Genomic DNA, 123506 nt, shown 5'->3' with positions numbered 1-123506 from the left:
GTTTCTATGTGTGTTTGTCCTTTGTCCCAGACAACGTTGTCTACATGATGTTAGTTGTAGGATTTTTGCTTCATTGTCATTTTTTATGGTATTTGGAATACTCTTTTTCATATTATTAATAAATTATTTAAATATAATTATCTGTGGTATTATTTCCCTGGGCTCTTCACATGTGGCACTTGGCACTTACCTTCCTCGGTACAGTGCAATTTTTTTCACATGTTTCACTTAAATAAGCAGTCACTAGGATTGTCTACACATATCTATCCTACTCTGTTCTGTTGCTTAAGCTGGAAAGCTAGCATGACTAGGGTGCTCTTATTTAAAGTGGAAGTTCAGTCATAATCTTACTATGGCTAAACCTAATCCCACCACCATTCTAATGCCCCGTATACATGACTGGAATTTCTGACGGGAAACGTTCGATGTGAGCTTGTTGTCGAAAAGTCTGACTGTGTGTATGCTCCATGGAACATTTTCTATCGGAATTTCCGCACACAAATGTTTGAGAGCAGCTTCTCAAATTTTCCGACAACAAAGGAAAGTCTGATCGTGTGTAAACAAGTCTGACGCACAAAAGTTCACACATGCTCAGAATCAAGCAGAAGGCTATAGAACTGGCTATTGAACTTACGGTTTTCTCTGCTCGTTGTACCTGTTGTATGTCATCGCGTTCTTGACGTTTGTAATTTCTGACAAAATTTGTGTGACTGCGTGTATGCAAGACAAGTTTGAGCCAACATCCTTTGGAAAAAAATTCCACAGTTTTGTTATTGGAAATTCTGATCGCGTGTGCGCAGCATAAGACTATTCTGTCTAACCTGTCAAAGAAAAGATGCTAATACTTACCCATTCTCAAGCCACTCCAGTCCGGTCACATGATTGTTCCAGAGGTGGCTTCAGTGTAGAGGAGAGATCGCCAACAATGGCTGCAAATGACTGTGTGGTGACTTCACCCATAGGCTTACTATGGGACATTCGTTGTCCACTGCCCCTCCTCTACAGGGATGGACTGGCCATCGGGACTCCCAGGAGTTTCCTGGTGGGCCGATGGCTCAGTGGGCTGGTTTCAGTGGCTGCCTATTGCATCGGAGGTCCATGGCGATCTACCTGTCAATCGTCAACAGCCGCGAGATTTATGCCATGTATACACAATCGCATATTCCGACAACAAAATCCCATGTTTTTTTTCTGACGGATGTTGGCTCAAACTTGTCTTGCAAACACACGGTCACACAAAGTTGGTCGGAAATTCCGAAAGTCAAGAACGTGGTGATGTACAACACATACGATGAGCCAAGAAAAATTAAGTTCAATAGCCAGAGCTGCTCTTCTGCTTGATTCTGAGCATGCATGGCACTTTGTGCATCGGAATTGTCTACACACGATCAGAATTTGCGCAAATGAATTTTGTTGTCTGAAAATTTGAGAATCAGACCTCAAATTTTGTGCAACAGAAATTCCGATGGAAACTGTCCAATGGAGCCTACACACGGTCAGAATTTGCACCAAAAAGCTCCCATCGAACATTTTCCGTCGGAAAACCCGATCGTGTGTACGCGGCATTAGCTAGCATGCTCCTTGGAGGCCCCTCCTCTCTTATTGTCCATCACCATTTGCTTCTGAAATCATCTGGGATGGACGAGAAGAGAGGAGGGGCCGCTGGGGGTGCAGCGCTGTGTGACATGAGAGAGAACTTATTACAGACGCTTTCTGCGCTACTCTGCATGCTGGCTAGTAAACAAGGTGCCCCATAATATGCCATGTGCCCCATCATGTGCCCTGATGTGCCAATATGTGCCCTGATGTGCCATGTGCCCTGATGTGCCCCGAGTTAGACATGTGCACACTGAAATATTTTGTTTCGGAATTTTATTTTCATCCAAAAATAAATGTATTTAGTTACACCCGAAATTCTTTTTTTTTTATTTTGTTTCGTTAAAAAAAATGCATTTGTCTGAAAATCCAAAATAATTAAGGTTGAATCTGTCATTGAAGGCTTATAGTGTCTGTCGAATGTTCTAAGAAGATTCGATGGAGCAGCTAAAGTGTACGACGCCGCAATCGTACATTTCCGGTCGAATGTTCCACCTACAAGCTGTAGTAGAATTCTAATGTTGTATGACACTAGTAATAATTATTTTTATTAATTATTATTACTAGTCAACCAACATTAGAATTCTTCTATAGCCTATGGGCAGAGCATTTGGTCATAAATGTCCACTCGCGGCGACTGCTTCGTCGAATCTTCATGTTGAATCTTTTCTCTCTATGTAGAATAATCTTGAACTAATAGAGCTAAGGTTAGGCACATTCGACCACAGGGTCGATGGACACAGATCGCTATTGTCAGCGTCATGTCGAATCTCCTATCTACATCAAACTGTTGCAGCGAAAATGAAAATAAATCATTTGTTTATGTTGGATCTTTCTGTTTTCAGATACTGCACGTTCATTATCGTTTGTTAAAACGATAACCAAAATACCCGAAATTCAGATGTAAATACATTCGGAACGAAAATGAATGCACATGTCTAAAACCTACCACCTAATACATAGCTGACCACCTAAACTGAGAAGCAGCTAAGAGGCCCATCCTAACTCTAGAGGAGCTGCAGAGATCCACATCTCAGGTGGGAGAATCTGTCCACAGGACAACTATTAGTCGTGCGCTCCTCAAATCTGGCCTTTGTGGAGGAGTGGCAAGAAGAAAGCCATTGTTGAAAGAAAGAAAGCCATAAGAAGTCATGTTTACAGTTTGCGAGAAGCCATGTGGGGGACACAGCAAACATGTGGAAGAAGGTGCCCTGGTCAGATGAGACCAAAATGTAACTTTTTGTGCTAAAAGCAAAACGCTATGTATGGGAAAAAAATTAACACCACACATCACCCTGAACACACCACCCCCACCGTGAAACTTGGTGGTGGCAGCATCATGTGGGAATACTTTTCTTCAGTAGGGACAGGGAAGCTGGTCAGAGTTGATGGGAAAATGGATGGAGCCAAATACAGGGAAATCTTAGAAGAAAACCTGTTATGCCCTGTACACTCTGAAGGTCTTTCCGATGGAATTCCGCTCAAGCTGTCTTGCATACACACGGTCACACCAAATTCCAACTGCCAAGAATGCGGTGACGTACAACATGTACGACGGCACTATAAAAAGGAAGTTCAATAGCCACTGCGCCACACTTTGGGCCCCTTCTGCTAATCTCGTGTTTGTCTTGTGTTAGTAGAAGTTTGGTGAGAGATGATTTGTGCTTTTCAGACTCGTGCTTTTCAGATCGTTTTACTGCTGTTCAGTTTGTGCTTGTGGGGTTTCTGTTCTTCAGTAGAGCGATTTCAAAAGCTGCGCCACAACCGCTATTCCCTAACCAAACCACTATAAATTAATAGATAAATAAGCGAATACTTGATGTGCACATAAATAAATAAATAAATAAATGTGTAATACATAAATAAAGGAATTACATTAATCCCACATAAATTGATTAAGCAGAAAATCATAAATAATAAATCAGCTTGAAGAAAGCCAGAGCTAAAGAATAAGGTCCTCTATATGTGTTCCTATAGGGACACCGCGGTGAATCCACACGAAACAGCAAACCAGTGCCCATCACCGAGAAGTGGATGCGCTTGCCAGATGGAAATCAAAATACAGCCTTAATAGTAAATCATCTGTGTCTTTCTTCATACATCAGACGCTAATGGATCAGCTATCCCCAGTATATGGCGGCATCACACAAATAACTTCCATGGTCAGCAATCCAAAATACCGCTAACAATGGCTCAAAAAAGAATGCCAGCCAGCTTGTTTGAAAATTTTCTGTGCTGTTTTTAAATGGAGTTCAATGTAAGTGTAATTGTCTATAGTTTAATAAATTGCCTAAGCAGTTTTACACTATGAGGGCATCCTCTTCTTTTTTGAGCCATTGTTAGCAGTATTTTGGATTGCTGACCGTGGAAGTTATTTATGCGATGCCGCCATATACTGGGGATAGCTGATCCATTAGCGTCTGATGTATGGAGAAAGACACAGATGATTTATTATTAAGGCTGTATTTTGATTTCCATCTGGTAAGCGCATCCACTTCTCGGTGACGGGCACTGGTTTGCTGTTTCGTGTGGATTCACCGCAGTGTCCCTATAGGAACACATATAGAGGACTTTATTCTTTAGCTCTGGCTTTCCTCAAGCTGATTTATTATTTATGATTTTCTGCTTAATCAATTTATGTGGGATTAATGTAATTCATTTATTTATGTATTACACATTTATTTATTTATTTATTTATTTATTTATTTATGTGCACATCAAGTATTCACTCATTAATCTATTAATTTATAGTGGTCTGGTTAGGGAATAGGGGTTGTGGTGCAGCTTTCGAAATCTCTCTATAGTCTATTTTAGTGTGTGTATCCCACTTAGAGCTGCAGCCTTTATTTTAGGTTTACTTATTTATTTTTATTTTGTTTCCACCTGAGCGCAGTTCATTTTCTATTTTCCTAATTTCTGTTCTTCAGTGCATGTAGTCAGTTCGTATCTGTTTTTAAGTGCGTTCTTGTCCGCCATTTCTGATTTTCAGCTCATTCTTCACAGGCCTTGCTGTTCTTCAGTGTGTTCTGTTAGTTCGATCTGAGAAGCCAACCATTTTGAAGCCATGTTTTGGGTACGTACTCATAGAGTTTGTGCTGTGTGGGGGCTTGGTGTTGGGGTTCTTACTTGGACCCAAGCCCAGTCCATGAGCAGGGTGAGGAGGAGTTCATGGACCAAGAATTGGTTACTCCAGCGTGACCAATTCTCTCATATGCCTTTGCTGCGTGAGATCCAGGAGAATAACCCTGATGATTTCAGGAATTATCTCCGGATGATGGACCCTGTTTTTCACTGTCTGTTGGCTTTGCTGTCACCTTATATTACGAAGCAGGACACCTGCATGCAGAAAGCCATCACTCCGGAGCAAAGGCTAGTCGCCACGTTGCGGTACTTGGCAACGGGGAGACATCTACTAGACCTCAAGTTCTTGACAGGCATCTCCCCCCAAGCTCTGGGGAATCATTATTCCAGAGACCTGTTCTGCCATTATTCAGGCCCTTCAGAAGGGGTTGAGGAGCCAGCTGACTGAGAACAGCCACGTATGTGAGCTTCCCCATCCTCCTCCTGCCACAAGTCCACCACCAGAGCCACAGCCTCCAAGGAAGGCTGCAGGGAAGGGTGCAGGGAAGGGTGGAGGGAAGGCTGCAGTGAAGAGAAGAAAGTGATGACCTGGCTTCAGTCTGGCCTGACAGAAGACACAGGCTGGTGTAGTACCACAGCCCGGGGACATAGATATCATATGCTGCTGGTCTTGATCTCTGGGAGTCCTGGACCAGATTGGGCTCCAAATTATATGGACTCCTCAAGCTAACAATTTTATTTTCCACAGACTTGATGTGTGCCCTAGGGGCCAAAAGACTTCGCAAATTCCAAAAGTTTCTCCAGCATTGCCTTCCTCTTTATTTTGTTACCCAGAATAAATGGATATTTTATTTTCTGAAAATATTTGCCTATGTGTTTTTCTACAAAAAGTACAGTTTGTTTGTGAGTAGGCAGGTACATTTCAAAAAGACAAGGTCAAATTAACAAGGGACACCAACCTCCTTGAAGTTAAAAAATACAAGATAATAATATTATTTTGGTAAATTGACACACAATTATATATGGAGATCACTAGAAAATAAAAAATAAAGATCTTGATGAAATAAAATAAAAAGATGACTATAAAATATAATTCTAAACATTATTATGGAGATCTGGCTTTAAAAAAATAAAAGATTATTCATGAGATCATGAGAAACAATAAAGAAATAAGTTTGTCAGAACTCTGTGTGAATATCAGTAGCAAAACAATTGAATTATTCTAGCATTATAAAGCACAAAAGAATGTGCTGCATTAAAAGATCACAGAATTTGCAGCATGAGGAATGTGCTATCTCCATTATGAACACTAGTTTTATCAAACCGAGCGCTTCCGTCTCATACTTGCTTCAGAGCATGTGTGGTTTTTGGTGTGTCGGAACAGCATACAGACAGTTCTCTATCTAAGTTCGTCTGAATTTTTGATGGAATTAGTTCAATGGGGCATACGCACGGTCGGAACATACTATGAAAAGCTCCCATTAAACAATTTCTCTCGGAAATTCCGCTCATGTGTACACGGCATTAAGTCTGCAAAAGACTTGAGACTGGGATGGAGGTTCACCTTCCAGCAGGACAATGACCCTAAACATATTGCCAGAGCTACAATAGAATGGTTTAGATCAAAGCATATTCATGTGTAAGAATGGCCCAGTCAAAGTTCAGACCTAAATCCAACTGAGAATCTGTGTCAAGACTTGAAAATTGCTGTTCACAGATGCCCTCCATCCAAAGGGGGTATGCATACTTTTTCAAGGCACTGTATTTTGCAAAGAAGAATGGACAACAATTTCACTCCCTAGATGTACAAAGCTGGTAGAGACATAACCAAAGACTTGCAGCTGTAATTGCAGAAAAAAAGGTGGTTTTACAAAGTATTGACTCAGGGGGGCTGAATACAAATACACACTACACTTTTCACATATTTATCTGTAAAAAAATTAGAAAACCATTTATAATGTTCCTTCCACTTCAAAATGATGTGCCACTTTGTGTTGGTCTATCACATAAAATCCCAATAAAATACATTTATGTTTTTGGTTGCAACATGGAAAAATGCTGAAAATTTCAAAGGTTATGAATACTTTTTCAAGGCACTGTATATTTATCTGTCAAGAGACTAGCCGGAGGAGATTTGCCTGAAGGCCTGGCACAGTGGCCAATTTCCAATATGGCTATGCCTGCACGAATATGTGCACAAGTGCTGTGTTCACCATGGCCCTCGTTCACCATGGCAAATACGTGTGTGTGCGGGTGCACGCAATACACATCAGATCCTGGTGCCCTCTGGCCTTTAAAAGGAAGACTGTGGCACATGGACATTGCTGACTGGTCTTCAGCTTCCAATTCCTGTGTGTGCTTATCCTTCTGATCGCCTGTTATTGACTTGGCTTTCCCTTGGATTCCTCTTGTCTGTCTCCCAGCTCTGACCTTGTATTGCCCGTGGATCTGCTCTTGTCTCCTGTCCTGTGTATGACTTTGGCTTGCCTGGCCATGTCTCTGCTCTGTCTGGTGACCGCTGGCTTACCAACCTTGGCATCCATCCCTTACTATGCCTCCTGCTTCACCCGGCCTTCTGTCGCCCTGGTGCCTACCTCTAGTACCCAGCCCGCTGTACCTACCTACCAAACTTACCTGCTGTTCCAGTCTGCAATACCTACTTTCTCTATCCAGCCTGCTGCACTGTCCACTGTAACCTGTTTCAAAAAAATACTTTCTAGATCCTTACATGTGCCCGCTGCAAACCTTTACTGTGTTTTAAATTCTGGCCCAGATACCATGCATCGCACCACCACCATTCTACCTAAGATGTGCCCTCACTTTAACTGGTGGAACTCACTATTTTTATAAATAAGAGGTTATAAATGCTTAGATGCAGTAGGACTGCTCACCAGATCCCTCCTCCTAGGCAGGTTGGTATCCTTGTGCACACATTGGTTAACATCCATCATAAATATTACTCCCCTATCCAGCAATCCATAAAATCAAAAAATGTGCTCCATAGCGTTAAACCATTACATTTTTTTATTTAGAGCGGTAACAATACACCAACAATATTCAATGCTGTAAAAGATGGCACCTCATTTGGAGCGATGACGTAACTACGCTCTGCCCACCTAATGCGTTGTGTCCCTCCCAAACTTTCTTAAAGGAGTAGAGAGCCGGGGACACATCACATTTAAATGATTGAGGTGTGGAGAGTTACCATAACAACCTGTAAAATATACTGCTCCTTGCAGCGGCTATAGCACATTTGCTGATCCATATAAGAACAATATAAAAACTTGCATTGCAATTAAAACAAATGATGGCACAGAAAACTTGGAATAAAAAAGTGGAAAAAGACTGAGAAAAAATAACTACCATATAAAATGTTAAATGAATGTATGCAAATACTAATCTAGCTTCAATACTTCATATTAACTCCATGTTGACATTAATGCTCCAAGCTAAGTTTATTTAAAACTGAAATGTATGACAGACCTATATAAATCATAGCTGTAACCCTAAACAACTACAATTTTGGGGAGTAGAAAAGGTAAATAAGCACTGGAGGGGCAATTTTCTAAGACAGCTGAGCAAATGTGAATCATGATGTTAACAATTTTTAAAAAAAAAATACTCTCATCAGAGTAGTTCAGTGTCACTATGGTGACACTGTACTACAATATGGGGGGCTGATCAGAGATCTTTCTTTTTTTTTTTTACACTGGTACGGGTACCTGTATGGGTATGTCATGGTGCCTGGAGGAGCCACCCACCAGCAGTAAATTGACTTTTGGATGTTGGCAAGTGTAAAGTAGGCTGCATTCAATCTGGGATGTATACAGTATTTACCTAGAGCACTAAATTAGCAAAACCTGAAAAGGCATTAAACAATATTTGAGCAGCTTAAGATCCTTTATTCCGAGTTTTTGTGCCAGAATGCACCTGTACTGAGAGTGTGGTTGTGACAGCTTACCCACTTGCCACTGTTATTTGAAATCTTCTACTACTTACTTCCTATGCCATGCTCTACATCAATTTAGACCACAGAGGATGTGAGTAGTGCAAGGCTTCTTTTCCCGGTTTAGGCATCTACACAGAAGCAGCAGCAGCACTTATATCTGTGACTGTCCATAGTAGCCTGTTATTATACCCAAGAAAGCTATACTACAACATGTTTCAAAAGTACTGTTTAGACTTCCTATGGTGACTCCCTCAGACTAGAAAATTGTATTTATTTATACCATTTATAGGTAAGTTAAGATAGAAAATGCATAAGACTTAAAATGTTACTAAACCCAGTAACATGAAAATAGTTCACCCGCCAACTTCTTTTTACATTAAAATATTGCCACCATAGGTGTGAACAGGGGGCGTTCCTTAATCGCCCCATAATCATCATTACGGTGTTCCCTAATCACCCTGTGCGCATTAGCATTATTATTATCTGTGTGTCGGAGGGGAGATGGAAAATATCTCCCTCTGACTAGTTCTGCCATTAATTAAATGCTACTGTACTTCTCTTTGTTTGAGCTTTAGGATGCACACCCTAATGCAATAGGCTGCGCACACCTATGACTGCCACTATATACCTTTTTGTATGATCTGTATACCACGGTTTCATCATAAACTGCACAGTTTCTTCAGTGCTGAGTGTTCAGGAGGTGGAGATTTTCACTGCAGCATGTATACACGCCCACATGTGTGATGTCAATAGCATGTGACCTGGATATCTCTGAGAACAAGTAAGGCCGCGTACACACGGGCGGACTGTTCGCCCAACCTTGTCCGCTGAACAGTGTTTGGGCGGACAGTCCGCCCGTGTGTGGGCTTTCAGCGGACAGTTTCAGCGGACAGTTGGACGGACAAAGTCTTTCGGAAATTCCGAAAAACTGTCCGCTGAAACTGTGTTTGAGCGAACAGTCCGCCCGTGTGTAGGCTACTTTCGAAATGAGCAAACTGTTCCCGCTCGGAAAGTCCGCCCATTTCGAGCGCGTGTACAGGTAGGCGGGGCCCGCGAAGGAGACGACGCGGGCTCCGCCGCCTGGAATGGGCTTAAAGGGGAACCCCAACGCCGAAAAAAATCGGCGTGGGGGTTCCCCCAAAGTCCACACCAGACCCTTGTCCGAGCACGCTACCCGGCCGGCCAGGAAAGGGGGGCGAGCGAGCGCGCCCCCCCTCCTGAGCCGTACCAGGCCGCGTGCCCTCAACATGGGGGGTGCCTTGGGGAAGGGGGGGCCGCGCGGCCCCCCCACCCCAAAGCACCTTGTCCCCATGTTGATGAGGACAAGGGCCTCTTCCCGACAACCCTGGCCGTTGGTTGTCGGGGTCTGCGGGCGGGGGGCTTATCGGAATCCGGGAGCCCCCTTTAAGAAGGGGGCCCCCGGATACCGGCCCCCCACCCTATGTGAATGAGTATGGGGTACAATGTACCCCTACCCATTCACCTGTGAAATAAAGTACAAAAAAAAACACAACACAGGGAAAAAATATTTTATTGCACAGCTCCGGGGGTCTTCCGTCTTCGGGGGTCTTCTCGCCGGACTCCTCCGCTATCTGTGTGTAGCTCTTTTACTAGCGGAGGAGTCCGGCTTTCTTCCTCCCCGCCGCCGGCCTCTTCTCCCGACTTCGGGGGTCTTGTCCCCCTCTTCGGTTCTTCTGCCGGGCCACCGCGCCTTCTTGTAGCTCTTTTGCAGGCGGTGGCCCGGTCTTCTGTCGCCGCTGCCTTCCGTTCTTCTGTCGCCGCCTTCGGTTCTTCTGTCGCCGCTGTCGTCGCCGCCTCCGCCTTCCGTTCTTGTTCTTCTTCTTGTTCTTCTTGTTCTTCTCCAGGAGATGTTGACACGTCGCTCTCTCCGGCCGGAATGCCAGAGCCGCGCTGTGCGGTCACTTATATAGTGACAATGGGGCGGTGTCACATGGTATATGTCACATGGGTTGGTCACATGGGTTGATGTCACATGGGGACTATGACATCGTAAGGGGGCGGGGTCACCATGTGACCAACCCATGTGACATATACCATGTGACACCGCCCCATTGTCACTATATAAGTGGCAGCGGAGCGTGTCCCTGGCATTCCGGCCGGAGAGCTCGTCGAGTCAACATCTCCAGGAGAAGAAGAAGAAGAACAAGAAGAAGAACAAGAACGGAAGGCGGCGGCGGCGGCGATGACAGAAGACCGGGCCACCGCCTGTAAAAGAGCTACAAGAAGGCGCGGTGGCCCGGCAGAAGAACCGAAGAGGGGGACAAGACCCCCGAAGTCGGGAGAAGAGGCCGGCGGCGGGGAGGAAGAAAGCCGGACTCCTCCGCTAGCAAAAGAGCTACACACAGATAGCGGAGGAGTCCGGCGAGAAGACCCCCGGAGCTGTGCAATAAAATATTTTTTCCCTGTGTTGTGTTTTTTTTTGTACTTTATTTCACAGGTGAATGGGTAGGGGTACATTGTACCCCATACTCATTCACATAGGGTGGGGGGCCGGTATCCGGGGGCCCCCTTCTTAAAGGGGGCTCCCGGATTCCGATAAGCCCCCCGCCCGCAGACCCCGACAACCAACGGCCAGGGTTGTCGGGAAGAGGCCCTTGTCCTCATCAACATGGGGACAAGGTGCTTTGGGGTGGGGGGGCCGCGCGGCCCCCCCTTCCCCAAGGCACCCCCCATGTTGAGGGCACGCGGCCTGGTACGGCTCAGGAGGGGGGGCGCGCTCGCTCGCCCCCCTTTCCTGGCCGGCCGGGTAGCGTGCTCGGACAAGGGTCTGGTGTGGACTTTGGGGGAACCCCCACGCCGATTTTTTTCGGCGTTGGGGTTCCCCTTTAAGCCCATTCCAGGCGGCGGAGCCCGCGACGTCTCCTTCGCGGGCCCCGCCTACCTGTACACGCGCTCGAAATGGGCGGATTTGCCTCCGCCTTACGTGGGCGAGTCCGTTCATTTCAAAAGTTGAGCGGACTGTTTGGCAAACAGTTCGCTGAAACAGTCCGCTCGTGTGTGGGCAAGTCCGCTCATGCAAATTTTGAGCGGACTGTTTGCCGAAACTGTTTGACGAACAAGGTTGGGCAAACAGTCCGCGCGTGTGTACGCGGCCTAACTGTTCTCTCCAGCATAAAAGAGACAACTCAGCATGTGCAGGTTGGCTATTGCTAGTGTGTTAGCTCGCTTTCCCCACATAGACGGTGCAGGGAGGGGAGGATCTTTGCCTACAGGATACATGTACTGTTGTGGGTTTAGTAACACTTTAAATTGTACTTAATTTCTGCTGTTGCTGTGATAACTATCCTGCCATATGCAGTAAAACAATGCAGAATATGTGGATTTTTTACTTTTGCCAGGTTTGTAAAGGTTCCAGCTTTATAATGTGCAATAGGACATAACAAAAATGTTAACAATACATGTGTGCACATCAGTAAAAAATTAAATAACAGTTCGTCTAATGTGCATAATACACTTAATGGCTGTATTACAGCACTTTAGAAGGTACTGTATATTTCTTATGTTTTGTAGTTTTTACTGCATTTCTTTTTAGTATAAAAAATCTCATAAGAATTACCTATACTGGGTGGCCCAGGGAAGCGGGTACAAGAACTTGTACCTATAATCTGACAAATGAAGCCCTGAATACATATGGTTATCCTAAAAATTCTTCACCGGTATACATAAAAATGCTTGTCAGTTACTAGGATCACGAGATATTTGTGCACATTCTTCGAATATTCCATCTAATCAAATGATCTGGATCAGCCCACTTAAAGAGGAAGTAAACCCTAATGGGTTTACTTCCTCTTTCATTCCCTGCAAAGGTAAAGCATAATGGACTACTATGCATTGCATAGTAGTCCATTATGTCTCACTTACCTGACACAGGAGCCAGCGATGTCACCGCTGTCCCCTGTAGTTCCGAGCGTCCATCTTCTTGGTGGGTCTCGCTGCTCCGGCACTGTGATTCGCCGGAGCAGCGATGATGTCACTCCTGTGCATGCGCACGGGAGCCGACACTCGCGGCATAATGCCGCGATCTGCTGCTTACCCAGTGCGCCTGCGCACTGCTGTCTATGGCGCATGCGCCGTAGACAGCGGTGGCTGTCTTCAGGTAAATATCTCCTAAACCGTGTAGGTTTAGGAGATATTTCTTGGACCTACAGGTAAGCCTTAATCTAGGCTTACCTGTAGGTCAAAGTGGTTTGTAAGGGTTTACAACCACTTTAAAAGGAATAATTACTTTTTGGTAGATACTGAAGAGTTAAATCACATGACAATACCTTATATCTCTCAGAAACTCTATTGCCCAGATCTCTGCAATGAGTTCCTGGGTCTGCACACCTGCTGTACTCATTATGGGGGACTCCCACTCTGTCTATTAGATTTAAGCATGATGGAAAATTTCACTGGTCATGCTGGACCACAAAAGGTGGATGCTCAAAACCTCACAATGGGCAAGAACAGAGTAGGAATTATGTTAGTGAGATGTCACTAGTAAAATAATCAAGGCGTGTAAAGTGACAGGTACTATATCTAGAGGAATACCATTTAAAGAAGTGTGCCGACGTCTATATCAACAATCCATATTCTTTATTGCTTTGCACATTCATTCTAAAACCGAGGGATAGCACAGATGTTGTGTTGTTTTGGCATATTGGTAAATCCAACGCCTGGCATTAGATCTGAATTGCTGACCCCAGGAGGCAAACAAAAAGTGAACTTTTGCAGCAAGCTGGAAAAGAAAATGAAAAGCTCCATTCTAGCCAAATTTTCTCCAGCACAGGCTCTACGCCCTGAAATAGAGATAGAGAGAGAGAGATCACATAATTGATACATTAAGTAAATCAATGAAGAGATGTGATAATACTTGCAGGATTCTTTTGCTCATTCTGTCTACTGCGTTCTTCTAATTTTGTTTTCTATTTCTATTTCTAGAGTCTAATAAACTATTTTAAACCAGAAAGTCTTTAGCTGTTTAGGAGAAAGCCAAGCCAACACAGGCCGTTTCTTTAGTACAGTACTTTGTTAGTGTTTAGGAGCATGTTATTCAAAAGGAACTCTAGGTGACAGGTATATTGTATCAATGATCTAAAGCTGCCCATACTATATAACTAACTTTACTTTCAGTTTAAAATAACTCAATAAAGCTTTATTTGCCAGGATTTGCAAGCGCATTTCAATTGTTTAAATGATTCTACCCAGTTTAAAGTCCCTCTTTGAAAACGACACAGATTATTATTATTATTAGTATACACGATTTATATAACGCCAACAGTTTACGCAGCACTTTACAATGTATAGGGGGGACAACACAATTACAGTACAATACAAAAGGTACAGGAGGGCCCTGCTCATAGAGCTTACATTCTAAAGGGAGGGGGTGGTGGTAAAAAAGGTAATAGCTGCAGAGAATGATTTGATGGGGGTGGCTCAGGGACAGTTAGGTGGGTGTGGGATAGGCTTCCCTGAATAAATGAGTTTTCAGGGAATTCCTAAAGGTGGACAGGGTAGGGGCTGATAATAACTGATAATAACTTATCTTTTTCTAAAGGCCCGTGTTCCCATAAACACACTCCTAAACCTTGTGGACAGCCTTCCCAGAAGAGTTGGAGTGGTTATAGCTACAAAGGGTGGGCCAACTCAATACTGAAACCTATGGGCTAAGACTGGGATGCCATTAAAGTTTATGTGCGTGTAAAGGCAGGTGTCCCCATACTTTTGGTAATATAGTGTATGTAAACTGGTAACAATAACCATTAAGGCTGAAAGTGAATGTAACGGGAGAAGGTTTTTTATCTTAATTCATTGTATGTGTGTGCAGAAGCTCCCCTCAGCCCACCCCCCACAATACTTACCTGAGCCCCATCTAGATCCAGCGATGTTGTAGGATTTTCTCGGCTGCCCAGGACTCCCCTCTTCATTGGGTGAGACAGAAACGCGGCACCATTGGCTCCCGCTGCTGTCAATAAAAGTCAGTAAGTCAATGAGGAGAGAAAGAGGGCAGGGACACAGGAAGCTAGGGTGCCCCCACAGCAAGCTGCTTGCTGTGGGAGCACTCAACAGGAGGAAAGGGACAAGAGCACCGAAGAGGGACCCAAAAAGAGGAGGATCTGGGCTGTTCTGTGCAAATCCACAGCACCACTATAACATGTGTGTTATTTTTAACTAAAACAAATGAGACTTTACAATCACTTTAAAGTGAACCTCTGCTTTGCCATAGCAGGGTGAAGAAATGTATTCATTTCAATGTCATCCATCCCATAAGCACCTAACTTTTAACTCCTTCTTCTGCTGCTCAATTTGACCCAACAGATAGGAGAAGGAGAAACCCTGTGAAAGCATTAACTCATAAATTTGAGCATAAAGTAAAACTAAAGGTTTGTTTTTTATTAAACTAAAAAAGGTGCTATACTTACCTGCTCTGTGTAACGATATTGCACAGAGCGGCCACATACCTTCCCTTTGGCCATCCCCCACTGATGCTATTCAGCTCCTCATTTCTCTGGGTGCCTCCTTAGCAAACCAGTTGCTATAGAGGCATCCATACTCACATGCTCCTTATCTGGGCTATATGTGTCCATAGACTAGGGATGCACACAGCATGGCCAGTAAGCATTTAGTGTGTCTATAGACACACACAACGACTCACAGGAGTTTGATGGACAGCAGAAGGAGCCTATGGCCCGCTGCCCTCAGTGTATCTGATGAGACCAGGAAGTGAGAGGAGTAGTGCTGCTGCTAAAACAGCTCTAGATTGGTGACAGGAGTCAGTAAGTGTTAAATAAAAAATGAGGGGGGGTGTAGATTAGGTAGTGGGGATTTTTTTTTACCCTTATTTTTCGTAAACTTTACTTTATAATCACTTTAAGTTGGCGTTTAATTCCCATAGCAATTTCTGAATGATTTTGGAACGAGTAATGGCAAACAAAAAATTCCTCATCAAATAGACATCACGGTATGGTTCATCCCTTTGCATACCAGTTAAAAATGTAATCGATTCAGTCTTTGAAAAGTAATTTTTGCTTAATTTATTTGATGAGTTTATTTGCTTAGAATGATCGATTCTAAGTTCATATAATTTTTTGTGTAGCAGCTATTTCACAGAGATAAGAATGCCATTGACCTACTTGATAGCATCAGGAAAGCTACATCAATGTGACACTTATAATGTCATACTTTATCCTCCTTGACTTCAAATACATAACAAATTCTTGGTAAAAAGATCTGATTGGCTTCTATTGATTATAGCCAATTCCAGTTAAGATGAGGCCAGTTATGATGATGGAGGAATACAAACCTGCAGAGAATGGCATAAAGGCATCTTTCTTTATAAAATTCCCATGGGAATCTAGAAAATGATTTGGGTAGAATTCATCAGGCTTTTCAAACTGTGTCTTGTCCCGCAATACAGAGGATAATAGAGGGATTATATAGGTTTCCTATAATTAATTAAAAAAAATTTTTTTAAAGAAAAAAATAGAAAAGAGCCTGGTTTAAGTAAAAACTGTTTTGTAATTGATAATGAGAGAACTGTTTAAATCTCAACTCATTGAAAATATATATTTTTTTTAATGCTATATTGTATTAGTATAGTATAAAATAGTTTTAGAGGATAGAAAATAGCTACCTTTGGGATAAAGTATCCTCTAAAAGTGACGTTTCTTGTTGTCTCATGAGGAACACTGAGTGGTAGAATGTCGGCAAACCTCTGGATCTCATGTATGACGGCATTTGTATAAGGCATCTGTCCACGATGGCTGGACGTAGGTTGTGCTAACCCAACAACTTTGGAGATCTCTTGTTGCACCTTTTCTAGAGGTAATAAGGAAGAGTAAAGGGATCACAATAAAATAGTTCTTGCTTCCTAGCTTTTTTCTGTTCCTTTTACTTTGACAGACAAATGTTATACCAGTAAATACGCGTGTGGTAGATCTAAATTATCTAAAGTTCGCCTTGAAGAGATTATTCCAAGTTTTATCCCAAGTTTTATTTTTAAAAGAACTGATTATACATAGACTTTTGTAAGACTTGATTCCCATGGGCTTACTATAACATAAACCTGAGTGTGAAAGCACGGGTGTTCCATGCTTCCCTGTGCAGGCAGTCCCATTGATGTTTATTGGGATGCAGTGGCTGCATGGACACAGCCATGGACCAACACTATCTGTGTTCAGGGACTCACACCCGCATGCACCCAACCTTGCATGGATGTCAGACCGGTGGATTTGTCTATGCAGCTGCTGTGCCCCAGTAGACATTACTGTCTACTGTATACACAGAATGCCTATGCATCCCATGTAGGCAAAAACATCTCTATGCTTTGGAGTATGCTATAATATGCCCAGATGATCGAGACCTAATAAATAAATATAATGTTATGGTACAAACAGGCAATAAAGAAGCAAAGGTTCTTTCAGAAGACCTTGATCATTCTGCCCAGTTACAGTCAGATCTGTATGTGGGTGGGTTCAGTGTGTTGTGGCGGCAATAACACACACTCATTCCAGATGCAATTAAAATAACTTGTATTGAAATCAATGAAAAACAGTTCACAACAAGCCCAGTGGAAGAAAGCCCAACTGGTAACCCTCACAGATGACAACAGCATGTAGTGGATTGGAGCAGGCCTGAGCTGACAGCATCTGTCTGGAGGGGTAAAATGCAGCCTGGCCAGCCTGAGCCCAAGTGGGGAGGTTTCCAGGAAAAGAAGTGGATCCCTATGATTCTCCACTTGTCTGGAACCTTTCCCTACCTCGTATACTGTCCCTGAAAGACAGATGACCTACTCTATCCACACGCCAAAAGCACGCCAAACTCAGGAGCCAGGGTTTTAAGTAGACTCTGCCTGACCCAAGATGGCTGTCAGAGTCACATGGACTGTCAGCATCCAACCCGATCAACCCAGCAAAGCATGTTCCTCCTGACTTACAAGTTCCTCTCCCTCTGCACTACCGCTGTGGTTGAGCAGCACCTGCAGTGAAGAAAATAGACTAGACCTGTCTACATGTAAGTTTCTTCCTGGCCATCAAAAATGCATGCTTGTACAGCTGTTTTTTTGTAAAATAGATTACTTGGTCCACAGATCATCTGTGAACAATTAGAATGAAAAAATTTACATTTTGAAATGTGTACACGTATTAAAAAATACTCAGATTGATATTCAGAATACTTTAATAATCCCAAGGGAAATTATTAATAAGTAAATATCCTGAGATCATTCTGGATATCCAGTAGACATGTGCAGAGTAAAATATTTCGTTTCGGAATTTCGTTTTCGTCTGAAAACTTAATTTATTTAGTTACTCCCGAAATTCGTTTTTATTTATTTCATTTTTCGTTCAAAAATTGCATTCGTCCGAAAATCCACATGAATCACGGTCGAATCTGTCTTTGAAGGCTTATGGTGTCTGTCGAATGTATAAAGAAGATTCGACGGAGCTAGTATATAGCATACTTTAGAACCCTATTAAAGTCTATGGGACTCCAACGTTCAAAATCTAAAGTGCTCATTTTAAAGGCTAATTTGCAAGTTACTGTCCTAAAAAGTGTTTGGGGACCTGGGTCCTGCCCCAGGGGACATGGATCAATGCAAAAAAAAGTTTTAAAAACGGCCGTTTTTTCGGGAGCAGTGATTTTAATAATGATTAAAGTGAAACAATAAAAGTGTAATATTCCTTTAAATTTCGTAGGGGGGGGTTGTCTATAGTATGCCTGTGAAGGGGCGCATGTTTCCCGTGCTTAGAACAGTCCCTGCACAAAGTGTCATTTATGCAGGAAAAAAAGTCCTTTAAAATCACTCGCAGCTATTATGAATTGTCGGCTCCCGTAATACAGAGAACACTCATTGAAAGTCATTGATAAAAAAATAAATAAATAAATAAATAAAAAAAAAACGTGGGGGTCCCCCAAATTCAATTACCAGGCCCTTCAGGTCTGGTATGGATATTAAGGGGAACCCTGCCTCAAATTTAAGAAAAAATTTGACGTGGGGTTCCCCCTAAATATCCATAACCAGACCCTTCAGGTCTGGTATGGATATTAAGGGGAACCCCGCATCAAATTTAAAAAAAAATTGACGTGGGGTTCCCCCTAAAAATCCATACCAGACCCTTTATCCGAGCACGCAACCTGGCAGGCCGCAGGAAAAGAGGGGGGGACGAGAGAGCGGCCCCCCCCTCCCTCCTGAACCGTACCAGGCCACATGCCCTCAACATTGGGAGGATGCTTTGGGGGTCTGTGACCCCTCAAAGCACCTTGTCCCCATGTTGATGAGGACAAGGGCCTCATCCCCACAACCCTGGCCGGTGGTTGTGGAGGTCTGCGGGCGGGGGGCTTATCAGAATCTGGAAGCCCCCTTTAATAAGGGGACCCCCAGATCCCGGCCCCCCCCCCTGTTTGAAATGGTAAGGGGGTACAAAAGTACCCCTACCATTTCACAAAGAAAGTGTAAAAAATGTTTAAATAAAACAAACACACTTTTGAAAAATTCCTTTATTAAAAATAAAAAAATAAAAAAAAGATTCCAGCGGCGGTAATCCACTCTTGCTATCCATCGACGGACGGTCATATCTCCAGCGATGTCTCATGTCATCCAGCGCAGCGCAGCATCCTTCTTCTGTCTCCGTGGAGGAGACACTACAGACATTCCGGCGGCTGACGTTTGTTATATACGGAGGCCGGGGCCACCCGTCACCTGACCCCGCCCCCCTCTGACGCAAGGGGAAACCCGGGGTTCCCCGTGACGTAGGGGTGACCCCGCCCCCCTCTGATGTAACGGAAACCTGCCTGTGTTACATCAGAGGGGTGCGGGTCACCCCTACGTCACAGGGAACCCCGGGTTTCCCCTTGCGTCAGAGGGGGGCGGGGTCAGGTGACGGGTGGCCCCGCCCTCCGTATATAACAAACGTCAGCCGCCGGAATGCCTGTAGTGTCTCCTCCACGGAGACAGAAGAAGGATGCTGCGCTGCGCTGGATGATATTAGACATCGCTGGAGAGATGACCGTCCGTCGATGGATAGCAAGAGTGGATTACCGCCGCTGGAATCTTTTTTTTATTTTTTTATTTTTAATAAAGGAATTTTTCAAAAGTGTGTTTGTTTTATTTAAACATTTTTTACACTTTCTTTGTGAAATGGTAGGGGTACTTTTGTACCCCCTTACCATTTCAAACAGGGGGGGGGCCGGGATCTGGGGGTCCCCTTATTAAAGGGGGCTTCCAGATTCTGATAAGCCCCCCGCCCGCAGACCTCCACAACCACCGGCCAGGGTTGTGGGGATGAGGCCCTTGTCCTCATCAACATGGGGACAAGGTGCTTTGAGGGGTCACAGACCCCCAAAGCATCCTCCCAATGTTGAGGGCATGTGGCCTGGTACGGTTCAGGAGGGAGGGGGGGCCGCTCTCTTGTCCCCCCCTCTTTTCCTGCGGCCTGCCAGGTTGCGTGCTCGGATAAAGGGTCTGGTATGGATTTTTAGGGGGAACCCCACGTCAATTTTTTTTTGAATTTGACGCGGGGTTCCCCTTAATATCCATACCAGACCTGAAGGGTCTGGTTATGGATATTTAGGGGGAACCCCACGTCAAATTTTTTCTTAAATTTGAGGCAGGGTTCCCCTTAATATCCATACCAGACCTGAAGGGCCTGGTAATTGAATTTGGGGGACCCCCACGCTTTTTTTTTTTATTTATTTATTTATTTTTTTATCAATGACTTTCAATGAGTGTTCTCTGTATTACGGAGCCGACAATTCATTATAGCTGCGAGTGATTTTAAAGGACTTTTTTTCCTGCATAAATGACACTTTGTGCAGGGACAATTCTAAGCACGGGAAACATGCGCCCCTTCACAGGCATACTATAGACAACCCCCCCCCTACGAAATTTAAAGGAATATTACACTTTTATTGTTTCACTTTAATCATTATTAAAATCACTGCTCCCGAAAAAACGGCCGTTTTTAAAACTTTTTTTTGCATTGATACATGTCCCCTGGGGCAGGACCCGGGTCCCCAAACACTTTTTAGGACAGTATCTTGCAGAATCTTTTCTCTCTGTCAAATCTTTTTTCTCTGTCGAATATTTTCTCTATATAATCTTGGACTAATAGAGGTAAGGTTAGGCACATTCGAACACAGGTTCTATAGACACAGATTGTTGTCAGAGTCATGTCGAATCTCCTATTCTATATCGAACTGTTGTAACAATGAAAACGAAAATAAAGCATTTATTTATGTCGGATCTTTCGTTTTTCGGATTTTGTGCTTTCGTTATCGTTTGTCAAAACGAAAACGAAAATAGCTGAAATTCGGACGAAAATGCATTCGGACGAAAACGAATGCACATGTCTAATATCCAGTGCTGGCCTATGTGCTAATTATTTTGCTATGCTAGCTCAAGCTTTTTTGTAAGGCCATGCAGTTCAGCTCTGTGGACTACAGAACACCCCACCACACTCCTTACCCTTGCACTCTGTACATACCACTTTCCTGAACCCTGCACTCTGTATATAACACACTCCTGACCCCTGCACTAGTTTATAGCCCACCCCCAATCCTTACTATTCACAGTCAGTGCAAGGAGACCAACAAGGGCAGAGAATGCAAAGCAAGAAGGTCCCATATTGCTTTGTATTTCAGTGCAGCAGAGACAGTATTCAGTAAAGCTAATTAACCACTTTGCTGCTGATCATTCTAATCAATTGCACCAGATTCATAAAGCACATTTGATTCTGTCAGCGATTTGTGCACCAAATTTAGGAAGTTCTAAAATGTGCCACTTTCGGCAGCATTAATTAATATTAATGAAATGAATGCATCAAATTGAAAATAAAATACCCACAGTTTGTATCTTATGAAAGTGGGGCTATTTAACCCCTTGGCGCCAATCGCACGCAAATAAGTGACTTCTCGCCTGGGTTAGGCATTGATGTCAAGCAGCCACCTATTTGCGTTAATTAGTGTAAATACAGCTATGCGCCCTGGTTGTTCCCGACACAGTTACCTGCGGCTAAAAGAAAGTTCCTGCTGCTTGTGACCGCCATGACAGCCAATCAAGGCAGTCACTATATCATAAACCCTGCCTCCCAGCATCCTAAACTTCTTAAAGGGCCAGGAAGCGGCGATGCCAAGAGGTTAAGACCAACTCTCTTTTAGTGTACAGGCCAAAAGGTCTCTCTATCTGCTGTGCATTCTAAAAGTAGTGCAGCATGTGCCAAATTCAAGTATAAGTCTAGACAGGTACATGAATTTGGAACATGCTGTGCAACTTTTAGAATGCATGAGACACACTTTCATTAAATTTTTCATGAAATCCAGTCTTTATGAATTCCAGGGACTGTATTCTCAACTCAAAATGAACGTTAGAAGCACACTGGATTTCTGGCATATAAACAGACATTTTCTGTGCTTGCAGCATTTCTAAAGGGATAAACATGGGAAATTGTTCCTATATATGTTTTATTTTGTCCTTGCATACTCTAACAGATTGTAAGAGGAGAGTGAAATGTTTGTTATTAGCAGTTATGCATCAGTGCTAAGCCCTTTGTAGGCTTACCAAGTATGTGTAATGATTTGATGCAATTACATATACCCTAATATAGTTGAAACTCAACCTATACTCAAAGATTTTTGGGAACCGCACACCCATGTGACAATATTACTGCTTTCTCTGGTCAGGACACAAGTGGCACAGCAGCTGGAGAAGGACAAAGAAGGCGAGTAAAGCCTGCCTATGGTGCCTCATATAAACCAAACATTTTTGGACATTTACCGTACAGTTTTTTCCTTAAAATGTATAATACCTTGTATCGCTGGGTATTTTATCATTAGCAGCAGACCCCAGCGCAGAGTAGTTGATGTTGTCTCCATTCCCGCAACAAATAAATTTCTTACCAGTCTTGTTAGATTTTCATTATGGAAATATGAATGAGGGTTCCCAGCCTCCTGCAAATGACAGGTGTAACATAGAGAATGGTCAACATTTCCCCGGCAACCAGTTACTTGTGGTGAAATACTGTACCGTAGTATGTTCACACTGATACAGTGGTTCTTAAAGTGATTCTAAAGTTTGATTTTTTTTTTTTTTTTAAATAACAAACATTTTATACTTACCTGTCTGTGCAATGGTTTTGCACAGCGCAGCACCAATTCTCTTCTTTTGGGTCCCTAGCCGATGGTCCTGGCTCCACCACCCACCCACTAGCAAGCCTCTAGCTATGGGGGCACTTGAGCAGTTTCACGCCTGAGCTGTTCTCCTGTAAATGGACATTGTCCATTCACACAGAGAGCGTGGCTCGGCCCTGGCCCCCTCTCTTTCCTTATTGGCTCACTTGCTGTGATTGCATAGAATACATTAAGGTAAAAAATCTTCTGCCTTTAGAACCACTTTAAATGGTCAATATTTAGTCTGGTTTGTTGTGTTCCTGTGCCAGGGCCTTAGCACCATGTCCTTTAAACAGAAGGCTCCCAGTGCAGGGAGTATAGAGACTGATTTTCTACTTCAAGTCCAAGACTAACACAGACAGCATGATGCCTTACTTAAAGAGAAACTTCACTTTTGTTAGGAAAAAAATCCCCTCTGGGCGATTAATGTGCATTGCAAGGATTTTAACAAACATAGTTCCACAAACCTGTTTCTGCTCTGAAGAAATAGCTGATTGTTTGACCATGTCCTTTGGGTACTAATTATGTTATGTATATCTCAGTGTTCTGATGAGAAAAGGTGTAGCTATCTAACCATAAAGATGTAGTTATCTAACCATAAAGGACATTTCTGATTCGGAGTCTAAAATCGGAATTATAGTAGGAGATTACATTTATGGAGGTGTTTTGTACCCCAATGGTGTACAGTATGCCTTCAGGTAGCCATATTGCATAGAATTTTTTAGAAAATAATAGCACTGCAGATTGATAAGGAGAGGTCATTTTAATAACATAAAATTTAATTTGGGTTGTATAGCAATTGTATATGCTTTATTATGTTTTATTTGCCTTTTTTTTTTTTTTTCGGCCACAGAAGCGAAAGGTTAAAACCCCTACTAGTATATTTTTTGCTGTCTGTGTACTATTGGGGATATTTTCCTTCACTTCATATCCCAGAGACACAAAAGAAAGTTAGATTGTTAGAAAGTTGTTCCTGGAACAGGTGTTCCCAATGGAAGTTTTGCCCTTACCTCTTGTTCTCAGGAACAACCTTAACATTTTTGATTTCCCATCACTGTCCGTCTCAGTAAAAATGGTCTCCAGTACAAATAGAGCAGTAGGTCTCTCCAGTGTGGACACAGAAAGCAAAAAAAAATATGACAAAGAGTCTAACTCATCACTTCTCTATACAATTTTTTTAAAAAAAGGGTGTTTTGCCTAGAGATACACTCTACGTCAAGGATCCACTGCATCAAGGGGGCGTGACTAACAGCTGAGCAACATGGACGTCTGAATTTTCTGCTCCAGTGGCGACCGGGGATGCTAAACAAAAACCTTAGAAATATCTACCCCGAAAGGTGCATCTAACACCTCTCCTACCTCCTCAGTCAACAACAGCCCTGTCAAGTCGCGGGTGTGCCTGGATTCTAAACCCCAGGGAAACAAGGGGAGCCCTGCGTTGGATTTTACATATACAAAGGCAACGCATCCATCAGCTATAGCATCGTTTCCTAATTCTAATCAACCAGTGCTAGACTCCACAATGAAAGAGATGCTCATCTCCCTCTGAAGCTCTCTTCACAATGCCATCTCCTCTATTGTCACTAAATTTTCCTCATAAATGTATTTCATGGTTAAGAGGGTACATCATATGGAAAGGCAAATAGGCTTAAGAGACAGTTAATAATTCAGTGGATGCATATGAGCACACATGTGATGGACATCAGTGGATGAGAGCTAAGATAGTGAATCTAGAAGACAGGTTTTGCCGCAAAAAATTTTAAAATAAGCTGCATACCCAAAAATATTCTCCACCAGATCTCAATGGCTATGCCAGGAAAATAATCTCCACATTACTACCAGAGATCTCTCCAATGGAAACCATTATTGATCACATACATCACATAGCTAAGCCCCCTAACCACCCTGAAGAGGTACCTGGCAATGTGCTGATGAGAGTGCACTTTTTTCATGCTAAAGACCTACTGACAAAGGCACAACAACTAGGTCAGCTTCTAGCACCATATGTAAATCTTCAACTCTATGCAGACCTCACTCAGCACACCTGCCAGCTCAGACGACAACTGAACACCATTATCAAGCCTCTCAAAAACCACAAGATCCCACTAAATGAATAGTCAACAAAAATGTAGTTAAGCACTATATCCACACAGTAGAAGAAAAGCCCCATCGGCTCCACACATGGGGTATCATCCTTGATCTGCCTGCACCAGTACAACCTAAATGCGGGGGAAACAATCCATCCTCATCTGGGAGCCACTATACCAATTTCCATACATCTGCATCTAAATGAGCGTTACCACATTAATGATCACAGTTTTTCATCGCGGTACGGTACCTTGCTCATTGCAACTAATTTCACGAACTTCCACCTCTGTACTTACTGTATCAGCAGCATATAATATAAATACCTGCTGAATTTGTGTTTTTCTGTTTGCGTTTGTGTTTGTCATTGTTGTGTGTTAAAACCTAGTTTTACTGTTGTTTCACCCACTGAGCACACAAGTGAGCTACAATGCTGCATATATTTAATTTGTGACAAAATACTTCTTATTTGTCTCTATACTGTACCTGCTCAACAACAAGAGCATCTGGACAAACCCATCCCTATCGTCGCTGCAGCAAACCCTGCTCCTACAGCGCCATCTACTGACTACCTCAACTCATCCATACACATCTCTGCTTCCAACAGTATGTAACAACTCACAAATTTACATTATGCCAAAATTCTTGTAGCTCAACACAAAAGGGACCGAATCACCCAGTGAAAAAAAAAAATCCCATCGCCACAACTCTTACACTCGAATTGGCAATTTTTTAGTTGACAAATGGCTCTTACCTAACATCACCAACTCAACTATATCCACAATCTCGTGGTCTGATCACGCCCCTATCACTATCACCATCGACACACTACCATCTGTATCCAAAATAAGGATATGGAGAGCCAACGCATCGATCCCACAGTCGCCCTCATATTCCACCTATATAAGTGACCGTCTAGAGGAATTTGTTTAACTGAACAAAGGAACCACCTCCAATAATGCCACCCTTTGGAATGCCCACAAAGCGTTCATCAGAGGAAGTATTTTACAGATGAGTGCTAGAGAAAAGAGGACGAGATCACAGCATCTAGATACCCTTACTTCCCCCATTACTGACCTTGAAAAAAAAAAAAACACTGATCCATCCCTCAAATCGAAAAGCCTACTCCTTAGATAGGAACTGAGAATGTTCCTCTTATGCCGCATACATATGATCGGAAAAAAGATCTGATGGTTTTCCAGATGGAATTCCGCTCAAGCTGTCTTGCCTACACATGGTCACACCAAATTCTGAGTGCCAAGAGCGCGGTTATGTACACCACGTACGACGGGACTATAAAAGTGAAGTTCAATAGCCAGCGCGCCACCCTTTGGGCTCCTACTGACATTAAAAGATTTGACAGAGAGAGAAAAGATTTGACAGAGAGAAAAGATTCTAAAGTGCTAATTTCAAAGGCTAATATGCAAGTTACTGTCCTAAAAAGTGTCTGGGGACCTGGGTCCTGCCCCAGAGGACATGTATCAATGCAAAAAAAAGTTTTAAAAACTGAAGTTTTTTCGGGAGCAGTGATTTTAATAATGATTAAAGTGAAACAATAAAAGTGTAATATTCCTTTAAATTTTGTACCTGTTGGGTGTCTATGGTATGCCTGCGAAGGGGTGCATGTTTCCCGTGCTTAGAACTGTCCCTGCACAAAGTGTCATTTCTGCAGGAAAAAAGTTATTTAAAATCACTCGCGGCTATAATGAATTGTCGGCTCCTGTAATACAGAGAACACTCATTGAAAGTCATTAATAAAAAATAGAAAAAGCGCGGGGTTCCCCCAAATTCAATTACCAGGCCCTTCAAGTCTGATATGGATTTTAAGGGGAACCCTGCGTCAAATAAAAAAAAATTACCGTGGGGGTCCCCCTAAAAATCCATACCAGACCCTTTATCCGAGCACGCAACCTGGCAGGAAAAGAGGGGGGACGAGAGAGCGCTCCCTCTCCTGAACCGTACCAGGCCACATGCCCTCAACAATGGGAGGATGCTTTAGAGGATGTTTGTCTTATTTAACTATTTTTTCCACTTTCTTTGTGAAATGGTAGGGGTGCTTTTGTACCCCCTTAACATTTCAAACAGGGGGGGATCTGGGGGTCTCCTTGTTAAACGGGGCTTCCAGATTCTGATAAGCCCCCCGCCCGCAGACCCCCACAACCACCGACAGGGTTGTGGGGATGAGGCCCTTGTCCCCATCAACATGGGGACATGGTGCTTTGGGGGGACCCCAAAGCATCCTCCCAATGTTGAGGGAATGTGGCCTGGTATGGTTCAGGAGGGGGGGCACTCTCTCGTCCCCCCTATTTTCCTGCAGCCTGCCAGGTTGCGTGCTCGGATAAAGGGTCTGGTATGGATTTTTAGGGGGAGCCCACGTCAATTTTTTTTTTTATTTGATGCGGGGTTCCCCTTAATATCCATACCAGACCTGAAGGGCCTGGTAATTGAATTTGGGGGAACCCCATGCTTTTTTTTTTTATCAATGACTTTCAATGAGTATTCTCTGTATTACGGGAGCCGACAAATCATTATAGCCGAGAGTGATTTTAAATTACTTTTTTTCCTGCAGAAATTACACTTTGTGCAGGGACAGTTCTAAGCACGGGAAACATGCGCCCCTTCATAGGCATACTATAGACACCTCCCAGGCACAAATTTTTTTTTTTTTTTTTAATTTCAAACAATCTTTTATTCAAAATTGATTTTTGGCCATAAGAAAGAAAAAGATTAATTTGGTGGAATTTGACTTTATTTTGCACCAGGGTCCTTAATTTCTTTTCGATAAAAACGATTGTTCATTGCTCAGCTTAACACAAACAATTATATGGTCGGAATGAAAAGGAGAGCAGGAGAGGGAGAAAACACTGAGAAAGAATAACTTATTAATAGTAAGAGAGAAAAAAAAAAAAAAAGAGACAGGAGTGAAAAGAAGGTTTGTGTGGGGGTGGGGGTGGTGAAGAAAGAATAAAGCAGATGTCACCCCAATCACTAAAATGTCATTGAAGCTTTAACATGATAATTGTAATTTAAAAAATTGTTTCTATACTTTATAAATCTGCAGTTTGCAATAAAGTGTTTGTTCAGCAAAAATATTTTTTTTCTTTTTAATTTAATGGGGAAGAATTAGAATCCCTGTTTTCTATGAGCTCTGAGAAATTTACTCTTACTTTCTGTCCTGCTGAAAACAGACAGGAAGTGGGGTTATCTCTCCAACAGCAACAGAGAGAGAATATATATATATATATATATATATATATATATATATATATATATATATATATATATGCATACACACACTCTATTGCCAACAGTATTGGGACACCTGCCTTTACATGCACATGAATTTTACTGGCATCCCAGTCTTAATCCTTGGGGTTCCATATTGAGTTGGCCCACTCTTTGCAGCTATAACAGCTTCAATTCTTCTGGGAAGGCTGTCCACAAGGTCTAGGAGTGTGTCCATGGGAATGCCCGACCCCTCCTCCAGAAGCGCATTTGTGAGGTCAGACACTGATGTTGGAAGAGAAGGCCTGGCTCTCAGTCTCCGCTCTAATTTGACCCAAAGGTGTTCTATCTGGTCGAGGTCAGGACTTTGCGCAGGCCAGTCAACTTCCTCCACCCCAAACTCACCCATCCACACTATATTGCCAAAAGTATTGGGCCTCCCCTCTAAATTATTTGGTGGAGGGGGGATTATGTTTTAGGGTTGTATTTCAGGGGTTGGGCTTGGCCCCTTAGTTCTATTGAAGGTAAATCTTAAGGTGTCAGCATACCAAGACATTTTGGACAACTTCATGCTCCCAAGTTAGTGGGAAAGGTTTGGGGATGACCCCTTCCTGTTCCAACAAGACTTCACACCAGTGCACAAAGCATGGTCTATAAAAACATGGGTGTGTGAGCTTGGGGTGGAGGAACCCAACCGGCCCGCACAGTCCCGACCCCAACCCGATAAAACACCCCTGGGATGACTTAGCCCTTAGACCCCTTTGGTCTAGGAATTTGATCTGAGCATGCGTGGCAGTTTGTCCGTCAGAGTAGGCTACACATGATCGGAGTATGTCCGATCGGAGCATTTTACCGGCAAGTTGGAAAAGTTGGTCCGTCGGGTATTCCGACGGAAACAGTCCGATGGAGACCACACACAGTCGGAATATCCGACAAAACGGTCCGATAGGACACATTCCGTCTGAATCTCCGACCGTGAGTACAAGGGCTTAGAGCGGAGACTGCGAACCAGGCCCTCTCATTCAAAATGACCTCTGCACCTCTGGAAGAATGGTCACACATTCCCACAGACACACTCCCCAACCTCCTGTTCAGTCATTTCCTATTATAGGGTGGCAATGTATTTTCCCTGAATAAAGAATATTCCCTTATGGTACTATCAGAAAAACCTAAACAAAGGTTTAATAGTCTACTGTATATACCGTATTTATCGGCGTATAACACGCGCCTGCATATGAGACGCACCCCAAGTTTAGGAGGGAATTTTTTATTTATTTTTTTTGAAAAAAGAGCTTTATTGAAACATAGTCAGAAGAATGTAACAATAGGTCTCCCGCGCAGGGGAGTCAAGAACATGAGGTCACAGAACAGAGGCACAGCAGATCTGACAAAAGCTCTACTACTTGCATAGTAAGTCAGGGGGTGAGCGGGTCAAGACCCGCCACCTGGCCCGTATCGTTTGGTTGCTCAAAGAGAACACTGAACAAGGCACAACAGTTAACTTAAAACAAAAATTGCTCCGGGACCCCAACACCCCTTCTGGGATCATGCTGTGTCGGGGATACAGAGCAATCCCATGATACGGCAAATTAAATTATCAAGGACCCTCTCCGAGCAGGGTCCTCGTTTGCAACATCGGTTAGCTAAGCTAATGTCAGATAAGGAAGAAAGGAATAATAGGGAGGAGGGGTTCGGGAAAAGGGAGAAGAAGGGGGGTGAAAGAAGAGGAGGGAGAAGACAACCAGGAGGGAGGTGGGGAAGAGGGGAGAGGCCTCGGGGAGAACCCGGCCCATCCGGGGGAAGGCTCCCTCAAGGAGGGGACCTAGTGGGGAAGAGAACGGGCCTTAACCGAGAGAAATCCCCATATGGCTGGCCCAGGGTTCCCATATTCTTTTAAACCGGTCTACTTTGTCTAGAATTACGCTGGAAGTTTGTTCTTGGAACATGATCCAAGTAATCTTTTGTTTAGTAGAGTGGATGGATACCTTAGGTGATTTCCAGGCCCGGGCAATGGACAATTTCGCTCCTGTTAGGATGAAGTGAACCAAAATTCGGGAGTATTTCTTCACATGGGGGATATCCTGATTGAGAAGAGCAATCTTGGGGTCCTGGGGGATCCCAATCCCCGTGACTTTGCGGATAAGGCTGAAAATATTATTCCAATATCCTCTGATTCTGGGGCATTCCCAGAAAGTGTGTATAAGGGATCCTAAGTGGCCACATCCCCTGAAACAGAGGGGGGAGGATTGGGGGAAAATTGAAGCTAAACGCGTCGGAACCAGATACCATCTGGAAATCACCTTGAGGATGGCCTCCATTAAAGAGATATTGATAATCCCCTTGAACCCTCTCATGAAGCTGCCATGCCAGGTATCCAGGTCCCATTCAAAATCAAGATCCCGCTCCCATTTCAGCATGTATCCTGCCTTCTCCTGTGGTTCTGCTAGAGCTGCATAGATTAGGGAGATTCCCCCTCTCATAACCACGGCTGATGTGCACCATTGTTCATAGGGGGTGACTGTCAGGGGGCCTGAGGTGCGGGAGGAAAGTGAGTTTAGGAAGTGGTAGATTTGGTGAAAGCGGAATCTCTCGGTAGGGGGCATCTCGAGTTTCGATTTACACTGATCTAGCGTGAGGGGACCGTTGGAGTTGAAGTAGTTTCCTATTCTAATGAGACCTTTGTTGAGCCACCATTGAAACGCTTTGATGTCTAGCCCAGGAGGGAACTGGGGATTATTGAAGATGTGGGCTAAGGGACGCCACTGGGAAGTCAGGGAGTTCGATGAGTAGACCAAGTCACAGAGGGCCATTGAGTGAGACAAAGTGGGGGACATAATCGGAGGCCTGGACTTGGAGGGTCGCCAAATAAGGAAGTCTATGGTGAAGTTGGGAATGGCTTGTCTTTCCATGTCCACCCAATCCGGTTTCCCACCTTTAGAATAGATACAGGAGATCTGGCTCATCTGAGCAGCTTGGTAATACCACCAAAGATTAGGTAATCCAAGTCCTCCTTTCTGTCTAGGTCGAAAGAGAACCGATTTGGGAAGTCTATGGGAAGAACCGCCCCACACAAAGCAGATTATCGAAGAGTGCAGACTGTTGAGGTGAGATTTGGGAACCGAAATAGGGAGTGAACGAAAAAGATAAAGGATTCGGGGTAGTAATGTCATTTTAATGGCATTAACTCTACCTAACCAGGAGAGCTTGTAGAGGGACCATTGGTCCAAGTCCGCTTTCAATTTATTAAACATAGGGGGGAAATTATGCTTGTAAAGTAGGCCTATGTTTGAGGTGAGGTGAATTCCCAAATATGGGATGGACGTAGGGTTCCATGAGAAGGGGAACTGGGTTTGGAGTTTTGCAACCAAGAAGGAGTTGACAGAGACGTTAAGAGCCACTGACTTAGACATGTTGACTTGTAGACCAGAGGCTTGCCCAAACTTGTGAAGCACCCGTAGAATGTTAGGAGTGGAGATGAGTGGCGAGGTAATGAAGAGGAGGACATCGTCCGCGAATAACGCGCATTTATGTGTGGAGGGGCCGCATTTCACGCCGTGGATATCAGGATGTGTCCTAAAAGATATTGCTAGAGTTTCTATAGCTATAGTGAATAAGAGGGGGGATAATGGGCATCCCTGCCTAGTTCCCTTAGCAATAGGAAAGGGGTCTGATAGGTGGCCTTGGAGTTTAATCCGGGCACTAGGTTGGGAATAAAGGGCAGAAAGAGTATTGATAAATTTGTGACCAAAGCCCCACCGCTCCAGTGTGGGAAATAAGTAGGGCCAGGTAACGGTATCAAAGGCCTTTTGAAGATCAATGGACAGCAGAAAACCTTCCTGGAGAGGACCGCCATCCCAGCCAGACTGGAGGATGGAAATTATGTCAATAGCTCTCCTCACCTGGTCCGGTCCCTGTCTGCCTGGTATGAAACCTGCCTGGTCCTTATGGACATATGAGCCTATAAAGGAGCCCAGTCTGTTTGAAAGGATCTTAGTCATTATTTTCAGGTCATTATTAATTAGAGATATAGGTCTATAATTGCTCACCAGGCTTGGGTCTTTATCAGGTTTAGGAATCACCGATATAAAGGCCAGGTTAGCTGTCGGATCCAGAGGTGACTTATTGTTGAGGGAGTTAAAAAAGCGGGCCAGGTAAGGAGCTAAAACATCGATGAACGTTTTATAGTATTTAGTTGAGAATCCGTCAGGGCCAGGGGCCGAGCCGAGTTTAAGTCCTTTAATGACTTCTCTGACCTCCTCCTCTGAAATAGAGGATTCCATAAGATCCCTATGGGGGTCTGAGATTTTAGGGAGTGCGATTCCGTCCAGGAAGGCATCGATCTGTTGAGAGTTGGCGGGGTTAGGGTTAGAATAAAGATTAGAATAGAACTCATTAAAGGCCTCAAGGATCTGTTTAGGATTTTGGGTCAATGTTCCGGAAAGGGATTTTACTTTGGGGAGTGCATGAATCCTGTGCCGGGGGAAAGCCTTGCAGCCAACTGGGGGCCAAATTTGTCAGAGTGGAGGTAGAATCTGCCACTAGTCCATTTTAGATGGCTCTCAGCACTGGAAGTCAGGGCCATATTTAGAGAAATTCTGGCGGTGTCCATTTTGGCTAAGGAAGTGGGTGAGGGGCTTTTCTTGTGAGCAGCACTTGGGGCCTGGAAGTCCCGTTCCAGATTGACTATGCCTAGGGTTTTCTCCCTCTTGAGCTGGGAGGTCAACTGAATAATTTTGCCTCTCATGACTGCTTTGTGGGCCCCCCACAACGTGCCCGGGGAGACATCAGGAGTGTCATTAGTTTGAAAGAACTCTTTTAAGTCTTTCTCAAGCTTCGTACAGTGTACTTGGTTAGCGAGGAGGGACTCCTTAAGGCGCCATTGGGGGGGGCCCGCTGAAGCCAGAAAGCCCACCAGCTTAATGTAGATGACGGAATGATCAGACCACGGTACCTCTTTAATACAGGCCTGGGATAAATAGTTAATATCTGCTGTGTGGACGAAAATGTGGTCTATGCGGGAGAATGTCCTGTGTGGTGCTGAAAAATGGGTGTAATCCCTAGAGTCAGGGTGAAGCTCCCTCCAAGAGTCTATCATCCCTAGTGAATGTAGAAGTTTGGCAATTTTTAGACTCTGTTTGGGGGGACGTTTCAAGTGGGTTCTGCCATTGGAAGTCTTGTCCATGAGGTGGTCAAACGCGATGTTCGAGTCACCTCCCAGGATTACCCTACCCTCCAGGTGGGAGGATAGGGTAGTCAGCATGGATGAAAAGAAAAGAGCTTGGTTTTTGTTGGGCGCATAATAGGAGACAAATGAGAAAAGGGTATCGTCAATAAGGCCTTTAACCATGATGAATCTCCCTTCGTTATCTCTAATGGTTTGAATGTGGGTAAATGGGGTATGTTTGGAAAATAGGATGGCGACCCCCCTTGTCTTGTCATCAGCGTTAGCTAGAAAAAAGGTAGGGTAATTTCGGTGTAAAAATGTGGGGTTGTAGCTTTTGGGGAAATGGGTTTCTTGGAGCATAGCAATATTAAGGCCCCTATTGTAGTAACTGTGGAGGGCTTTACGTCTTTTAGACGGGGAGTTTAGGCCTTGTGTATTATGTGACGCTATCTTGAGCGTCTTCTTATTAATATGTGGATCAGCCATGGTTATCAGAGTATGGGATCAAAATAGAGAGAAACGACCTTACCCTGGGTAGAAGGGCTTGTTCGCTGTTCTGATGATCAGGATACAGGGGCTGGAACATGCTATTGTTGGACGAGCGGGAACTCCCCGAGGACTCCTGTAGGTAGAGGAAAATAGAAATAGAAAGGGTGAAAGAAGGCGGATAGGTAGGAGAGGGAAGGGAGAGGGGGGGAAGGGGAAGGACCCGAGAATGTGAAAGCTCGGAACCTTCTATGGCAGGTCTGGCTTGGCAGAGCCTACCCCGAGTCCCCTGAACCAGGAGGACTCGGACTAAGGGCAGTCTAAAATCAGACTGCATTCCTGGTGACCCCAAGGGAAAGAATCTCCACGAGGGGGCAACAGGTAGAGTGGCACACGGCAAATAGCCCCGCTCCGGCTCCAGCGCCTCTACTAGAATGCTGAGAGAAGTGGACGCCAGCAGGAAATAACAAAAATACATTAACCAAAGAGAACTAAAGAACAATCGAGCACCTGAACTGCACAAAAATATAAGGAGACACAGAAACAAATAATGTCATTACGACAACAGTGTTGGGAGAGATGCGGCATGGGTAGGGGGGAAGGAAGGACGGGGATGTCGGGTGGAAATCAGGGCGGACATTCGCACCCCGCAAAAAAAGAAAAAAAAAAGGGGGGGGGGGAGGGGAGGGCATATTTTCAAAAAAGAAAAAAATAATTTGTGGGGGAAAAAATTGAGTCCAGAGGGTCCTGAGAAGGACCGGAGGGAAGCCGGAAAGTCCGTCGGCCCCTCCTGAGAATCATCAGGATTCAAAAAAGATAAGTCAGGGGCCTAGAGGCCCTGAGGGTTTAGGAGTCACTTTGGAGGTACAGAATCACGTTGCCTCTTCGACTTCTGTTTCACCCACAGGGGGGCCAACGGGCTGTTCGGGGGGGTCTTTTAGACGCGTTCGTCCGGCTCTCCAACTGGTTGGGGTGTAAATCTTGTGAGATGAGCCCGAGTTGCAGGAGGAGGGTTTCCCCGTCTTGAAAGTTGGCGAAGCTGTACTGTCTTTCTTTATACTGGAACTGCAGGCAAAATGGGAAGGCCCATCTGTATGTGATCGAATTTTGATTGAGGACCTCCAGAAGGGGTCTGAGAGATCTTCTCTTTTGTATCGTGGCAGGAGAGATGTCCGCGAAAACTTGAATTTTATTACCCTGGATGGTGAGATTGTCACGATTGCGAGACCGCAGCATGATTTCCTCTTTTATCCCGTAGAAGTGAGGCTTGATCACTATATCTCGGGGTAAACCGTCTTGGCGAGGGGCTTGTAAAGCTCGATGGGCCCTATCCAGCTCAAGCTTGTGGTCCGGGACATCCGGGATAATGTCCTTAATGAAGGCCTTGACGGTACCTTGGATGTCCGTGACAGATTCAGGCACTCCTCTGATGCGGAAGTTATACCTTCTGCTTCTGTTTTCCAAATCATCTATTTTTGAGAGAGCAGAATCCAATTGCTCCTGCAGGGATTGTATGCATTTAGTGTTCTGGTTGGTGCGGGCTGCTGTATCGTCCACTGCCTGTTCTATGATATCCATTCTGGCCCCAAGACTCTGCAGGTCTGCTTTGATAGAGAAAGTTATCTGAGCAGCATTCTGAGCCAAACTGGCTGCCAGCATTTCAGAGAATCTGCTTAAAAGCTGTGCCATATCATGTGGATGGATAGGCTGTGGGGAGGCCTGCAGGGCCTCAGCTAGGCTGTTTGGGGAGATGATTTGGGGAGAATAGGAGTAGCCTGCCAGCGATCTGTTTATGAGGGATATAGTGGAGGCTGGAGAAGTCAGGGGGTCCTGGTGGTTACTCACGTCAGCGGAGGTGAGCTGAGGAGGGGGGGGGGGGGTCTGTGATGTTGTCCTGGGTGTCCGTGTCTCCGCCTGAGAGAGGAGCGGTCGCCATTTTGGGAGACTCAGGCACGGCTAGGCCGTAATGTAGCTGGCGGCTGGCGATCAATTTTGCCCGGCCTTTGGGCATATGGACGAACGCCTAGCGTCTTCCGGAGCTTGGTGGTGGTGGCGGCGGAGGTTCCCGCTGGCTGGGAAGGCTGATGTAAGCGCCGAAGGGCCGGAGCGGTGCGGAGCTCCCGATCAAGGCGTCCGACCGGAAGTCCCGCGCATGCGCACTCCAGGCACGAAATTTAAAGGAATATTAGACTTTTATTGTTTCACTTTAATCATTATTAAAATCACTGCTCCCGAAAAAACAGCCATTTTTAAAACTTTTTTTTGCATTGATACAAGTCCCCTGGGGCAGGACTCAGGTCCCCAAACACTTTTTAGGACAGTAACTTGCATATTAGCCTTTAAAATTAGCACTTTAGATTTTGAACGTTGGAGTCCCATAGACTTTAATAGGGTTCTAAATTTCATACGAAGTATGCTATATAGAGTTTAGCAGGTCCGTCGAATCTTCTTTATACATTCCACAGACACCATAAGCCTTCAAAGACAGATTCGACCGTAATTCATGTGGATTTTCGGACGAATGCAATTTTTGAACGAAAAACAAAATAAATAAAACCAAATTTCAGGAGTAACTAAATAAATTTATTTTTCGGACGAAAACGAAATTCCAAAACGAAATATTAAAGGGTAAACTTTATTATGGAGATCTGGCTTTAATTAAAAAAAAGATTATTCAGGAGATCCCTAGAAATAATAAAGAAAGAAGTTTGTGAGAACTCAAACAACTTCATTCTTTGCGCATTATAAAGAAGAGAATGCGTGGCATTGAAAGATTTTAAAATTTGCAACATGAAGAATCTGCTATCTCCATTACGAACGCTAGTTTTACCAGACAGAGCGGTTCTGTCTCGTACTTGATTCTGAGCATGTGTGATTTTTGGCGTGCCAGAATTTCATACACACGATTGGAATTTCTGATAGAAATTTTTCTCTTTTTTTTGCTGGCGGGAATTCAGCCAGCTAAATTCTGATGGCGCATACACACGGTCGTATTTTCCGATGAAAAGCTCTCATCTGTCTTTTGCTGGAGGAAATTCCGATCGCGTGTACGTGGCATTAGAATCATTTGAAAAATCCATGTAAAAAAAACAAAACTAGGCACTACACTACACTACACTACAGGAAATAAAGCAGGGAAAACCATAGCCCTCAGAAACAAAGACAACATTTTCCACTTATACCACCCTACCACTAAAGACTCATTGATCCCTAAGCAATAGATAATGCTTTCAGCCATTACTATATCACGCACTACAATTTAAAAGATGATGCCTCCATTGTACAACCATCCAAAATTGAGGTTGACCTACAGGAAATCAACCTCCCAAAAATTTCCCAAGACGAACTTACCATTCTAAACGCCCCATTTACAACTCTAGAAATTCTGGAAGTCATTTAACCACTTGGGATCCGCGCTATTGCCGAATGACGGCATTAGCGCGGACCTAGATTGCCGGGACTACGTCTATTGACGTAGTCCCGGTTACGAGCGGCCTGCGCGCCCCCTGAGGGGCGCGCGCGGCGCGCTCTGTGATCAGCGAGTCCGTGAGACTCGCCTGATCACCGATCCGTGTAAGGGGTCGATCCCGACCCCTTATCACGTGATCAGCTGTCAGCCAATGACAGCTGATCATGTGATAAAACGGAGCCGGTAATCGGCTAGTATTCCTCCTCGCGCTGACAGCGCGAGGAGAAAAAAAAAAAGCCGATCGCCGGCGGCCATGTTCGGGACATCAGTCCCGATCACGGCCAGCAATTCAACGGACACCTGCCCCCTGCCAGTGCCCACCTGCCACCCGCAGTGCCATCCTGAAATAAAGTAAGTGCCCCCCTGTCAGTGCCACCCAGCAGTGCCCATAGTGCCCACAGTGCCACCCAGCAGTGCCCACAGTGCCACCCAGCAGTGCCCACAGTGCCACCCACAGTGCCACCCACAGTGCCACCCAAAATCTGCCTCAAAGGTGCTGCACCCCAGTGCCGCCCATCAGTGCCCAGCAGTGCCACCCATCAGTGCCCAGCAGTGCCGCCCATCAGTGCCCAGCAGTGCCACCTATCAGAGCCACCTATCAGTGCCACCTATCAGTGCCCATCAGTCCCATCTATCTGTGGTACCTATCAGTGCCCATCCGTGCCACCCATCCGTGCCACTTATCCGTGCCACCCATCCGTGCCATCTTATCTGTGCCCATCTTTGCCCATCAGTGCCGCCTTATCTGTGCCCATCGGTGCCGCCTTATCTGTGCCTATTAGTGCCGCCTTAACTATGCCTATCAGTGCCCACCAGTGCAGCCTATCAGTGCCCACCAATGCAGCCCATCAGTGCCCACCAATGCAGCCCATCAGTGCCCACCAATGCAGCCTATCAGTGCCGCCTAATCAGCGCACTTCAATGAAGGAGAAAAATGACCCGTTTGCAAAATTTTATAACAAACTATTAAAACATGATTTTTTTTTTTTTTGCATCTTTTTTTGTTTGTTTAGCAAAAAATAAAACTCCGAGCTGTAACTAAATACCACCAAAAGAAAGCTCTATTTGTGGGAAAAAAATGATAAAAATTTCATTTGGGTACAGTGTTGTATGACCGCGCAATTGTCATTCAAAGTGCATCAGCGCTGAAAGCTGAAAATTGGTCTGGGACTGAGGGGGGTTTAAGTGCCCAGTAAGCAAGTGGTTAAACCCTTCCTTCAAATAAATCACCAGGTCCGGACGGACTCACTGGAGAATATAAGCAGTTCAAAACTTCACTTACTCCAAACATGCAATGACACTGCATGCTTCTTTTCTCTCCCTCCAGAAATGCTAAAAGCTCTTATCATAACTCTGTCAGGGAAGGAACCTACCTCCCCACAAAAATTCAGACCTATATCCCTACTCAATATTGATACCATAATTTACACAAAATTACTAGCCACTAGACCAGGGATCCTCAAACTACGGCCCTCCAGCTGTTGCGAAACTACACATCCCATGAGGCATTGTAAAACTCTGGCATTCACAGACATGACTAGGCATGATGGGAATTGTAGTTCCTGAACAACTGGAGGGCCATAGTTTGAAGACCCATGCACTAGACTAATGAATACCATGCCCTCACTAATACATCAGGATCTGGATTTATGAAGGACCTACAAACATTCAACACTACACACAAAATTATCAAGGATCCTAGGCATCAAAATGCCTCACAAAATGTCTCAGGGATACAAAGACATGACATCTTGAGATTGTTGCCCTGAAAAATTGTGTTTTGGTATGCTTAGCCTTGTTCAGTATAGAAAAAGGTCTCTAAATTGTTACTGGGCCATGAAAATGTGTGTGATGAAACATGATCTGACAAATGTAGGGGTCAGAAGCATTTCCCCTGTGATGTTCTATCTATCTATGTATGTATCTATGTATCTATCGGGGGTTATTTACAAAAGGCAACTCCACTTTGCACTATAAGTGCACTGCAAATGCACTTGAAAGTGCACTTGGAAGTGCAATTGCTGTAGATCCGAGAGGGACATGCAAGGGAAATAAAAAATAGCATTCTAGCCTGCACATGATTGGATGATAAAATCAGCAGAGCTTCCACTCATTTCAGATCTACCCCTCAGATCTACAGCAACTGCACTTCCAAGTTCACTTTTAATGCACTTTTTAGGTGCACTTGCAGTGCACTTGTAGTGCAAAGTGGATTTGCCTAAATAACCCCCAATGCATCTATCTATCTATCTATCTATCTATCTATCTATCTATCTATCTATCTATCTATCTATCTATCTATCTATCTATCTATCTATCTATCTATCCATTTATCTATCTTTGTGTTTCTAAAATCTATAAACTCCTACCCACCAACTCATCTGAGCTAAGTGCAGATCATCAGTTTCAATCAATATGATATTTGGAAGAACCGGGCACAATTGTCAGTTCACTCACCTCTACCCCTGCTTTTACTTCCAGAGGCCAGAGTGAGGGTAGGTACAGTATAAACAACCAGAGGATCCCATCTCCTAAATCCCGCTGGAGTACACTAGACAGTCTCTAGTTATTTTTAGCTGATATAATTTGTAAAACATTCATTTACCTCTTTTTGCCTTACAAGAAATGCATCAATGAAGCTTCTTTGGTCGCTCTCATCTAAGTTCTTCAGATATTTTATGAATGTTTTTGTAACAAATTCAAAGATTTCCTGCACATTTCTCATGATAGTTTTGTGGTTACCAGGAAGAAAGCCCAAGAAAGGGAAAATATTGTATATCTGTTAAAAAAAAGTAAAGTTTAACTGTTAGGTTGCAGTGGTGACATTGTTACAACTTTTTTTCACTATTGTTATGGCTACATTTTCTGTAATATGTTACGAAGGCTGCCATTCCTGATCTCTTCTTTTAAAAAATGCTAGATGAGGTGAACACTTTCAGAGTCCCAGATGCAGGACAAGTATACAGGTCAGGACTCACTAGCTCCGGTACTCACTAGCTGAATCGATGACCTGGAAAGCACTGAGGTCAGAGGCTGCCAGGAAGCTAGCATTTTCAAAAGCAATTGCATCACCTCCATATTTCTCTCAGTATAGATTTCTGTCAACAAGCTGTTTCTCACTCTTTTAAACAAATAATATCAAGTGCTGTCTTTAGATTAATAAAATTGTTAATAACAACCTCTGCACTGTTGTATTATAGCTAATTATATTATCTGTAATTGTCAATTGGTTTTAGTGCTTGGAAAGAGCCAGGAAAGGAGAAATTAAGTATGAAGACTACTCAGATAAAATTCATCACGCTACTCTACACAATAAATTAATAAAAAATGTTATGTCCAATCTAAGTGAACAAAACAGTGCTTGGTTGCCGCTGTTCACTGACATGCGTTCCCACACCAAACATATGTATAAACAATGAAAAGTACAGCGCAACACCACTCATAAAAATGATTGCATAAAAATCTTTAAATAGCAATCATTTAATATCAAATCACACTAAATACTACATAAAAACGTGACCATAACCCTCATAACATATACACACAAACCATCATGAATAAGTATTAAGTAACATCATAAAAATATGTGTAATATATAAATCTGCAAAAATGTATTAAGTAAATAAAGAAGATAAAGTCCACACTGATTTGAAATTATTGTCCTGTGTTAAGACTGTATGCATGCTCCATATTCTAACATGCCCAAATAAAAAAAGGTGTTCCAGATCTCTTGTGCCAAAAATAACATAAATACAGGAGTGCTCCACCTTTGTGTGTCCACCACCAGTCTCAGGTGCCTCTTAGCGGAGGCACGAGACGTCATCATGCCTGAAAGTTTTGGACTGGCTATTTTGACATATGCTTTCTAGATATCCATGCTTAAGGGGGCAATGTACAGTATATGTATGCATATCAGCGATTATATCTTGTGCACTGGATTTATAGTGCATTGCGTTTGGGAGTATTTTTTCATCTCTTATTGAATAAATTGTTTTATGAGAACTTATCATACTATGGAAGGTTTTATTATTATTCTGCTGAATGGCACATTTGCCAGGGTCATTGTTTGGAGAGTAAAACAACAAGGGCTGACAGCGCTTAGGGGCTGAAATTAAGTAGTTATAAAAGCCATTGCAAGGATCCACAGACACTGTTTAATAAACTCACTGGAAATTTATTCGTCATTTAGAAGAAGTACATGTTCCATAGGACATTGACATAACGTTATCATGCTGATGCAAAAGTTGGCTCAGGCACTGATGGGTCACTCATCCCATGCAGGAAAGGCCACGGTGAGGCACCAGCCACCATGGCCACAAAAATGTAACAGACTGCGGGAATGCATGCACTCTTACGCCCACTCCATGAGCTTCCTCAGCAGGCCCCCAGAGCAGTAGTAACAGGTAATTACCTTCAACCAGGAGGCTGTTTGAGCGTTACTCATAAATGAAACCGTTCCATGAATGCTGAATACTTTACCACAATACATGCACAATAAATAGACAATCAATCTCATGGTTAAACAAATATTCACTGTCTTATGTATTTTTAGTAGATAATTCCTCACTCTATTGAGGCTGGGTTCACATATGTGTGGCCGCGGGTTCATTCCTGGGTCCGGTACAGGTCTGTTCACCGGTTGAGGTGCAATTCAGTTTGAACTTTTGCCTGAATTTGCACCTGAACTGGACAAACATACACAGGACCCTTTGGCAAACTGCTCCCTGGCCACCCGGACCTGTGTGAACTGGCTCCATTCGCATGACTTGTATGTCATGTGAATCGGATACGAGGGAAAAACGCATCCAATTTGCATATACATAAACCCAGCCACAATCTTGCCCAAAGTAATCCTGCACATCATCAACCTTTTACAATGAGCATTTATACTAACACAGCTTTACAGTTTGGTGGAGTTGCTGTGTCACTAGATGCTTTGTTTCATTATCGCATTGAAAAATGTATTTCCTGTTAAACTTCAACTTTTAGGCAACTTTTGGGCCTCACATTCTCATCAAGCACACTTTGATATGATGCAGAATAGTTACCTCAATGACTGAATGCTGTCTGGGCTCTGAACCAGCAAAGCAACCATAAACCTTAACATTTCTCCCATTATGAAAAGGAACACAGACGTTATCAACTGCTTTTGTCTGAAGGGTCTCGTATGGATATTTGGGGGGAACCCCATGTCATTTTTTTTTTTAATTGACACAGGGTTCCCCTTAATATCCATACCAGACCTGAAGGGCCTGGTAATTGAATTTGGGGGGACCCCCATGCATTTTTATTTCTTTTTTATCAATGACTTTTCTCTGTATTGCCAGGAGCCGACAGTTCATTATAGCCGCGAGTGCTTTTAAATGACCTTTTTCCTTCAGAAATGACACTTTGTGCAGGGACAGTTCTAAGCACGGGAAACAAGCACCACTTTACTGGCATACTATGCACACCCCCTAGGTACAAAATTTAAAGGAACATTTCACTTTTATTGTTTCATTTTAAGCATTATTAAAATCACTTCTCCTGAAAAAAATTGCCGTTTTAAAAAAAAAAAAGATTTGCATTGATACATGGCCTCTGGGGCAGGATCCAGGTCTTCAAACACCTTTTATGAAATAACTTGCATATAAGCCTTTAAAATTAGCACTTTAGATTTCTCCCATAGACTTTTACAGGGTGTTCTGTGGCTTTTCGAATTTGCCGTGAACAACCCAAATTGTTCACTGTTTGGCAAACGGGCAAACAGGCAATGTTCGAGCAGAACATGAGTTCAACTCAAATTCGAAGCTCATCCCTAACTATAACCTACATAGATTTGTGAATTACACTAAAGATGCCCTCTAGGGAATTGCTGACCAGTTAGCCCCCACTTCCTACATGACATTTCAGAACTGGATGGCCTTAGACATGGTGATAGCTGAGAAAGGAGGTGTCTGTAAAATGATAGGAAAAACAGAAACCTGTTGCACCTACATTCCTGATAATACTGCCCCAAATGGCAAGGTTACTCTAGCTATAAAGAAATTAGAAGAGTTGTCATTGGAGTTGAAGAACTCAGGTATTACGGACCCGTGGGATCAATATTTTAGCTGGATGAGTGGGTGGCAAAAAGTGCTCGCGCAGATTGGGGTAGCGGTATTTATAATCCTGGTCCTCTTAGCCCTGATTGTATACTGTATTCTACCTTTCGTAGAGAAGTTGATGAGCAAGGCTGTAGACAACAGCACACCTACATTTTTCCACTAAGAAGAGGAGGACCCTCTTATGATGGAAGATGACAAACCCTTCACTCCCCTACAGTCACTCCCTGTTCATAATCTCACAATCCTATAGGGTTATAGGGATAGATAGCACCTGATTGCACTTCTCGAGTTGTATCGAGGGGGGTAGTGAACTAGTTACTGCCCAACTCTATATACAGCCTAAAAGAGTTGCTGAGGAGAATGGGCCAGGTTAGCATGACCTTTAGATGAGGGACAGAAGAAAATAGCCATTTTAGGGGGACTGTGAATTTTAGGGGGGACTGTGAAGGAATGTAATGTACATACTGATAATCAGAAAATGTCTATTTGCTTATGTGTATACATGTTTCAATGCAACTCCTTACTTATTATATAAGTATACAGATTGGCTCGCTGTATGGAACTAAAGATGGCGGGTACCCCCTGCTTCCCACACATTAGAAGAATGCAGAAATGACAATAGAACAAGCTTCAACCAAACTTCAAGCATCAAGTTTTTGCATTTTGTCTTTTATTTCAACCAATGAGATGTACCTATTAGACTAACATAGCAATGACTTATCTTTCTGTATAAAACATTAGCACCGCCCAGAAATAAAGAAGTGTAGAAGTAACCAAACTGAACGTGTCTCAGAGTGTGTTTACTTCTAAAAGCGTTTGCACAGCTACACTTTCTAATTAGAAACAGCAGCAGATAACCCTGAACTAGATTGTAGTTCTTATCTATCACAGCTGGCGCAACAACGTGGGGCTCCAGGCTCCAGTCAAAGGGAGACCACGTTTTAGCTAACATGCGAACCCTATTAAAGTCTATGGGACATGAACATGAAAAATCTATTTTAATTAATTCATTTTAAAGGCTTATATGCAGGTTATTGCCATAAAAGGTGTATGGGTACCTGGGTACTGCCCTAGGGGACATGTATCAATGCAAAAAAAAAATTTTTTATTTATGTTTTTTTCAGGAGCAGTGATTTTAATAATGCTTAAAGTGAAACAATAAAAATGAAATACTCCTTTAAATCTCATGCCTGGGGGGTGGGGTCCCCTTAGTCTTTAAAGTGGCGCATCTGTGTGATGTGTAGAACAGTGCTGTAGTAAAATTACATTTGTAAAGGAAAAAATGCCTTTTAACCACTTGCCGACCACCGCACGACGATATACGTCGACAGAATGGCACGGGCAGGCATATGGGCGTACCTGTACGTCCCTGCCTTCCCGCGGGTGGGGGCCCGATCGGGCCCCCCCGGTGCCAGCGGCGGTCGGTATCCGTGCAGGAGCGATCCGGGATGAGGGGGCGGCCACTCCTTCATGGCCACCCCCTCGCAATCGCTCCTGACGAATGGAAGTGAAGCATTGCATCACTTCCTCTCCTGTAATGTAAACACAGGCAGAGGAAGTGATGTAATCTCTCCTCCGTGTCGGTATTTTTCGTTCCGGCACCGAGGAGAGAGGATCGGTGAGTTGCACCAACACGACAGAACATGCCAGGCACACTCACACCCCCCCTTCACCCCCCGATCACCCCCCCAATTACCCCTGCCCCCCCCAGTCACAGTGACACCAATTGCATTTTTTTTTTTGCATTGGTGTCATTTGTGACTGTAATAACTGTTAGGGCAGTTAGGGTTAGCCCCCTTTAGTTCTAAGGTACCCCCCTAACCCCCCCAATAAAGGTTTAACCCCGTGATCACCCCTCGTCGCCAGTGTCACTAAGGCTGGGTTCACATTGCAGCGGTTTATGAGAACGGATGTGATTCGCACCGCACTGCAGTGCAAATCACATCCGATCTCTGTGCAATTCGAGTTCAGCCATACAGATAGTATGGCTGAATTTGCGCCGCACCCGCCGCAAATTCGCACGGGACCCTTTTTTTGGTCCGCAGCAGAATCGGATCGCATGGGTGTTCACACCATGCGATCCGAGTTTGCAGATCGCACTGCGATATGCGAACTGATCTGGGGGTGTCATTAACATTTCACTGACACTCCCAGCAGTTCGCATAGGGCAGTGTGAACTGCCGCCGGGATGCGGCATGCGATGCGGGAACCCGCCGCGGATTCGTGGCGTTCCCGCATCGCTCCAGTGTGAACCCAGCCTAATAAGCGATCGTTTTTCTGATCGCTGTATTAGTGTCACAGGTGACGCTAGTTAGGCAGGTAGGTATTTAGGTTCGCCGCAGCTTTTTATAGCGCCAGGGACCCCCATATACTACCGCATAAAGCCCCCTGATTGCCCCCTAGTTAACCCTTTCACCAGTGATCACCATATAACTGTTACAGGTGACGCTGGTTGGTTAGTTATTGTTTTATAGTTTCAGGGCACCCGCCATTTATTACCTAGTCTCACTAGTGTACCCCTAAATTTAGGGGTGTCTACTTTCCAAAATGGGGTCATTTGGGAGGGGGTTTGTGCCATCTTGCCATTTTATGGCCTTCAAAACTGTAGCGCCCTTAGAAAGCCTGAAGGCGGTGCTTGGTTTTCGGGGCCCCGTACGCGGCTAGGCTCCCAAAAAGTCCCACATATGTGGTATCCCCGTACTCAGGAGAAGCAGCAGAATTTATTTTGGGGTGTCATTTCACATATGCCCATGGCATGCGTGAGCAATATATCATTTAGTGACAACTTTGTGAAAAGAAAAAAAAAAAAATAAAGTTTGTAATTTTCCCGCAACTTGTGGCAAAATATAAAATATTCCATGGACTCAACATGCCTCTCAGCAAATAGCTTGGGGTGTCTACTTTCTAAAATGGGGTCATTTGTGGGGGTTTTGTGCCATCTTGGCATTTTATGGCCTTCAAAACTGTAATAGGTAGTGAGGAGTGAAGTCAAAAATGTACGCCCTTAGAAAGCCTGAAGGCGGTGCTTGGGTTTCGGGGCCCTGTACGCGGCTAGGCTCCCAAAAAGTCCCACATATGTGGTATCCCCGTACTCAGGAGAAGCAGCAGAACATATTTTGGGGTGTCATTTCACATATGCCCATAGCATGTGTGAGCAATATATCATTTAGTGACAACTTTGTGAAAAAAATAAATAAATAAATAAAAGTTTGTAATTTTCCCGCAACTTGTGCCAAATATAAAATATTCCATGGACTCAACATGCCTCTCAGCAAATAGCTTGGGGTGTCTACTTTCTAAAATGGGGTCATTTGTGGGGGTTTTGTGCCATATTGGCATTTTATGGCCTTCAAAACTGTGATAGGTAGTGAGGAGTGAAATTACAAATGTATGCCCTTAGAAATCCTGAAGGCGGTGCTTGGCTTTCGGGGCCCCTTACGCGGCTAGGCTTCCAAAAAGTCGACCACATGTAGTATCCCCGTACTCAGGAGAAGCAGCAGAATGTATTTTGGGGTACAATTCCACATATAACCATGGCATGTGTGAGCAATATATCATTTAGTGACAACTTTGTGTAAAAAAAAAAATAATTTTTTTTTTTGTCATTATTCAATCGCTTGAAGCAAAAAAATAAAATATTCAATGGGCTCAACATGCCTCTTATCAATTTCCTTAGGGTATCTACTTTCCAAAATGGGGTCATTTGGGGGGGTTTTGTACTGCCCTGCCATTTTAGCACCTCAAGAAATGAGATAGGCAGTCATAAACTAAAAGCTGCGTAAATTCCAGAAAACATACCTTAGTTTGTAGATGTGACAACTTTTGCGCAAACCAATAAATATACAGTTATTTACTTTTTTTTTACCAAAGACATGTAGCTAAATACATTTTGGCCTAAATGTATGACTAAAATTGAGTTTATTGGATTTTTCTAATAACAAAAAGTAGAAAATATCATTTTTTTTCAAAATTTGCGGTCTTTTTACGTTTATATCGCAAAAAATAAAAATCGCAGAGTCAGTCAAATACCTTTAAAAGAAAGCTCTATTTTTGGGAAGAAAAGGACGCAAATTTTGTTTGGGTACAACATTGCATGACCGCGCAATTACCAGTTAAAGCAGCGCAGTGCCAAATTGTAAAAAGACCTCTGGTCATTGACCAGCAAAATGGTCCGGTCTGAAAGTGGTTAAACTTGCTTGCAGCTGTAATGTATTGCTCCCAGCAATATAGATGAAAAATCCAGGAAAAAAAAATCACCCCGGTCCATACCAGACCCTTCACATCTGGTGTGGATTTTAATGAGAACTCCACGCCAAAATGTTTAAAAAAATCGCAGAGGGGGCCCCTCAAGATTCATACCAGACCCTTATATGAGCATGTAGCCTGGAGGACAGGATGGGGGGAGGAGCGAGCACGCCCCACCTGAACCGTACCAGGCCAAATGTCCTCAACTTGGGAAGGGTGTTTTGGGGTCCCCCCAAAGCACCTTGTCCCCATTTTGATGGGGACAAGAGCATCTTCCTGACAACCCTGGTCATTGGTTGTCGGGGTCTGTGGGAGAGGCTTATCGGAATCGGGAAGCCCCTTTTAACAAGGAGGCCCCCAGTCCCCACCCATTCACTAAAAAAAGTTATAAAAATGTAAAAACCACAACAGACAGTTTTTGACAATTCCTTTATTAAAAAAGAAAAAAAGTGTCCCATGATGTCCATCCATCTTCAATCACGCCGCCCATTGGACCCAAAAAATAGAAAAAAAACTCTGCCAACATGGGAGGCCTCCCCACGACTGCTGTCTTTTTGCATTGATAACTCTTATATAGGCAAGGGTGGGGCCACCCGCCCTTGCCTATATAACAGCTGTTAAAGACAAAGCCTCCCAGGATAGCCTGATGAAGGAGCATGGATGTTCTGAAAGCGCGCTCCTCCCCACTCTATCTCCAACGGGAAATGACATACACCGATGTCTGCGAGCTGTCCTGAGTGTCTGGAAGCGATGGGAAGCACCGGCATCCCTGGGCCCATCAGCTGCCTCTTCACCAGTGAGAAGATTGTCTTTCCCAGGAGCGGATGAACCCCATTATTAATCCAACATGCGCTGACATCTCATACATCTTGTGTTATAGAGTCTACAAGCTATGGTACCAATCATTGAAAATTGATCATACCTGATCACACTTGATGTACTGATGGCCTCATTTCTTGAGGCCCTGAAATTTTTTGGAAAGTAGACAGTAAGAGGCATGGTGAGTTTTTTGAAGTTGTAATTTTTCCCACGATTCTTAGGAAATGTAAGAAATTATTTATTTATTTTTTACACAGAATTGTCATATTAACAAGTTACATACAGTATTACTAAGGCCGCGTACACACGCGGGGACTGTTCGCTCAACAGTTTCAGCGGACAGTCTGCTGAACAAAGTTTTTCGGAAATTCCGAAAAACTGTCCGCTGAAACTTTGTTTCAGCGAACAGTCCCCTCGTGTGTAGGCTTGTTCGTCAAACTAAGTTCCGCACATGCTCAGAAAGGATTTACACGCCGAAGTTTGCATTGCAGTGTATAGGACGTCGTTTTCTAGTCCCGTCGTACGTGCCGTTCACGTCATCGCGCACGGTTTCAGCGGACTGTTCGTTCATCGTGTGTGGGCAAGTCCATCCATGCTAATTTTGAGCGGACTGTCCGCTGAAACTGTTTGACGGACAAAGTTGGGCGAACAGTCCCCGCGTGTGTACGCGGCCTTACACACGGCATAGATGCAATACATTCTGATACTCCTCCTGAGTATGGCAATGCCACATATGTGAGACTTTTACACAGCTTGGCCACATACAGAGACCCATCATGCAAGGAGCACTGTCAGGTGTTCTAGGAGCATAAATTACACATATAATTTCCTGAATACCTATCACACCTTTGAAGGCCCTGGAGCACCAGGACAATGAAAATGCCCACAAAATGACCCCATTTTGGAAAGTGAACACTCCTGTGTATATTCTAAGAGGAACAATGATTTTTTTTTTTTTTTATGCAAAGTTGCCAATTTATGAGATATTTCTAGCACATAGCATATACATAGCTAAAATTACCCTCCAAAATACATTCTGCTACTCCTCCTGAGTATGGTGATACCACATGTGTGAGACTTTTACACAGCCTGGTCACATATAGAGGCCCAACATCCAAGTAGCACCTTCAGGCATTCTATAGGAGTATAAATTACACATATAATTTCCTGACTGCCTATAACATCTGTGAAGGCCCTGGAGCAGCAGGACAATGTAAAAGGCCCATAAAGTGACCTCACGAGGTACTCAGGTGCTCTGATGGGCTGGAGACAGGTACTTGGGTACTCTGATGTGAAGCAGATAGGTACTCAGGTACTCTGATGGGCTGTGGATAGGTACTCAGGTACTCTGATGGGCTGGAGATACTGCAGGTACTCTGATGGGCTCTGAAGGGACATACCTCATCGTTGATCACTTTGCTGCATGACCCCCGGGGCGCACATGAGCGGCAAGAGCGAGGACAACACATGTGGCCAGCTGTGATTGGACACAGCCAGTCACGTGGCAAAAAAAAACATCTTCATTGGCTCTTTATCCTGATCGGGGATGGACTGTATCCCGAGGAACATGCCTTATCCCTGATCGCAGTGCTGCATTTCCCAGAGGTGCGCACGAGCGAACCAAACATGGGGGTGTTTGGCCCCTCTCTACTGAGCAATGACCAGTAATTGCCAAAGGTTTAAGCCTGATCATTACAGAGGTACATGTCCTAAACTTTGGGAAACACTTTTGTTATGTGAGAAGTAATGCTAAATTAAAATTGTAGTAAATAGGAAATATATATTACCCCAACCATTGAACTTCCCAAAAGTCTAATGTTTTCATTCGTCAAAGTCATAAGCCTCTTAAATTGCACATCTTTGTAGTCCATTCGATGTCCAAGTAATACTGAAACAATGATATTAGCCACTGCAGCATTTATCATCATTGTGTTATCGAATGGCTTTCCTGTAATGAAAATTTAAACCAAATGTCAAAAACATGTAATGCTGGTCTTGGAAATTGAATTGTTCCTGTTGTAACCAATCAAATGTTACCTTTTAAAGATTCAAAACTTTTAATTACGTAAGAACATTCTTCAATAATTTTCTCTTCAATAGAACTTTTCCCCATCCCAAAATCACGCAAGGTTGTCAGGGTAAATCTTCTCATCACCTTCCAGTTTTCACCACGTGAGTGAACAAGTCCTGAGAATTTCAACATTGTTAGCATACATTATATCTTTACAGCAGACACTGTAGGCATGGAGGTATGGATTTTTATATAAAAATAAATAAACTGAACAATCAAGCACCCACATTGGCAATTAAATTGAGCAGAAACTACTAAATATTTGTGAAAAATTACAATATATCACTTTGATTCAACACATTGAAATATTGTAACAGAAATATTGTAACAAAAAATCCAAATAGATCCTGATAGTATATTTAATCTTCATAGAAGCATGTAATCAGTATAATACCTAGCAGATAGCAGTGTAACAACCAGTGCAAAAGTACAATATAAAGCTGAATTTTATTTAAAGGATAGGTTCAATTATTGTAAAAAAATTAAATAAGTGTGCATATTTTTGCAGGTAAAATAAAAAGTGCATTTATTATTTTTTAAACACTGCGGCCTGTAAAGCATTGCGCTAAGTGATCAGCATATCACGGATGCAATTCCAGAAACTTGCAGACTCTGAGTGAGCTGTCTGTCCATACCTGCTGTACTGGCAGACAGTTACTGAACTTCAGGAAGAATCAATGAACAATGACAGCGCTCACTAGCACCCTCGTGGTTCATTAATTTACAGGAAGCTGTGAATAAGTGACATGGCTGTGTGGGAGCGGAACCCTACATGGCCATGCTGTTTTTGTATCGTGGCAGCAGATGACAGGAGAAGGCCCCCCACCTAATGTCATGGGGGGGAGGGGAGGAGGGGTGTGCGGGCATGTGCTGTACTGTAACATCTTTGGGTCTGGTATGAATATTAAGGGGAACCCCAAACCAAAATGAAAAAAAAAATGTGTGGGGCCCCCCCCAAATTCCATACCAGGCCCTTCAGGCTTTTATTGTTTCACTTTAAGCATTAATAAAATCACTGCTCCCGAAAAAACTGCCATTTTTAAAACTTTTTTTTGCATTGATCTATGTCCCCTGGGGCAGGACCCAGGTCCCCAAACACTTTTTATGGCAATAACTTGCATATAAGCCTTTAAAATTAGCACTTTTGATTTTTCATGTTCATGTCCCATAGACTTTAATTGTGTTTGCGTGTTTGAACAAATATTTTGCCTGTTCGCATGTTCTGCTGTGAACCGAGGCAGGGGGTGTTCAGCTCATCCCTACTAGAGAGTAACTGACATGGTTATGCAGAACATGTAAAGGAGGCCAGTAAATCAGCAGCTTTGACCTTGCCTCCACAGAGAAAGTTTAGCACGGGTCAGGCTCAAATACAGTTTGAGTCACAGATGAGAGTGGACACACTCCATTACTTGTGCAGAGCATCAGTTAAAGTAATATATATCTTTACCCAGAGCCTTACACAATGGGGGAGTTTTGTAGTGCTCATAGAGTATTTCAGTCCCAAGACACCTCAGTGCAGCTAGCCAAGTTATCAAAACTGTCCACTTTAATCCCCAATGAATTCAGAGATCATCTTTCAGCATCCTTTTGCATTCCTGCTTGTATCTCCACCAGCAGACTTTGTATCCGCCTGGACAGCTGATATATGCCTGGTCAGGGACCACATCGAGCTACTTATACCTTAATGCATTTTCTCCCCATAGGAACTTCCTCAGAGGTTACATGGCCAGGATCTAGTCCTTCAGTGTCTATTCCAAGTAAATACCCTCCTCCAAGGTCCCTGAAGTTAATACTCTTATGCCGCGTACACACGACTGGACCGTTTGACAGCAAAGCAATTTCGATCATGTGTGTGGGCTTCATCGGACCTTTGCTGTCTAAAAATCAGATGGACTTAAGAAATAGAACACGTTTCAAATCTTTCCGCCAGAAACAGTTCCTATGGAGAAATTTGTTCATTTGTATGCTGTTCCGACGGACCAAAAACAAAGCATGCTCTGAAGCATGAGAGACGGAATCGCTCAGTCTGTTAAAACTAGAGTTCATATTGGAGCTAGCACATTCCTTACGCTGCAAATTCTGTGATCTTTTATAAATGCAGCGTTGTTTTTCTGCTCATATTCACAGAGTTCTCACAAACAGATTTCTGGATTATTTCTCCTGATCTCTGTATATAAAGCTAACGTGCGTTTTAGCTTTATATACAGTGCGCATGTTTGAAACTCCGCCGCGCGTCACCTGCCCTGGACATTCTTTTTATGAATATTCCCCGCCCCTTCTCTCTGCAGTGTGCAGTAGGAGCAACATGGTGGAGACATAGCAGGTTCAGAGCCGGATTAATAGCATCATGTGCTTGGTGCTGAGGATTTTGGTGGGCCTTTTATTGGGCACCCTTCTGCTTTCCAAAAGCCTGTGCTGGCATGCGCCCAAACTCAGAAGTGTGCAGCCGCACAGGCATAACACTAGGGAAGCCTGGCATTTGACTTGCCAAGTTTCTGTAAGGGCCGTGCATTGGTGTGCACTCTGAGCTGAAAGACTGCAGCTGCGCAGGCCTAACACTATGGAAGCCCCAGACTTCTGTAAGAGCCCTGCATTGGCATGCCCCAGGCTTCTGTTAGGACTGCTCATGCAGTGCCCATTAACAATCCCACCACTCTGCCCAGGCGGTGCATGTGGAATGCAGGGCCCGTCAGGGGAGATCTCTTCCCATTGACCCATTGCTTCCCATGTCCTTTTTGGGTGGCTGGGCCTATATTAAGGTAGGGGCCTGGAGCTGCAGCTCCAATAGCCCCTACGTTAATCCAGCCCCGCGCAGGTTAATTCTTTTTCACTAACGAGGAAAGCCTGGAGCTCGAAACGTCCCGATCCGGGAAGAAGAGATTTAAGGCCTCCAATATGGCCTTTGAAGAGATGGTGGAGATGGTGGACATCGTGCAGAGGAAGGATTATGATGGGAAGCATGGGCCGTACACCCAGCCGAATTTGCGCAAGGCCAAAATCATGTCCAAAGTTGTAAAGACCCTGCAGCAGAATTTTGGGGTACGACGCTCGAAAGACCAATTGAGGAAATGCTGGTCCGACCTTAAACTGAGATAGCCGGATCAATACAGTAGAATAAAGAAGGTGTTTCAAAAAAGTAAGTACTTGTCGCCTATTCCTATTCTGATTATTAACTTGCATGCTGCCCCAATGTGATTTTCTTTACTGTTGTGCAATTTTAAAATGGCTACTTTCATGTCCATGGACACAGTAAGCGTTCATAGGAAACATTGTTAGTAGGAAACATTGTTTGAAAAATTATACGGTGTATTTAGTTGATACAGGTTTTAAACAACATTTTGATCTTGGTAATTTGTCTTATTAAAAGAGGTTTAGGACATTGTTGTCTAGATGTCTTTGAAACTAGAATGAATAGCAAACTTCATTCACTGGAATGTAACGAGAGGACTTGGCAGCCGTTTACACATCTGGACTCAGGAGCAGTAGTCTGGGACACCAGAGAACATTTTTTAGGGTAACCCACACAGGGGCTCCAGGGGATACTTGGGGTGTTTCCATCTGTGAAACTTGGACAAAAAAGATAAGTATTGCAGTTTATTTAAAAGGGAGTTTTAATCATGTCTTCAACTTGGATCTCTTCCCAAACAGACAATTGTACACCACTTCTAAGCAATGCTTCATATTCCTATTTCTGGACTCAAATATCTGTGTGCTGAGTATACCTTTTGTTTCATTCTCATAGGGGATAAAAGACTCAGACAGCAGGATCCCAGGGACCCCCGACCTCACGGGCCTGAATGGGAAGTTAGCCCCACCCCCGAGGATGTGGAGGAAGGAGAGGTGGAGGAAGGAGGCGAGATGTGCACCCCAGCAGGTGAGTGTCCGACACCCCAGCTTCAGGTAATCTATGAATCTATGTATGCCTGCATATTTCTAAATACATGTTTTTTCATCAATTTTAGGTGATGTGCTGGTTGTGGAAGGGGAAGGGGAAGCGGCAGAACCATTTCCAAGCACCAGCGCCCCCCGAGGATGTGGAGGAAGGAGAGGTGGAGGAAGTGGGTGAGATGACCACCCCACCAGGTGAGTGTCCGATACCCCAGCTTCAGGTAATCTATGAATCTATGTATGCCTGCATATTTCTAAATACATGTTTTTTCATAAATTTTAGGTCATGTGCTGGTTGTGGAAGGGGAACCATTTACAAGTGACAGCGCTCCAAAGACTGATTGGCCAGATCACGGGCTGGAATGGGGAGATTGATGCCATGCGCAATAGCCTGGACATCATGCGCAATAAGCTGGACAATATACAGCAGGAAATGAAGAACGCAATCAATGTTTTGGGCAGAATCTAATCCCTTTTTCCCTAAAACAAAATCGATCATGTTCTTCATTTCCTTTTTAGATGACTAGATTCTGTTTTTAAGATTTTAAATTTCAAAGACTCTGTACTATTCTGTAAACGGTTATAATTCCAATAAACATTGATAAAAAATAAAAAGATTTAAAAAAATGTAAAAGCTAAGTTTTGAAGATGCACGTGGTGTGTCAACTTGTGCTATCTGCCATCAGGGAATCTCAATGTATGCATTTTGTGGGTGCAACCCCTTCCTCATAACACTAGTAGGTGAGAGGAAGGGATTGCACCCACAAAACACGTCCATTGCTCTCCCATGATGGGAGATTGTGTGCATCTTCAAAATGTGGCTTTTACAGGGGTGACATCACCCTATCTGATGAAGGCAATATCAAAACATTTTTGACACTATAATGTCTGATATTGCATTCAGTTTTTCAATGTTGAACTTTGTAAGTTCCAGAGTTGTGTATATGTTATGTTTGAAAAAAAAAAATAGTTTTTTAAAACAAAAAAAAAATCTATTTTTTTTAAATATATATTTAATTTTTTTTTTTTATAAACGCACATTTGAATGTGCACAGATTAAAAAAGTTTGCTAATCAACAATGTGTGCTTCTGGGGGGGGCTGCCATGCGGCTGAATGGACACCTGAGACAGGAGCTACTCCAGATTGCCAGTGGTCTCCACTCCCAATGATGCAGAGCCCAGCAAAAAGTAAACCCAGACCGTGGACTCTTCACTGATTGAGGTAAGCCCAGGCTGCATCTCTGCTACTACTACCAAAGAACTGTCAGACACTTTTAACTCTTTCCCTGCCACTAACCAGCCTGTCTTTGAGGCTATACTAAAGGACATGCTGACTTCCCTAAGAGCCTCTTTAAATGCAGACATGCTGCAATGTGTCACCAAGTTTAAAGCTGATGTGGATGGGCTGGGAGGCAGGGTAGATCACATTGAGCATAAGATGGGCGAATTTGCAACATCACATAACATGCTAATAGATGCATACAATGAGCAAGATGACCAAATTGAGATCCTTAAAGCTAAAATCGCAGACATCGAGGATCACTCCAGATGGAACAATCTAAAGATCAGAGGTGTCCCCAAATCTGTACAAATGGCACAATTAAACCAATATGCATGCGATTGAATTCGAGCAACCCTGCCTTCTATACCAGCATCCGAAGTGGTAATCGATAGGATTCATCGATTGCCGAAACCTCCCTTTCTTCATGAGGATGTCCCCAGGGACGTGATAATGAGGGTACATTTTTACCACGTGAAAGACCAGCTTATGACTACTTTTCGCAAAAAAGAGCAGCTACGTGAATGATTCTACAGCTCTTTGGAGATCTCTCTCAATACACCTTACGGAAAAGGAGATCGTTCTTGCCCATCATAAAAGCCCTCAGAAACCTTGGCATCACATACCGCTGGAGATACCCAACGAAATTAACTATCATCCGGAACAACACTTCCTCCGTGATTATATCCGTAGAAGAAGGACTTGTGCTCCTTCATAACTGGGACATTTTGCCAGAACAAGATCCCAATACTAACTCATCACTCTCTAAAGTGAATACCCAAGACGAGTGGCAGAGACTTTCCCATAAGCGGAAACATAAAAAACCATGTGACGTAGTCACCTCAGCTTAATGTAAAAGAGCTTAATACAACCACCCGGTTAATTGGAGCTTTCCAAGGGAGATTTGTACAGTGGTACTGCAATCAGGTCCCATCTGGGATCGCTTTCTCCTTTTTAATAACCAGTTGCTGTTATGTTCTGTTTTCTTTTCTGTTTTGGTTTTTACTACTTGTAGCGAGTCTCAACCTACTGCTTCAATGGATCCTCTCTCCGGATTGTGTGAAGGATTGCCGTCCACACCTACAGGGTCCCATGGCATTTAAAATAACCTCTTTTAACGTACGAGGACTCAACCACCCTGGTTTTAAAGATGCCTCCCTTTGGAAAGAGGCCCTTAAGTTGGGAAGTGACTTAATTTGTTTACAAGAAATGCACTTTCAAGCCTCAGCGCCACCTACTTTTAATCATAAAAAATTTCCACATATCTTTACTGCCTCAGCCTCTCACAAAAAGAAAGGAGTACTCATAGCGATCAAAAACACAGTTGCTTTTAAAATGCACAACTCCTTCAGTGATCCAGAAGGCCGATTTTTGATTCTCCTGAGTGAGATTAACAACAATAGTGCATGCTTATGCACCAAATAAGCACCAGCTATGCTTTGCAAGGAAACTATTCTCCAGACTTGCAAAAATCAAAAGAGGACCCTTGATCATCTGTGGAGACTTTAGCGTGACTGCTGATCCTATGTTGGACATGTCATCCAAACCTGCATGCTCCCATCCGGCACTTCAACCTCTATTTCATAGGGAAGATCTCTACAATGTTTGGAGGTGCCAACACGCCGAGGATAGGAATTTTACCTTCCACTCAGCATGCCATAACTCATACTCTAGACTAGATATGGTTTTAGTGGATAAAAATGTGCTCCAGGCTGTGTCCTCCTCCAGTATTCACAATAAAACATGGTCAGATGATGCCCCTGTATCGATATCTGTGCTGGGGGACTACACACCCAACCCTGCATGTATTTGGAGGGTCAATTCACAAATATTTAACTCAGCACAAAATGTAGCAGATATTAATAGGCAACTTCGGGAGTTCTTCCAAAACAACTCCCAATCAGTCTCTGACCCATTTACGGTTTGGTGCGCCCACAAGGCCTTTATAAGAGGTATTTTTATACAAATGTGTTCACGTATCAAAAGGCAAAGGTTGATGCGGCTCAATGAATTGCTGAGAGAGATTCAGTCTATTGAAACTGACAATAAGAAAAACCCATCCCAATCTGCAGCCTCTGAGTTGTCCGAATTGCGCACAACACTGAGACTGCTATTATTAGAACAATATGATAAACACTTTAAAGGCCTTAAACTAACAAACTATTCATCAGGTAATAAAGCAGGCAAATTCTTAGCCAACAGGCTGAAAGCTAAAAATCCAATCCAACATTGGATCCAACATTGAATACCTTATAGACCCTAGTACCAAAACTAAAATAATTAATCCAAAAGGAATTGCGGATGTCTTTGCTTCCTACTATAGCGGCCTAAAAAGAGTTAAAAGAGGACCCGAACACCCCACAACCAAAGCAAGAGAAGATCACATCCTTTCTATCTTCTCTTAAATTGCCCACTCTGATAAGTGATCAATTGCAAGATCTCAATGCACGATAACTCCCCAAGAGATTAGTAAAGCTATCATATCTCTACCTCTAGGGAAATCTCCAGGACCCAATTGCCTATCAAACGATTACTATAAGCAATTTTAAGAAATCATTACTCCAAATCTCTCTCCGGTATTTGCAGCGGTAATAACCTCGGCCTCATTCCCCCAAGAGATGTTATAAGCCTATATAGTAACGATACTAAAGCCTGATAAGGAACCTACTTGCCCAGCCAACTATAGGCCCATATCATTGCTAAACACAGACCTTAAACTCTACGCCAAGGTTATCGCACATAGGTTGACCCTTATCCTACCCACTCTCATTAAACTGGACCAAACAGAGTTTATAACTGGACGTCAAGCATCAGATGCAACTAGGAGGGTGATAGATTTGATTCAATATGCTGGGGCCAGTCGGATGCCTTCTCTGCTCCTTTCTCTGGATGCAGAGAAGGCATTTGACCGCATCCATTGGCAGTATATGCAAAGCGTGCCGAGGAAGTTTGGGTTTACAGGACCTATATTGGCCGCTATACCGGCGCTGTATTCCACACCATCGGCGAAAGTATATACCTTTAACACATTGTCCTCTCCCTTTTTTATTTACAAATGAAACCTGACAGGGTTTTCCCCTATGCCCGACTATTTTCAATTTATTAATTGAACCCATGTGAGAGGCAATAAGATCATCTTCCCAAATCGCGGGCTTCACCTTTCAGACCAATTCTCATGTCATAAATCTGTTTGCTGACGATATAATTATATTCTTAACAAACCCAGATACCTCTATAGCAGCAACACACAAAATTCTTAAAACTAAAAGATTATTGGTTAGCGACCCATATGTCCCACAGAAAACACAGAAAACTCTGGTTCCAGTCCCATTAGAGGCCCTGGAAGTGGCAATCCCAAACTTATCTCTGCAAAGGTGGAGGGAGAAGGGAATCCTTAATCTAACCCAGATACTTAAGGGTAAGTCTCTTCGGCCTTTCAAAGAGATTCACACCAAATTTGGCATACCTACTACAGAACATTTCACACAAGTTAGAATCTCGTACTTTCTAAACTCTCTTACTTCTCCCGACATATACGTGCATACACAAAGCTGGCAATATCTCACTAACATAGCCTGCGTGACAAAAGGACCCTCGCTCTTCTATAACCTTTTACAAGATAAACTCAGCTTCCATAAATTTGTGTAGCACCGGTACTCCTAATGAGTACGCGCTATGTGTTTAAATTTAGTTTTTGCTCAAAACTGTAGTCAGTTTTGGGGTTAATGGTGCTAAATTTTACTTTGGCATCAGTCTGGCTGGGCTGTATAGGAGTTTTGCCTGGTCATAGGTGGGGTTGTACACCTGTGGGAGGCTTTAGAACACAGTCTGGTTGGACGCATTGGGTACCAATCTTATCTCGGAACCAATCAGTGGGCGGCTCTTTTCTCACTGCATAATCTGTGAAAAGGTACTTAAGGTGCTTAAGTCATGTGGTTCTGGGTTCCGGTCCAGAAGTTGTTGCTGACTCAGTGGTCCTTGTCCTCCTGACCAGCCGTCAGGGGCCCTCATGGCCTGGGGTGCGGATCCATCCGTTTCCGAGCCTCGGAACTGGCTAGTTCGAGGTGCAGTAACTGGAAGGAGGATTCTAGGGTGTTCCGGTGCCATCTCGAGTTTGGAGAGGCCCGGCAACTCTACACGCGACCGGGGGGGGGGACTCTTCAGTAAGAGAGCCACGCACATGGCTGGCTACTCGGTAAGAGCTTGGAAGCTGAGCTTCCATGGACATTGATTGAATCCACAATTCTTACAGTATCACTGGACTGGCTGAAAGATTCTGGTACAGTAAGAAAAGTTCCTACCTCTACCCTTCCAGTTGTAACTAAGTTTCCAACCAAGTCTGTGTGAGAGACTTTGAAAAGCTAGAATTACCTGCTGGCTGCTAAACCCAAATCTTGAGGATTTATCCAACAGTTAAAGAATACAGTTGCGATCGGCTGTTCCCTGGATCGTGTACATAGAGAGAATTTTATTGAGGTTAGCAGTTCCAAGCACCTGAGCTACACTTTACCCTTATATCCTCTATTCCCAACTTAGAGACTGAGTTTTTTCAATAGCTTTATGCAAAATAAAAATCCTAACAAGGAATTCAGGTGTCGGTCTCTACAGTTACTGGGTTATCAACCCTGGGAACCCCTAGACAAGGACAATGAGTACGAGCTGGAGGAGGTAATCGGTAAGCCCAAATCAAATCAGTCGATCCTTCGGGGGTAAGTGCTACATCTGCACCATACTTAAAATGGGAGTTAGATTTGGGAACCCGGTTCACTACTGCCCAGTGGAAAACAGCTACTAAAACTATTTACCAAGCATCTAAATGAACTTTCCCACAAAATTGCCTTGAGATGGTATGTCACACCATACAGAATCTCAAAGTTTGTCCCATCACATTCCCCACTGTGCTGGAGGGGCTGCGGAGGAGTAGGGCAGATAATGTATATTTCTTTTCATTATGTAGACATTCAACAAGTTTCTGGAATAAACTGTGTTGTTTGATTTCTGAGATCACTTAGATAATCACCCCCCCTACAGCAGCTCTAGCAATCCTTAATATTGGTGTGGATTCTTTCCCTCCCAACTGTCGCAGAATAGTTACCCATATTTTGTTAGCTGCAAGGATGCGTATAGTCAGGAAATTGAAGACGAACCTAGCACCTAGTGTATCAGAAGTAATAGATATGGTGAAGTATACTGTATTTATTGGCGTATAACACTCACTTTTTCACCATGAAAATTGGGTGCAAATAGCATGTGCGTGTTATACGCCAATACTACAATTTTAGCTGCCTAGGAGGGGACAGGGAGGGGGGCAGGACAAGCGCCATCAGATTACATTCAGTAAGAATCTCCTGTTTACTTGGCAGCCTCTGTAATAGGAAGTCCCGTCTCCTGGGAAGCCATTAGACCATTGTTCTGTCTATCATAGGAGATTCTCATTGTATGCAATCTGTCAGTGCTCGTCCCGCCCCCTCCCTGTTCCTGAATTTGTGGCAATGGTGAGTCTGCTGCATTGATGGCAATGGCAAGGCTGCATTGATGGCAATTGTGAGGCTGCAGACAGGCATTGATCAGTCTGCATTGATGGCAATGGTGAGGCTGGAGATGGGCACTGACCTTTATTTTGCTTCAAAGTTCCTTATTTAAAATGTAGGTTTTTTTCCTGAAACTTCCCTCATAAAATGAATGTGAATGTGCGTGTTACACACAGATAAACACGGTCATTTTTTATTTGAGCACATACTGGCATGTAGACAAGGTACAAAACGGTCCTTTGGCTTTCACTGGAAGCTATGGACGTCCTGGGTGGAACATCGGTAGATTATAATATTTTGCCCCAAACGGGGAGAGATAATGGCTCCTGACGTTGCCTGTGTGGAGATGTCGAGACTATTCCTACTAGTTTTAAGTTATGTTAATTGACTTTTGTTATACTTTTCCTCTCTCTGTATGATCTACTGTTTTGCAATGAGGTCTTTGTTACCACACGACTTTAATGGAAAAAATACTCCTGATGGAAATGTTGATAGCAGGATTTCAATAATATACACTATAACCCTATGAATGTGAAACACATTCAGACCCTTACTGCTTATGTTTTATGTCATTGTATGTATAAGTCTCTTCAATAAAAATGAATGTAATAAAAAAAAAACAATGTGTGGCTTGGGTGTGGCTTAGTTATTTGGTGTTTACAGTGACAATGGGGCTTATTTACTAAAGGAAAATACACTTGGCACTACAAGTGCACTAGGAGAACCTAGGAGACAGCCAAAAAGAAAAGCAAACAATAAATACATTTCTAGATTTTATCTGATAATTTTTTTTTATTCATAAAAATTAGACATTGTCTGACATTGCAATGGCCCCCCTACCTGAAAAATAATTTACATATTTATCCCGAACTTCACGGGCGCTTTGGGGGGCCAAGCCAGTACGGCCAGTAGTCAGGCACGTCAGAGGATTCTCTGGAAGTTCAGCCTCAGGCCCAACTGATGCAAGATCATTTCTTGAATTTTTTATAAAAAAATTGTGCAGGAGGCAGCATGCTAGGACGACATGATTAAGTTTGTATTCCGCCAGATGCATGGCTGTCAGAAACAGGCAGAACCGGCTGGCCATTATCCGGAAGGCCTTCTCCACAACTCTTCTCGCTCTGGCCAGCGGGTAGTTAAAAACCATCCTCTCCGGGGTGAGGGTCTTTTGGGGGAATGGCCTCATCAGGTGCTCCCCCAGACCAAAGGCTTCATCTGCAATGAAGACAAAGGGGAGTCCTTTCAAGTTATCTGCATCAGGTGACAATCCCAGGCCACCACACTGGAGATGCTGGTAGAACTTTGTCTGGGTGAAGACTCCTCCATCCGACATCCGGCCATTCTTCCCCACGTCCACATACAGAAATTCATATTGTGCCAACACCACCGCCATTAACACAATACTATGAAACTCCTTATAGTTAAAATAGTATGACCCCGAATGCGGTGGTGGTACAATGTGGACGTTCTTCCCATCTATAGACCCTCCACAGTTGGGAAAGTCCCAACAGGTGGCAAAATGGGATGCCACAGTTTGCTATTCCTGTGGCATTGAAGGAAACTGGGGAGTCAAACAAGAAAAAAATATATAAGTAATTTTGCACATAACATTGCAAGCACATTACACAAAAAATATTCTTGCCCAATATCAGTATATCATTTATTTTAAGTATTATTTAAAGACTAAAATATAAGGCCCACTTATCAGATTCCTCACCCCCTCTGATGGCCCATTGATAACATTTAAGGGGCGGGGGGCTTATAAATTAATTTAAGGACACACAGACCATTTGGACACATTTTAAGGGGGGGGGGGCTTATAAATTAATTTAAGAACACACAGACCATTTGGACACATTTTAAGGGAGGGGGGGCTTATACATTAATTTAAGGACACACAGACCACTTGGACACATTTTAAGGGGGGGCTTATAGATTAATTTAAGGACACACAAAGCATTTGGACACATTTTAAGGGGGTGTTTAGGGTAAAGCACTACAATAGAGCTAACAAAATACATTGTTAAGTGACTACACTAGGCGGATATGGGCCCAACATAGCATGCTGGGGAGGTTAGTGAAGGCAAATATGCATTATAAGGATTAACAAGTCTCCATTTTGTTATACTGTCATCCATTTTAAAACTTTGTATGACCAAGCTAGAATTCTAATTACTTTTGACATAAATGCTTGCTATTTGGAAAACATGCTGTTTTCCTTGAATGCCCTTGGCCGCGAGAGTTTGTACATAGAAAGCCAAGATATGCAACTATCTTATATTGTCTCTGACCTAGAACGTCTGGACCACAGACTATTAGCACAATATTGTTGAATATTGTTGAATATCGTAGACTTATTCTTATCTCGTGAAGGTTAATGACGTGCTTTGCCGTGAAGACAATTTCTGCTTATTTTGCTTGTTCTGTCAATAAACCTGTTACTAGGAAAAGCTTGGTGTATAGCTACGAGCGCATCCCTGATTGGCTACTCCACAGGGCGCCACCCCAACTGTTTCAGCATATAACCTGTTGTATTCAAAACATTAAATTGTAATCATTATTCACGTACATCTTGTGTATGTGCCTTGATTATCTCACCGGTGAATGAGACTCCCAAGTTTATCCAGACCACGGCCTAGGTGAGATAGGAAGAGGGAAATCGAGCACCTAACAGAGCAAGGACCTACCTTTACAGCTGGTACCAGAAGTGGGGTCATCGATCGGCAGGTGAGTGACTACTGATTTATTTACCTTATTGGTGAGGATCTTTTGGTGTCACTCATACTGCCGCGGTGACCGCCACGTGCGGGACCTGTATTGCTGCTGTGCCTCCGCGGTGGGCTAGGCTGGCCCATCGGGAGAAGTAGAGGGCTCGTACCTAAAAAAGAGAGTCCAGCTAGGTTGGCCTGACTTAAAACTATTAAGTAAAATAGATTAAAAGAGAGTCCGGCTAGGTTGGCCTGACTTAAAACTATTAAGTAAAATAGATTAAAGAGGAACATTACAGGGAAGGGAAGCAATAGATTGCGCCCTCCCCAAATAAGGTCGGATGTTCAAGGGACGCCCGAAGGGTAATTTGATCAAATCAAACACAGTGCACATTTTATCTAGTCATGTAAAACGATTGTATGTGATTTAGTTGTTCATATTTTTCATTTTATCTGGTCATGTAAAACGATTGTATGTGATTTAGTTGTTCATGTTTTTCTTTCCAGGTTACGTAAGTATTTCAAACTTGCCTTTTCAATAGTTTTTTTTGTATTTTGCTGTTCTTTCAATGTCTTTACCTTGTGATCCAGATTGCTGTGAAATTGTTAACCCTTGCCCTCACTGTACTGTTGGTTTATTGTTTCTTAAACAAATTGATATCCTGATATTGATAGCCACTCGCCCAGGGGGATATTCCACTAGACTAGGAGAACGCCCTGTGTACCCCCAGGACGAAACATCTCCCGTTGTCACGCTAGTCAGAATAAACCTGCATAGCCCAGTCAGTGAAACCCACCTCCTTGCTGAATCTTCCCTGGAAGAAGTTCAACAACAGGTGATTCGTGCCACTGGCTGCTATCACCTCTGCCCCCTTACCAAGCATCTCCTAACACCCCCCCATAATGGGGAATATTGTAGGCAAAGACGGGACCCCTTATGAACAACCTACTCCCTATCAGTATGTGCAGACTATAGTGCCCGGTCCCTATGTAGAACCATTTTGGAGTCAGGTTAGGGAAAGGTGCCAGCAATTAGGGATCCATGATATAGGTCCCGCGGGCCCCTGCAACACAGAAGATTGGCATGTAGTAAAAAAGATTTGTCAGTTACATAAGCACTCATACCCCCCCGGGAAGTAGGATGTAGATTACATGAAAAAATCTTGCAAGATATGGGAAGCCCCTCTAAAAATTTATAAAAAAAAGCATGCCAAAAATCATGCCCTCACAGAAGGAAAACCAATACCCTCGGCCCCTATAACTACACCCCTGAACGCCCCAGAAATAATCCCTTTTATAGTGGGTCCCTTTTTACCACTACTGTAATGGCCGGAGGGGAGCCAAAAGTAGTACAGCTGCTAAAATTAATTAACCCCAAATGGGCTACCCAACCCCCGGAGGATTTCATGTCAGACACCCGCTCCAGGGAAACTTCCGGGGTTTTTGAACAAAAAGGGGGGTTATTTTATAACACATTTGAACCCCCAACCCCTTTAATGGCACTCCAACCATATGCCCCCACTCGAAGACCAGAATATGCCCGCCAACCACCAGACCAGGGTTGTTTCAACTGTGGTCAAATGGGACATTGGAAGTCCAATTGTCCCTACCGTAGGGGCCAAACGGGACCTTGGGGGAAAGGAAATGGACGAAGGCGTTACCCTAACGCCTTTCCTTCAACTCCACAACATCAACGTACCCCCACTTACCAAGGACCAGTGTCAGGCCCCAGATATCACCAGCCCTATCAAGGACCCCAAGGACCCCCTCCACCTAACAATGCCGCCCTTCGTGTTCCACCACCCCCACCAGCCCCTATTCCCATGCAATGGCCTGCCACCCAACCCTCAAGCAGGACATAGGGCTGCCTGGAGTATGTCCCTTCCCTCAGCCTGGTATGTTACAATGTGTCCTGGAGGAGCCTACCCCAGGTGATCCTGGGTGTAGATGGAAAACGCATTTGTTTTCTCATTGACACTGGTGCCACCTCTAGCTCCATCAATGATGTGACCTTTGACACGCCACAATGTTCTGAGGGAAGCTCCATAGGTATCAATGGGACTCCTGTTACCCACCCTATCACCCCACCCTTATCAGTAACCACCCCGGAGGGGGTGCTACTTTGCCAACAACGGTTTGCCATCCTGCCCCAATGCCCAGTCTCCCTGATGGGAGGGGACATAATGTCCAAACTGGGAGTGGTGATCAAATTTGATCCACAGGGAGCAGTAACTGCCAGCTCCGCACTCTGCGACTTACAAGGCCCAAAGAGACAATCCAAAAAAGGGTATTTTGTACTCTTACCTGCCTCCCTGGAAACCCATGCTATTTGGGCAGAGAATAACGCGAGTGTAGGTTTCATCCCATGTACCCCTTACACCCCCCAAATGCGCCCAGACTCAGTACCTGTTTTTCAAAAACAATATGCACTACATTCTGACAAAATTGAGGGGATTACACCCCTCATCAATAGGTATGTAGCCATGGGCATCCTGACACCCGTCATCAGCTCATGGAACACCCCCATATACCCAGTGAGAAAGGCAAGCGGGGAATGGCGCTTGGTACAGGACCTCAGGGCAGTCAACAAAATGGTGGTTCCCCTCCCCCCTCTGGTCTCAGACATTGCCTTTATTTTTTCTTGCATACCGGCAAACTCTGTGGCCTACACAGTAATTGACTTAGCTAACGCTTTTTTTAGCATCCCTGTGGATCCACTGGCCCAGCCCATGTTTGCTTTTTCTTGGGGGGAGGGGGGGGAGGGGGCAACTGACCTGGACCCGCCTACTGCAGGGCTATGTGGACAGCCCGGCAGCCTTCTCTATGGTATTGAATGAGACAGTCAAATCCTGGCAATCGAGCGCCGGGTCGGTACTCATCCAATATGTGGATGACCTCCTTCTCTGCAGCCCCACCCCAGAAGCTTGTGAAGAAGACTCAAAAAACTTGCTGGATCACCTAGCCAAGGCAGGTCACTTGGCCTCACGGAAAAAGATACAGTGGGTGACCCCTACTGTAGAGTACTTGGGGTGCATCCTCAACAAGGGAGAGAGAAGTGTTTCCCCCCACCGTGCCGCAGCCCTTAACGCTCTGCAGCCACCCAGGGACAAGGCCGCCCTCTTGTCTTTCCTGGGAGCAATCGTCTATTGCCGGCAATGGATCCCTGACTGCTCATTTCATGACTCCATTCTGAGGAGGGCCACGCTCTCCACTGCGCCAAAAGTGGTGGAATGGACGGAGGAAATGTTACACTCATTTAACACCCTCCTCTCCTCCCTTGCCTCCGCCCCGGCCTTAGGACTAGTGGACTACAGGAAAACTTTTTATCTATATTGTGTAGTTAATGGATCTGCCTTTGCAGCAGTTCTTGCCCAAGAGCACGGTAATTCTTACCGACCGGTGGCTTTCCTTTCAAAGAAACTCCCACTCCAGGTCCAGGGCATGCCTGCTTGCCTCCAGAACATGGCCGCATGTGCCATGGCCATCCAAGAGGCCAACAAGTTAGTTCTGGGACACCCCCTAACTGTATACACTACCCACTCAGTCACCCACCTTATCCAAAACCTCAATACACAACATATGACCACCCAAAGAGCCAGCGGGTATGAAATCATTCTTCTAAACACCTCCAATCTGACCATCAAACACACCTCTGACACCTCCCCCATCCTCAGGCTATTACATTCTCTGCTCAAACTCATGAATTATGGTGAACCATCCAAAATGCATGACTGCACAAAAGTGTTGGACCGAGTCACCTCCCCACGTAGGGACTTAACAGACGTACCTCTGGCCGGTGCAGAGGAAGTTTTTGTGGACGGCAGTTGCTCGCGCCCTTCGGATTCCACTTTTCTGACAGGATACGCGGTAGTACAACTCCCAGATCTGGTTCTGGAGGCTAAGCCACTTCCGCCTTCCTCGGCACAGGTCGCAGAACTGGTAGCCCTCACCAGAGCATGTATCCTGTTCACAAATAGGGATGTCAATATTTACACTGATAGTCGATACGCCTTCGGTGTGGTTCACGATTTCGGGGTGATCTGGGCTAACAGGGGGTTTAGAACGGCTGACAACAAAATTATAGCCAACAAGGAGCATATCCTGGCCCTTCTCCAGGCTATACTACTGCCCAAACATTTGGCGATTATTAAAGTCAAGGCTCACACCACCACTGGTAGCTACATTGCCCGAGGCAACGCCCTTGCGGATAGATGCGCTCGAGCGGCGGCAAATTCCTCCACACATCCACCCGCCCCTACCACGATATTTTTCCAACAAGATTTTTCAGCGCCAGATTTCCCCTCAGTTGCAGCCCAAATCCAATCCATGGCCACAGACGCTGATGTCCTTTTCTGGGTCCAGCAAGGATTGTCCAAAGACCAAAGAGGCCTTTGGACAAATGGAGGGGTCATTGGGATCCCTGAAGCCAGCTCGGCCCTCATCCTTTCCTACCTGCATGGTCCCGGACATATAGGGTCCCAACCCTTGCAACAGCTGTATGAAAAAACTTTCTGCACAGTTAAATCTAAAGAACCATGCAAACACCCTAACAAAGTCATGCCTCACATGCGCTCAAAACAACACGCAGGGTAAGCGACATGGTATACACGGCCAGTTGCCCCCACCCCTAGGCCCACTACAGGACCTACAAATAGACTTCACCCACATGCCCAAACAAAAGGGAAGTATCAAATGCCTGTGCCAGGAATATTGTTCCAAATCAGAACCACCCCCCACTCTAGGACACGTTTGTCACCATTCGAAATCCTAATGGGTGCCCCAGCACAAACACAACTAAAAGCATTAGATGCACAGACTGACATTAACATATATTCTTTACAGGAAGAGTACGTGAAACATCTGGTAAGTACAATAGAAGAACATAATGAACAAGTTGCTGTCACCTTTTCTCCTCTTCCAACAGAACCTACTCACCCATTCATCCCGGGGGATAAAGTGTTGATCAAGCAGCTTGCCCAACGGAAGCACGTGGGGCCCATCTACTCCGGTCCATGGAACGTGGAGAAGGTCTCCAGGACTGCTGTCCTCACAGACTACACCCCTCAGTGGATCCATGCCAGCAGACTAAAAAAATGCCCCGAACCTCCACCGACTCCAGAACACCCCCAGAGGACACTTGCCCAAGACCAACAGGAGGACGCCACCACCAAAGGGACCCCAGAGACGAACCTACAGACCCTCCAGGAACAGTTTGTCAGAATCTCCCTGGACTTTCCTCCTCCTCCCACCAGCTCGGACTGAAGTCTTTGCAAAAAGAAAGGGACAGGGGCTTAGAAGATCAGTATGCACTACACACCATTTTGCTCTGGTCGATAGTATTGACTTTTGTGGTTTTTTCTATAGTCATGATGTCATGTATCATGACAGGGTCGTGTGGGTTTACAAGAAGCTCAAAAGGTACTGAGAACCGATCACTAGACAGAAGAGCATTAGTTCCAAGGCCCAGTAATCATAATAATAATAACAACAAAGGTTTAGAAGTAAAGGTAGCACGGAACAAATTACCCCCCCAGGACAGTAAAACGTTTTCTTTAGCCCCAACAATACTGGGATTTTTTAAGAAAATATTTCTCGTATTAGTGATGATAGTGTTGTTGATAGTAATGTTCTATGTGATCGCCAAGTGCTGCTGCATAGCAGCCTCCAAGGTTTCCCATCCAACAATAGCAACCAAGCCCAATGACGAAGAGAAAGCACTTATGGCTTTTTCCAAGAATGTCTGGTATAGAGGATGATCGATAACTTCGTGCCAAAGTTATGATCACAGGAGGGATTATAAGGATTAACAAGTCTCCATTTTGTTATACTGTCATCCATTTTAAAACTTTGTATGACCAAGCTAGAATTCTAATTACTTTTGACATAAATGCTTGCTATTTGGAAAACATGCTGTTTTCCTTGAATGCCCTTGGCCGCGAGAGTTTGTACATAGAAAGCCAAGATATGCAACTATCTTATATTGTCTCTGACCTAGAACGTCTGGACCACAGACTATTAGCACAATATTGTTGAATATTGTTGAATATCGTAGACTTATTCTTATCTCGTGAAGGTTAATGACGTGCTTTGCCGTGAAGACAATTTCTGCTTATTTTGCTTGTTCTGTCAATAAACCTGTTACTAGGAAAAGCTTGGTGTATAGCTACGAGCGCATCCCTGATTGGCTACTCCACAGGGCGCCACCCCAACTGTTTCAGCATATAACCTGTTGTATTCAAAACATTAAATTGTAATCATTATTCACGTACATCTCGTGTATGTGCCTTGATTATCTCACCGGTGAATGGGACTCCCAAGTTTATCCAGACCACGGCCTAGGCGAGATAGGAAGAGGGAAATCGAGCACCTAACAGAGCAAGGACCTACCTTTACATGCATGAAGGACAAAAAAGGAGCAATAAAAGATTATAGCATGCATGAGAACAAAGGGGACATTCACAGCATATTGCAGTCATGGTAATTAGGGATTGAGGAAAGAATTACAATACATTAGCAAACATTAAATACAATAAAATGTGATGTTAAAGGATAAATCTTACCTTAATATAGTCCTTTTGCAGGACCTGAATGATGGCAGAACAGGTCTCTGGGATAATGATCCCCAGAGCCTGGGGGGAGATGCTTGTCGAGAACTTGAGGTCCTGAAGGCTTCTCCCAGTCGCCAAGTATCGCAACGTGGTGACTAGATTCTGCTCCAGAGTGATGGCTTACCTCATGCAGGTATCCGGCCTGCTGATATAAGGGGTCAGCAAAGCCAAAACACTGTGAAAAACGGGGTCCATCATCCTGAGAAAGTTCCTGAAATTGTCAGGAGTATTCTCACGGATCTCACGAAGCAAAGGCATGTGAGACAATTGGTCATGCTGGAGCAATCAATTCTTCATCCATAAACTCCTCCCCACCCTGTTCATGGACTGGGTTTGGGTTGAAGAATGAACTTCAACACCTAGCCCAAGCAAAGCATGAACTCTACGACCAGTACATACATGCAACATGGCTTCAAAACAGTCGAGCTGGTCAGAACAAACTTAACAGAACACACTGAAGAACAGCAAGGACTGTGAAAAGCCAGCAACAAGCGGACAAGAACACACTGAATAAACCAATGTGAACTGAATACATGCACTGAAAAGCAGATACAAACCTCACAAGCACAAACCGTTAAACGATCTGAAAAACACAAGTCTGAAAAGCTCAAATCCTCTCTCACCGAACTTCTACTAACACGAGGTAAACACAAAATTAGCAGAAGTAGCCCAAAGGGTGGCGCACGAGCTATTGAACTTCCGTTTTATAGTCTCGTCAGACCTGGATCGGTCAGACTTTGATGTGATCGTGTGTACGCAAGTCAGATTTTCAGCGGAACTCCGTCGTAACTCCGTTGAAAAGTCCTTCGGAGTTCAGTCCGACGAGAAGTCCGCTCATGTGTACGTGGCATTAGGGGTGGTGATCCTTGCATAGTAATTGGTCCAAGGTTCCTGTAGTTTAGGTTCTAAAAGATGTGCTTTTGCATTCATAAGTTCCAACTGGAGGTGCTGATTGAGCGTGGCGTGTCGTTTTTGACTTGTAGTAAGAAGGTTGCTGTTCCAGTTGCATGCTAGATATGTTTAAGACTGGAATGGTATGGAAAAGGTCACAAATCTAGGTCAAATCCTTTATAAGGCTTGTTGGGGGGGGGGGGCGTGTTGTGCACCTTATTCCAAAAAGGGACAAGTAATGGACAGGCCCACCAGATGTGGATGGTGGATCCTGGGTCGGCACATCCTCTTCAGCAGGCAGCAGAGTGTGAGGGAAAGATGCGGGCAAGTTTTGTTGGTGTCTGGTACCAATGGTGTAGGAGTTTCTGTGCAGTTTCCCAGTGAGGCATCTAGAGAATTTAAGTGGGGCTTTCTCAGCAAATTGCCATGTTGTAACATCTGTTGAGAAGTTAAGGATTTGTTCCCATTTGGCAATTGAGGATAGTTTAGTGTGATTTTGTGTGAAATTCAGCACTTTGAAGATGTGTGAAATCCCTTTATCAGGGGGGATGCTATAGGTGAAGCTACACTCACCAGCTACAGTCCTTGATCATCAATGGTGGGCGGTATGTCAATGAGATAGATTTACTGAAGGCAAATAGGTTGTGGACTGCAAGTGCAGTTGCACTAGATCTGAGGGGAATCTCTGAAATGAGGGAAAGCTCAGCTGATTTTCCATCATCCAATCATGTGCATGGATTGCAGCTGCACTTGCAATCCACAACCTATTTGCCTTTTGTTAATCAACCCCAATGTGTACCAGGATCCTAACTTTGAAGAGAAACCTCATAAATTGGACTTTGAATGGCAACAGTACTATTGCATAATGCTATGTTTTTATATTTTGTGACATAATTAGACTTCTGCACAATGGAAGTTTTGGTTCGTTGTTATTCGTAAAATACATCATTTTGTTCTGTTATATTCGTTATGTTACGTTAATACGTTTTTGGATAATTCGTTATTATTCCTAGAGTGTCGAATTCATTCGTTCGTATTCGTTGAAATGAGCTATTTATGTATATATAGACATTTGTGATAATGATTCGGAGTTTGGAAAGTCGTTTGTTTATTGAATCTTTTAACACACACAATGACAGTGTCTCTTCTCCTCGGCTCAAATACAATACAACACCCTTCTAACTCAGTTCTCAGCAATGCACTTTGCCAGTAATCAATCCTCCGGCACAAACTTAATTAGCTGATTAGACTATAAGATTTACTTTGAGCTGACCTTTTGTTTCATTAGATCTTTAAAGAATTACCGAATCATGTCGAATTCATTCGAATTCTTTTTTTATATTTCTTTCGTATTAGTTGTTATTCGTTATTCTTTTATTCGGACATTCGGATGCATCCGAATGTCCGAAAGATGCAAAATTCGTCCAAATTTCGATTCGTTACGAAACGAATTGCACAAGCCTAGACATAATAAGTTGTGTATATTTTTATATAAAGTACTAAGAATTACAATTCATTATGCAATAGTTGCCATTCAAAGTCCCATTTATGAGGGCTTCTGTTCCATGTACTAGAAATTCAGGAATGTAGGCAACCATCAGCTATATTTCACTTCAAAATTTTGAAATCCTAACTTTGTGCAGTGCAGCATCATCCAAACAACCCAAACAAGCATTGAGTCTAACCTTCTATCAATGTCTGTGTGTAGACAGCCATATGCTCCCCACAGGCTCAATGTCATGCTGCTTAACCCTACAGGTATACATATAACAACATATATGGTTGTTCAAAAACCTCTATACTGTTTTGAAATGCACCACTACACTCAGAAGAATCTCTATTGGGCTTTTTGTTCCGCCTTTTTTTTTTCATCTTATCCTGGTTACAAAATAATCTGGAGTGGGTGACTGGGGACAAAGAGAAGGCAAATTTATTATATACTTTCAACTCTGTGTATACAAAGGAGCACGGGGAGCTCAAGTCCATAATGGGGGTGGTAGTGGCACAGTCCCAAATGATCTATAATGGCTCAAAAGTAATAAACATGGATAAAGCACCTGGGCCAGATGGCACACATCCACGGATCCTAAAAGAATTGAGCTCTGTCATTTCAAAGCCATTGTTTCTAATTTCTAGGGACTCGTTAATGACTGCAATAGTACCACTGGATTGGTGTAGGGCCAATGTGGTGCCCATATTTAATAAAGGATCAAAGTCTTTACCAAGTAACTATAGACTTGTTAGTTTAAATTCTATAGTCGGGAAGATACTGGAAAGTTTAATAAAAGACCACATAGACGAGTTCTTGCTGGAAAAAAATATTTTAAGCAACAGACAGCATGGATTCATGAAAGACAGAAGTTGTCAAACAAATCTGATTTCTTTGTATGAGGAGGTAAGTAAAATCTTGGACAGGGGGGTGGCTGTGTACGTAGAATACTTGGATTTTGCAAAAGCATTTGACACAGTTCCCCACACATGGCTCATGGGGAAGGTAAAGTCTATACGCTTGGAAAGATAATTTGTAAATGGATAGAAAACTGGCTAAAGGCCCATACACACAATTGGATTTTTTGACAGCAAAGATGCAAATTACCTGTTTTAAGGAAAAATCCGACCAAAAAAGACCAACAATTAAAAAAAAAAAACAATATTTTTACTTTTTGCTATAATAAATATCCTCAAATAAAAAAAAATTAATTTGTTCATCAGTTTAGGCCAATATGTATTCTTCTACATATTTTTTGTAAAAAAAGGGGTTAACACTAGGGGTGATCAAAGGGTTAAGTATGTTTCCTGGGTGTTTTTTTTTAACTGTGTGTGTGTGTGTGTGGGGGGGGGGGGGGGGTGGTGGACTACCTAGGACATGACAGAGATCGCTTTTCCCGATGACTGGGAACAGAAGATCTCTGACATGTCACTAGACAGAACAGGGAATTGCCTTGTTCTGCTTCTGTACACTGCGATTGCGGGTCGCTGGCAGACATTGAGACCGCGGGACTCGCGGGGGACACTCCCTGCACAGATCAACACAGCGGACCTGCTCACACACAGGACTTTTCCAGGCATATTAGGTCCGGCGGACTATCCGCTGTACTTTTGAAATGAACGGACTTGCCCATACACTGAGAAAAGTCCGTTAATTTTGAGCGCAGCTCCAGGTAGCCAGGACTAGCAAAGGAAGTCAATGTCGCTGCCTTCGGCGGTGAGATTGAAACTTCGCTGGCCCCGTCACCTGGTATGGACTTAAAGGGGAAGCCCTACGCCGAAAAAATGGCGTGGGGGTCCCCCCCAGGTCCATATCAGACCCTTATCCAAGCACGCTACCTGGCCGGTCAGAGAAGGGGGTGGGGATGAGCGAGAGCCCCCCCCCCTGCCTGAGCCATACCAGGCCGCGTGCCCTCAACATGGGGGGGGGGTGCTTTGGGGAAGAAGGGTGGCCCCAGATACCGGCCCCCACCCTATGTGAATGAGTATGGGGTACAATGTACCCCTACCCATTCACCTGTGAAAAAAATGTAAATAAAACACAACACACAAGGGTTAAAAATAATTTATTGCACAGCTCCGGGGGTCTTCCATATTGGGGGGTCTTCTCGCTGGACTCCTCCGCCATCTTCTGCTAGCTCATTTACTAGCGGAGGAGCCCGGCTTTCTTCTTCGCCACTGCCCGGGGGTCTTCTTCCGACTTCAGGGGTCTTGTCCCCCTCTTCGGTTTTTCTTGCCGGGCCTTCTTCAGGCTCTTTTACTGGTGATGGCCCAGTCTTCTGTCGCCTGGATCATGCTTTGCTGGAGTCATTCGCCTTCCTCTGGATCAACTGTGGGTATAGGATTGTATGATTTTTTTTTGGTTAAACTAGATGGACTTGTGTCTTTTTTCAACCTGACTAACTATGTAACTATTAGGGATGAGTGAATGGTTCATGTTTGCCCATTCATTTGACCGTTTGGCCTGATGAACGACCACAATGCACTGTTCTGCCGTACAGAGCATTGAAAGCATCAATGAAAGCTTTAGCACTGTCAGAGCCATTATTGGATTCTGTCATGATGACTCTATCCAATCATGACTTATTGCTCTTAGTCACACTTAGGGATGAGCCCAATGTTCGAGTCAAACATCAGGTGTTCACTGAATAGCAAACAATTTGGGATGTTCACAGCAAATTCAAAACACCCTTTAAGAGTTACATAGTAAGGTTAAATAAAGACCCCAGTCCAACTTGAGTGTGGGTGCACATCTACAATTACCCCTATTTATTTAAGGCACTCCACACTCACATTAGTGAGCCCACAATCCAAGGTCCCCAACTCACATTTATATACTAGAGCCAATTTTGGACAGAAGCCAACTAACCTACCAGCATGTTTTTGGAGTGTGGGAGGAAACCCATTCAGGCACAGGGAGAACATGCAAACTCCAGGCAGGTAGCATCATGGTTGGGATTTGAACCAGCAACCCTTGTTACTGCTAGGTCAAGAGTGCTACCCACTAAACCACTGTGCCACAGAGTCAATGGCAGAAATCAAAAGTGCTAATTTTAAAGGCTTATATGCATGCTATTGTTATAAAAAAGTGTTTGGGGTCCTGGGTCGGGCCCCAAGGGACATGTATCAATGCAAATAAACGTTTTAAAAATGGCAGTTTTTTCGGGAGCAGTGATTTTAATAAAGCTTAAAGTGAAATAATAAAAGTGAAATATTCCTCTAAATTTCGTACCTGGGGGGTGTCTATAGTATGCCTGTAAAGTGGCGCATGTTTCCTGTGTTTAGAATTGGAAAAGTCATTAAAAAGTACTCGCAGCTATAATGAATTGTCAGGTCCTGGCAATACAGATAAAAGAAGTCATTGAAAAAAACATCATGGGATCCCACCAGTCCATTACCAGTCCCTTTGAGTCTAGTATGAATATTAAGGGGAACCCCGCGCCAATTTTATTTTTTTAAATGCATGGGGTCCCCCCAAATTCCATACCAGGCCCTTCAGGTCAGGTATGGATATTAAGGGGAACCCCGCACCAAAAAAATAAAAATAAAATGATGTGGGGTCTCCCCAAAAATCCATACCAGACCCTTATCTGAGCACACAACCTGGCAGGCCGCAAGAAATGAGGAGGGATGATGGCGCGCCCCCCTGAACCGTACCAGGTCACATGCCCTCAACATGGGGAGGGAGCTTTGGGGTAGTGGCCCCCAAAGCACCTTGTCCCCATGTTGATAGGGACAAGGGCCTCATCCCACAACCCTTGCCTGGTGGTTGTGGGGGTCTGCGGGCGGGGGGCTTATCAAAATCTGGAAGCCCCCTTTAACAAGGGGACACCCACCATTTCACAAAAAAAGTGTCAAAATGGTAAAAATGATAAAACATGACTTGGGACAAGTCCTTTATTAAAAAAAAAAAAAATGTCCCACAAAGTCCATTCATCTTCTTCTCTCGCTCCGCCAATGGACTGAAAAAGAAAAAAAAAGCCCTTGCAGGTGACAGTTCTTTTATAACTGAGGGTGGGGCCACACCGTGATGTTCCCCCTGACGCAGAGGAACTTCCTTATGGCTTTCCTGGGGCATCAGAGGGGGTGGAGCCACCTGTTTACGTAACTGGGTGGCCCCACCCCCTCTCTCATCCCCCCTCTTTTCCTGCGGCCTGCCAGGTTGCGTGCTCGTATAAGGGTCTGGTATGGATTTTGAGGGGGAAGCCCACGCCATTTTTTTTTTACATTTTGGTGCGGGGTTCCCCTTAATATCCATACCAGACCTGAAGGGCCTGATATGGAATTTGGGGGGACCCCATGCAATTCTTTTTTTCATTTTGGTTTGGGGTTCCTTTTAATATTCATACCAGACACAAAGGGACTGGTAATGGACTGGGGGGATCCCATGCCGTTTTTTTCAATGACTTTTTTTATCTGTATTGCCAGGACCCGCCAATTCATTATAGCCGTAAATACTTTCAAATGACTTTTTTCCCTTTAGAAATGTCATTTTGTGCAGGGACTGATCTAAACACGGGAAACATGTGTCACTTTACAGGCATACTATAGACACCCCCTAGGTACGAAATTTAATGGAACTTTTCACTTTTATTGTTTCACAGCATTATTAAAATCACTGATCCTGAAAAAACTGCAGTTTTTAAAACTTTTTTTGCATTGATACATGTCCCACTTTTTATGACAATAACTTTCATATACTGTAAACCTTTAAAATTAGCACTTTTGATTATTCATGTTCGTGTCCCATAAACTTTAATGGTGTTCGTGTGTTCGAAGACATTTTTTGCCTATTCGCATGTTCTGCTGCAAACCAAACCGGGGGGTGTTTGGCTCATCCCTAGTCAGACCCTACACTATAAAAGTATTCTTTCAATAGCGGGTATTTGCAGTGTGATATTGGTGTGGAGAGGGATAGAACAGGACTCTGTTTAGTGCTACTAGAGAGTTATGCCGCATATACACGGTCGGATTTTCCAATGGAAAATGTTCAGTAGGAGATTATTGTCGGAAATTCCGTCCGTGTGTAGGCTGCATCGGATATTTTCAGTCGGAATTTCCAACAAACAAAATTTGAGATCTGGATCTCAAATTTTTCAACAACAAAATCCATCAGAAAAAATCAAATGGATTTTGTCATCAGAATGTGCAATCGTGTGTATGCGGCATAAGTGTGCTATAGTGTGCTATTGTGCTTCTATTGTCTGTGTAGAATATCAGCTTAGTGTGAATCTAATGATAGTTCAGTGTGAGTGTAGTGCGACCATTCATTTTTACTTTAGTGTCACTTTAGTGTGAATCTAGTGATAGTTCAGTCAGTGTGAGTGTAGTGACCATTCATTTTTACATTAGTGTCAGTTTATTTTGTCAGGGCAGGTTTAAGGCAGTATATTTCTGTTTAAGGCAGTATATTTCTCATTGTTACTGCACATTTAAAGAAGTCATTACATGCCATTTAATGCAGTATATTTCAGTGCCTTAGAGCACGTTTAACACAGTATATTTCAATGCATTAGTGCACGTTTTACACAGTATATTTGTGCGCTACTGCACGTTTAATGCAGTATATTTATGTGCGTTATTGCATGTTTAATACAGTATATATTGGTGATTTAGTGCATGTTTAACGCAGTATATTTCAGTGCATTAGTGCACGTTTAACAGAGTATATTTCAGTGCATTACTGCATGTTTAACTCAGTGTATTTGTATTTCTGTGCATTACTGCACATTTAAAACAGTATATTTCAGTGCATTAGTGCACGTTTAAAGCAGTATGTTTCAGTGAATTACTGCGCATTTAATGCAGTATATTTCAGTGCGTTATGTGCCATTTAATGCAGTATATTTCAGTGCATTATGTGCCATTTAATGCAGTATATTTCAGCGCATTAGTGCATGTTTAATGCAGTATATTTCTGTTTGTTATTGCAAGTTTAATGCAGTATATTTCTGTCAGAAACCATGAATCAGACTGAGACAGAATTACAGTTAAATCTCACTTGTTTAATAATAATGAAAAAGTAAACAGAGTAAACGTAGTCAAAACATAGCCAGAGTTCAAGAACTGGAATGGATAGTCGGACAAGCCAAAAGGTCAGGGAGCCAGAGATGAGCGAAGTAGAACAGCAAGCAGGATCTGGAGCCAGAAGGAATGTCAGCCAAGGAAATTTTTAACAGGACCACAGGAGAGCATCTCTAGAGATGTGACCAAAGCGAAGGCAGAGATCATCTAACCTGGTAGGCTTAAGTAGGCAGGACTGACGAGCAGGATATCATCAACAGGTGAGTCACTGTGTAGAGATAGGAGCTGGCAATTAGCTGACAGCTGAGCGGCCAGCTCAGAGAAAGAAGGGCTGAGCACAGCCATGACAATTTCAATGTGTTAATGACATTTAAAGCAGTATATTTCAGTGCATTAGTGCACGTTTAACACAGTATATTTCTGTGCATTACTGCACATTTAACACGGTATATTTCTGTGTATTACTGAATGTATTTAGTATGTTGGTGCATGTTTAATGCAGTATATTTCAGTGCGATGGTGCACATTTAACACAGAATATATCAGTGTGTTACATGCCGTTTAATGCAGAATATTTCACTGCATTAGTGCATGTTTAACACAGCATATTTCAATTACTGCATGCTTAATGCAGTATTATTCAGTGCGTTGGAGCATGTTTAATGCAGTATATTTCAGTGCAATGGTTCACATTTAACACAGAATATTTCAGTGTGTTACTGCACATTGAACACAGTATAATGCTTTGCGTTACTGCACTTTTAATGCAGTATATTTCAGTGCATTACGTGCCATTTAATGCAGTATATTTCTGTGAGTTAGTGCACGCTTTACGCAGTATATTTCTGTGCGTTACTGCTTGTTTTTATGCAGTATATTTCTGTACATTACTGCACATTTAATGCAGTATATTTCAGTGCGTTGGTGCATGTTGAATGCAGTATATTTCAGTGCATTAATGTACATTTAACAGAATATATTTCAGTGTATTACTGCACCTTTAACGCAGAATATTTCTGTGCATTACTGTACGTTTAACGCAGTATATTTCACTGCATGAATGCATGTTTAACAGAGTATATTTCAGTGTGTTACTGCACATTTATCACAGTATATTTCAGTGCTTTAGTGCACATTTATCGCAGTATATTTCAATGCGTTACTGCACGTTTAACGCAGTATATTTCAGTTACTGCACATTTAACACAATATATTTCTGTGAGTTACTGCACATTTCACACAGTATATTTCAGTGTATTACTGCATGTTTAACGTTGTATAATTCTTTGCATTACTGCACGTTTAACACAGTATATTTCAGTGTATTAGTACACGTTTAATGCATTATAATTCAGTGCGTTACTGCAAGTTTCATGCAGTATATTTCAGCTCATTAGTGCACATTTAACACAGTATTTTTCTGTGTATTACTGCACGTTTAACTTAGTATATTTCACTGCATTACGTGCTGTTTAATGCAGAATATTTCACTGCATTAGTGCACGTTTAACACAGCATATTTCAGTGTGTTACTGCACATTTAATGCAGTACATTTTAGTTTGTAACTCCACGTTTAATGCAGTATCATTCAGTGCATTGGTACACGTTTAATGCAGTATATTTCAGTGTGATGGTGCACGGTTAACTCAGAATATTTTAGTGCATTACTGAAGTTTAACGCAGTATAATTCAGTGCATTGCTGCGTGCTTAATGTAGTATATTTTTGTGCGTTACGTGCCATTTAAAGCAGTATATTTCTGTGCATTACTGCACTTTTAACGCAGTGTATTTCAGTGCATTATGTGCAGTTTAACACAGTATATTTCAGTGAGTTACTCTACAATTTACACACTATTTCAGTGCGATGGTGCACATTTAATGCAGTATATTTCAGCACGTTACTGCACATTTTTATGCAGTACATTAATGCACATTTAATGCAGTATATTTCAGTGCATTAGTGCACGTTTAACAGAATATATTTCAGTGTGTTATTGCACGTTTACCGCAGTATATTTCTGTGTGTTACTGCGTGTTTAACGCAGTATATTTCAGTGTGTTACATAGCGTTAATCGCACTATATTCCAGTGTGTTAGTGCACATTTAATGCAGTATATTTCAGTGTGTTACTGCATGTTTAACGCAGTATATTTCAGTGCATTAATGTACGTTTGACAGAGTATATTTCAGTGCATTACTGCACGTTTAACACAGTATATTTCTGCGCATTACTGCAGGTTTAACGCAGTATATTTTAGTGCGTTAGTGCATGTTTAACACAATATATTTCTGTGTGTTGCTGCATGTTTCACACAGTATATTTTAGTGCATTACTGCATGTTTACAGCAGTATATTGTAGTGTGTCAGCACAGTTTTTCTGCAGTATATTGCTGTGTCAGTGGATTGTGTCTGTGTAGTGAGTACTCAGGTTAAAGTGCACCAAAAACCACTTTCCATTGGTTAAAGTGCATCCACGTACGCATTAACACATCTTCATTACATTTTGTTAATAAGCACCCCCTATCATGACTGGAAGGCAAACAAGGAGAGGCAAACATTCCCATGGCACTGTGAGGAGGCCAGCAGTGTATGTGTGCACAGGCAAAGGTGGATGTGATCAGTCCACAAGCAGGGCATAATTTCCTCTGTTTAGGGATGTTTGCCCGTGCTATCCAGCTACAGCTTGCTGAGGAGGTGGTGGACTGGCTTACTAAACCACCCTTATCCTCTATCACTGTCACTTCCACCCACATGCCCAACGTCTGAATGCAAGCTTGTCAAAGCTGCTGGCTTTACAACATCTGCCTTTCCATCTGGTGGATTATGTTCCCTTCTGTTAATTTGCAGAATATTCTGTACCACAATGGCAGGTTCCCAGTTGCTATTTATTTTCATGTAAGGCCATTCCAGCTCTGTACCATCACATGGAAGGCAATGTTGTTGCATCGTTGGGCAATTCAGTCAGCCGCAAGGTCCACATTACTGCTGACACGTGGTCCAGCAAACATGGTCAGGGACGATACATTTTGTTCATAGCACATTGGGTAAATCTGTTAGCAACTCTGAAGGATGCAGGACAAGGCTCAGCACTGTAGCTTGTTGTGCCCCCACATCTCAATACATCTAGTGGTGATGATGCAAGGTTTGTGAACCCTACCCTCTCCCTCCTCCATTCCTTCCTCTGCTGAATAGTCCTATGAACCACAAGTAACCCCTAAGCGTTCAAGGGGCTATTCAATGAGTCAGGCTAAAAGGTTCCATGCAGTGCTTCAGCTGGTGTGACTAAGGGACAGGAACCATACCGCTGCAGAGATTCTTGCAAATCTGCCTGGGCAGTCCCAGAGGTGGTTCACGCCACACCAGCTGGAGCCGGGAATGGTGCAATAATGGCATAAACCTCCTGTTTGCCCTTTGACAGGAAAAGTTGACACCCAGGTACCCAGGGTACCCAAAGGTACGCAGGGTTGGAAGATCTGCTAAAGCAGGCCAGAAGAACCGTTAGCAATTTAAGGCTGTCATACACAGCCAGTGCTCGGTTGGCTGAAATCAGCAGGAATTCTACCTGCCTGCAAAGCGCCTGATTTGAGCCGTGCTCACCAGGTTGGCATTTGGCAATGCACATGCAGCAGAGGGCCTTTAACTAGTACCTGTGTGAGTATGGCACAATGACATGATCAGGCCGGCTCTGCTTTTTTTTTCTCCACACCAATGGCTGCTGACAAAGGATGGATGAACTGTACTGTCACTATTTGAGAAAGCCACAAGGATAGTGAGCTGTGACAATGCATGTATCAGTTACACAATCCCTGTTGTGTTCCTGATGGAGCAGACTCTTGGTGGCATTATGAACAGGGCATTCAAGGCTGAGCAGTGGAAGGAAGAGGAGGACTTCCTTTTCTCTCAAGGCCCTCTTTATGCAGACACCATTCTTTCTACGCCATAGACCACAAAAGGGATAAGGAAGGAGGAGGATTCTGGCAGTTTTGGAGGCCTTGAAGCAGAGGAAGACATACCTCAAACCTCAAACAACCACAGCCCAGGGTTGTGGGAATGAGGCCCTTGTCCCCTTCGACACGGGGACAAGGTGCTTTGGGATGGGGGGCATGTGACCTGGTATGGTTCAGGAGGAGGGGCTCGCTTGTCTACCACTTTCCTTGCCTGCCAGGCTGTGTGCATAGATTAGGGTCTAGTATGTATTCTGGGGTAATCCCACACTGTTTTTTTTTTTATTTTGCATAGGGTTTTCTCTCAAAAGCCATACCAGACCATTTTTTCCTACATTTTTTTAAGCCGGCAAATCTTATTTTATATTCATCTGTCAGTGGGGAACCCCTCTGACAGCTGATGAAGCATTGGTTTCCCGGCCCACTCCTTAGCAATCGGCTATATACAGTGAATGGAATGCAACAGCAATAAAATGCAAATTGTGTCAAAATCACTGTAAAATCAAGGTACAAATGCAGTACTTGCATTTTAGATGTGGTCCATTGAAGTCTATTACATGCAATGCTGCATGTTAAGGTAATACAAGTTCCTGACCTTTTCCAAAAAATATATAAAATATAAAAAAATCAAAAATGCATTGATGTGAATGTGTTCCATAGGAACCCATGTTAAAAAAACGTCCTGTGTTTCTGCAAAAAGCAGGAAAAAACACATTAATGTGAATGAAGCCTTAGCCCTTGTACACACGGTCGGAGAATCCGTCGGAATGTGTCCTATCGGACCATGTCGTCGGATAATCCGACTGTGTGTGGTATGCATCAGACTGATTCCATCTGAATATCCGTCGGACCCAATTTTCAAACATGCTGGAAATATTTCCCGAACAACTGGGCCGGTCGGACATACTCCGATCATGTGTAGCGAATTTTGATTGGACCAAGTGCCACGCATGCTCAGATCAAATTCCTACATCAAAGCTATTGGCTACTAGCCTGAATGTAGTCCCATCGTAACGAAATTACGTCATCACGGTCTGAAAGATCGGATTTTTCGACAACTTAGTCCGACCGTGTGTATGCAACAGTTTCAGACAAGATCCGACAGACAAAATCCGACGGAGAAAATCCGACGGATTTGGTTGTCGAAATTTCCGACCGTGTGTACAAGGGCTTAGACTTTCCTAATCTTCAGTCTGGGTTCACAGCAATAACTGAAAAGCTAGGGACAGCCAGGCAAATTACATTGTTAGAATAGAACCAGAAAAGGGACACAGGTTTCCTTAAACCCTTTAACGTTCTGCTCCACCGCTTGGTAGCACACATTTTGAGTCATGCTAACTCATTGAAAAATGTGGACTTTAAAGGTTTAAAGTTGAACTCAATGCCAACTGCTAAGTACATAGATGAAATGAGCTAATTTGCCTGCTAAAGGATTTGTGTTTACCTACATCTTATCCCGGTCTACGATTCGACAGTTAATAGAAAAGTAGCATACTGATAAGCTTCTCTCTCTTTCAGTCTTTTCTCCTATCAACGTGTTTCTTATTAGCAAATGAGCATGCAGAACACCCAATTGGCCTCTGGTGCTGCTTCTCCCTCTTCCATGCTGAGCTCTGCTGTACAAGAGACTGCTATCAAATCAAACTGAGGTTCTTAAACTGTTTGTATTTAAAATTATACTGTACATTTAAGTATTATCCATTAGGTAGTATTGAGTACAAAGCTGTATTATTTTTTGTTTATATCTGCTTGGAGTTAGCTTTAAAGTATATTTATCAAAAAATAGAGACTCACCTAAATCCTGGTCCATATTTTGGAATATTCTAGTTTTCCCTCTTCCTCCAAACTCTTCAGCATAATTGACAAGAGCATCTTTCACGGCTTCATATCCAGCCAATGCCACTATTTTTCTAGTACCCAGTTGAACACTAAACACTTCGCCATATTTCTTTGCAAGCTTAGATAAAACAGAAACAAAATATTTAAAGAATATTAAATGGTGAACTCTACCAATCTAAAACAAACAATGCTTCCTCAAAGGCAGAATCACTAGAGGCCTGCTATTGTTGTGTTCTCTAGAAATATCTCCTCTGTACCCTTTCTAAATTGTGGGTATAGGTATTGCTGACTGCAGAATTATCATTGCAGTGACTAAGCAAATGGTGTGTCAGATCATTGTAGAGAGACCGCTGCTTTCTCAGACAAGTGACAACAGACAGTAAGTGGCCTTTCGCTGGGGCCATTACTGTTTTGATAAACCTTTTTTTTTATAATTTTTTTATTAAAATTTCAATTGTGGACATATAGACAGGTACGGAACTTCTTGTTTACACAACCAACACCATCTACATGGACAAGACAGCTTACACCATTTGAATCCCTTTGCACAAGAAAAACACCACAAAGGCATTTAATATCCTTTATCTACACATTGCTGCTAGAGGAGCCCAACACTACTAGCGAACCCGCACGCAGCGCATGGGATGGGGAATTACATACCGTATTTATCGGCGTATAACACGCACAGGTGTATAACACGCACATTCATTTTAAGAGGGAAGTTTCAGGACCAAACTAAAAAGTGAGTGTTATACGCCAATAAATACAGTACTTCCTTATCCGATGAGAAATGGGAAACCATACATGAATACGCACATAAGGGCTCCATGAATGTAGCTATTCAGGAAAATTGCTATAGAATCAAAACACGTTGGTATAGAACTCTCTCTCTTCTACACAAATTCTCACCTCCTATACCTAGCATGTGTTGGAGGTGTGGTACGGCAGAAGGCACTATGCTCCATGTTTGGTGGGACTGTGATTCCATCCAACCTTTCTGGAAAAAAGTACATGATATCATCGCAAAGGGCACCACATATACCTTAAATTATACCCCAGAGCAATATTTATTGCATAACACGACATTGTCTAAAAGGGACTAGTACAAATCACTAGCTAGGCATATGGTGAATGCAGCAAGACTTTGTGTTCCAATACATTGGCGATCTAGTGCACCGCCAACTGTCAAAGAGTGGTTCACCAGGCTCTCCAAAATAGAAGAGATGGAGGAACTGATACATATTTCACAAGAGCGGATTCAAAAATGTATGAACATATGGACGTGCTGGACCCACTTTAAGACGACCGAATACTTTCAAACTGCCAATTCTTAAATATTGAACTCACTAATGTATTACATACACAGCTCACAATTAATTAATCGGGGGGAGCAGAGATGATGGGAAATATTATCTTTTACCCCGATAATTCATACCACGCTGACTTATTTTCCCTGGGGGCACTCCCCTGTCTTCTTCCCCCACACCTTACTTTTATTTTTATTTTTTTTATTTTCTCTATCTTCCTTTCTTTCCTTCCTCCTGCCTTTCCTTCTTCGTTCTTGAAATCAAGTTCTTGATAATCTTACTGTACCTGATATAGCAGGGTTCTTGACCATTTGCATAAAGAAATGATTAGGTCTATAACAAATATGCTAAATGGAAAAAAAAATTATATGATTCCCTGACTGTTTTGCATTTGGTTCTTCTCTCTGGTACATAACATGACCTGAAGAACATTTGTAGTTCACAAAACCTTTTGAATGATGTTCGTGATGTTTGATTTGTAACATTTTTCTGTTACTGACTTCAATAAACATTTTATGGAAAAAAAAAAAATGTGCTCTAAGACAGATTTCTAACTCACACATTACTTAGTTCACATCTGCATAGATGGCACATTTTTTTTCCTAAAGGCCTTATTCAAGCGAGGCAGATCCATTTCAGCGGAGTCTGCAAGCTTAGCAGGAGATCTCTCTGTTGATCTCTGCTGAGCTGGCGGATGACAGGTCCGTCTCTGCTCACTGACCTGTCAGATTGCCGCTGATTCCTATGGAGGCATCGGACGAAAACGGACAGCATGTTCATATTCATCAGATCTCATCCGATCCGCCCAGATGGATGGAGAACACCATATGTCTGATTTTAGAATATCGGATGGCAGAGGGGTGTCAGCGGGCACATCTCCGCTGACATCCGTCTCCCCATAGGAGTCAATGGATAGCCCACTTGGATCCACCTGAAAAACGGACAGGTGGATCTGATCGGGTTTGCCGTGTGAAAGGGGCCTAAGTGGCCCTAGTCCACCTTTGAAAGATCCTGTTTACTGGGTATGTGAGGATCCGCCTGCTCATGTGAAACCACAAGAAATAATGGCAGTCATCTTATTAACAATTTATTTCTGCTGTGCAGTGGTCTTTAGAAAATAATAAAAAAATGTATTGTTGAAGCTTTAGCTTTTAAACCCCTTAATGACCGGGCCATTTTTTGTGATATGGCACTGCGTCGCTTTAACCAACAACTGCGCGGCCATGCGGCATTGCACCAAAACAAAATTGATGTCCTTTTTTTTCCACAAATAGAGCTTTCTTTTGGTGGTATTTGATCACCTCTGCGGTTTTTATTTTTTGTGCTTTAAACAACAAAAAAACTATTTTGAAAAAAAAAATATGTTTAACTTCTTGCTATAATAAATATCAAAAAATATGTAAAAAAAGCAATTTCTTCATCAGTTTAGGCCAATATGTATTCTTCTACAAATTTTTGGTAAAAAAAAAAAAATATATCACAATAAGCGTATATTATTTGGTTTGCGCAAAAGTTATGGCGTCTACAAAATAGGGGATGCATTTATGGCATTTTTAAAAAGAAAATTCTAGTAATGGCCGTAATCTGCAATTTTTAGCAAGACTGCGGCAGATAGATCAGACACTTTTGAAAAATTTGTGGGACCATTGACATTTATACAGCAATCAGTGCTATAAAAATGCACTGATTACTCTGTAAATGTCACTGGCAGGGAAGGGGTTAACACTAAGGGGCCATCAATGGGTTTAATGTGTTCCCTGGGAGGTGTTTCTAACTGTGGGGGGATGGTACTGAATGGAGGAGGAGAGAGATCGCCATTCCTCATCAGTAGGAACAGCAGATCTGTCTCTCCTTCCCTGTCAGAATGGGGCTATGTCTGTTTATATAGGTAGATCCATGTTCTGGCTCTCTGTGAAGCAATCGTGGGTGGCCGGGACAACTGTTACATTTTGACAATTTATTTGGCTAATAAGCAAACTATTGTCAAAAAAGAGCTGGCCATTTGGGGGGACATTTAACAAATCAAAAACAAATTTAAAAATTACCGCGTAGCAAGAACTGGGTCCTTTTAATGTAGTTTCCAATAAACTAACAACACTCATTTAAATGAAATGCTGGGGAGATGCCTTTAACCACTTAAGCCCCGGATCATTTGACTGCCTAAAGACCAGAGGACTCCTTACAATTTGGCACTGCACTGCTTTAAAGAGGAAGTAAACCCTGATGGGTTTACTTCCTCTTTCATTCCCTGCAAAGGTAAAGCATAATGGACTACTGTGCATCGCATAGTAGTCCATTATGTGTCACTTACCTGACACAGGAGCCAGCGAAGTCACCACTGTCCCCTGTAGTCCAGTGCATCCATCTTCTCGGTGGGTCTCGCTGCTCCGCCGCTGTCATTTGGCGAAGTCGCAATGACGTCACTCCCTCGCATGCACACGGGAGCCGCCACTCACGGCATATCGCCGTTGACAGCGGTGCCTGTCTTTCGGAAAATAGCTCCTAAACCATGTAGGTTTAGGAGATATTTCTTGGTCCTACAGGTAAGCCTTAATCTAGGCTTACCTGTAGGTCAAAGTTGGTTGTAAGGGTTTACAACCACTTTAACTGGCAATTGTGCGGTCATGCAATGCTGTACCCAAACAAAATTTGCGTCCTTTTGTTCACACAAATAGAGCTTTCTTTTGATGTTATTTGATTGCCTCTGCGATTTTTATTTTTTGCGATATAAACGGAAAAAGATCAAAAAATTTTGTAAAAACATTATATTTTCTACTTTGTGTTATAAAAATAATCCAACAAAATCAATTTCGGTCATACATTTAGGCCAAAATGTATTCAGCCACATGTCTTTGATAAAAAAAATGTCACTAAGCATATATTTATTGGTTGCGCAAAAGTTATAGAGTCTACAAACTAGGGTACATCTTCTGGAATTTACATAGCTTTCAGTTCATGACTGCCTATCTCTTTTTTTGAGGTGCTAAAATGGCAGGGCAGTACAACCCCCCCCCCCCCCCAAATGACCCCATTTTGGAAAGTAGACACTTTGAATATTTAATTTTTGATTTCACTCCTCAAAAAATACTGCAAAATACTCACCATACCTCTCAGCAAATAGCTTGGGGTGACTACTTTCCAAAATGGGATAATTTGTTGTGCCATCTGGGCATTCTATGGCCTCCGAAACTGTGATAGGCAGTGAGGAGGGAAATCAAAACTTTACACCCTTATGCCTTGTATACACGATCGAAAATTCGGCCAGCAAAAGACAGATGAGAGCTTTTGGTCAGAAAATGTGACCGTGCGTATGCTCCATCAGAATTCCCACCACCAAAAAATTTAGAGCAGGTTCTCTATTTTTCGGACAGAAAAAGTTCTGATTGGAACTTCCGATCATCTGTAGCAATTCCGACGCACAAAATTCCTACGCATACTCGGAAACAATTTGACGCATGCTCGGAAGCACTGAACCTCATTTTCTCAGCTCGTCGTATTTTTGTACGTCACCGCTTTCTTGACGGTCAAAAGTTCAGAGAACTTCTGTGTGACCGTGTGTATGCAAGCCAAGCTTGAGCGAAATTCCGTCGGAAAAACCATCCAAGATTTTTCGGACAGAAATTCATCTCGTGTGTACGGGGCATTTGAAAGCCTGAAGGTGGTACTTGGGTTTTGGGGTCCCGCACGCTGCTAGGCTCCCAAAAAGTCTCACACATGTGGTATCCCCATACTCAGGAGAAGAAACAGAATGTATTTTGGGGTGTATTTTCACATATGCCCATGGTATGTTTGAGCAATATATCATTTAGTGACAACTTTGTGCAAAAAAAAAATTCTTTTTCCCGCAACTTGTGTCAAAATACAAAATATTCCATGGACTCAACATTCCTCTCAGCAAATAGCTTGGGGTGTCTACTTTCCAAAATGGGGTCATGGGGGGGGAGGGTCTAAACTGTCCTGGCATTTTGATGCACAACATTTAGAAGCTTATGTCACACATCACCCATTCTTTTAACCACTTGAAGACAAAGCTCTTTCTGACACATTTTGTTTACATGCAAAAAAATTACTTTGAACCCCCGAACATTATATCTTTTTTTTAAGCAAAGGCCCTACAGATTAAAATGGTGGGTGTTTAATTTTTTTTTTCCACACAGTGTTTGCGCAGTGATTTTACAAACGTTTTTATTTTGGAAAAAATACACTTTTTTAAATTTTAATGCACTAAAACACACTATATTGCCCAACTGTTTGATTAAAAAAAAAGATGATCTTAGGCCGCGTACATGTCACAGACCTTATACAAACGTGCAACAATGACAAACTACATACATTTTTAAAAGCATTTACAGGTTACCACTTTAGATTTACAGAGGAGGTCTACTGCTAAAATTACTGCCCTCGATCTGACCTTCGTGGTGATACCGCACATGCATGGTGCAATTTCTGTTTACAGACCGATGCTTGCATTCACCTTTGTGTGAGGGGGGGCGGGGTGGAACCAGGGGTGCTTTTTTTATTTTATTTTATTTAGTTTGCTTTTTTATTTTATTTTTAAACTGTTCCTTTCTTTTTTTTTATCATTTTTATTATTATCTCAGGGAATGTAAATATCTCCTATGATAGCAATAGGTGGTGACAGGTACTCTTTTTTTGAAAAAAATGGGGTCTCTCCTCTGCCCTCAAAGCATCTGACCACACCAAGATCGGTGTGTGATAAAATGCTTTCCCAATGGCGCTGTTTACATCCGGAAAAATCGAAGTCATGAAATGCTTGTGGCTTCCGGTTTCTTAGGCCATAGAGATGATTGGAGCAATTCTGGTCTCTGATCGGCTCTATGGTCAGCTGGCGGAACCACCGGCTGCATTCTCAGGTTCCCTGTTGGGACAGGAGAGCCAGAGAAAACCATGGAAGACGGTGGGGGGGGGGGGGATTTAATTCTCTCTCTCTCTTACTGCTTGTAAAATCAGTCTAGAGGCTAATTAGCTGCTAGGATTGCTTTTACATGAAAGCTGACCGCTGGCTGAAAAGAATGATACCAAGATGATACCTATACCCATAGGCATCATTCTGGTATAACCACTCAAAGTCCAGCAACATACCAGTATGGGGCATATATTGTAAAAAAAAACTGATTGATCGGTGGGTATGCCCACCATTAGAATACCTCATTTCATCCACCCACTTCTAATGATGGGCATGCATGCACCATTTTATTTTTAACTGTGGTGGTGAAATCACCTCCAGCGCTGCAATCACGGCTTTATGTATTGTGGGAGCAAACGCTGTTGCTATCAAGATAAATAAATCAGTGCTTCAGCTGAATGGTCTAAAAAATATAGGCTGAAGCATGGGGGCATCTGCCCCAAAAGTTAGGAGCAAATCGCTCCTCCACCCCTGCTGCCCCCATGCTTCGGCATATATGCTCTTTTTTTCCTTTTTTTTTTTTACACGTTTTTTGTAATGGTTGTAACTGTAATGGTTCCAGGTTCGGGTCTCTCAAAATGCAATGGCATCTTGGGAGACCATATGAAAGTGTGCGTAGTCTGTGCAGTGCTGTATCCTACACTAATACTCAACTAGTGTATGGTAGCATTCAAAACATTCACCAATGCAAAGACCAGGATTGTCAGGACAGGAGGGACAATAATAGCGGGGCCACACCTATATCCGCGCTTGTTGCAGACACGTTGGGTAGGGGTACTTGGGAGGACATATGGAAAATGCCTCTCATGCAGCCGGCTTACTGCATTTGCATTGGGAAGGTGAGGTGGAGCACATCTGGAAACAGAAGGACTCTGACGATCTCTTCCTGGAATTTAAGGAAGGACCCAGTCTGTCCTGAAGGGCTCTGATGATCTCTTCCTGGAATTTAAGGAAGGACCTAGTCTGTCCTGAAGGGCTCTGATGATCTCTTCCTGGAATTTAAGGAAGGACCCAGTCTGTCCTGAAGCTCTGTATAGCACATGAGCATTCAGGAAAGCCAAATTAAATAAATAAACAGACACTTTTTTGTACCAGCGTCTGGCCTTATGGGCAACTAGGTTCGGTGCCAACAACTGGTCGTTGAGGTCCATCCCTCCCATATTTTGGTTATATTCATGGACACAGAGGGGTTTCTCCACAACACCAGTCGCCATAGGAATTTGGGCAGTCGTGTCTGCATGAAGGGAGGAAAGAACGAAAACATTCTTATTATCCCTCCACTTCGCAGCGAGCAAGTTATTACACTTCAAGCATGCTCTCTCCCCCAGCCTAAGAAGGGAATCTACAAGCCACTGGGGAAAACCCCGGCGATTAGATCGCATGGTGCCACATGCACCAATCTGATGATCAAACAAGTGACTAAAAAGTGGCATGCTCGTGTAATAATTGTCCACATACAAATGGTACCAAGTCCCACACAATCTTGCCAGCACTTCCTATGTAATCTAGCCACGTGACTAGCTGTTTCCTCATAAACCATAAAACGACATATATAGCCTGTGGCCCTGTCACAGAGCTTAAATATCTTTTTTTTTTCTTGTTGCCATCTCAGTCAGTTACTTTATGCTAGCGGATTCTAATCAGCTTGACGCTCAGAACTCCGCTTGATCCCCTTAACATCATTGTGGCAATCTTTGTTTTCTTTCCTTTCTTACTCCTCCTTCTTTATTTATCAATTTCCTCTTTTTACAGACAATACATCAGATTACTTATTCAAATCTCTTTTTTTTTTCTACCATCGAATTCTATTTCCCTCACCCCTCCCCTAACCCTAGGGCAGAAAACAACAAAAAAAAAAAGAAAGGGAATGGGGAGGTCTGCCCCCCTCTCTCCCCACTCTCAGTCACCCCCCTCTCTGTCCCCTTGTCCCTCAATTATGTCACGGCAGTCCCCCCTCTCCAAGAATGTCAGCCATTGTTGCCAATCCCTGTGACCTTCTTCCTCTGTGTCTTGTAATTTATATAGCGATTCTTCCATTACCCTTATTTGCTCCACCCTCTGTACCCATTCCGTTATTTTTGGAGTCTGTATAGATTTCCAATAGCGAGGGATCAGCACTTTGGCTGCATTCAATAGATGCGGGACTATCGTGTTTCTATATTGCATTACTCCTAGTTCAGTGTCATGAAATAGGCATGTCCAAGGGCTTTTCTTAATCTTCATTCGTGTCACCACACATATAATTTCTACTATTTTGTCCCAAAAAGGGGTTATTTTAGGGCAGTCCCACCAAATATGTATTAGGGAGCCCTCCTCCGAAACACTCCCTCCAGCACATTGCCTGCTCTGCCCCTGTGAACCGCTGCATTCTTTGGGGAGTCATGTACCATCTTGATATTAATTTATAGGACATTTCTAACATGCAGACTTCTCTTGATATTGAGTGTGTCAATTTAAGTATTTTTATCCTATGATCATCATTCTTTAGTGGTCCTAAATCCTCTTCCCATTTCCCTAAGTATCTCGGCAATTCTAAATCAGCTTCATGTCTTAATATTTTATATATTCTCGATACTTTTTTAATTAAACACTTTCTTTCCTTCAATAAATTCTCCAGTGGTCTCAGATTCTCTAATCCCTGTAGCGGCTGTGGCAAACTTTGGGTGAAGTGTAATATTTGAGCATGTCTCCATTTATCTAACGGTTTGTGCCCCCACTCTTGTGTGAGTTCCCTATATGTATATACCCTATTCCCCTTAATAACTTCTCCTAGTTTTATTTCCTCTTTACTTGCCCATCTACTGAAATATAGCCGCTCCTCCTTACCTGGCAAAAAATAACTTGTGTCCAAAAGTGATATTAGTGGTGAATTGTGAGTCCAATTGTGTACCCTATTAATATTATCCCATAATCTTAATGTGTGTCTCGTTAAGGTGCTCGTGTCTGCTCCTAAGTTCCGCTGATGAGGTGGTATCCATATAATTTTTTCCAAACACGTCCCACTCAGACTAGTTTCCAGGACTACCCAACACTTTTCTTTCTGATTGTGTATCCAATCTGCTACTCTGGATATTATTATTGCCTCATAATATTTTTTGAATTCTGGTAATGCTACTCCTCCCCTTTCTTTTTCCTTCACTAAAACTTTGTATGCTATACGCGGTCGTTTCAGGGGCCATATAAATGCCATGGTCAATGATTTTAATTTCCTGAAGAAACTCATTGGGACCGGAACAGGTATCATTTGGAATGTGTAATTTAGAATTGGCAATATAAACATTTTTATTACATTTACTCTGCCAATCCAAGATACTGCTTTATGCCTCATATTTTTCATTAACCCTTTAATTTTATTTAAAAGGGGGATATAGTTTGCCTCATAAAGCCCATACCTTTGTGCTGTTAATTTGATCCCTAAGTAGTTCAATTCTCCCTTACACCATTTGAAAGGTAAACTTGAGGAAAGGGTACTCTGTTCTACGTCAGTTAAGTTCAAATTTAATATTTCTGTCTTCGTGAGATTTATCTTGAAATTTGATAGTTTTCCATAATGGTCTAGTTCTTTCAGAACCAGCGGGATCGATGTTCTAGGGTTAACTATATATAGTAGTACATCGTCTGCGAATGCAGATAGCTTGTATTCTATCCCTCCGACCCGGATTCCTTGGATATCTTGGTTCCTACGAATTGCTACCAGGAGGGGTTCGAGGCTCAGCACAAACAACATCGGTGACAGAGGGCATCCCTGTCTCGTCCCGTTGAACAACTCAAGGGGACGAGACAGGGATCCATTAACTCTTATTCTAGCAGTCGGCTGGGTGTACAACGCCTTGATCCATCTCATCATTCTTTCCCCTACCCCCTTATAGATTAGGGTCTCATGCATGAACTCCCAGTCTACCCTATCAAAAGCCTTTTCGGCATCGACTGACATGAGGACTGTTGGAGTCTTCCCTTTAATTGCCTCTTGGATCAGAATGATGTATTTCACAGAGTTGTCCCTTCCCTCCCGTCCCTGCACGAATCCCACCTGATCGGTGTGGACCCATGCAGGGAGGAGTCCTCTCAATCTGTCAGCTATTATTTTTGCGTAAATCTTTATATCAGAGTTCAGTAGAGATATCGTGCAATAACTCTCTAGGGCAGCTGGGTCTTTACCCTCCTTCAAAATTAAGGCGATATGGGCTAGGAGTGCCTCTTTGCGGAAGCCCTGTCCCTCTCCAACTGCGTTGAAGTACTCGCAACGTTTTGGTACCAAGAGACTCTGAAATCTCTTGTAGTACACACTGGAGTATCCATCTGGGCCAGGGCTGCCTCCCAGTGGCAATTCCTTAATTGCTTTCTCGACTTCGCATGTCGAGATGGGAGCCTCTAGGGCCTCCATCTCCTCCCTCGCCCCTCTTGGGAAATCGAGATGCCTAAGATACTCCCTTATCGCTTCCTTCCTATTTCCTCCCTTACTACTACTTCCTCCTATCTCATAGAGAGTACTATAATAAGAATGGAAATTCTCAGCAATTTCTGGAGTGGCAAACTTCAGCTCCCCCTTCTTATCTCTAATTTTGGGTATAAAAGTCCTGTTTTTCTGTTCCTTTACTCTTTTTGCGAGCCACTTGCCTGACCTATTCCCCCACTGTTATCTCTCCTTATTTATCTTATAGAACACTGTTCTCCTTTTTGCTCTAAGTGCTCTTCCAACTCCCCCTTTTTTTTTGTAGGTCCTGACTCTCCTGGATCCCTCTAGGTCTTGTTTTCCGTTCTAGCTGTTCGATCTCGCTATATAATTGGGCCTTCCTTTTCTGCTTTTCCTTCTTTATTCCTGCTCCAATCCCAATCAACCTGCCTCTTATTACTGTTTTATGGGTCTCCCATAGGGTCGCTCTAGATATTTCATCCGTATCATTAAGCTCAAAGAAATCCCTCAGCTCCTTTTCAATTTGTCTGCTGACATCCTGTTCTTGAATGAGGGAATCATTCATCCTCCAAGTTCTCTCCTTCCCTTTCTCATCCTTTATTTCTAATTGAGCTATTATAGGGGCATGGTCTGATAAAGTAATGGGCTTAATTTCCACTTTTTTCAAGTTGGCCACTAATTGATGTTCTATAAAAACATAATCCAGTCTTGCGAAGGTTTTATGCACTGCCGAGCAGTGAGTGTAATCACGCTCTTTTTGGTGTCTGATCCTCCAAGAGTCTAGAAGCTGGGCGTTTGTCAATGCTTTAATTACCAACTTATATCTCTGTTCCGATGCTCTTATAACTCCCCCCGAGCTATCTATCCTTGGGTCTAAGCACCAATTTAGATCACCTGCTAATACCACGTTGCCCTCTCTAAATTCCTCAAGTTTTGTTAGTATTTTCCTTAAAAATGTATCTGGGCTTCTGCTTGGAGCATACACATTTGCTATTGTACATTGCATTACCCCCAATTTTCCCTTTATAAATAAATACCTGCCCTCTGGGTTGGTTAAACGGTCCTGAATTTCAAACCTTGATAGCCTATCAAAACCAATAGCTACTCCTCTTGAGTGGGGCGATGGGGAGTCCCCATAGTACCAGAATGGAAATTGCGCTGAGGCCAATTTTATTCCCGAGTTGCTGGTTATATACATCTCCTGTAAACAAATTACATTCCCCCTCATAAAATGTAATTCTTCATTGATTTTGTATCTTTTTTCCCTTGTGTTTAAACCCCTCACATTATATGTTATCACGTTAATAAGAGCCATTGTTTACTTATTTCTCTTGGAAGCCTAAGGACCTACACAGACCCAGGGGGCATTTTTGCTGGGGGACAGATCGGGATCGGACAAAAAAAAAAGAAGAAGCGTCCTCAACTTCCCCATTATTTGCCCTTTCTCTTCTGCATAATGAAACCTTGCTATTACATCTCTTGGGGACTCCTCCCCTGCTGTCTTCCGCCTGGGAATCCTATGTACCCTATCTAATCTTAAAGGTTCTGAGGGGTCCCTTTCTAGCAGCGGATTAAAGAGCTTTTGAAGTGTACCTCCCAAGTCCCCAGTATTATATTTCTCTGGGAGTCCTTTAATTCGGACATTCTTCCTCCTCCCCCTATGTTCCTGATCTTCAATTCTATACTGGAGGTTTTTGTTTGTTCTCTGCAGGATTGCCATTTGTTCTGCTATCTCATCCAGCCTTTCATCCTGTTTGTCTAATCTATCCTCTATTTCCTCTACCCTTTCCAGGACCTGCCCTATATCCGCCCTCACTCCTGCTATCTCCGTTCTTATTGACTCCTCCATTTTAGCGAACATTTCCGCTAACATCTCCTTAATTGAGGGGGTTTCTACTTCCTGGGTTGGTGGGTTACCCCTTCCTACCCCTCTAGTATCCATTTCCACCTCTCTTAGCTCCTCCCTTTCCTGTTGAGCCCTTGTACAGATCTGTGAGGCGATACTACTATCTTTCGGGTCCCCCGATTTTCCCCCGTTTACTCTGCCAGTTTTACATTCTTCTGGAACCTCCTGTTTATTTGCCCCTGATCTTCGAGCTGTTCCTGGCTTAGGGTTAGCTTGTCCCTCCTCTATTGTGCAGGCCGTGCTTGCCATATACCGCTGGATGCCTCCTGGACTGGGCACCGGCGGTATATTTTTACCTGATTTTGCTTTCCCTCTCATTTTTTTTTTTTTTCCCCTTATCTTATCCTTTTTCTTCTCTTTTCCCCTCCTTTTCCCCCCTCCCGATGTTATTCCTCCCCGTTCGCCTCTCTTTTATCTGCTCTGGTGTCTCTTCCCTCTCCTCTCTCTGCTCCTTAGTCTCTCCACTCCAGAATCGGGAAGGTGGGGAGGGAGGGAAAGAGTAGAAGGAACCTAACTGGCCAGATCAACACTGTTATACCTTCGTTGTATATACAAAAGTCAACATTCCAGCTAACATACTACACATACAGTTGCTTATTGAAATTGTCCCTGTGTCTCTTTGTCACGAGTGCGGCTTTCATCCCGGTATTTATCCTCTCTCTTCTTCCTATTGTTTAAGATCCTTATATGTCCTTATCCTTATGTATCCTTATGTGTCCATAAGATTTTCTTGACTCAACTTGCATTCAGTCCAATCCATTCATTCCAATCTGAGCCGCGTTCTTCTTTCTAGCCTCAGTCCAGAGACTCGCCTGCTATCATGTAATGGACAAGATTAGGCTGAACACAAATTTCCCATTATGGTGGACTACTCTCTGGTCACTTTTCCCTACCTTCTGGAGGTACTCCACTCGTAAGCCCCTCCTTCCTTATCCACCGTAATGAGGTTGGCTATGGTGTTTTCACACCAAATTGATCTTAAGAAATATTGTTAGGCCAAAAGTCAGCCCCCTAGTCAGGCTACAAACCCAGGAGATCTTCACCCAGCTAAATCTCTGTAATACGGACTATAAACAGTCTAACGCAGAGTATTTTCCCTTTAATGTTTTCAATAGGAACTGTTGCGGGACCATAACGGCATAGGATTCGCCGTGGATGATATTGCCTCTTTACTCTTTCATCTTCAGCCTACTGTCTTTTTACTGTATAGTGTAGGAGAATATAAAACGACCCCCTTTCCAATCAGCGCTCATAAGCCTCTGAACTTCTTCCCGCAGCAGAACCTTGTCTTAGATTTCCAAGATACACCACACTTTACTTATTTATACTTGCATATCTGCTCCAGCCTGGGGCACCTAAGCCATGCACCTCCTCACACAGGCAGACCAGGTATTTTCCTGGCATCACATGAACAGTTCATATAGTTCATCTAGCGTTGAAAGCAGTATAGAGCGGGGGGGGGGGGGGGGGGGGGGGGTATGTGAGAAACTCTCCTACCTCAAACTTCCGACTTGTCTTCTCCAAAACATGTTTCATTACCTTATCTCCGGGGGGGCTTCTCTGTTCTTCCAGCGGGGCACCCCTTGGGTGACCTACTGTACCTGGCTCCGCAACTTAGGATTGAGGCTGAGGGCTGTACTGGGTCGGATCGGCGGGGTAACGCTGCGCACTCTCTCCGCACTCTCTCCACAACTCCTTCCGGGACACCAGGCTTGGAGCACCTTTCGTTCGCTCGTCAATCTCTCCGTGAACTCCAAGCGACCCGGAATTGCGAGCGGCGAGGCAGCATCCGGCGGGGTGGCGTGGGGCCGAGCGAGCGGGAGGACTCTTCTCACGTGTCTATATCACGACGCTCCGCCCCCTCAGAGCTTAAATATCTTGACCCCTTATCTGGCACCCTTGCTGGGAAGATACAATTTGAAAGACAAGCGGCCAGAAAACGTAATCAGGGACTCATCAATGCAGACAACTTGATCGGGAGTAAACAAGTCTGCTAAACGTTGGTTGAAGTGGTTTACGAGGGGTCGAATTTTGTAGAGCCAATCGTATCCAGGGTCTCCACGAGGACCACAGAGTTCAACCGCAAGAACTGTTCGAATCTTGCCCTGGTCATGGAGGCAGAGAACATGGACATATGGTAAATTGGGTCAGTGGACCCAGTGGTTTCCAATCTCTGGCAAGGGAGGACTGGGGATTAACAGTGATGAATTGACCAGCATACAAATTACTTTGGTCCACAATAGATCTATAGAGATCTTTGGTGAAAAACAGCGAATAAAAATCAAGTGTCGTAAAACCAACTGTTTCCATCTGCATTCCAGGTTGGCCAATGAATGGGGAAAGTAAGGTTGCTGCAGAAGCAGTTGGTTCCCAATTAGGATTGGCGAATGCAGCAGGAAGGACATGGGCTCGACGGGCCTGTTTTTGTCTTCTTGGTGGCAGTGGGACACTACTTGTGCTTGCCACATCGCCAGCTTGAACTGCACTTATGGGACTCGCCACATCACCACGAGTTACTGCAGTGCTGTTTTGACTACGACCAGGGTGTACTAGGCCGCTGATGCTTGCCAGTTCACCAGAAGGATGAGCGGCACTAGTACTTCTCTGCTCCATACGAGAGACCTGTGGTTCTTGCACCTCAACAACAACAGCAGAAGAAGATTGAGGTCTGGTACGCCTGACCTTGGCAGGGACCACAACTCAGAGCTATCTGTCATGGAGCTGCTGTGGTCTACAGGATCGTATTCTGAGCCTGAATCTGACAGATGAGTGACTTCCTCTTCTATCTGTCAGAAACATGTGGGCCTCTTCACTAGTGTACCTTCAATTTGCCAGTTTGGGCTCTAAATTTACTGGTACACTAGTGAGACTCACAGGTAAAAAAGTTCCTAGGCTGTCAGCCACTGTATGAAACGCTAACGAAAAAACAGTAAGTGATTGAAAAGATCAGGCCTGATTCTGGGAATGCTGTAATTATGTGTTTTGTAAGTGACAGTGATCGATCAATACTGCACTTGGGTGGGCTGGGCTGGGCGGAGGGGCAAAATGCAGGTGCTAGCAGGTATCTGGGCTGATCCCGCTAACACTGCATTTTGGGAACCCTAAACTGCTAGTATAGATCTGATCAGATCTATAAGGGAGGTGTATGCTGCGTGTGTGGGTGTTAGCGGTACTGGCACTTACCTGATGCTGCCTGGAGTGGCACGGACCCTATCTGACCCTAAAACCTAACTGATATCACCCGCCGGGCAATCAGGGGGTTAAACCTTTAACCAGTGTCACCCGCAACACTTATACAGTGATCACTGGTGAAAGGGTTAACTAGGGGGCAATCAGGGGGTTAAAACCTTTATTAGGTAGTATATGGAGGTACCTGACGCTGAACCTAAATAGATGACTGGCTAACTAGCGTCACCTGTGACACTTATACAGTGATCAGAAAAATTATTGATTAGTGTCACTGGCGATCAAGGGGTTAAACCTTTATTAGGGGGGGTTAGAGTGGTACCCTAGACCTAAAGGGGCCTACCACTAACAGCCCTAATGCCTTGTACACACGGTCGGAAATTCAGACGGGAAAAGTCTGATCGGATTATGTTGTCGGAAAATCTGATCGTGTGTGGGCTCTAGCAGGTTTTTACTGTCTGAATTTCTGACGGAAAAAATTTGAGAGCAGGACCTAAAATTTTCCGACAACAAAATCCCATCTGACTTTTTCCAATCGTGTGTATAGAACAAATTTTCCGACAACAAAATCTGATCTGACTTTTTCCAATCGTGTGTATAGAACAAAGTGCCACGCATGCTCAGAATAAATTTGGGGATGAAAGCTATTGTCTACTGGCCTTTATGTAGTCCTGTCATACATTTTGTACGTCACCTCGTTCGGAACGATTGGATTTTCCGACAACTTTGTGCGACCGCGTGTATGCAACACAAGTTTCGGACAAAATCCGTCTAAAAAAAAAATCAGACGGATTTTGTGGTCGGAATGTCCAACCGTGTGTACAGGGCATTACACTCATAACAGTCACAAATGACACCAATGCAGTGATCAGTAAAAAAATAAAAACTGCTATTGGTGTCACTGTGACAGGGGGTGACAGGGGTTGCAGGGGGGTGATATATGTGCCTATGTGTACTAGTGTTTGTGTAGTGTTGGTGCAGACTCACATTGATGTCTTCTCTCCTCAGGAGCCAGAACGAAAAGGCTCCACGAGGAGAGATGACATGACTTCCTCTGCTTCTGTTTACATTACAGAAGCAGAGGAAGCTTCTCATTTGTCAGGAGTGATCGTGAGGGGGTGGCCAAGAATGAATGGCCTCCCCCTCAGGACAGATCACTCCTGAAACGATGCCAACCTTCTCGGGCACCAGGGGGGCACCCATACGTTACTCTGCCCGCCCGTGCCATTCTGCCACAGTATATCTGCGTGAGACGGTCGGCAAGTGGTTAAGGGCCACCACACGTACATATACTGCGGCATGGTGGCCCTTAGGCAAAAAATCACTTACCTGTACTTGATTTCTCATCGCGCTCCTGCTGTGATTTGACACAGCGGGAGCCAATCAGCGATCGTTCGCTGGAGAGACAGAACGGCGGTCTGCCTATGTAAACAAGGCAAACCGTCATTCTATTACACAGGTAGAGAGAGATCTTGTCTTCCTGCTAATCAGGGATACAGATGTCTCTTTTCCTCGTGTCAGTCCATCCTACATACAATAAGAAAGCACACCCAGGAAACACAGTTGACCCTTTGATTGCCCCTGATGTTAAAGCCTTCCCTGCCAATGTAATTTATACAATGATAGTGCATTTTTATTTTAGCACTGATCACTGTATTGGTGTCACTGGTCCCCAAAAAGTATCACTTAGGGTCAGATTTGTCCCCCCGCAATGGCACATTCTCACTAAATATTGCTGATGATCATTACCATTACTAGTAAAAAATATAAAACAAAAAGTAAAAGTCCATAAATCTATCCCATAGTTTGTAGACACTATAACTTTTGTGCAAACCAATCAATATACGCTTTTTGGGATATTTTTTTAAGCAGAATACAAATTGGCCCAAACTGATGAAGACATTTCATTTTTTAAATTTTTTTTTATTGGATGAGTTTTATAGCAGAAAGAAAAAATGTTTTTTTTTCAAAATTGTTAGTCTTTTTCTGTTTAGAGCGCAAAAAATAAAAACCGCATAGGTGATCAAATACCAACAATATATTTGTCAAAGAAAAAAAAATACCACCAACAGAAAGCTCTATTTTAGGGAAAAAAGGACATCAATTTTATTTTGGTACAACGTCGCACGCCCGTGCAATTGTCAGTTAAAATAATGCAATGCTGTGTCACAAAAAATGGCCTGGTCATTAAATCGGTAAAACCTTCCTGACCTGAAGTGGTCAAGCTGTATGTGGGGTTACAGAACAATACCATTTTGATGAACAGTATCAATGACACCATATTCTCTCATTTTGAATGTGAAATGGATTTGCTTACTGGGCACTTAAACCCCCCTCCTGCCCAGACCAATTTTCACTTTGAATAACAATTGCACGGTCATACAACACTGTACAAAAATTACATTTTTATAATTTTTTTCCCACAAATAGAGCTTTCTTTTGGTGGTATTTAATCACAGCTGGGATTTTTATTTTTTGCTAAAAACAAAAAAAGATGGGACATTTTGAAAAAAATAAATCATGTTTAACAGTTTGTTATAAAATTTTGCAAGTAGGCAATTTTTATCCTTCATTGATATGTACTGATGAGGCAGAACTGGTGAGCACTGATAGGCTGCACTGATGGGCACAGTTAAGTTGGCACTGATGGGCACAGATAAGGCAGCACTGATGGGCACAGATATGGCAGCACTGATGGGCACAGATAAGGCAGCACTGATGGGCACAAATAAGGCGGCACTGATGGGTCATAGCGGCATGTATCTCCCAAGTCAGTCAACACCCGAGGGTAGGACTCAGATTAGTGGAGCAAAGAACAGCTACCTCTAGTGCTGGACCAGTATCACTATAATATTTATGAAAAAAATTGGTATCAGAATCACATACTGTCAGGATATACCCAGAAAAGTCAAAGCTGGAGCCAAAGATTACCTCCCTATCAGAAGGGTAATAGCAGATAGAGTCAAAAAAACAACCTGCAAAATGGAATGTGCTGCCTATTGACCGAGTGATCCCTCATCGTCTACATCGTCTATACCGTAGGAGACGGTATAAGAGCGAGTGTGAGATAGCTGGTGGCCAATCGCGATTCTGATGGCGATTGTCACCAGCTGGTGAGTCTGAGGATTTGTGCCGAGATACCACACGATAATCCTTCCCTGAGTCTCCCATCATCATGTCATGCGGCGCTGGTTCGCCCCAGGGAAAGGGGCGGGACTGCGCTATGTGTCATCACGCCGCTAACGTGCAAGTGGCGCCATCTGCATCTCAAGCTGGAACGCAGCACGGTGGAGACCCCAAAGGGCCTACTATGCCAATTAATGGGCGTCCCGAGCCTCCCCGCCCCAAGGAATGGAGGGAACGACAGGGGACCCCCTGCGCGCCGGAAACGAAGCAATCCCGCCCAGATCTGATGCTGTGTAAATGGGGGAAAAGAATTCCACCACGATTGCCGAGTGGATTGGCCAACAATTAGGGGATACATGAAGTTATTTGACATGTTGTTATAGCCTATATAGATAGACATGGCATGGGAAGCCATGCGACCCAAGTGAACTATGGATCAATATAAAGAACATTACAGAGTCAGTGTCACAGAACAGATTACAAAGAGCAACATCCATAGGGTTTACAAAGAAGAAGAGAAGCGTCACACAGCGGGAGCCTCCCATTGAGCGGAGCGGCCTGAGAACGAAGCGGGGAAGAAGAGATGCCGTGGAGGAAGATGCCGGACGAGAACACCGGAGCAAGAAGCAGAGGATCGGAGGAAGAAGCAAAGGAAGAAGACGGAGGTAGAAACCAAAGGAAGGAAAAAAGAAGAAGACCCGAAGAAGATGGAAAGAAGAAGACTCTAATAAAGGAATTGTCAAAAACTGGCTGTTGTCATTTTTAACATTTTTTACACATTTTTTGTGAAATGGTAGGGGTACTTTTCACACGGGGGCCGGGATCTGGGGGTCCCCTTGTTAAAGGGGGCTTCCAGATTCCAATAATCCCCCATCCGCAAGACCCCCACAACCACCGGGCTCGGATAAGGGTCTGGTATGGATTTTGAGGGGGACTCACACGCCATTTTTTTTGGCACAGGGTTCCCTTTAATATCCATACCAGACTTGAAGGGCCTGATATGCTCTTGGAGGGGAACCCATGCCGGTTTTTTATTTAAAATTAAAGTCGCCTGGCCTGGGGGCGACTTAAAGTTGTGTTGTAAGTCGCCCCAAGTCGTGTTGAAGTCGCCCCAAGTCGCGCTGTGATTCATACTCAAGTCGTGTCCAAGTTGTCTCCCAAAGTCATGCTGGAAGTCGTGTTGCCCCTGTGTGAATGGACTGTTAATGATATGGCGTGCACTATTATCAATGGCATATTAGTATCTGTTGCACTTATATGTGCGCCGGTATATTATTATCTGTTGCTTTGAGATCAACTAATGATTTATCTGGTGCACCAATTGAGGTATGCACATTCATCTTAGAAAATGACCCTCATAGTTCTTTTGGACACATTTTATTTAATGGAAGGATTTTTTTCACTGTGAACTTGGTTGATTTACAAATTTTCGTTGCACCATATTTTATATTCTCTTTTTGTATAATTAGTATTGATTTTATTGTAAGGATGGAAGGATTTCTTCACTGTGAACTTGCTTGATTTACTAATTTTCGTTGCACCATATTTTATATTCTCTTTTTGTATACTTAGCATTGATTTTATTGTAAGGATGGAAGGATTTTTTCACTGTGAACTTGCTTGATTTTTACTGTGAACTTGCTTGATTTACTAATTTGCATTGCACTATATTTTACATTAATTTCTCTTTTTGTATACTTTGTATTGATGTTATTGTAATAGTACTTTTTCATTAAGGCTATTATTGCACAGAACTGCATTTTCTTTGCTATTTTTATACAGGAAGTTTAAAGAATTTTAATTTGACACATGTCACTGGAGCAGGTGTTTAGCTATGGCTATTCTCTTCTATTTCAACCAGAACTAGAAGTAAAATTTTAGACCTTTCCTACGCTTTAAAAAATGTAACTAAACCTGCATATTTCTATTTACCACATGTTCTCCATAAAATTTTGACACGCATTTTGTCACTTTGTATATTTTTGTGTGTTTGTGCTTAATGCCGCTCACGCATTAATTGGTTTTAATAGTCCCCACAAGCTTCCTACTGCCCAAAATACTTGGTGTTCTTCTCTATTTAGGGATGAGCTCCATGTTTAGACCAAATGTGACTTGTTCAGAGGTTTAAATCCACTGTGAACTTTCAGAGCGTTCAGTGGAAATTCTCCAGCTAATAGTCCCATAATCAAAAGCAAAACTTTGGCCAATATCTCAGCCCACACGCTGTAAAAATCTGCTCTACCAGCATCTGTTTGTCATTCTGGTGAAGTTGTGGATGAGGGACAACTGTTTTTAGGAAGAGAGAGTTTGCTACTGTAGCGTGCTGCATCAGAGCTATACATTACTATATTCAGTGCTGTATATTGTCAATGATAAATGGCTATGCAAAAGTTGTAGGCAGGTGTGAAAAAATTGTGTAAATTAAGAATTCTTTCAGAAATAGAAGTATTAATAGTTTATTTATCAATGAACAAAATGGAAAGTAAATGAACTGAAGAGAAATTTAAATCAAATGAATATATAGAGTGATCACCCTTTGCCTTCAAAACAGCATCAATTCTTCCTGGTATACTTGCACACAGTTTTTGAAGGCAGGTAGGTTGTTACAACATGGAGAACATCTTGGAGAACTAAACAAAGATCTTCTGTGGATGTGGGTTGACTCAAATCCATCTGTCCATTTATGTAGTCCCAGACAGACTTAATGATGTTGAGATCAGGGCCCTGTGGGGTCCAAACCGTCCCATCTTCCAGGTCTCCTTGTTCTTCTTTATGGTGGTTATTGACACTTGCTGCATGTTTGGGGATGTTGTTCTGCTGCAGATTCAATTTGGGGTCAATGACACACCTCCCTACTGGTATGGAATGATGGATAAGTATTTCTCAGCATTGAGGACACCATTGATCCTGATCAAACTCCACCTGCAGAAATGCAGTCCCAAACTTTCAAGTTTTTGTGCAGTTTAGTCACTTAGCCTAGTTTCTTCATTGGAGGCTTTTTGCTCACAATTCTTCCATAAAGAACATCTGGCCAGATGTCTCCAGACAGTAGATGGGTCCCACTGGTTTCTCTCTTCCCCGGCTGCTGGAATGCACAACAAAATAATTTTCCCAGGCACACCCATGTACAGTATTTCAATGCCAGTTTGGAAAAATTGTTAGATATACTGCGGCTGCTGTACCAACTGATTTAATCTGACCCATTACATGAATTTGTGGCATGCGTTTTACCACAGTGGCAGTTTCCCAGCCACCATTTTCTAGCCCATAAGGCTATCCCTACACTCCATTATTATGTGGAAGGTAATGTTTCCATATCGCGAGATTATGCAGTCAGCTGCAAGGTCCACATGACCACGGGCAAATGGTCCATCAAGTATGGGTTGGAACCTTATATATCATTTCTGGTCCACTGGGTCACTTTACTGGTGGCCATGCAGGATGAGGAAAAATTCTGCCACACAATTTTTCAGCGGGTATGTCTACAGGGACAGGAGTTTACCTGAGTCAGATATTATGTCAGCTCTGCAGGGGTGGGTGCAGAATTGGTTAACCCCCACATCATCTTGTGAGGTAGACCAGAAGAGTTTATAGCCATTTCAAGTGGTCATGCCCAGCCAGTGTTTTGGCTGGGAAAAATTCAGAATGAACTCCATCTTGCCACAAACTGCCTGATATGGGATATGTCCACCTTGTGGAAATCTACCTTGGCCATGCTGCAGCTGCATCAGTGGGTCATACACGAGCACCTATTCCAGTATGACATCAGGAGAGGTCTGTGGAACTGGATCCTTTTATCCTGTGGATCTTCAGGATAAATGCACCATATTGTCACAATTTAAGGAGGAAACCAGGGTGATGAGTCAGGGTGATGCAGGCATCAGCACAACTATTCATGTAGTGTTCCTGCTGGAGCACACACTGGGGGGGATAATAGACTGGACACATGGGGCATAGCACCAGGAGGAAGAGGGGTATTTCCTGGTGTTGCTTTATCCATACTCTGTCCCTGTGCAGCCGCAGCAGGCACAGAAGAAGCATGAGGAGGAGGAGTATGGTTGCCATTCTGGTGCTGAATAGGAGGAAAGCATAGAGCAAGCTTCTACCCCATACATACTGTACCCCAGGATTTATAAATGGATATGGGCAATTAGCTGAGGACAATGTTGTTCTCAGCGACCCCAATACTTGGGTTCCTCTGTCTTCAGTAATTTGTGCTGGATGGGTTTGGGGCATCAAGAAGAGGAACTAATAATGGTTGGCCACCCTCCAGGATCCACGTTATAAGGAGAAGGTGGCAGAGCTCATCCTTCTCTTTGAGACAGCTATAGTCATAATTTCTGTATATGGTGGCAAGTTACATTGGGTCAAGGGCGGATGTTGTCACCCGCAGAACAGCTAAGCTCCTCAACTACTGGATATTGATGATGGATCACTGACCAGAGCATTCCCAGTATGCAGTTGAGCTGCTGGGCTTCACTGCAGCCAGCATGCTTTCTGATTGTACATGTAGTGCTGCAGGGCCATTTTTTACAGAAAAAGGAGCCTGTAGGTCACCAGACACAGTTAACTGGCTGACTTTGGTAAAAATTAACTAATTCTGAATTAGCAACAACTACCCAGGCCCTGCTGCAGATGCTACAGATTAAAACATTTTGGATTCTAACCCCAAAATTATTGTTTCAGTGTACACCTTAATGAGTATGTAAACCAAACATTTCATATTCCTGATATGTGCCTGCTACACTGTGTACTTATATTAAAAAGTATCCTGTTCTCTTCGCTTCCTTTGTGTGAAATCCTTGGTGTTCCTGCCAGTACTTGACCACACTAAGCAGAACACATTGTGGTCCATTCAATAGCTATGTTGGAAACTCATCCTGCTCCCATCCAATGATCAGACTTGTCCTGACACACAACCCCACATAGCCTTTTTTTTTTAAATCAAGTAATTTATTTTTCAATAAAAAAGTCTTCATCTTACATTTTATATGTCCACCCCGTCCCCCCTCCACACACATCTCCATCTCCATCTTAATATAATTGGGGTTGTTCCACCTCTAACCATCGTTTCCATGTGTTCTCATATTTCTTAATGTTACCCCTCTTGCTATAGGTGAATTTTTCTTTCCAAATAGTGTCCTTCATCACCATCCATAATAAACTTCATTAGATCATTCAAAATTTCTGTGCCAAAAGGTGGGGGGGGGGGGATACAAACATTAGCCAAAACACACAATCTATCTTCTATTGAGCAAAAAAGAAAAACATATCAACCTTTCTCATCTATCTTACTCTGCCAGCAGGAAAAAGCCACCGAGAGTGCTCACTCCCCTCGAATAGGAGGTGTAAATAGAATGGTATTGCACCTGGTAATTCCTATGCCTCAATGTGCATATCGTCTTCTTCTCCAGATGCGTTTCCTGCAGGCAGAGTATTTTAACCCCACCTGCCTTAGTCATAGAAAAGATTACCCGCCTCTTAGATGGATCCCTCACTCCCCGAACATTCCAGGAGCATATCTTTAACCTTCTGGTTTGCCCCAGGAATTTCCCTCCTCTTTCTCTAGTGACTATTATTTACTTCTCCCCTATTCACTAAACTAAAGTAATTATCCATAAATCTTGTGTTTGAGTGTCTTCGATCACACTTATAACTTTGTGGTTCTTCCCCATTCATGCATGAATTCTGATTATGCATAAATCCCTCTCAACCCTTCCCCCTCATTCATACATATACTCCATCCATTCCCCTCATATCCTCCTTTTTACCATACACTCCATCTGATCCATCCAGTCTTCCCGCTCAACCCCCCCCCCCCACCTTTACCCCGCCTCTATCTTTCCCTGCCCCTCTTTGGATCCATGGTACCCAAAGAGGGGTACCCATGGGATTCTAAAGTGACCGTGTCTCATTGCTAAGGTGATATGTGCCACTTCTTTTATGATCCATTTCTCTTGTGAAAAAGAAAAACAAGTATAACAATAAAAAGTATGAGTTCCCCACAAAAAATACACACTTGCAAATCCCTTTACTCTTCTACAGCCTGCCTCTCCCCCACTCCCTAATATAGCATTATATATAGTGCTCAAAAAAAACAAAAACAAAAATGACAAGACAAAAAACCCCCTTCAGTCACATAGGCTTAGTTAAAGCGGTAGTAAACCCGCAAATTTTTTATTTATTTTTTTAAACCTGCAAAGCAAAAGGCATAATGAGCTAGTATGCACCGCATACTAGCTCATTATGAAATACTTACCTTAGAACGAGGCCCCGACATCTGGCCCGATCCACGCCGAGGGAGCTGACGTGCTCCCTCTGCGTTTCTTGCGGGTATCGCAGCTCCGGCGCTGTGAGTGGCTGGAGCCGCTATATCGTCACTCCCGCGCATGCGCGCGGGAGATTTCATTCTGGCCGGCCGGCCACTGCCGGATTTTCAGGCCGAGAATCCCCTTGTGCGCATGCCCCGCTGCAGTCAGCGGCGCATACCGAGGGGAATATCTCCTAAACCGTACAGGTTTAGGAGATTTTTTTTTTACCTACAGGTAAGCCTTATTATAGGCTTTCCTGTAGGTAAAAGTTAAAAAATTGAGTATACAACCACTTTAATTCTCTGTTCCTATCATGTTTCCATTTTCTGCTGAAGTTTCCCTTCATTAGTATCCAGCCACAGTGTCACTTCTGCAGGTGTGTTAAAAAACGTGCTTATCCAAAACCATGCCAGGTATAGCATTGCATATCTTATATTAAGCTGTTGCAATATGCGTTTGCCTTCTGTGAATCTGGCCCTTTGTTTCTGTAGCTCCGAGGAAAAGTCCGGGTATATGGAGATCCTTAAGCCATTAAACAATATATTTTTCATCTCCCTTGCTCTTTGGAGGATCATAACTTCATCTTTGTAAATAAATTATTTAATAAGAAGGGGCCTCGGCTGACCCTCTGGAGGCGGTGCTCGCTCAATTGAAAACAATTTTGACAGATTCTTTACCAAAAATTCCTTTAAACCAGTCCTCCATATATTCTATGGGATTGATCCCCTCACTTTGCGCCGGGAGACTTAGGACCCTTAGATTTTTCCTGCGTAACCTATTTTCTATTTCATCCATTTTATGTATGCATACAGTATATTCAATTGTTCCCTCATTCATTTTATTTCTTGTTTAATTGGAATCATATCTTCTATGAGGCTAAGTCTCCCCTATAAACAGATGTATGTTCACATACCTCTTGCACATCATGTCTTCACAGTAAGAGCTCTTCTTTTATGCATTTAAGTTGGTCAGGCATTTCAGATAAAGAGGACTTACAGATGCTGATTGCATAGAGAACATCTTTCAGGAACGGCTCTTCCTCCCCTCCTGGGGTTTGCTCCAAGGTTTCTCCCTCTGTCATTTTGCTTAGTACTGACACACTCTCCTGGGCTGCTGCTACTGGTGGTGCTGGGCCCTGGCTCTTTCTCCCCACAGAAGGGCCGGTCTGGGAGGGAGGTTGTTGTGCCCTCCCGACCTGTCCACCCTTCGTTGTCTGGTCCGGGATGTGGGCAAATGACTCCAACTTTGCGGCAGACTGGTTTTCCTTCTCCTTCGATGTGCTTGCGCATCAGCAACATCATGTGTGGCCACCTCCTTCATTCCTTGCCTCCTGGTCATAGCAGGGGATTCAAGGGATGCTCTGGCATTCTCCAACACCTTTCACAGCTCTATCCCCGGCACGCGGTGTCTCCTACCCTCTCATCTAGGAGACGCACTGTTGAAATCACCACAGGAGAGCTTGCCGTCACTGCCCGCCATGGGGATAGGGTGCCCTCCGTCACCTGTCCAGAATGGCAGCCAGCCGTTCCACCACCCAGCGCCACCTCAGATCTCCCACGCACTGCATTGACAGGTATTTAGCACGGGAACAAGGTCCGGGCTACTACGACCTCTCACCTCAACACCCGGTCACACCTGTCCCACACAGCCTTTTACCAGGAAAATTTGTGTACTGTTGCTTCTCCACCCAAGCTCTTATGCAGTTGAGGACCAAGGGAATGTTATAACTTATAAAAAAAGGGATTTTTTTTATACCTACACACAAAACTTTTGCCTATCATTTCTATTTTACACTGAATGGGTTCTTTTACGAGGTGATCATTTACGATCACTTTAGGCCTCTCTTATCACTGCTTCAGGTCTCAATTGAATACAACTTCATGTCACCAAAGCCATCTCCTGTTCCTATGAGCACACCCTGTCACCTCCTTATACAACTGCTGGCCTGACAACTGTACCATTTACTTCATCATTGTATGTCTGCCTCCTTAATTGCATCATATTAAATCATCAAAGAGGATGAGATTCTATTCAGAAAATCTGTAGAAGTTTTAAAATCCATTTTAGATAAAATACAGTTTCATTTAATATTTCTGGCTGACATAAGCAGCTTCTAAATTTGCCTCCAGTTATAAAGGATGGAATCCTGTTCAGCTTGGGGTCTGACCTTCATGGGGGGGAGCACATGGCGGGCGATCCACGGCCTGGGGGCTCTGGGGCTGGGACCAGCGCGGCGGGGGGTGTCTCGGGGGGCCGCATTTTTGCTGGGGGGGCGGGCGGGTCGCAGGGGGCCGCCAAGGTGCCTGGCAGGGCCGGTTTCAGACGCCGGCATGCTGGGGGCGGTGGGGGGCTGCGGACATTGCCGGCCGTTCCGGATCGCATGGACCGGGAGGACCTCGCTGAGCACAGGGGGATGGCGGCGTTCCCGGTGCGCGCTGAGGAGGTCGGGTCCGGAAGTGAGCTGTCCCAGGAGGAGGAGCTGTCCTTTGCTGCGCCTGGACCGGTGCAGGTCGGCGGGGCCCCGGTGGGGCCAGGTAAGTTGCATGATTCTGCGTTGCTGGCGGACGCCTTGCGTGGTCTGATGGGGGTGACACAGGGTTCTGGGCCCACGGGGTCCCGGGACGGCATGGGGGGGTTTCGGCTGGTCCGTCGGGAAGGGCGGGGCCAGTAGCCTCAGGGGGGCCCTCGGGTCCGCTGTAGGAGCTGTTGGAGGGGTTGCAGGCCCTGGTTGGTAAGTTTGCTGGGGGCTCGGGGTCGCCACAGGTGGGCCCCTGGCTGAGTCATGGGGTGGGGGCCGGGGGGTCCGGGGCTGCGCCTGTGGTGGACGCCCCGACTGCGGTGGCGTCGGGGAGTGTGGACGCGGGGGCTGGGGGCTCGGCGGTCCCCCCGGTGGCCGCGGACCCGGGGGCGCGGTCCGATATAGTTAGGCTCGCGGATGCTGCCCGGTGCAAAGTTTATGTTTGCTTCGAGGGCCCGTTGGGGGCACATTTGAAGCAGGAGGTGCGGGACAAGATCGGCAAGGGTGAGTATGTGGAGATTTTCTCTTTACTCCCCCTTGAGAAGTTTAACTTGGATAGGGTCAAGCCGGAAATTTCCAAGAAGGACGACGAGGAGAAGCGTAGGTATCGGCTGATCCCGCGCACATTTGCGAATTGGCTTCAGGCGTTCGCTATATTGGCTAGCGTGATAGGGGAAAAGAACCCCGAGCATTGCTCGGCGTTGTTTTGTTACCTGGACGCGATTGGTGAGGCTTATCGGGTGTATGGGGGGTTGGCGTGGCTGCGCTATGATGAGCAGTTTCATCAGCGTAAGGCGGTGCGGGCGGAACTGCGCTGGGATCACAAGGACATAAGCCTTTGGAAGAAGCTTATGTCTGCGGCGCGGACGCCCACTCCGTTTCTTCAGGGGGGGGCCGGGAGTGCGTCGTCCTCGGGGCTGCCGGCCGGAAAGAAGTGGGGGGTGTGCTGGCCCTTTAATGAAGGGGCTTGTAAATTCGGGGGCGCGTGCCGATTCAAACATGAGTGCTCCGGCTGCGGCGGCAACCACCCCCTGTCCCGCTGTTTCAAAAAGGGTAAGCGCGCCTGCGATGCCGGTCACGAAAGGGATGACGCCGGTGAACCTGGGAAGGATGCTTCCTTTCCTAAATAGGTATCCGGATGGTGAGGCGGCGCGAGGGTTGATTTCGGGTTTCCGGGACGGTTTTAGGATTCCCTGTTCTTTAGCGGGGGTGCCGCCGTTTGCCAGGAACTTGCGCTCTGCTTTGGACAATCCGGGGGTGGTTGATGACAAATTGGGTAAGGAGGTGGCGCTGGGCCGGATGGGCGGGCCTTTCGAAGTACGGCCGTGGGGGGACCTGGTGGTTTCCCCGTTGGGTGTAGTTCCTAAGAAGGAGCCGGGGAAGTTTCGCTTGATTCATCATCTGTCTTTTCCGAAAGGGGGGTCGGTCAACGATTTCATTGACCCGGAAGAGTGTACGGTTTCCTACACGTCTTTTGATGCGGCGGTTCGGTGGGTCAGACGGTATGGTCGCGGGGCTCTGATGGCCAAGGCGGATGTGGAATCTGCTTTTCGGCTTCTGCCGGTCCACCCAGACAGCTTCCGGCTGTGGGGGTGCCATTGGCGGGGCAAGTTCTATGTGGATTTGTGCCTGCCCATGGGTTGTTCCATTTCCTGCGCCTATTTTGAAGCTTTTAGCTCATTTTTGGAATGGGTGGTGAGGGATGTTTCGGGCCTGGAGTCGGTCATCCACTATTTGGACGACTTTCTGTGCGTGGGCCCGCCTGCATCCAATGTGTGTGCGATTCTTCTGTCCACGTTGCAGCACATTGCCGGCAGGTTCGGGGTGCCGTTGGCGGGGGACAAGACGGAAGGCCCGGTTACGGAATTGAGTTTTTTGGGGATAGTGATTGATTCGCTGGCAATGGAGTGTCGATTGCCAGAGAATAAATTACGGGATCTGCAGGTGGAGTTGGCGGGGATGCAGGGCCGGCAGAAGGTTCAGCTTAGGGCCCTGCAGTCACTGTTAGGCAAGCTGAATTTCGCTTGCCGGATCATCCCTATGGGCCGTGTGTTCTGCCGACGGCTGTCGGGGGCCACCGCCGGGGTGACCGGACCTAACCATTATGTGCGTTTACGGAAGGAACACAGGGAGGACCTGCGGGCGTGGCATGAATTTTTGGAGTCGAATAACGGGCGGGCCATGTGGATGTCGGGGCCAGTGAACAACTTCGATGTGGAGTTGGTCACTGACGCGGCTGGATCTACGGGTTATGGGGCATTTTTTCGGGGCCGGTGGAGTGCTGAACCTTGGCCGCGCTCCTGGGAGGTTGCGGGGTTGTTGGGCAATTTGGTTCTGCTAGAGTTATTCCCGGTGGTGTTGGCTTTGGAGCTGTGGGGGGAGGAGTTTCGTAATTTGAAGTTGCGCATCAATTGCGATAACATGGGGGTGGTGCAGGTCATTAATCGGATGACTGCTTCCTCGCCCCTGGTCATCCGGCTGCTACGGCAGCTGGTTTTTCGATGTTTGCGGCTCAATGTTTACGTTTATGCAGTGCACATACCTGGGGGGGAGAATTCCTTGGCTGACTCGCTCTCTCGTTTTCAGTGGGACAAGTTCCGGCAGCTGGCACCGGGAGCGGAGGAGTCGGGGGTGCCCTGCCCCGGGTGGATGTGGGAGCTGCCCTTGGAATCGCCGCAGGTTGGTTAAAGAGGTCACTGAGTGAGGCTACATGGGCCGCTTATTCTAGGGCGTGGGCGGAATGGTGGGCGTTACTGCGGGAGGTTGGCGTAGCTGGTCGGGGCTCCGACCAGCGCTGGGTGGTCTTGTACTGGGTGGCCCGGAACATAGAGATGGGACTGTCGCCTGCGTCTATTGAGCGGAAGCTGTCGGGGTTGGCTTTCTGTTTAAGATGTTGGGCGAGCCGGACGGGACGAAGGATTTTTGGGTGTGGCAAACGTTGAAGGGGTACAGGAAAGATCAGAAGGGTCGGGATGCGCGCCGGCCGGTGTCGTTTGACAATTTGGTGGCTATTTGTTCTCGGCTGGTGGACGTTTGCTCGTCTGCTTACGAGACCGTTCTGTTTACGGCGGCTTTTTCGTTGGCATTCTATGGGGCGTTTAGGGTAGGGGAGTTGGTGTGTCGCTCGAAACGGGTGGCTGGGGGTTTGTTGGATCAGGATGTGCAGGTGGTTGCTGATCGGGTGAGTATACGGTTGCATAGGTCCAAGACAGACCAACGGGGCAAGGGAGTGGTGATTACGCTGCTCGCCCTTCCGGGCTCGGCTGTGTGCCCGGTGGCGGCAGTACGGGCTTTCCGGGCGGTGCGGCCTGCGGGGTCGGGCCCCTTTCTGGTGCATGCGGAGGGCTCTTTTCTATCCAAGTTTCAGTTTGTGTCGGTTTTTCGGCGATGCCTGCGGGCGGTGGGCTTGGATGAACGGGAATACGCGTCACATTCTTTCCGGATCGGGGCGGCTACCGAAGCTGCACGATGTGGGCTGGAGGAGGCGGTAGTTCGCTGGATTGGTAGGTGGGAGTCTCGGAGGTTCCGGTCCTATGTCCGGCCACAGTTGATCCTGGGGTGATTCGGGGTGCGGCTGGGGGCGTTGTTTGTTGTTAGGATTTCTGGGGGGAATACTGTGATTGTAGCATTACGTTGGTTGTTGTGTTATTTCTTTTGTTTTTATTCCAGATGGAGGTTCTCAACGCCTCGTTTGGATCCTGGGGCATTCGTACGTGTGCTGGGGGGCCAGGAGAGGTGATTCTCTACCAGCAGGCAGGCAATTGGGTATCCCCAGGCGGGTGGCTAGGGTAATGTGGTTGGGGTTCCCGGGTATGCGGTGGGAGCGTGTTATGAGGGAGGTGGAGCGCTTCGCTTTGAGAGACAGGCGCCCGGATGTGCTGGTTATTCATGCGGGGGGCAACGACCTGGGCATTCGAAAGGTGAAGGATATTTTAGCGGACATTAAGGCGGACGTGTTGCGCCTGCGGGTCCTTTTCCCGGGCACCATTTTGGTATGGTCGGACATTGTGGCCAGAACGGTGTGGCGGTGGGCTAGGTCTTTGGCCAGCATTGAAAAAACGAGGATAAGGGTGAATAAGGTGGTTGGGAGGTTTGTGGTGCAGAACGGGGGCATTGTGGTTCGACATCGGGAGTTGGAGGTGAATGTTGGTCTTTATCTTCGAAACCTATCGGATGTGGGTATTGACCTTTGGTCCTTGGGCTTGCAGGAGGGGATACAAAAAGCTCTTCGGGTGTGGGGTGGCCCTCAAGGTTGAGGGGGTCACCCTTTCGGGCTGTGGCGGTGTGTTTTCTGGTGGTTTCTGACGGTAGACAGGTACTCAGAAGGGATCTAAGGGTGTGGGGGGCTCATCAAACGATCGGCCCCTCTGGGTATTCCTGAACGTTGGAGGGAATATGGTTATGTTCACTGGCGGAAGTTGTCTCCGACCGGTCACAGGTGGAGGCCTTTTGGAAGTTGGTCAGGTGTACCGCAGTGATTTGGTATTGGCTTAAGTGGGGTCACCGTCAGAGATCACCAGAATGGGCAGTCAATGTTATTTAATGGGGTTTATATGTTAATAAAGTTATTTATATTTATATATTTATATATATTTATATATATTTTATATTTGCAAGTTATTGGAGTGAATTTTTGAGTTATGTTTAATAAAGGCTGTTGTGGCCAGTTTACTCCAACCTATGGTGTGGTCTCGTTTCTAATAGGGGAAGGTATGGGTAAGGTATAATATAAGGGGAACATTCAGACTACACTAGTCAAGGGCACCCCTGCAATTGCAATTGTACATATCTTATCCATGAACTTCAAACATAATGCACCCTTTAAGATCCTCCAGCTGAAATCTATGAAATCCTGATTAGCAGGAACACAAGATCTCTCTCTTCCACTCTAACAGGATGATGGTCTGCCTTTTTTACATAGGCAGACTGCCGTTATGCCTCTCCAGCAAACGACTGACGAGTCCCGGCGGCCATCGCAAACCGCCGTACTCGCTGATTAGCTCCTACTGTGTCCAATCACAGCGGGAGCATGTCCCAGACCCCGAGGCAGAAACAACGTACAGGTACATTGTTTTGCTCAGCCGGACTGCCCTGCCGCAGTAAATGTGCAGTGGGCGGTCTGGAAGCAGTTAAAGGGTTTTTCCAATTTCCATTTTTATTAAAACAGGGATGCTAATAGTTACCCAAAAATTAAAAATATTTGTTAAAAATTTGTAATATTTTGGTTGCCTTAACTATCCTTTTTATTTTTGTTAATACAAATCAAATACTTTTGCAAAAATTAAACTATGCCAACTGTTATATTATATTTTGGATAAACAAAATTCCTTACCTCAAGATAAGTAAAGTGTGGTTTCTTTAAATCCATAATATGTAAATTCCCAATGAGTGGCAAAGCCCATGGCCCAGGAGGAAATGTTTTGCCATTGTCCTTGTTCCACTTTTTCAGAATTATAAGGATATATAATATAGATAGAGCCAGTACAATGTATGTCGCTACAGAGAATCCAAAATCCATTGTTGTGATTAGCTATGGGAAGAGTCAGGATCTGGCATTTAGTGGATGGCTATTAATTTGCTGTCTTTCATAACAGTCCACTTTCACCTTTATTCTAGTGCACAATCTGTTCTTTAAACGTTAATAACAAACAGCATTAGGAAATTGTAAATTTCCAAATCAACATGTTGTTTTAAAAAAAGAAATGAAGAAAATGGATTGTGGAACTTTAAATGAGGCATGGATATGTGTGTTGAAATGGTCTAGAATAGCTAAAATTTTATTAATTGTCACTGTCCCTGCGGGGAAAATCTGTATACGCATAGAAAGTTGCTAATCAATCCAAAGAATTAAATATAAATACTGAATAGTAGGTATATATAATGTATCATAATATATAATACATGGGTCATGAAAAAAAAAGCATAGTTAATTGTAGTAATAATCATGTTGACATATTTAATGTATATAATGGATAGACAGAATTGGTACAAGCAATCACAATTAAAAAATTGAATGGATATACAGAGCAGGTAAACATGGTTATCCTAATGAATATAACTATAAATGATAAAAGAAATTCATGATTGTAGCAAACTTGGTTTGGCATCCCTGAGTATGGACTCTACGTGTTTCATGGCGATTTCAGACAATCATCAGGAGTGGGATGCATCAAAAATGGCTAAATAAAGAGATGAAATGGGTAAGTCAATAGGTCGGTCACAGTATCATACGAAAAATCATTGCTTTCAAAAAGAGCGCAGGTCTTAAAAGTAGATGCATTACCTTTGGCCACGTTCAGATGAATAACCCAACAGACCAAAAAAGGGAATAGGATGGTGGCAATGAATTTTGCTTTTTATCCTGTTGTTTTAAAAGAACAAAGTACTGAGTGTTAAAAAGGACAGCTATACCTATTACCAAACTTGCGGTAACCCACCCGTGCATTCTACCTAAGTTAAACTGCACTAAATCCCACTTGATGTTTCTTTAGTTCCTGAGCAGCTGCCCGCTCCTGTATTTACATTATCAGCAAAAACATTTCTTCAGTGCTGACTAGGGATTAGTCGAACACCCCTGGAAAGTTCATGCGAACTCTCGAACACCGTTAATGTCTATGGGACTTGAACGTGAGAAATCAAAAGTGAGAATTTTAAAGGCTAATATGCAAGTTATTGTCCTGAAAAGGGTTTGGGGACCCGGGTCCTGCCCCAGGGTACATGTATCAATGCAAAGAAAAAGTTTTAAAAACTGAAGTTTTTTCGGGAGCAGTGATTTTAACCACTTCAGCCCCGGACCAATTGTCAGCCTAAGGACCAGAGGTCTTTTTACAATTTCGCACTGCACTGCTTTAACTGGTAATTGCGCAGTCATGCAATGTTGTACCCAAACAAAATTTGCGTCCTTTTCTTCCCACAAATAGAGCTTTCTTTTGATGGTATTTGATTGCCTCTGTGATTTTTTTTTTTTACGATATAAATGGAAAAAGACCGAAAATTTCGAGAAAAAAATATATTTTCTACTTTTTGTTATAAAAAAAATCGAATAAACTAAATTTTAGTCATAAATTTAGGGCAAAATGTATTCAGCCACATGTCTTTAGTAAAAAAATGTCAATAAGCGTATATTTATTGGTTTGCGCAAAAGTTATAGCGTCTACAAACTAGAGTACATTTTCTGGGATTTACATAGCTTTTAATTTATGACTGCCTATCTCATTCCTTGAGGTGCTAAAATGGCAGGGCAGTACAACCCCCCCCCCCCAAATGACCCCATTTTGGAAAGTAGACACCCCAAGGAAATTGCTGAGGGGCATGTTGAGCCCATTGAATATTTTTTTTTGTCCCAAGTGATTGAATAATGACACACATGCTATGGGCATAAGTAAAATTACACCCCAAAATAAATTCTGCTGCTTCTCCCGAGTACGGGGATACCACATGTGGGGGACTTTTTGGGAGCCTAGCCATGTACGGGACCCCGAAATCCAAGCACTGCGTTCCGGATTTAAATATAAAACGCTACCAAAAAAAACTGTTAGCGATCGCAGGGATCAGGCCTGACTCTGTGAATGCTGCAATTATGTGTTTAGTGTTTTGTAAGTGACAGTGATCGATCGATACTGCACTTGGGTGGGCTGGGCGGAAGGGCAAAACGCAGGTGCTAGCAGGTATCTGGGCTGATCCTGCTAACAATGCGTTTTTTTGGAACCCTAAACTGCTGGGGACGCTAGTATAGATCTGATCAGTCAGATATTGATCTGTTCAGATTCTATACCACTACGGGAGGTTTATGCTTTGCACGTGGGTGTTAGCGGTACTGGCACTAACCTAGCGCTGCCTGGACGACGCAGACCCTGACTCTAAAACCTTATTGATATCACCCGCCGGGTGATCAGGGGGTTAAACCTTTACTGGGTAATAACTAGTGGGTGCCCTGATGCTATAAAAAGCAAACTAACTAACCAGAGTCACCCGTAACACTTATACGGTGATCACTGGTGAAAGGGTTAACTAGGGGCAATTAGGAGGTTAAAATTTTTATTAGGTAGTATATGGGGTCCCTGGCGCTATATAAAAACCTGACGGGGAACCTAAATAACTAACTGGCTAACCAGCATCACCAGTGGCACTTATACGGTGATCGCTGGTGAAAGGGTTAACTAGGGGCAATCAGGGGGTTAAAACCATTATTGGGTAGTATATGGGGTACCTAGCGCTATAAAAACCTGGAGGTGAACCTAAAAAAATAACTAACTACCTAGCGGCACCAGTGACACTAATGCAGCAATCAGAAAAACGATCGCTTAGTGACACTGGCAAAAGGGGGTGAAAGGGTTAACTAGGGGCAATCAGGGGGTTAAAACCATTATTGGGTAGTATATGGGCGTACCTAGTGCTATAAAAACCTGGCGGTGAACCTAAAAAATAACTAGCTACCTTGCGGCACCAGTGACACTAATGCAGCGATCAGAAAAACGATCGCTTAGTGACACTGGCAAAGGGGAGTGAAAGGGTTAACTCTAGGGGCAATCAGGGGGTTAAACCTTTATTGGGGGGTAGGGGGCTACCCTGGACCTAACACTAACTGCCCTGACAGTTTTTACTGTCACAACTGACACTAAATGCAGTGATTAGTAAATAAATGATCACTGCAATCACTGACACTGTGACTGGGAGGGGGGTGATTGGGGGGGATTTGTGTGCCTATGTGTGCCTATGTGAAGTATTGGTGCACACTTACTTTCTGTGTTCTCCTCGCAGTCTGGTCAAAAAGACCGCCCCGAGGAGAATGATATCACTTCCTCCCTGCCTATGTTTACTATACACAGCGGGGGAAGCTTCTCATTCGCCAGGAGCGATCGAGAGGGGATGGCCAGAAACCAACGGCCATCTCCTCATCCCGGATCACTCCTGAAGAGAAACGGACCGCTGCATCCAGCGGGAGGGGGTCGATCGGACCCCCCACCCGCTGGAAGGCAAGCACATACATGTACATGTACACCTTAAGTGGTTAATCATAGCAGAGAAAAAACAGGGCTTGTGTTATCCCAGACAGGATTTGCTTAGTGGCAAAGCTGTGTAAATCTCAGGACTGAACTAAATGGACAAAAATACAAATCCTTTGGCCGATATAAGAACTCTTATATATCTATTTCATCTGTGCATTTAGCCGTTTGCTATTGTTTAAAGCTGAATTCAAGGCAAACTAATGGGGAAGCTTTTTCTCTTTTATTCCTAACAACTGTTCCCAGATCCTTTGTCAGTGATTTTAATCAAACATAAAATCAGTGTATTATATATTCATTCATACACAAATGCTGTCTGATGGGTTTACTTTTAGATGTGATAACAGCAGTGTACTCGCTAAACAGCCCAAAGCATAAAAGAAAAAAGAAAAAGTCTTTTACACTTATTGCACAAAGTAGCCAAGCAGGTTTTGCAGAATTATTTCTATAACACGTAATGTGTGATTGTGATTTTAGGTAATGAAAACAGATTAACCTTCTAAGTAGTGATGGCCGAACGGTTCGCCCGGCGGTCGTTTCGCGGCGAATTTCCGACATTCGCGGTCCGCACGTTCGAACGCCTTTTTCCGTCGTTCGCCGCGGCGGACTTACGTGTTTAATGTATACAAGAACTTTAACCTTTGGTGACACGTTTATCATGTGATACAGGACAGCCAATTGAGACATGACAGCACATGGACACTTGTACATTCCCCCTAACCTATAAATACACCCGATCCGGTGGCCATTTTACATTCTTTCTTCTGTTAAGATAGGGACAGGTTCCTGTGTGGAGTAGGGAGAGATAAACCACTAGCTATTTGGTACACAAAAGTTCTTTTCAGGACTGGTATAGGTGTTAGGTGTTGATAGGTTTGCTGTGCTGCTGATTCTTGCAGCAGCCTGAGTGTCTTTTGTTAGTTTAGAGAAAGGGAAAGGACGGTGTATGCTACAGGGACAGCCAGATTAGTCTTTCATCATCATCATCATCATCATCATCATTAGCTGTTACTATCAAGGTCCACAAAAGAGCTGTTCCAGTAACCACTAATCGTTCTCTTTTTTTGCCAATTTGTATAGGGACAGGAAGGAAGCAGTGTTGTCAGGCAGTGAGGGTAATTTTAAAGACTTGCTGTTATTATTAGTTCCACAAAGGTTCTTTTCAGGACTGGTATCAGTGGTACAGTAATAGGCTTGTACATGTATAATATTCTTTCTTCCAAATATAGAAAGGATATTATACTTGACTGCTGCCCTTCTGCTGCAGTCTGCTAAACATTCACAACTCACTTGTTCCACAAAAGTTCTTATAAGGACTGGTAACTTGGTATAGGGTGCTACGGTACATAGGCTTGAGTGCGGTACAGTCTGCTGTTCTGTAAGGACCGCTATCGGTCCACAATAGATAGGGTTGACGTGCACCACTGCTGACCGCTGCCCTATACTGCAGCAGTCCTTCAGCGGTATAGGGACTGACGTACAGTCTGCTAAACACTAATACACAACCTGCTTGGTCCACAAAAGTTCTTATAAGGACTGGTAACTTGGTATAGGGTGCTACGGTACATAGGCTTGAGTGCGGTACAGTCTGCTGTTCTGTAAGGACCGCTATCGGTCCACAATAGATAGGGTTGACGTGCACCACTGCTGACCGCTGCCCTATACTGCAGCAGTCCTTCAGCGGTATAGGGACTGACGTACAGTCTGCTAAACACTAATACACAACCTGCTTGGTCCACAAAAGTTCTTATAAGGACTGGTAACTTGGTATAGGGTGCTACGGTACATAGGCTTGAGTGCGGTACAGTCTGCTGTTCTGTAAGGACCGCTATCGGTCCACAATAGATAGGGTTGACGTGCACCACTGCTGACCGCTCACCTATACTGCAGCAGTCCTTCAGCGGTATAGGGACTGACGTACAGTCTGCTAATCACTAACACACAACCTGCTTGTTCCACAAAAGTTCTTATAAGGACTGGTAACTTGGTATAGGGTGCTACGGTACATAGGCTTGAGTGCGGTACAGTCTGCTGTTCTGTAAGGACCGCTATCGGTCCACAATAGATAGGGTTGACGTGCACCACTGCTGACCGCTGCCCTATACTGCAGCAGTCCTTCAGCGGTATAGGGACTGACGTACAGTCTGCTAAACACTAATACAC

General features: G+C 43.9%; 1 protein-coding gene across 1 annotated transcript; it reads right to left on the bottom strand.

Annotated features, from left to right (window-relative positions):
- Positions 1 to 13201: 13201 nt before the first annotated feature.
- LOC143989047 (cytochrome P450 2K1-like) lies at positions 13202 to 117920 on the bottom strand. Its single transcript, XM_077489051.1, has 9 exons — positions 117671 to 117920; positions 84599 to 84761; positions 50406 to 50555; positions 50156 to 50316; positions 39824 to 39997; positions 22429 to 22570; positions 16260 to 16444; positions 15930 to 16071; positions 13202 to 13425 (listed from the first exon to the last, which is right to left on the bottom strand). The coding sequence occupies exons 1-9, from the start codon at positions 117854 to 117856 to the stop codon at positions 13244 to 13246; spliced, it is 1485 nt and encodes a 494-aa protein (XP_077345177.1). The 5' UTR covers positions 117857 to 117920; the 3' UTR covers positions 13202 to 13243.
- Between the last annotated feature and the right edge of the window lie 5586 nt (positions 117921 to 123506).

This window comes from Lithobates pipiens, unplaced genomic scaffold (assembly GCF_037356315.1).
Source record: "Lithobates pipiens isolate NorthernLeopardFrog02 unplaced genomic scaffold, aLitPip1_a1.2 Scaffold_18, whole genome shotgun sequence".
NCBI lineage: Eukaryota > Metazoa > Chordata > Amphibia > Anura > Ranidae > Lithobates > Lithobates pipiens.
Note: the sequence above shows the minus strand (reverse complement) of the source record. Positions and strands in the feature narration are given on the sequence as shown.

Bases quoted from the DNA above. Each gene is read 5' to 3' on its own strand.
- LOC143989047 (XM_077489051.1), bottom strand. From the start codon at position 117,856: ATGGATTTTGGATTCTCTGTAGCGACATACATTGTACTGGCTCTATCT. The intron at 84,762-117,670 runs GTAAGGAATTTT...GTTTTATCTAAG, and splicing joins CACACTTTACTTATCTTGAG to CTTGCAAAGAAATATGGCGA. The intron at 13,426-15,929 runs GTTTGTATTCCT...TCTCTATTTCAG, and splicing joins CTTTATGCCATTCTCTGCAG to GGCGTAGAGCCTGTGCTGGA.